At 38.9% G+C, this 137,924-nt stretch overlaps 11 protein-coding genes, 1 long non-coding RNA gene and 2 pseudogenes across 12 annotated transcripts; 10 read left to right on the forward strand and 4 right to left on the reverse strand.

The window, feature by feature from the left end:
- The first annotated feature begins 2,164 nt into the window (after positions 1 to 2,164).
- Positions 2,165 to 3,461, forward strand: LOC100672853 (olfactory receptor 51F1). Its single transcript, XM_010600932.3, has one exon. The coding sequence runs from the start codon at positions 2,180 to 2,182 to the stop codon at positions 3,116 to 3,118; it is 939 nt and encodes a 312-aa protein (XP_010599234.2). The 5' UTR covers positions 2,165 to 2,179; the 3' UTR covers positions 3,119 to 3,461.
- Positions 3,462 to 11,720: 8,259 nt separating this feature from the next.
- LOC100672568 (olfactory receptor 51F1-like) lies at positions 11,721 to 12,767 on the forward strand. The gene has a single exon (XM_003421425.3). The coding sequence runs from the start codon at positions 11,832 to 11,834 to the stop codon at positions 12,765 to 12,767; it is 936 nt and encodes a 311-aa protein (XP_003421473.2). The 5' UTR covers positions 11,721 to 11,831.
- Positions 12,768 to 15,013: 2,246 nt separating this feature from the next.
- LOC111748381 (uncharacterized) lies at positions 15,014 to 78,240 on the reverse strand. The gene is made up of 4 exons (XR_010322468.1): positions 76,655 to 78,240; positions 54,393 to 54,484; positions 40,727 to 41,111; positions 15,014 to 15,658 (listed from the first exon to the last, which is right to left on the reverse strand). It is a non-coding gene; the product is annotated as an uncharacterized LOC111748381 (long non-coding RNA).
- On the forward strand, positions 24,155 to 26,011 carry LOC100668959 (olfactory receptor 51F2-like). Its single transcript, XM_010600944.3, has one exon. It carries the CDS (start codon positions 24,690 to 24,692, stop codon positions 25,632 to 25,634), a length of 945 nt encoding a protein of 314 aa, XP_010599246.2. The 5' UTR covers positions 24,155 to 24,689; the 3' UTR covers positions 25,635 to 26,011.
- LOC111748377 (olfactory receptor 51F2-like) lies at positions 36,359 to 37,728 on the forward strand (annotated as a pseudogene).
- Positions 43,158 to 44,890, forward strand: LOC100671991 (olfactory receptor 51F2-like; annotated as a pseudogene).
- LOC100671705 (olfactory receptor 51F2-like) lies at positions 47,216 to 48,856 on the reverse strand. The gene has a single exon (XM_023540590.2). It carries the CDS (start codon positions 48,792 to 48,794, stop codon positions 47,802 to 47,804), a length of 993 nt encoding a protein of 330 aa, XP_023396358.1. The 5' UTR covers positions 48,795 to 48,856; the 3' UTR covers positions 47,216 to 47,801.
- LOC100668679 (olfactory receptor 51F2-like) lies at positions 58,054 to 60,338 on the reverse strand. Its single transcript, XM_003421529.3, has one exon. It carries the CDS (start codon positions 59,129 to 59,131, stop codon positions 58,187 to 58,189), a length of 945 nt encoding a protein of 314 aa, XP_003421577.2. The 5' UTR covers positions 59,132 to 60,338; the 3' UTR covers positions 58,054 to 58,186.
- Positions 73,717 to 75,371, forward strand: LOC100671420 (olfactory receptor 51F2-like). Its single transcript, XM_023540591.2, has one exon. It carries the CDS (start codon positions 74,097 to 74,099, stop codon positions 75,063 to 75,065), a length of 969 nt encoding a protein of 322 aa, XP_023396359.2. The 5' UTR covers positions 73,717 to 74,096; the 3' UTR covers positions 75,066 to 75,371.
- Positions 78,241 to 81,219: 2,979 nt separating the features above from the next.
- LOC100668398 (olfactory receptor 51E2) lies at positions 81,220 to 82,647 on the forward strand. Its single transcript, XM_023540592.2, has one exon. The coding sequence runs from the start codon at positions 81,374 to 81,376 to the stop codon at positions 82,334 to 82,336; it is 963 nt and encodes a 320-aa protein (XP_023396360.2). The 5' UTR covers positions 81,220 to 81,373; the 3' UTR covers positions 82,337 to 82,647.
- A 14,032-nt stretch (positions 82,648 to 96,679) lies between these two features.
- Positions 96,680 to 98,023, forward strand: LOC100668118 (olfactory receptor 51I2-like). Its single transcript, XM_003421527.3, has one exon. The coding sequence runs from the start codon at positions 97,064 to 97,066 to the stop codon at positions 98,021 to 98,023; it is 960 nt and encodes a 319-aa protein (XP_003421575.2). The 5' UTR covers positions 96,680 to 97,063.
- A 7,999-nt stretch (positions 98,024 to 106,022) lies between these two features.
- LOC100671134 (olfactory receptor 51I2-like) lies at positions 106,023 to 107,392 on the forward strand. Its single transcript, XM_003421422.3, has one exon. It carries the CDS (start codon positions 106,326 to 106,328, stop codon positions 107,370 to 107,372), a length of 1,047 nt encoding a protein of 348 aa, XP_003421470.3. The 5' UTR covers positions 106,023 to 106,325; the 3' UTR covers positions 107,373 to 107,392.
- A 9,580-nt stretch (positions 107,393 to 116,972) lies between these two features.
- Positions 116,973 to 117,945, forward strand: LOC100667827 (olfactory receptor 51I2-like). The gene has a single exon (XM_003421526.3). The coding sequence runs from the start codon at positions 116,989 to 116,991 to the stop codon at positions 117,943 to 117,945; it is 957 nt and encodes a 318-aa protein (XP_003421574.2). The 5' UTR covers positions 116,973 to 116,988.
- A 4,477-nt stretch (positions 117,946 to 122,422) lies between these two features.
- Positions 122,423 to 136,415, reverse strand: LOC100670850 (olfactory receptor 51E1). The gene is made up of 2 exons (XM_003421421.4): positions 135,027 to 136,415; positions 122,423 to 126,711 (listed from the first exon to the last, which is right to left on the reverse strand). Exons 1-2 carry the CDS (start codon positions 135,072 to 135,074, stop codon positions 125,716 to 125,718), a joined length of 1,044 nt encoding a protein of 347 aa, XP_003421469.3. The 5' UTR covers positions 135,075 to 136,415; the 3' UTR covers positions 122,423 to 125,715.
- Between the last annotated feature and the right edge of the window lie 1,509 nt (positions 136,416 to 137,924).

Genomic DNA, 137,924 nt, shown 5'->3' on the forward strand with positions numbered 1-137,924 from the left:
TTGTTGAAACATATCAATTGGTATTCTGTCAACTCCTGAAGCCTTGCTTTTTGCTAATGCCTGCGGTGCAGCTGGGACTACTTCCTTAAATGCCATTGGTTCTTGCTTATATGCTACCTCCTGAAATGGTTGAATATCAATCAGTTATTTTGGTACAGTTACTCTGTGTATTCCTTCCATTTTCTTTTGATGTTCCCTGCCTCCTTCAATATTTTGACCACAGAATCCTTCAAAATTGCAGCTCGAGGCTTGGATTTTTTTTTAGCTCTTTCAGCTTGAGAAATGCTGAGCATGTTCTTCGTTTTTGGTTTTCTACCTCCAGGTATTTGCACATTCCATTATATTTTGTCTTTTTGAGTTGCCTTTTGAAATCTCCTGTTCAGTTCTTTTACTTTATCACTTTTCCTTTCGCTTTAGCTTCTCTAGGTTCAAGAGCAACTTTCAGAGTCTCTTCTGCTATCCACTTCGGTCTTTCTTCTCTTTCCTTCCTGTCTTTTCAATGACCTTTTGCTTTCTTCATGTATGATGTCCTTGATGTCATCCCACAACTCATCTGGTCTTCTGTCATTATTGTTCAATGCATCAAATCTCTTCTTGAGATGTTCTCCAAATTCAGGTGGGATGTGCTCAAAGTTGTATTTTGGTTCTTGTGAGCTTGTTTTAATTTTCTTTAACTTGACCTTAAACTTGCATATGAGCAAGTGATGGTCTGTTCCACAGTCCACCTCGGCCCTCTTCAGACTGATATCTAGCTTTTCCATTGTCCCTTTCCACAGATGTTTTTCATGCGGTGAGGTCCACATGTATAGTCTCCATTTATGTTGCTGAAAAAAAAGGTATTTGCAGTGAATAAATCATTGGTCTTGTAAAATCCTACCATGCAATCTCCGGTGTCGTTTCTATCATCAAGCCTATATTTTCCCACTACAGATCCTTCTTCTTTGTTTCCAAATTTTCCCACCTACCAACTTGCTAGTTACTCTCTAGTGTCAGTGGAATTGATAATCTTCATCATTTGGGGGGTTAAATTACTCTCATCCTCTGTATTTAATCACCTTTTTCTTAAAGAATTCTTTTATAGCAAATAATTCTTATTATTTCTGTATTGCAGATCTCTCCTTGCCTATCATACATTTAACATCAGCTTATAAACATATACATTTTCCTATTTTGCAAAAATTCTCCATACATCTTACACTTCCCTTTAGTCAAGGATTATTTCTCTTGTCTTCACTGCCAAGGTTCTAAAAATAATATGCATTGTGCTGCCAATATTTATTTTCCGATTCATTCCTTAAGTTGCTGTATCAAGTTCTCATCTTTTATCACTGGACTTCCATTTGTTTTTCCAGGGTCACTAATGTACTCTTAGTTGCATTTGATCCTTTAGTCCTTACCAGACTTGACTTCCAAAGCAATTTGAAATTTTTTTCACATATCACCCAATGTGACACCACACTCTGTTGGTTTTTACCCTTTCTGTAATATTTTCTACTCTCTTCTTACTTTAATGTACATACTACTTTCCTAAAACTTTTACTGAGTTCTGCCTTCACAGAATTTTACTTGTAAATCTTCTCTTTGAGGTTGTTCACACACACTATTTGATTAAAATAACACTCATACAATAATAACTTCCAAATCTACACTTGCAGAAAAAGTCTGTGCCTGAAGATTCATACCTACACGGACATTGCAGACAAATGGATTTCTTCTAGAGTTTCCCCTAGTCATTCCATACACAAGATAGTCAAAGTTGTGTGTGCTAATTTTTTTAACTAAGACTTTATTCATAGAATTTTCTGATCTCATTGATGAGGTTAAAATTTTAACAATCTAAAAAATAATTAGCATCAAAACAGATGAAATTATGTGGACATATTTTTCCTTAAATTTAAGGGTGAAAATGCTATATATTTGCCAAATATCTCTGATTTAAAAGATAAGTGAATATTGGAATTTGATTTCGAGTTTTTTCTACAATAGCAAGTTAATCTATGACTTTGTGTGAGTCTCCTTACAAAAAGAAAAGTTATCTAGACATTTTTGAATAATAAGTTAATTTATGGTTTCTACTTTTTTTTTTTTTTATGAGTCGGAATCGACTTGACGGCATTGGGTTTTGGGGTTTTATAGGACGTGAGCATTTTAAGAAAAAGTGCTACAGCTCCAGGACAACATGGAGATCCTAAGCAACTTGACATCTCAATTTTTAACCTTCTTGCTGACCAGTATTCCTGGCCTAGAGTCTCTCCATTCTTGGCTCTCCATTCCATTTTGTTGTCTCTATGGCATTGCCCTGTCTGGGAACAGCATGATCCTGTTTGTCATCCTCACTCAGCGGAGTCTGCATGAGCCCATGTACTATTTCCTCTCCATACTGTCAACTACTGACCTGGGCCTGACTGTTTCTACCATGTCAACAACACTAGGTGTCCTATGGTTTAATGCAAGCGAAATCAGTTTGGATACCTGCATCATCCAGATGTTTTTTCTTCATGGATTCACCTTCATGGAATCTGGGGTGCTTGTGGCTATGGCCTTTGACCGTTATGTGGCAATTTGTAACCCTCTGAGGTACACAACCATCCTCACTAATTCCAGAATCATTCAGATTGGCCTCTTGATGATTATACGTTCTGTAGTAATAGTAGTACCGCTACTCCTGCTCCTTAAGCATCTCTCTTTCTGTAGAGCTAATGCCCTTACCCACTCCTATTGTTATCATCCAGATGTGATTGAATTAGCATGTTCAGATACTTGGGCCAATAACATCTGTGGATTAATTTGTCTCATCCTGACCACAGGAATAGATATACCATGTGTTGTCTTGTCTTACATCCTGATTATTTGCTCTGTTTTGAGTATTGCTTCCCCTAAAGAGAGGCACAAGGTCTTTAGTACTTGTATCTCCCACATTGGAGCAGTTGCTATTTTCTACATGCCCATGGTAAGCCTGTCCTTGGTGCATCGCTATGGTCAGTCAGCCCCCAGAGTGGTCCATTCGATGATGGCAAATATATACCTGCTTCTGCCCCCTGTGCTCAACCCCATCATCTACAGTGTCAAAACCAAACAAATTCGCAAAGCTATACTCAATCTGCTGCTGACAAAATAAACAGAGATGATTAAGCTTGAGAAAAACCTGATAAAAGTGAATTTCACATAAAAAGAAGCCCTGGTAAGTTACTGTTTATTGGATATTTTATTCTTATGTTTTTTTTTTTTTAATTTATTGAACAAATATTTAGTAAATACCTATCATGCTTTAAGCTTAAACTACAACCATTAAATGTTAACACTAAAGACTTCACAGTCCAAAAGGGGAAATAATAATCACAACAATGAAATCACATAAATAATACTCAGAGCAATTAATATTTACCGACTACTTATTTTATGCTAGACATTCTACTATCTCCTATTCAGACATATTTCATTTATTCTTCAAAACAGTCCAAGGAAACATATAATAGTTACATTTCATAGATGAAGACATTGAGGCCCACAGACATTTCAACTGCCAAGGACTACACAGGTTGAGATTTGAATCCAGGTTTTCTGTATCTCAGATGGTATGCTCCTCACTAGTGTATTACATACTCTGCCAAAAGCAGTCTAGGAGAAATGAATATTTATAAAATCAGAAATCAGAGCAGGAACTGTAGTAATCCACATTATACATCTAGAAAAAGTTCTGATATCCTTCTTAGAGCATTCTTAAGCTTTGTTAGTCTTCTTAAGCTTTTTTTTTTTTTTTTTGAGTGAATAATTATTAGGACAAAAAAAGGAAATAGATATGCCATGGCATGTAAGTCATGGATCAGTGGCCAGTGCTGGGCCATCATAATAAAAACTTCAGGATTGGGGACGTTTGTTAATCTATTACATGAAATGAGAACTTTGCATAACAGGAAAAGTTCCATCTGACATCAGCAATGATATCTCTCATTCCATGTATTTTTCTGAATCCAGCTTGAATTTCTGGAAGTTAATTGTCAATATACTGCTGCAACCATTTACAATAATCGACTGTGCAATCTTACCTTAATCAACACATTATTTTTCTCACCTTTAATACTCCCTTACCCCCTCTCTCTTGCCCCTGGTAACCACTAATTAACTTTGTTCTCTATACGTTTGCCTTTTCTTCTCTCTTTATATCAGTGAGGTTGTACAATATTTGTCCTTTTGTGATTGACTTATTTAACTCAGCATAGGGTCTTCAGTCTCCAGCCTTATTATTGCATGTATCAAGGCTTTATTTCTCCTGCTGACTGAGTAGTATTCCACTGTATGTATGTACCACATTTTGCTTATACGTTTATCTGTTGATGGGAATTCAGGATGTTTCCACCTTTTGGCTATTGTGAATAGTGCTGCAATGAACACTGGTGTCCAAGTCTCCGTTCAAGTCTCCACTGTCAATTCTGTTGGGTGTATACCTAACAGTGGAATTGCTGGGTCATATGATAGTTCTATTTTTAACTTTTTGAGGAACCATCACACTGTCTTCCACAATAGAATGCTCAGTGCTTCTGTTCCTCGTTCTAGTTCAATGCATAGTGCCCGGTATCTTAAAAACTAGCAAGTGGCCATCCAAGGAACAACTGGTCTCTATTTGCCTGGAACAACAGAGGAAGAAGGAGAATCAGGAATAGGAGGAGGATACGGAATGTGTGGCTATTGGCTCCATGAACAACCTCCTCCTTTGCCATGAGACCAGAAAAACCGGATGGTGCCCAGCTACCACTGCTGAACATTTTCATCAAAGATTCCATAGAGGAATCCTGATCAAAAGGGGAAAAATTCAGAACATAATTTCAAAATTTTCTCATGGACTCCAGACTTCCTGGAGCCATGATGTTTGGATGAACCCCTGAATCTATTGCCCTGAGATAATGTTAAACTTTAAATCAAAAATATCACCTGAAGTCTTCCTAAAACCAAACAATAATTTAGCTTAACTAGTGAAAAATGTCTGTCTTGAGCATTATGCACCTTTAAGCACTATCTACATGAGACTGGAAAAATTAGATAGAAACCTTAGGAGTCAGTGAATTTATGTTAATGAGGGAGGGACAACTCAGAAAAGGAGGGTTAGAATGGTTGAACAACTCAAAGAATGTAATCAATGTCACTGAATTGTACAAGTAGAAACTGTTGAATTAGTGTATGTTTTGCTGTGTATATTTTCAACAACGACAAAATCAAATTATATTTAAAAAAATTTCAAGGTTTCATGAATACCATAAAAACTCTCCATGACTCCCTTAACTACTCCAAAATCCAAGGTAAAAGAATTTATGATACTCAGCCTATAAGCAGTTTACACTGTGAAACTCAAAATTTTGGTCTTTGAAAATTTTTACACCACAAGAAATTGCAACACAACAAATGAGGGCTATTTTTCCCCCAGAGATTGGATGTAGCAGCTCATCACTGACTACAACTAGCCCAATACGGAGCAATGCAAATTTTAAAAATCAACAAAATATATTCCCTTGCAATCAAGGAGCTTAGAATATGCTATGTGAAATGGTGATATAAGAAAAAAAGTATAAAATAATGTCTCAAATATTATGATATCCAACAATACAGGAGCAGACTTTAACCCCTTTGTCTTGCCATGAGTTGAAAGAGTTCCCAAAGGTGCAGGGAAGAAAAAAATATTTTGCAAGAAACTCTGTGGAAGAATGTCACAATTTTACTTTCTATTGAATATTCTCCTGAGTGTTAAATTCATAGATCTTATCTAGACATAAAAAAAATGCGAAAACACAAAACATTCCTCTTTTGAGATTCTCAAAGGACTATGAAGAAGTACGCTCTAAGCTGAACTTGCTGAACAAAATATTCCATGTATATGAGTGAAACCCTTCTAGTAGAACTAAGGAAGCCAGATAATGGGAGAGGCAAGATGTTCTTGTACATATTTGGGGACCTTTATAACCTACAAGTTGAATGTACTAACATTACCAAGAGTTTCTGCTGACTTCCTGGGTAGTAAACTCAGAGATGACATATCTTCCAACTATACGCAGGGAGTTTAAATTAACTATTAATTATTACGATAAGTGAAATGTAAATTTCAGTGGAAAAAAGTGGACACAGTCATTCCCTTCCTAGTTATTTCCTCAAAAATTATGTCTTCACAAAGGCTTTTTTGTGAGTCTTCCTAACAGCTTTATCATTATTCACTGGCTAAAATTGAGAAACAACCCAAAGTTCGTAAATACAGTAGGCAAAAATGAACTATTGAAGCAGGCAACATAGGCTAGCCACAAAAGCATCATTTTGCACCAAAAAAAAAGCCAGTTGCAAAGAAGTGCATGCTATTTTAATTCCATGTACATGAAACTAGAAAAAACAAATCTAATATATAGTCACATAAAGCAAAGTAGACAAATGTTTGCTAAGATCCAGTGTAGGTGAGTATTTTCTGCTGTAGGTATGGTGGAAACATTCCATTTTTCAATTGTCATGAATTTTACAGCTGTATAAATATGTTAAAAATGCACATTTAAAATGGGCACATTTTATTCTATGCAAATTATCTCTCAATAAAATTGATATAAAATAAATATTTAAACATTGCAACCAATACTAAGCACGAAAGTGTAACAGAGAAAACAGAATTATATGCAGTCGATCAGACAACACAATCACAAGAGGAGCCAACATATTTCACTAGCAAATGTGGTAAAAATTGTGTGGTTATAACATGGCTGAAGGAGTACCAAAACCAAACAAAAGCCATTGTTGTCAAGTTGATTCTGACTCGTAGCAACCCTACAGGACTAAGTAGAACAGCCCCACAGTGTTTCCAGGACTGTAAATCTTTATGCAAGCAGACTGCCACAACTTTGTCCCATGGAGGTTCTGGTGGGTTTGAACCACTGACCTCTGGGTTATCACCCAAGAGCTTAACCACTGCACCACCAGTGCTGCCGCCAGGGCTCCTCAGCTGAAAGAGTAAACCAAAACCTGTTGCCATTGAGTTGATTCTGACTCATAGTGACGCTATAGGACAGAGTAGAACTGTCCCACAGGATTTCCAAGGAGCAGGTGGTGGATTCGAACTGCCAAACTTTTGGTTAGCAGCTATAGCACTTAACTACTAAGCCACCAGGGCTCCAAATGAAGCAGTATGTTCTTCAAATCAGGTCACAATAAGGGACAAGAACTTGTAACTATACAAGGTAACAATTTGTTATGGGAGTACTAAAAACATAATGATTCAAGAGAGAGAACTAGAGAGAAATAATAACACTGCTTTGTACTAGACGTGGGGTACATAGTGGGAGCTTGTTCAGAAGGGATAAGGGCAAGAACTCAATTAGTACAACAAGGGATTGATCAAGGCCCGAGCAGAATGAGGTTAGCAAAGCACTCTTCAATGCTGGATTATTGAGTCCCCTACTAGGAAAATAATTGGGTTCAGATCTGAATAAGGGTTGAATTTTTGGGTGACAATTAGCAGTCCTATGGCTATCTATTCTCATGTGTCTATCAGTTTGTCATACTGTGGGGCCTTGCATGTTGCTGTGATATTGGAAGCTATGCCACTGGTATTCAAATACCAGCAAGGTCACCCATAACAGACAGGTTTCAGCTGAGCTTCAGACTAAGACAGACTAGGAAGAAGGACCTGGCACTCTACTTCTGAAAAGAATTAGCCAGTGAAAACCTTATGAATAGCAGGGGAACATGTCTGATATGGTGCCAGAAGATGAGCCCCTCAGGTTGGAAGGCACCCAAAAGATGACTGGGGAAGAGCTGTCTCCTCAGAGTAGAGTCAACCTTAATGATGTGGATGGAGTAAAGCTTTCAGGACCTTCATTTGCTGATGTGGCAGGACTCAAAATAAGAAGAAAGAGGTGCAAACATCCATTAATAATTAGAAAGTGGTATGTACAAAGTATCAGTCTGGGAAAATGAGAAATCATCAAAAATGAAATGGAACACATAAACGCCAATATCCTAGGCATTACTGAGCTGAAATGGACTGGTATTGGCCATCTTGAATCAGACAGTCATATGGTCTACTATGCCGGAAATGAAGACTTGAAAAGGAATGGCATTGCGTTCATCATCAAAAAGAACATTTCAAGATCTATCCTGAAGTACAACGCTGTCAGTGGTAGGATAATATCCATATACCTACAAGGAAGGCCAGTTAATACAACTATTTTTCAAATTTATGAACCAATCACTAAAGCCAAAGATGAAATTGAAGATATTTGCCAACTTTTGCAGTTTGAAATTGATCAAACATACAATCAAGATGCATTGATAATTACTGGTGATTGGAATGCAAAAGTTGGAAACATGAAGAAGGATCAGTAGTTGAAAAATATGGACTTGGTGATAGAAATAACACTGCAAAATACATGATAGAATTTTGCAAGACCAATGACATATTAAAGAAACACAGACATTACGTACAAAAATGGTTTTGGAGGATATATTTTAATTTCCCCCAAATCACAAACTTTTGCTTCATCCCCAGGCCTCCTGATATATCTCTGTTGACATGAGATTCCTCCTGATGTTGGAAGACTGTTCTTAAGCTTCAGTATTACATTTGGGGAAAAGACTGAAATCAAAAGGAAGAATTTACAGGACTATGTCTGTGATAAATGATAGAGGGACAAGCGAGCGTTAAAAATAAGTGCTTGAATGTTTACGAATCATCCGCAAGGAATCCAGATGATACGTTAGGACTAAAGCAAAGTTCTTGCCCTAGAGTTTATTGCTCCAGAGCCTACTTAAAAATTGACACAGTACGTGTGGAAAAGAGAAGAAAGTGAGATGCATGATATTCTCGTTACATGTGTATATAGAAGAAAATCAGGTTTTTGATAACATGAACTAGAAGAAAGAGCTTCAGCTTTGTCTTCAGAAATGAAAAAGACCAAATGAAAGCATACCAGCAAGCAAACCTTCAATAAATAGATTTTTTTTTTTTTTACATTTATTGTTAGGCCTGAGGGTTTTATTTTCTGAAACAATAACTATCATCTTGAACTGTTACTCTTCCATTTGCTGAATCCAACACCTCAGGCAAATTACTTAAATTCTCTGAGCCTCAAAATTTTGCCCCCTTGTCCCCTGCTTAATCCTCTGCCTGGCAGTCAATTCTCCAAAGAGAAGCAGTGAGTGACCTTTTCAACTTGCAAATTTGTTCATGGCCCTTCCCTGCTCAAAACCTTCTGCCATTTTCTGTGCTTTCACTATAAAGAAGGCCTTCACAGAGTGCTTGTCTACCTTCCACCCCAGCCTGTTCTCTATCCATGCTCTTCCTTGCCTTCTGGGCTCTAGCCACACAGACCTTTTTTCATATACTCCTAACTTGGGTCTTTAAACTCCTGTGACTGTATCTCCTTCCTCCCACACTCTTAGTTATTTCCTAACTATGCTTTAGAGACAAGCACAAAAGTAAGTTTAGTGAGTGGGGAGGTTGTATGGGTTTTCCTCATCATTAGGTCCATAATCCCAGAACAGGGCAGACCCATAGTAAATATTCAACATAGCTATTAAATTAAAAATAAAATTTATTAATTTAAACACCTAAAAGTAGATACATTATTTAAGTCATAAGATATAGCACATAATGGCTGTTCAAAAAGGATAGTTACTATTTCAGAAAATAAGGTCCCCAGGCCTAATAATAAATGTCAGAAAAATCTGTATTGAAGATTTGCTTGCTTGTACGCTTTTGTTTGGTCTTTTTCATTTTCTTTTCTTAGTTTATTGAAAAAATACTGATTAAATGCATAATGAGCCTTCCTTTAAATGCAGAATGAAGAAAACGAAACTCTAAAATGAGAAAATTGCATAGCACATTAGACAGACCCTTCCATGCCAGGCCCTGTTAAATATTCATTTCTGTTGCTTCCTTTCCCTGTCTTTTTCCCTTTCTCTTTCTCTTTCCCTTTCTCTTTAATGACCTTAATTTGTAGCAGGAAAGACCTGGATGAAATTTGGTCAAGAATGTTCCTGTACTGATAGTTTTACTCAGGTAGATCAAATGCCTGAGGAAATTGATGCAGGTTCCTTCCTTCCCCCCACCCCACCCCCACCCCCCACTGGGGCCTGGGATTGTGCTCTTGATCAATCACTCATCTGGGAAAAACTATTTAAATGGCACTTTGCTCTTGCAGGAAAGAGCTGAAGTTTTAGATTCTTCCTCACCAACTGCATAAAGCACCCAGCTCAGGAATTTCCACTTCTTTTCTCTCTGGTAGAGTCCTTTGTGGACAAAGTAACTTCTTTCTCGAGTGGATAGCAGGTAAGGAGATGAAGAGAAATGGGAGGGAGAAGACCCAGTATCAGAGAGAAGTGGGAGAAATTGGAGTAGAAATTTGAAAGAGGAAGAAATATCTCTTTCCTAAGCCCCTGGGCTTTTCTGGGATAATGAGGAAGCAGATGGAACTAAGGGTGTGTATTAGAAAAAAATTCCAAAGCAACTTGCTAGAAATTAAAAAAAAAAAAAAAAGTGAGCATTCATACTTTCCAGCAAAACTCAGAATCCTGACAATTCTTCTTGGCCTCATTCATGCTAGGATGTGGATATTTATCTCAATGAGAAGCCAGAGCTAGGATAAGGGATGAGAGTGAGGCCTCCTGCCTCTTGCACAAAATTTTAACGGACACCAAAAAATCAGTAATCAGTGTAAATAATATTTAAAGCAATAATTTTTAAAAAACAAGATTAGTTTTTAATCTATGAGTAACAAAACAGCAAACTTTAAATAAAGAAGAATGCTGTGCCAAGCCATATGGAATCTAAATCAAAAGGATATATGTGCACATTTAACTTTAATGTAAGTAAGCTCAACAATATTTTCAAAATCTACTTCCTTGTTTTTCTCATTTTCAGTTGAAAGAATTGCCATGTTTGACAGTACTCTTGATCAAAAGATGATTTTAGATAATTTTAATTGACTTAATATGAAGGAAGATTATAAAAAATTCCTTTTTTTATAAATAAATAGTTAAGAGTGTGAGTTTTAACACTGTTGTTGTGTGCCATCAAGCCGATTCTGATTCACAGAGACCTTATATCATGGAGTACAACTGCCCCATAGGGTTTCATAGATTGGAGTAATAATTAAATATAGATAAAACAAGTACATAAAGGTACACATGCTTCCTTCTATCTCAGGCTTCAGTATTGCTCAGCATAACACTGTCTTTGTTAAGCATTGTGTTCATGAATTTTTGCATTAATTTTGATTTTTTTAATTATTTCAATAAAAATGATATTTATCTTGCTCATTGAGTCTTTTAGAGTCTATTCACCTCAGCCTAGCCCCAGCCCTGTTGCTCATAGCATGTGCTAAGCATGATATAGTAGAAAGAACAAAGGGGTTAGGTCAGAAAGACTTGTCTTTTATTTGTGTTTAGTAAATTAATTTAACCTAGCTAAGCCTCTTTTTTAGGAAACGCTGGTGGCATACTGGTTAAGAGCTATGGCTGCTAACCAAAAGGTCAACAGTTCAAATTCACCAGGCATTCCTTGGACACTCTACTCCTTGGGCAGTTCCACTCTGTCCTATAGGGTTGCTATGAGTCGGAACTAACTGATTCGATGACAGTGGGTTTGGGTTTTTGTTTTGGCTTTTTTTTTTTTTTTGGTAAGCCTCTTTTTACTGATCTGTAAGAAGATGATGGATAAGATCTACCCCTAAAATAGCTGCAAGGATTATGTGATGTATGGTTATTAAAACAATTATTAAAATGCCTGACAGAGAGTAGTTTTGACTGAAGGGAATGTATCATTGCAGGAACTTACCAAAGAAGACTGACATTTCAATCATATCCCCATGCGGTCTCTTGGTAACTTCACTTCCACAACATTCCTTTTGACGGGAGTTCCAGGGCTGGAAGAGTTCCACATCTGGTTCTCCATTCCTTTTTGCTGCCTCTGGGTAATCGCCCTCTTAGGAAACAGCACTATCCTCTACGTGGTGATCACAGACTCCAGCTTGCATGAGCCCATGTACTATTTCCTCTCCATGCTCTCAGCCACTGACATGGGCATCACTATTTCTTCTCTCCCCACAACACTGGGTGTCCTCTGGTTTAATGCCAGGATCATCAGCCTAGACGCCTGCATTGTGCAGATGTTCTTTCTGCATGGATTTACCCTCATGGAGTCCTCTGTGCTTTTGGCCATGGCTTTTGACCGTTTCGTTGCCATCTGCAACCCCTTAAGATATGCTATGATTTTAACCAACTCTAGAATCATCAAAGCTGGGGTGGTGATTGTTATACGAATGCTGTTCAACCTGATGCCCTTGCTCCTGCTTCTTAAGCGGTTGTCCTTCTGTGGTCCTAATATGCTTTCTCACTCCTATTGCTATCACCCTGATGTGATTAAATGCTCTTGCTCAAGTATTAAAGTCAACAGCATCTGTGGCTTAGTTGCTCTCATTCTGACATCTGGTGTAGACATTCCCTGCATTTTCCTTTCCTATGTGCTAATCATTAAATCCATCCTTAGCATCGCTTCCCCAGAGGAGCGAAATAGGGCCTTTGGCACCTGTGTCTCCCACATTGGTGCTGTTGCCATCTTCTATATCCCCTGGGTCGTTTTGGCCCTGGTACATCGCTTTGGTCATAAGGCTCCTCCATATGTCCATGTACTGATAGCAAATCTCCATTTCCTCTTTCCACCTGTGCTGAACCCCATCATATACAGTGTGAAGACCAAGCAAATCCGTAGGGCCTTCCTCAAGTTGTTTCCAAACTCAGAGTAGACAGTCTGACCACGCAGTGGCCTGGATCAAGACGTCGTGCTTCCTTCCTGTCTTCCTCCCTTCCTTCAACATTTTATTGAGTAGTATCAGGGATTTTTTTGTTGGTGACAATACTATGGCATATAAGAAACATTTCTAAAAAAAGAAAGAAAAGTAGCTTATTCTGGTGACAGAACATAACAGAACATAAAAGTAAATGCACAATAACAATAATACAAATCAAGTACTATTATATAATTATGCCCAGGAGGCTAAGGGACACTGAAGACAACAGCTCAATGAGATTGAGGACTCAAAGAATTCTTGGAGGTGATTACTTGGACCATGGAGAATTATTGACAAAGAAAGACCTCCTAGGCCATGGGATCAGCCCTATAAAGCCAGCGAAATATGACATACACCAAGGAATTGCGTGTGGTTAATGTCACAGGAATAAGGGATGTATGTGATAGGGAAGGAAACACTGGTGGAGTAGTGGTTAAGTGCTACCACTGCTAACCAAAAGGTCAACAGTTCGAATATGCCAGGCAGTCCTTGGAAACTCTATGGGGCAGTTCCACCCTGTCCTATAGGGTCGCTATGAGTCAGAATCAACTCGATGGCAGTGGGTTTGGTTTTGTGGGGTTTTTTTTCTTTTTGGTGATAGGGGAAGGAAAGAGGTGAGATTATATACAAAATTATAAAATGATCATTGTAATAAGCAATGTTAAGAGTTATGGAAGCTTAAAAAAAAAAAGACAAAGGAGAATGATCTACTAGAATTGTGAAGCTTCATGAGATTCCCCTCTTAAGTGAATCAAACATTCTCCAGATAAAAAACATTGTATCTTTACACCTCTTATTTAAAGCAATCTTTAAGAAATATTATAGTCTATTATTCCTCTCTTACTACTTTGGTATGCTTTGTAATAACTTTCACACCCTTATCATATAATAAATTTCCCCTTCCACTGTTTTATTTATAAAAACCAAAACCAAACCAGTTGTTGTCCAGTGGATTCCACCTCATAGCAACCCCATGACATAGTAGAATTGCCCCATAGGGTTTCCAAAGTATATGTAGTATAAGAAAAAAAAAAAGTATAAGAGCAGCTGGTAAATTCAAAGTGCCGACCTTTCAGTTGGCAGCTGTAGCTCTTAACCACTGTGTCACCAGGGCTCAGTTTTATATATAGGATACTTATAATTCTTGTATTCTAATCTGCTATTACTACACTTGAGAGATAATTCTGATCTTTTTAGTAAAAGCTTGGATCATTAATTTCTCAAGACAGATACTGAAAACCATGAAATTCACACAGCTCAGAGAGCACTCGAGTACGAGTAGTAAAGTTCAGTAACTTTCTCTCTCTGACAATGTCTAGTCTCTAAATACCTTCCCATTTCCCAGTGACAAAAATAGGTTGACATAGGACATGAAGTAATAAGTTATATAATGGGAGACAAAACTGGAGAAAGAGTATGAAATATTTCCCTGAATGCAAGAGTTTTTTTCTGCCTTATTTTATGTCTTTTAGAAAGATTTACGTCTTTGAGAGATGCATAGCTCATTGGCTTTAAGAAGAGAATGGCTTTTCTGAACTTACTGCAAGTGGTATTACTTTTGTCATATTTCAAATTTTCTAAGAAGTTACAGTAAAATTGAAGAAACCATTTTAGACAGAGAATTGATAAATTAATAGAATTTTTATGTTAATTATATGCGTATGTGCATTCACCTGATTACCTCCTAGTAGGTTTTGGAATGCCTTTCCTCACTTTTCCCCTCTACTAATGGAGTCTTATCATTTGTGTGTGTGTGTGTGTGTGTGTGTGTGATAAAGTCCTTACATATTTGCTTTCTTTGCACTTCTCCAACATATCAAGAATTTGGAGATGCAGGTAAAACTGGGCTTAGAGAGAAGCTTCTAGCCTTAATTTCATATATTAGGAAATAAAAAGAAAGGCTGAAAACAAATGATTTAAGTATCCATCTTCAGAACTTAGAAAAAGAAAGAAAACTTTTTTAAAGCTGAAAAAAAGAAATAATAAATACAAGTGCAAAAATTATAAAAACAAAACAATCACACACTAAAGATTATTATCAAAAATGCTAATAAATTTGACTGGCAAGACTGGTCAATTGTAATTGAGAAAAAGCACAAATAATCTGTCAGGAATGAAAAGGTGACAGCATTAAAGATCCTACAGACACCTTTAAATATATTTAAAAACAATTTTAAAACACTTTATTCAATATTGCAAAGGAGGACCCAGTCAATGCATTGAGGCAAAGGCAAATATAACACATACACATAGAATCAATGCAAAGGAAGGAAAAATATAAATATTATTTATAGGAAACCTGATACATTATGTAGAAATTTAAAATAATCTACTTATAAGCTTTTAAATTAATAAATGTATTTAACAAGATCTCTGATACAATGTCACCAGATGATTTTTTTTCAAATTTTCCATTAACAAACATTTAGAAAAATAAATGTAATGGATTATCATTAAAAATACATAAAAAACAACAAATATCAATAAATTTAACAAACGTGTAAAACGCCTTTACTCGAAAAACTATAAAAAAAATCACTGAGGGAAGCTAAAGAAACCCTAAATTAAAGAAGCGATAAACCATGTTCTGTTATTATACATAGGGTGTTCATAGGCTAATTTTTGAGGTAGATCACCAGGCCTCCCCTCTTAGTCTGAGTCTGGAAGCTCCATTACAGATAACCCTGCTGGTATTTGAAATACCGGTGGCATAGCTTCCAGGCTTACACGTTAGTCACAGCAAGGGACTTGAACACACCAACGATTGTGAAGGCAGCATAGGATCAGGCAACATTTTATTCTGTTGTGCATAGAGTAGCCATGAGTCAGAGTCAATTCAACTGCACCTAACAATAACAACAACAAAAAAAAACATATTAATGGGTTGGGTCACTCAGCAAACTATTGTAAAGTATTCTCACTGAGCTGGTTATAGATTCAGTACAATCCCAACAAAACCACAAAAGTTCTGTGTGGATTTGCCTATATGCGTATGTATTGCCATGTATGTAAATTAACAAGCTGATTCTAAAATTTATAATGAAATTAAAATTTTAAAAATTTGAAATATTACTGTACTGGTTCTCAGGATTTATTACGAAGCTACGATGATCAAGACAATGTAGTTTTGGCACACAACTGGAAAAACAGAGTAATGAAACAGAATAGAGAGTCCAGAACAAACCTATCACATATACAGACAATCTACAATAAATATGGAACCGTACAGCAGTGTAGAAAAAATTACTTTTTCAATGAATGTTGCTGAGTTAACTGTACATTCATATAAACAAAAAATAAATGACTTTTACAATTTTATCTCACAAATCTCTGTGGATCGAAATTCTGGATACAGGCTTAGCTGTGTCCTCACTAGGCTTCAGTCAAGATGTTTTCCAAGGTTGAGGTCTCATTTGATACTCAGTAGAGGAAAGATCTGCTTTCCAAGTACACATAGTTGTTAGCATGATTCAGTTTGTTCCTTGTGAACTGTTGAATTATATGCCTTGGTTACTTGCTGGCTGATGGCCAGCCAGCCAGAGAAGTGTGTATTTAGTCCCTCACTGGTTGTTGGCTGGATACAGTCTTTAGTTCATTGCCATGTGAGCCTGCCCAACATAGACCCTTGCTTCATCAACACAAAATTTATGATCAAATGTAATGTAAGCACGGAAGTGATATCTAATTACCCCTGCTGTATTCTATTCATTTGAAGCAAGTCAAGGGTCCTGTCCACATTCAAGAGGAGAGTATAACACAAGGACTTAAGTATAATGAGGCAGTCCCAATTAGGGGACTATTTTATACTCTGTACACGAAAGAATTTGCAGATTAGAAACATCCTTAGATTTCAATCTCTTTGAAGGCAATCATGGTGAAATCATTATAAAATTTTCTTGACCCTTATAAAATTTAGCACAATGATTTCATCAAAGTTCATTTTTGTTGTTGAATTATCAGACACCTTATCAGGCTCCAGGTGGAGTTATAATGCTTGAATTTAACCCCTCACATCCTACCATTAAGGATTCTCACACAAGGAAGCCTAGCAATAATAACCAAGAAGAAACTTTAAAAACTAATAATTAGATGAGATGAGGAACAAATTACTGGTTTTATTGACATCTAGGCAAACACAAGGCCCTCTGTTGCCATCGTGAGCCTTCTCTGTAAAGCAGAAACATATTGTCTGGATGTGGATCTTCTCCTCACCCATGAATCTAGTGCTAGATGTGTAGTCTACACCCATTACTTGACAGCTCACACTGACAAAGATTATCAAACTATCCCAAGAGTCCAGGCCCTTGAGCTTATTACCACAGGAAAACAGCAAGTAAGACAGTAAGAACACATACATACATATCAGTACTCATCATTCCCCCCACAGTGATCATGGCCACTTACAAAATGGGGTCAGGTTAATATATTTGGAGCTGAACTATTTTTTCTTGGAGGAAAGATATTGAGTGGCTGGACAGAGATGGATTTAGATATGAACATATTATCCTCCCCATAGGTCAATGTGTTGGTGTAGACACACGGGCCTGGAGTCTGGGCTGTAAATATCTTTCTCTCTTCTTTGTCACTATAATTTTTCCAGTGAATATTGGTTTGCTTTCTTGTCTTCCCAGCATACTGATAACCCATGAAACCAGAGACACTGACTTGTGCCTCTTTATTTACCAGTGACTAGAATAATGTCTTAACTTCCCATTCATACGTATGATTTGGCTTCTTTTGCTTTGCTTTTCATGTCCACGTAGACCTCTGGTCACTTGAGTTAGCAGCTAAAACCCAGCTGAGGTTACACAGCTTTACCCTGTGTTTACAAATGGAGAGAGAAAGAGATCAATTTTTCTCCGTCTATGGCCCCTTTTTTTTATGGCCCCAGGAAAATTCGAACCCTACTGAGGGCCCCACAGCTGAGTCCTGCCTTACTGTAATGTCCATGGCATCAGAACTGCAGCCTGTTCTGCCTCTGCTGGTGAAGACAGAGAAAGTTCTCCCTTCCTTATGAAGCTGGTAGAAAGGTGGAGAAAGGTGTCCACTGTGTCTACCTTATGCTTTCTTACCTATTCACAAATAACCAGATGAGCGTACAGAAAAGTCAAGTAACATTAGCATCTTCCCTGTCCACAGAAATCCATATAACACAGGAGTCTGCTTCCATGATCCTCAGGCTAGGCCCAAAACTTTTGAACCCAGACCTGGTACTTAATGGTAGCTATATTGATTTGAGAGGTAGGCAAAAGCTTAAAAACCGTGTTGCATGAAATGTAGAGAAAATCACAAAAAATGAAGATAGAAACATGAAGAAAGCAACATCAGTTTTATTGCAGCCAGAGAAGCAGTGATAGATAGGAGAAATATTCCACATATTCCACAAACAATGCGAGCAGTGATGTGCTGGAGCCTGCCCACACCACCTGGCACAACCTCATTCTGTGCATCTCTTTCACTCTGTGCTCAATGATGTCATATTAGTAGCTTGAAATCAGCCATAGCGACATGATTTACACCATGGAATTTGCAAACACTGAAAATGAGGGTTTTTTTGTTTTGTTTTTGTTTTCTCAGAGATTCAGTTTACCAGCACACCACTAATTAGTGGCTTATTTTATTTTATGATTGGCACCATGGGAATCAATAGAAATTAGAAAATCAAGAAAACATATTTCCATGCACTAAGAGAGCTTAAAGTCTAGTGCATAAAATGGTGACGTAGACAAAATACTATAAAATATTGTGTCAAGTGTTGATAATACAGGAGCAGAATTTTTACCCCTGCTGCTTCTGACTCATAGCAGCCCTATGTGCCACAGAATGAAACACTGCCCAGTCCTGGGCCATGCTCGCAGTCGTTGTCATGCTTGAGCCCATGGTTGCAGCCACTGTGTCAATTCTTCCGGTCGAGGGTCTTCCTCTTTTTCTTTGACTCTGTGCTTTACCAAGCATGACGTCCTTCTGCAATGGCTGATCTGTCCTGATAACACGTTCAAAGTATGTAAGATGTAGTGCCACCATCCTTGCTTCTGAGAAGCATTCTGGTTCTACTTCTTCCAAGACAAATATGTTTGTTCTTTTGGCAGTCCTGGTATATGCAATATTCTTCACCAACACCCCAATTCAAAGGCATCAATTCTTCTTCTGTCTTCCTTATTCATTGTCCAGCTTTCGCATGCAGATGAGGTCATTGAAAACACCATGGCTTGAGTCAGGTGCACCTTAGTCTTCAAGGTGACATCCTCGCTTTTCAACACTTTAAAGAGGCCTTTTGCAGCAGATATGCCCAACCCAATGAGTCTTTTGAATTCTTGACTGGTGCTTCCATGGCTGTTGATTGTGGATCCAAGTAAAATGAAATCCTTGACAACTTCAATCTTTTCCCCATTTATCATGATGTTGCTTATTGGTCCAGTTGTGAGGATTTTTGTTTTCTTTATGTTGAGGTATAATCCATGCTGAAGGTTGTGGTTTTTGATCTTCATCAATAAGTCCTTGAAATCTCCTTCACTCTCAGAGAGCAAGGTTGTGTCATCTGCATAACACAGGTTCTTAATGAGTCTTCCTCGGACATGATGCCCCATGCTTCTTCATACAGTTCACCTTCTCAGATTATCCCCCATGTGTCTGTCAGTTTATTGTGCTGTGGGGCTTGCTTGTTGCTATGATGCTGGAAGCTATGCCACTAGGATTCAGATACAAACAGGGTCACCCATGGCAGACAGGTTTCAGCTGAGCTTCCGGACTAAGACAGACTAGGAAAAAGGACCCAGAAGTCTACTTCCGAAAAGAATTAGCCAGTGAAAACCTTATGAATAGCAGTGGAACACACATCTGTTAGCGTCTTGAAATTTCAGAGGCGTAGAATACATAAGAAGATTAACGTTGAGGGACTTTTACTTTGAGATGTTCCAAGGGCTGCAGCATCGTGAAGAAGTATGCTCTAAGCTGAGCATGTTGAGCAAAACAAATATACGTGTGTGTGTACTTATGAGACAATCCATCTGAAAATGAATGATAAAGCAAGAATAGGAGACACAAAAGATATTCTTGTACTTATTTGGGTGCAAGCAAAAACTTGGATAATTTTACTTAGCTTGAGTTGTATTATATGACATAAAATATCTGTGATGTTACATACATGTCATTAAATATATTTCATCACAGGGAATAGATGAGTGCTTGGCTTAGTATGTAGAGTGGGCAGGGGAAATTTACTAAATTAACATTCTGAGAACATTCATTAGCTTCAGAGGAAACCATTAAAAAATACAGAGGAGTCTTGAGAAGCTGAGTCACTCATCCCATAGGTCATAGGTAGAAATAAAACAAAGTGACAAGAAGGAAAAAATGGATATGCAAGTGAGGGCAGGAATTATGGTATACCACTGGCCTGTCCTCCATTTAAAGACTTTTTACCTTTGCAGTTAACCAATGGCCTGTTAAGCTTGTCAGTTTTAACAGGTAAAGGACCAAAATGACAAGTGTGATGGTCAAAGCTTCCCCGTCAACTCCACTACCAAAGGGAGAAAAGCATCCTCTGATATACATCATAAAAACAAGCTTGTCCTCAAAAACACAAACAAAGCCCACTGTTGGGGTGATATTATTGGTGAAAATGAAACAAATAAGAAAATATATAACAGGGCTAGGCCATCTCTCTCTCGGGTCTATATTCTTTTCCAGGTGGACCTGAGAATGTCTTCAACTCTTTATTTTTTTTCCTGCAGAAGGTCAAGCAGAAACCAAGACACACAACACAAGAAAAATTTCTGGAACATCACAAATTCATATAATCCAATAGCCTATATGCTATGAATTATGCCATAATGCTTAAATATCATAGCCATTGTCACAGCTAATATGTACTGACTTTTTATCATCAACAGCAAAAAGAATGGTTAAAACTCAAATCTGTGTTTCCTAATCAGTATGCTATTCTGAGCTCTGATTCAACGGTTTATATACATCTGTTTCTCGACAGGTGTACATCAGCTTACTACTTGTGTTTCCTGCTTTTTCTACCTTTTCAATTATTCAGCCAGTACGCTGTTATAAAATGAATTTGTGAAAAAAATCAATCAATCAAGATTCCTCCTTCAGAAGGCTGGATCCAGTCCAAGCCTCTCAACCTTAAAATAAATGCTTTCTTATTTAATTACACAGATTTCCAACTAGCCCTGATCCCTCACTATCCCTCGTCTGTACACTGTTAACTTCAAGTTGAATTACCCTGGTTCCTCACTCTAAACCATCACATAACTTCCTCTTTTTTTAATCTACGTTCTAATCAGAATTTGAAATCTAGCTTTGGTTTCGCTTCTTTTATGAACCCTTCTTTGCACAATCCCAACTTCAATATATGACTTTTTCTCTACAGTCTTGAAGTACATGTCTGCAGTTATTTTCTACCACCTAATAAACTTTTTTTTTTTTTTTGATATACACATTGTTTTGAATTGGATGTTCTTTCTATGTATATTTCGTCCACTCTGCTGGTGTCTTTCTTTGATGTTACATTCAGAAGCCTTAGCACACATCTGCCAATACATTATCAAAAGTAGTTTTGGAAATGCTGGTGAAATGACAGAAATCAAGAAATAGGATTGAGATTCCAATTCAGAATGAGCCAAAGTGCCATGCCTGGGTATAAATGCTGAAACTATTTAAAAACATTAAAAAAAGAATACTTGTTTGGAGCTCAATTGTTTACCAAATTAAAGAAAATAAGGGAGAAAAGGCAACAGGATTGTGCAAAATAGTCACCCACTTTCTACCCTTATTAACTCGATCCGATTCCTAGGAAGTTACTGTATAGATGCTATCAAGAGTCTCTGCTAACTTCCTAGGACTAGACCCAGAGATGACCTAGATCTTGGAATTATATGCAGGGAATTTAAGTTAAGTGTGATTGATATGTAAATTTTAGTGGAAAAGGTAAACAGAAACATTCACCTCCTAGGTATCTACTTAAGAAAGCCTTTCTGTGAATGTTCTTAGCATTATTATTATTATTTATTATTCGGCTCTATTATTCTTTACAATAGCTTTGTTATTCTTTATAATCACTAAAATTGAGAAACAATCCAAAAGTTCATTAACAGATGAATAGATAAAAATGAATGAGCTATTAAAACAGGCAACATAGGTAAATCTCAAAACATCATCGTGAACCAAAGAAGCTATTCACAAAAGAGTATCTGCTATTTAATTCCATGTATATAAAACTCTAGAAAAGATGATTCTGTTATACAGTCACATAAAGCAAGATAGAACAATATTTGCTAGACCCAGGATAAGTGAGAATTTTCTGATGTGGATACTAAGACAGTTTGGGAAATGATGAAAATGTTTCATATTGTAATTGTGATTTCTAAACAGTTGTATAAATGTGTTAAAACTAATCAAAATTCACACTTAAAGTGAGTGTATTTTATTTCATTTATGTAAATTATCTCTCAATAAAATTTATATAAAAATAAATGTAGCTTACAGCTAATATTAGATAAGAAAATGTAATAGAAAAGACCTATAAATATCAAGTGCAATATAAATATTAATTCTTTTTATCCATGAAAAAGAATCAAGCCATTTTCCTTAGAAATAGTTTCCATTTTATTGCATTGCTGCCAAACCACGCTCACAATACTGAAATGGCCAACCCTGTGATGGACACCCCTTGACTCTGTAGTTCTCTGCTACTTATCTCTGACTTATGGGAATTCGCTTAACAAACATTAATTCTATTCCTGTTATGTTCCAGGAGACCATGCAAATATCTGATACTCTTCTTCGTTAAACACAAAAATCTATTTAGTAAAATATTTACAAAATTATGTGACAGGAGAAAAACCAAACAGAAATTTGTGATCTTCATCTTAAATGCTGATGTATGCTGAAAGGAATGATTCAGGGTTTGGGTTTTTGTTTATTTGTTTGTTTGTTTTAAAACATACGCATGTGTATGCATCTGCACACATACACAAATATAGACAGAATTCATACAGTAAAAATAATTTAATGTAAGTTTTTCTTGCTTTGTTTTCACTTTTTTATACATCCCCGGAGAGCTGTTGCCCCTCATGGGTGGAGCATAACAAAGTTGTACAAATTCACCCCAGGAACTTGCATCCCACATGGTTAAATGATGACTCTATCTGGGTACCTTACTGTAATTATCCATTCATAAAGGGATGCAAGGAAGAATTTCCTGAATATGAAGGTAAAGACACTAATTAATCACCAACCTTCTGGCATTTCTCCTTCAACAACATCATTGCATCCCCATTAACCCTCCACATCTTTAAAGGTAAGAGCCTCCCTGATAACTCCTGTCTTCTGGTCTCCACGTCTTAAGAGCTCCTGACAGAACTCACTTTAAATTATTTTGGTCTTTGACCAGGTTGATCTCTATACAAAATTCTACACTCCATTGTTTTGAAGACATCTGAGCATGGGCGTTTTTTGTTTTATCTCAGCAACATGTGATAGAAATTGGGCTCCCCTTTTGTGTACAACATTTTACCGTGTCTCTCAAACACAATACACAAACTCCAAAACACAGATTACTTTTTTATTCTCCCTAATATTTAACTTAAACTTCAAATCGGCTACTAGAGACTTAAATCTCCTAATGTCCCAGGTTTACTCCATCCTTTTAAATTCTTTATAATTTTTTTCTCTCATAAATTCTGGACCACAGGGAGACATATGGCACTGTGTAATAATGATAAGCTTTGGAAACAAACTAACCTGGGTTCAGACACCAGCTGCACAATTTCTTTTGGTATAACCTGAGCAAATAACTCTATCACAAGCCATCTGAAAAATGGAGATGACAATAAGATAATGTAATGAAGATATAGCATAGAACCTCGTTCAGTATCAGTTTTCATCTATTCTTTTCTAGACAGATAAATCCATATGCTCACTTATAATCCAATCTATAACCTAGTCTGATGGTTATTAATCTGTATGTCACCACATAAACCTGGCTTTTAATTTTTGTCTTTCCATTCGGTGTGGATGGATACTGGTACATAACAATTTGACGGCCCCAGCCTTGTATATAATCTCTTAATCCAGACAGTTCCACTTATCACTTGCTCATACAGCATGATAATGTCAAATTGCTATAAAATTTTCTAAGTTCTTACTCTCAATTTCCATATGTATCTCCTGGAAAACTAGCAATAAATAGTTTACAGGAAGACAGTGATCTATATACGGACCACATTTCAGATGACACTAACCTGGCCCATATTTCTGTCAAGTCCCCCTAAACCGTGACTGGTTAATACAGTGATCAGATCATTCTGCTCAAAATAATATCGGTCAGGTCCAAAAAGTGCTTTGTTTAACGAGATGCTGGAAAGCAATTCATGAAATGAACTTTGTTAAATTATGAATAACAAAAATTTACTTAAGGCAAGAGATATACATTGGAAAACACACATAAAAGTTATTTTCTCCCCATTTTCTCTTTACATATGTTTTCTTCTAAAGATAAGTGTTTATAACAGTGGTCTCAGATTGAAATCCAAGCTCTATCACCTCCTCCTGGCTTAGTGACCATGAACAATATGCCCTAACTTCTCTCTACGAGTTAGAATTGACTCGACGGCAATGGGTTTGGTTTTGGTTTTAAGAGCAATGAACCTTTCCAAGCAAAGATTAACACAAAATAAATCCTTTCTTATGGGAAGATGCCAAGAAGATCTCTTAATGTAGTTGAAGGATAAATCAAGAAGATGGCTAAGAATACAAAATTGTAAATGCCTGTTTTTTTAATTAAAAAATAAAACAAATAAAAAACTAAATATATTTTATTTCAGGACATCAAGATCTTAAAGACTTCTACTTCTGAAGACCATAATGTCAATCTTCCATAACTCCACCTCCCCAATTTTCCTCCTTATGGGGGTCCCTGGGCTGGAATGGGCCCATGCCTGGGTCTCCATCCCCATCTGCTGCCTCTATTTAACTGCTGTATCTGGTAACACCTTGATATTGTTTGTAGTCCTTAGTGAGCCAAGCCTCCATGAGCCCATGTACTATTTCCTCTGCATGTTGTCCACCTCTGATTTGGGTTTATGCATCTCTACCCTGGTGACAGTGCTGGGAATATTCTGGCTCAATGCCCGGGAAATCAGCTTAGATGCTTGCTTATCCCAGATGTTCTTCAACCACTTGTTTACTGTCATAGAATCTTCCGTACTGTTGGCCATGGCCTTTGACAGGTTTGTGGCCATTTCTAATCCTCTTAGATATGTATCCATCTTGACTGACCTTAAAATAGCACAAATTGGTGCAGCAATCATCACTAGGGGAACACTAATAATAATCCCAATGGTGCTCCTTCTTAAACCTCTGTCCTTCTGCCACAGCCATGTGCTCCACCATTCCTACTGCTTTCACCCTGATGTAATGAAGCTCTCCTGTACAGATACCAGGGTCAACAGTGCATTTGGATTAACTGTGGTCATCTCTACTGTTGGAATTGACTCCATCTTTATCCTACTATCTTACATCTTAATCATTCACTCAGTTCTCAACATTGCATCCCCAGAGGAGAGGAAAAAGGCCTTCAACACATGTATCTCTCATCTCTGTGCTGTGGCCATATTCTACATCCCTTTAATCAGCCTGTCTTTTGTTCACAGGTTTGGAAAACATGCTCCACCCTACGTGCCCACACTCATTGCTAATATATACTTACTTCTCCCCCCTGTGTTGAACCCCATCATCTATAGTGTGAAAACAAAACAGATACAGAAAGCTATGCTTAAACTTGTGTTTTCTAAGGGAATTCAGATTTAACATTTACTGTTCTTAGAAATAGTGGAGCTGTGGTGGTGTAGTGGTTAAGAGCTCCACTACTAACCAAAAGGTCAGCAGTTCAAATCCACCAGCTGCTCCCTGAAAACCCTATGGGGCAGTTCTACTCTGTCCTATAGGGTTGCTAGTAGTCGGAACCAACTCTACGACACCTAACAACATTCTTACAAACTTTTTCTTTCTAAAGTCATTGAAAATATGTCTGAAACTAGAGTTACAAACCCATGTCTTCCCGGAGCTGGTACACCTATATGTTCAAACTTCTACTTAGTACACTTATCTTTCTATGACATTCTTCCCTTTTCCATTACCAAATTTCTAATTCAAATCATCACTCTTCTTAAATTTCCTATTAAATAACTGACAAGCTGCATCTCATCTCCCACCACTACGATCTTCCTACTGTAAACTATCTGGCAACTTTTTAAATAATATTTTATTGAGTTTTTGGTGAAAGTTTACATAGCAGGTTAGGTTCCCATTTGACAATTTCCAAATTGTTCAGTGACATTAGTTACATTTATCACAATGCGCCAATAATTTCTTTGTGTTCTGTTTGTTTCATTTCCAGTACTCTAGTTTCCATGTCCCCTTATCTCCTCATCTTTGCTTTTGTATGATTGTTAACCTTTTGGTCTCATACTGATGCTTTTTAAGTAGGGCACCGATCTTACAGGATAGGCTCGGTTCTACACCTAAAGAATGTCTCAGGGTGATAGTCTCAGGGAATCCTCTGGTCTCTACTGTTCCAGTTTATCTGGCTAAAGTCTAAACCATACTTTTCCCTCCCCCCTCCTCTCCCTGGTAACCGCCAATGAACATTGGTCTCTCTATATTTATTTATTCTTGTCTTCTTATAAAAGTGGGATCATACAATATTTATCTTTATATGCTTGACTTATTTCACTTAGCATTAAGCCATCCAGGCCCACCCATGTTATGCGGTCTCATCATTGTTCTTTATGGTTGCATCATATTACACTGTATGTATGTGCCACAATTTGCTTATCCATTCATCTGTTGACGGGCACTTTTTTTGTTTCCATTTATGTGCTGCTATGAATAAAGGAGACATGAACAGAGATGTAAATATGTCTGCTCAAGTCATTATTTTTAAGCCTCTAGGGTCTATACCAAGAAACCATGGTGGTGTAGTGGTTAAGAGCTACGTCTGTTAACCAAAAGGTTGGCAGTTTGAATTCACCAGGCACTCCTTGGAAACCATACGGGGTAGTTCTAATCTGTCCTACAGGGTTGCTATGAGTCAGAATCGACTTGATGACAAGGGGTTTGGTTTTGTTTTGTTAAGACCATACCTAGGAGTGGGGTTGCTGGATGATAAAGTAGTTCTATTTCTAGTTTTTTGAGAAAGTGCCATACTGTTTTCCATAGTGGTTTATCATTTTACAGTCCCACCTACAATAGATAAGGGTTCCAATCTCCCCACATCCTCACCAATATTCATTGTTATCTGTTTTTTTTGTTTGTTTTATTAGTGCCATTTTAGCCTGGGTAAAATGGTGTTTCTTAGCAGTTTTGATTTGCATCTCCTCTAATGGCTTGTTTGTCTTTTTGTTTATTTATGTGTGCAAATAAAGATAGTTTTACTTTCTTCCTTTCTGATTAGGATGACTTTCGTTTCTCTTTCTTGTCTTATTGCTGTGGCTAAGACTTCCAGTAGAATGTTGAATAAGAGTGGTGATATGGAGCACCCTTATCTGGTTCCTATTCTCAAAGAGAAGGATCTCAGCCTTTCTCCATTGAGTATAATGTTGGCTGTTGGTTTTGCATATATGCACTTGATTGTGTTGAGAAATTTCCCATCTATTCCTATTTTGCTGAGAGCTTTTATCAGGACAGCATGTTGAATTTTATTCAATGCATTTTCTGCATTAATTGATATGATCAGCCTCAAAGAACTGAATTCTTCCAATAGTCTAAATAAGCTTGGAGTGAATTATTCCCCAGAATCTCAAGATAAGAGCCCAGGCTGGCCACCACCATGAATTTAGATTTCAGACACAAGGACCAGAGAAATAAATTGCACTCACCAGACTTCTGACCTACAGAACTTTGATCTTTTGATCTGACTAACAGAATTGTGTAGGTCAGAACTTCTGTCCTGTAAAACTATATCCATAAAGTTTATGGTTATTTGCTATGACAGCAAATAGAAAACTATACAGGACCACTACTCCTGTGTGGCACATTTAATTACTTTTGTGTGTGGCCTTTCTAGACATATTCTTGTAACTCTGACACAGGTGATTGGGCAGGGCTGTGTCATAAGATAATTGTGGCCCACCTAGGGAACTGGACAGCTTTGTCTTAAAACAGAGTCAATTTCAGAGCAGAAAAAAAAACCCACCACCACTAAGGAAGGAGAGACCAGCTGGAGAGACCCAACAGCAGAGACCTGACCCAGAAGATGGCACAGTGGTATTCTCGGCCCATGGAGAGAGAAAGCTGAGTGCCTCTGAGCCTAGGCCAGAGAGAGGTGTGTCTGTGAGCACAGCTGGGGAGAGGCTGTCCTGATGGAAGAACTGCATCCTGAGTGTTCCTGAGCCTGACTTGTGACTGTTACTTCTCCCATAATCATGAGTGTGGTCTGTGAATTCTGTGTGGTCATTGCAACGAATTATCGAACCCATCAGTGAAGTAGAAAGTGCTGTGTGAGGGACAGTTTGTGTCAGAATTAGTAAAGAGGAGGCTGTCTGGCTTCCACCTCATGAGAGTCCACCTTGCACTATTGATCTCGGCTCTTCTTCCCCCTTGTGGGGTTGGAGGAGGTCAGACACTGCCCCCAAGCAGTTTTTACACGCTGCTCCCTGGAAATCATTTACGATGAGCCAATATTTGCAATTCAATTAAGGATGCTGCATTGCTTTTGATTTACAATCTTTTCTGGGTCAGCATAGTAGTTGCAAAGTCTTCCTCTTGGTCATATCCACCATATTGTAAGAGCCTATATGAGAGTTTTGCTAGCTGCTAAGCGTAACCATTGTGACATTTGGGGATCTGGAAATAATCTGAGTGTAGGAATGGACTCATTTTATCTATTATGAGTAGGACTTGGGCTGGCATTCATTTTATGAGCTGGATTCCATATACTGCCCTCTCCAACAGGGTGAAAGGCGGAAGGAAGAACATTTTGGCTGTAACTAAAGTTAGTTACTGACCATTTGTTACACCAAACAAGAAAATCCATTTATCAATGGTGAGCTAATTAAAGCATTTTGAATTCAGGTCAAAGACATATGTGCAAATAAAATGAACTTGTTTAAGACGATTAATATCAAATTGGTAGAGTTGTGGAACTCAGAAGCATTTGAATATGCAGCCCAGATGTACACTGTTGGGTAAAGAGTCGGTATAAGAGTGGTGTTGGGTAGCTCTTTGGCAAAAACATTTCCGTTTTCTGTTAATAGCCCCAAACACAGAAGTGAGCCCAATATGCCAGGCCCAGCTACAAAATCCATGGATGTTCAAGTCCCTTATACAAAATGGTATAGTGCTTTACATATAACCTACACACACACTCCTGTATACCTTAAATCATCTCTAGATTACTTATAATAACTAATACAAGGTAAATACTATGTGAATAACTGTCATGCGGCATTATTTAGGGATTAATGACAAGACACAAGGCGACCAATGCTCAAACAAGTGCTGGAGAGAGACTAAGGATCTGTGAAATGGCAGGAGGCTACAGCAGGTTATGCCTACACATCCCTTCATTCTCACAGATTCAGCATAGTGCTTAACATGGCAAACTAAAGTTTTGCTTTCCAGAACTTTCTTTCCACTGCTGGTCACTGATGCGGAATCCGCAGATGCGGGGTGAAGAGGGCTGACTCTACACATTTTGTCAGTAAGGAAAGTGCCATAGATAGATGTGTTTTCTTAGAGCCACACAGATGTTAGCAGAGCCAAGATCGGAACCCTGGTTTTCTGGTGTCTAACGCAGAATTCTTAGAACTCTACTATGCTGCTTCTCCCAATCATGACATACTTCAACTAGTGGTTTGAATCCATCAGCAGCTCCATGAGTGAAAGATGTAGCAATCTGGTTTCCTAAAGATTACAGCCTGGGAAACTCTATAGGGTCGTTATGAGTTGGAATCAACTTGACGGCAATGGGTTAGTTGCCTACCATCTTAATGAATCGCCTTTTCCTCTGTTTTCCCACATGAAAACCAAAAAACTAAACCCATTGCCATCAAGTCAATTCCTACTCACAGAGATCCTATAGGGCAGGGTAGAACTGCCCTATAGGTTTTCTAAGGAGCACCTCATGGATTTGAACTGCTGACCTTTTTGTTAGCAGCCATAGCTCTTAACCACTACGCAACCAGGGTTAGGAAACTCAAATCATACTTACAATACACACCTTTCTATGCAAGCTCCACTCAACAAACTTGCCAACACAGTTCTTCCTCCAATAAACAGGTCTCCATTAACTCCAAATGGTGAAATGCAGGTTGACTAGGTTGTTTTTTTTTCCTCAATCATTGTAATTATTATAATGAAAATTATATAAAATACAGCAAAGATTTGGCTTATGCAAGGAAAATGATATGTAATTCCAATTTGCAGAAATATATTAAAAGAAAAAGACCTAATTCTACATCAGATATGGTCAATAGATTATATATATAGGTTTTAGGTTGGAATAAAATATTTAATGTGGGTTAAAATTATTTTTGACTCCTAAATTTAAGCAGCTTTATTAACTACTTGACCATCAGACCACACAGAGGTGGATAAAATGACTTCTACTTTTCTTGTTTTATATGTTTCTTTCTTCTAGACCATAAAACATACCTTCAAAGGTGGGGAGCAGATTAATTCAGTAAACATTTATTGACCACTAATTTTGTATCAAGCACTGTCTCTTAGGCATATGTCAGGTAAATAAAAAATATTTGTTTTAATTTGAACGACTAGGACAGAGTACGATAATATACCTGAAAACATTAATCACCATACAAAGCCAAAACAACCAAACCCATTGCCATTCGGTCAATTCTGACTCAGGGCAGCCCCGTGTGTTACAGAGTAGAACTGCTGCCTAAGGTTTTCGTGACTGTAATCTTTAAGGAAGCACTTCGACAGGACTTCCTTTCCCAGTACTACTGGGTGGGTTTGTTAGTAATCAATTGCAAACTATTTGCGTGACTTTAGGGACCTTAGGGACCTTAATCACTATACAGATGTTGATTAATATAATCCTTGAAGAACAACTAAGCTCCCCCACCCCACCCCATCCTGGAAGTTGCTCCCACTTGAGCTCCTGTGCTGCCAAATCTTCCTTCTTCTATTGAATGTGTGAACCCTCTGGAGGCCCTTGACTTTGTAATTTTATTTTGCTGCTTCCTTCTAACTTACAAGAAAGCATTTGCTCATTTTCAGAGATGTTCAATGCATATGTACTATGCACCAGGTTCTATGTCATCAACTGGAGATTCCATCAAAGCCTCTCTTATCCACTTAGTTGTATACAAAAATTCATCTAATATGTTTTTTACAAGAGACACACGGTTGAGTAAAATCTAAAAAGTAAAATCTAAAAAGATATACTAGATCATTATCTTAATGCTGTATTCAACTTCAAAATAATGATTCAGTTCTATTCTTAATTAAAACATGTAAACATAGAATCAATATGTCATTTTTTTGTCCTTTGCTTGATTCTTTTTTACTTGTCTAAGCATCCACCTTTCTAGATATCAGCTAAGTACCCCAGGGGGCAGTGATATGCAGCATAACTGAATGGCATAGAAATTCTCCAGGGGTACATTTGTCCCAGCTGGGTAACTGCACCATCAACGTTCCTTATAAAAATTCTCCAGTCACAGAAGTAGAGGGGTTATTTTTGCATACCCCATTATAAATAAGGATAAGAGAAGTCTTCCCTCCCTGTCTAAAGGTCTAGTGACTGATGGCAGCTGTTCTAAGAAACAGTACTTTGTTGTGCCTATAACAAAATGTGTCTGATGGCTTTAGCTGTATCATAAGTCATTTAGCTTAGATCAACATAAGGGAGAATTTCTTGGAAGTGACGTTACAGAAACTCATTTACCTAGTCATCTGATATTGCTCCATCAACATCCCTATTGTTGAATCTCTAATTCTCCACATCTTGAAAGGTAAGACCCTCTCTACTAATTCCTGGCCCTTGGCCTTCAAGAGGGAATGCCTGGTTATACTTACTTTCCATTGTTTTGTTCTCTCCTATGGGGGCTGTCAATTCAGAAATTCAAAATTTCTTTCAGATGTTTTGTTTTCATCTTCTTAGCTACTCATAGCAAAGATTGTGCTTCCTAAATATGCATGTTACTTTATCACACCTTACATGAGTAATAATAAAACTCTAAAATACAGTCACTGGCACATACTCATTGGTGTTTAACTTATATTTCTAATTAGTTTATATTTAGTGCAATAAATTGATTCCATTCAGTTTTTTAAGTTTACAGCAATCTGAATCTTATTTATTTATTTATAAACTGTAGAAGCAATATGGCACAGTAAAAAGACCACAACTTTAGAGTCCAACACACCTGAGTTCACACACTGGCTTCATTATGTATGTGCATGGAAACCTGAACAAATAAGTCCACCGCTCTGAATATAGGTCACATCTGAAAAGTGGGATATTAGTCATTGTCTGCTCATGGTGCTGTAAAAATAAAGTCACACGTGTAGAGATCCGTAGCAAAGAAACTGGCTCTATATTAATTTTTCTTTTCTCTATGTGAGAACATTAAATCCATCCTCTTATCTATCTTACAACCTTTGGATTTCAGTCCAGGCCTCGGAACCTGAAGCTACTTATTTCAAGGCCTGAAATCAACTAGCTCATAAACATAGCTTCTGCTTCACCTCCATGGAGCTGTTTAGCTTTTTAACATTCCACAGACACTCTTCCTAAACTCAGAAAAATATCATGGAGGACCATCATAAATCTTTCTCTAGAAATGGATAAATTTGATTAATCAAATTGTATATCATTTTAATCACAGAAACAGCACTTTGCCATTTTTGGAAGATTCTCTTGGTGTCCTTGCTTTGACAGAATCATCATCACTGATTTTTCTGTGTATCAGCATCTCCTTTCAGATCTTTCTTTACATAAGGGATCACAAATATTCTTAAAAATCAAAGTTCACATTTCTCTTCCTACCTTTTGTCTTCTTAACTTACACTTCTTGGAACCTGGATAAGGATAGAGCCCCTTGCTCTCTTTACCCAAAACCCTCAGACATATTTCCAACCCATGTCCAATTACACAGTCACATATTTTACCACAGAAGTAAAGATTTGACTACTGTGTCCTGACCGGGAGGTAGAGAACACAGAAAGGATATCAATCCCCAGACTGTCTGGGCCCACCTGATACCAAACCCCAGCTAGCATTTGATTATTCCCAATTTGGATTTTAGTTCTATTATGTTTTTAATTAACTCCTTTTTTTGCCTTTTCCTTTATACATATTTTTATAATGCTTTATGATGTCAGATACTATATAATTCTGTATTACATCAAGGATTTTTTCTCCTTGGCTCTGCGTAAGTTTTAATAAAATGATGAAGACGAAAGTGACTGATATTTTCTGAGTCCTTATTATGTGATAAGCAAGGTGCTATGTGATTTACAGGCGTTATCACATATTCTGACAGTCTCATTCTAAATTTTGCAGATGTTGTTCTTTTTCTTTTTCCAATATTTTAGAGGCCTCGTGCTAGTGTTTTTTTTTGTTGTTTTGTTTTCTTTCATTTCCTTTTTATACTTATTAGCCTGAAACAAGATCTCCTCTGAATTTTTTTTTTCAATAAATTGTGTATATAGTTTTCTCATGGCTCATCTCTCAACAAACAGGGTTATGTGGAGTGCACAATTTCTTTTCCAGTTCCCCATTTCTATGTAGCCCACAGTTTCCCTAAGGTAACACCCATGCCTATTGACACCGTCTCATTTTCTACCACTTTGAAATTGTAAATTAAAAACATGAATTCCCAAAATGTGCTGCTTCCTGATTTCCTTCTGTTTCATTCAATGCTGACAGAGATTTACTTAAGTAAATATTCATTTGAAAATTCAGTGTGTTTCTCGTAAGCCACTCCTTAGCCATCATCTTTGCTATTTTTTCTAAAATAAGAAGACCGGGGCTGGGCAAAAAGTTTTAGGTCACCTATTTTTTTTTTATACATTAGCACCCTATAGAAAGAAAGGTGCCTGCTGCCCACTTTTCAGATTGGTCCAGACTCATGAATTCCTGAGAACAAACTGCAGAAATGGCCTAAGCGCTATGTCCTGTCTTTTGACTCAATCCTTCTCCATTCCTCCTTATTTAGGTGTAGTTAATCACTCTCAAAAAATTCTGGTTTTAGGATATGTATCAGATTTAACGTCATCGTTTATGGTCTTATCCTTTTTTTTTTTTTTTTTTCCCCTTATCTGTGTTGATAATCTAGTAGAAAGTTGGGAGAGACTTGTTTCAGATACCGCTATCTAAATTTCTTTAAAAAGGAAGTCTGTTGTAAGATTTAGAAAGAAAACTCTGATTGCAACATGGTATATGAATTAGAAAGAATTGCCTTAAAGACAGAAATTGGTGATCAACAGGTGAGAGATGAGAGTAGGCTCAGCTGTCTCACTTAGACAACCTGACTATGAAGCTATCATAGATCTATAGAGCTGCTAATCAAAATGAGGAAAATAACAGTAGACAAATTGTGGTGGGAGAGTGAAAGACTGAATTTCGATGCATGTTAGGGTGTCATGTTAGGCTTGAGTTGGCTTTGAGGCATCCAAGTGGAGAAATCAAAGAGTTGTTTACATGGATTAAATGTTATGAGATTGGTCTGAAATAAAGATAAATACTTTAAAGTAGGAAACCAAATAAATAAAAACTGTAGACTGTAGAATGCATATAGAAGTGAAAGCATGAGATATCTTTGGAGAAGTAGTCAAACTAGTTTTCATCCTGATGCATAATCAAATAAGATAATAGAAACTATATAAAATGGGCATAAAAAACTTAATGTAAATGATCTTGTATGGCTTCTAAAGGAACAAAAAAAAACCTAAAGAAGTTTAAAATATCTTTTGAGCAATAGCTTCATTGTTAGAATGAATATTATTTCCACAAGAGATTAATTTGAATTATAGCATTCAATAGTATACTTAAGAACCTATTATTTGCTAAAAACAAGTCTCATTAATTTATTTAAGTAACAGGTAATACATATGCCATCATGAAATAAAATCATTTCAACTATAAACCACAGAAATTTTACATAAATTAAGATATTTATACATATAGATATTTCTTTCACATTATTAATTGAAGTAGAATTATAATGTAGTGTAGTTGTTAATAACACAAGGTCTAAAGTCATATTTTCTCTGACTATACCATGTTTCACTTCCTTCAGGTACGATGATCTTGGGGAATTTACCTAAATTTCTCAACCTCAATTTATGCATCTGTACTATTTTTTTTTTTTTTACTAATAATACCTCTTTGTAGATTTGTCACGAGACTCAAATGAAATAACATATGTAAAATACTTTAGATATTGTATGGAACATGATCGTTCACACAATATTATATACATCCAAGTAATCCTTTAAGAGATCAAAGCACAGATTAAGGGCCAGCAATACATGTTGAAAAGAAGGATTATTTGCCACCTTATTATTATGACTCAGAGGCAGGTTCCATACTGTTAAACAAAATGGTGTTTTAGGGTTATAGATTAAAAAGAATATTAAGCTTCAGACTCATGGGAACTGAAGCATCTTTCTTTTAGTAAACATACGTAGTGAGGCAGGATGAATAGGCATTAATTGAAGTGGATTCTTTAGGTTTACATTGTTGCTGTTGGGTGCCTTTGAGTCCATTCCGACCCATAGTGACCCCAGACTATTTCATTTCTTCCTAAATGGGGTAAATAAAAATTGCACTTAGTATCTGAGTTCAACAACTCTAAAATTCCAAGGTAAACATGGCCAATAATTTCTGAGGCCAATTTCTAATCATGGATAATCAGAATATTTCAGGAAGAACAAATAAAATATAAACCAATTGGCAAATATATAATGAATATTTGCCAAGAACAAACAAATCTAGTAAGCAAAGATTAGCTAAATAACTCCTTATTCTAGTGAGATGATACTGACAAATATAAATTTATTATCCAGTTGAAGGATAAAAAATGAATCAAAAATGATTGATAAGAATACAAGATTGAAAATAATAAACACCAAATAAATTTTTTAAGTAATTAAAATTAAATTGAACTGATTTAAATACCTTATATCAGTGATGACTCTCACGGATATAATATTGCATGAAAGAAGCCACACACAAAAAAGTATATACTGTATGATTCCATTTATATAAAGGTCAAGAAGAGGCAAAATTAATCATGGTAATAGAAGTCAGAATAATGGCTACTGTTGGAGGGGACGTGGACAAGGATGAGGCATCAGGAAGCTTTTGGCTTGCTAATAATGGTCCATCAGTTGATCTATGCACATGGACCCATACAGATGTAAAACTTCACTGAGCTATACTATTAAGTTTTTTTGCACTTTACTGAATGTATGTTTAACCGCAACTAAAAATAATATTTAATTTCTAATTTTAAAGAAAGTCAAGATCTTACAAGAGAATCCTGTTCCTGCAGACCACAATGTCAATCTTCCATAACTCTACCTCTCCAACCTTCCTCCTTACGGGGGTCCCTGGACTTGAATGGGCCCATGTCTGGATCTCCATCCCCTTTTGCTGCCTCTATTTAACTGCCCTTTCTGGGAATACCTTGATCCTGTTTGTAGTCTTCACTGAGCCCAGCCTTCATGAGCCTATGTACTATTTCCTCTCCATGTTGTCTACCACTGACATTGGCTTGTGCATCTCTACCCTGGTGACAGTCCTGGGAATATTCTAGTTGAATGCCCGGGAGATCAGCTTTAATGCTTGCTTATCCCAGATGTTCTTCATTCACCTCTTCACTTTCATGGAATCTTCAGTGCTCCTGGCTATGGCCTTTGACCGGTTTGTGGCCATTTCTAACCCTCTGAGATATGCTACCATCCTAACTCATGCAAGGATTGCACAGATTGCTGTGGCAGTCATTACTAGGGGGACTGTGATTCTGACACCACTAGTCCTTCTTCTTAAGCATCTATCATTCTGCCATAGCCATGTGCTCCGTCACTCCTACTGCTTTCACCCGGATGTGATGAAGCTCTCATGTTCAGACACAAAGATCAATAGTGCATTTGGACTAACTGCAATTATCTCTACTGCTGGAGTGGACTCCATCTTTATCTTGCTCTCTTACATCCTGATCATTCGCTCGGTTCTCAGTATTGCATCCCCAGAAGAGAGGAAAAAGGCCTTCAACACCTGCATCTCTCATATCACTGCTGTAGCCATATTCTACATCCCTTTGATCAGCCTGTCTTTTGTTCACAGGTTTGGAAAACGTGCTTCACCCTATGTGCCCACCCTCATCGCTAATATATACTTGCTGTTCCCTCCTGTGATGAACCCCATAATCTATAGTGTGAAAACAAAGCAGATTCAAAAAGCCATGCTTAAACTTGTATGTTCCAAGGGCACTCATATTTAACCATTACTGTTCGCACAAAAACCTTTATTTAAATGACAGTGAAGATTTATCATAATTTGGAGTTATAAATCCACGCAGTTTTAAAGTTGAGTAGAACTAGTGAGGCACCGTCCAATTCAAACATCTTAACAGTGCAGTTATCCTTTCTATGGCAATCTTTCCATTTCTACCATCAAAATCCTAATTCAGATTCTCACTATTTCTCAGCTACCCTATCCTAATACCTGATTAACTGTCCACTCTCTATGCTGTCTTTGCTCAAAATAATTCACTTTGAATTAATTTTCAAAATACTCAGCTCTAATAAAACTTAAAAATAAACAAACATCTTTTCCATGTTTATTTTTCATACACCAACTAAATGAAGTAACAACTCCTGTCCACAGTAGTTAAATTTTGGGTTCAGCTTTCTTTCACGACCTGTGATACATATGGTATACCATCCACTTTTTCCAGCTCTCAGGTTTTTTTGGAGTATTCTTTACCATCAAAAGTATTTTCTGCCCTACAGTGGGGACTTGTGTAAGAGTGAAAGGCAAAAGAAACATTACCCATTGCCATCAAGTCAATTCCAACTCATAGCAACCCTACAGGACAAAGTAGAACTGCCCCATAGGGTTTCCAAGGAGCCCATGAAGGACTGCTTACCTTTTGGTTGGCAGCTGAACTCTTAACCCCTGTCCCACCAGGGCACCAAAGAAACATTAGTTGAAGCAAAATACCTGGAATATAAGTCTTGCAAGTATTGTAGTGCAACCAGGAAGTGTGATTAGGTAAAATTTTTGTCTTTTTTGGCTTTTGTTTCCCTAGATAAGCCTTGTCAGCATATTTACAGTTTCCTGTGTGATAGGGGGTCCTGGTGGGTTTTGTTTTGTTTTGTGTGTTTGTGTTTGGAAAACCAGAGATTCCGCATGTAACCTAATAGAAGGCACCACTAAAAGCATCAGCAACCAAGGTCTGGTGGTACAGACAAGTTACCTCGAAGTGTGGGTCTGAGAATCTTAAAACTTCTGTGGTAACAATGTAGTACCAGATAATATTTCTCAAAATCCATATTATCAACCAAAAACTTAAACACACTCCATGACTCAGCATGCTTCCATTAATGAAAACACATGGTATTTTAAAAAAAGACAAATTCAAAGCAGAAAATAACTGGACCTTGAAAGGGTTAAAGTTTAATCTCCCTTTGTCCCTTCATATACTTTGCATTCTAAGAAAAAACTTCCTACTAGCTGCTCCTTCATACACATGTAACTTCCCTATTGCTGGGTTTTATTGTTGCTTTCACTTCAACCTTGACACCCACTTCTCCACCTTGAAATTCTACCTATGTGTCAAGGCTCACCTTTAATGATCTTCTTTACTAAACTTTTCATGATTGCTCCAAAGGAATTTGATCTCTCCTTCCCATAAATTGTCTTTCATAATGCTTTACCCATATCTTCTTTACCTGTATGTGTGTGTATTTGTATAGATAGATGATAGACAGACAGGCAGACAGATGATAGACAGACAGATAGACAGGTGATAGGTATGTAGGTAGATAGGTAGGTAGATGATAGACAGACAGACAGATAGACAGATAGGTAGATAGGTATGAATGGTAATTATTATAGCTCCCACAAGACTGTAATTTCCCTAAAGAAAAAAATGCCTTGATTTTCTTTCATGCCACCACAATACACACAGCAGGCAGTCAATAGATAGTTGTTGAATTGAACTGAACATAGTAGGCTGTCCAACAGTCCATCTGAACAATTTCAGTGATAACTCAGTTAGTTCCATCGTTTGGGAAGTCTAACATAAGAAATTTCTCTTATGTTGACCCCATAGTTTTCTGCTTGTATTACCTAGCAATTGGTTATACTTCTGACTTTTTGAAACCATATAGTTGAAGAGCTACTTTGGGGAATCTGAGAACACAATCTCTGAAACTTAACCCAAGCTAGTATAAGGCCAATTTGACTAAGAATAAAAAATAATTTAAGCCAAGATCCTCAGTTTTACAGCTATAAGAATAGAAGGAGTAAGACATAGCAGTCCCAAATTATATTCTTACTCATCTTCCAACACCAAACATGTAGTAAGCATCTACTTTAAACTAGGTACTAGGACATGTTGAGAATATAAATGTGAACAAGATTAGCTTCTTGCCTTAATTCAGCTTAATGTTTAGTGAGAAACAAAATTTACAAACATGTAGTTTCATTAAAATGCTTATTATAGAGATGCCCTCTTACAAAAAAACTTAGCAAAGAGCACAAACATTGAGTAATTTAAATTAAAAGAAACTTTAAATGACAATTCTTCTACTTCACCTCAACCATGGGGTAAAATCATAAGCTACTTGATGTAAGCATAATTAGGAGGGAAAAAAAACTAAAATGATAGAAATCACTTAAAAAGGAGAATTAATAATGTGATATATTATTTGAAATGATAATACAAGTCAATGAGAAAGTAAGATTAACTATAAAAATTTAATTGACATTCAGATTTTGAGGAAAGTATCTATTGTCTGTGAAGTGTTTTCCAAAGGATGATTCATAGATTGATTACCTAAGAATTACGGTCCAGGGTCAGATACATAATAATAGCCTGAAAAATCTTTTTTAAAATGCAGATTCCTGGGCCTTGCTCCCAGAATTTCTTATTTTACTAGTTCTGGGATGAAGACTGATGTTATTGGTTGCCATGATTCCAACTCATGACAATCCCATGTGTTACAGAGTAGAACTATTCCACAGGGCTTTTGTGGTTGTTTGTGTGTGTGTGTGTGTGTGTGTGTGTGTGTGTGTGGTTGTAACCTTAATGGAAGTAGATTTCCAGGTCATTTTTTCCATGGTACCACTGGGTAGGTTAGAACCACCAACCTTTAGGTTAGCAACTGAGTGTAAACCATTTGTACAACCCAGGGATGAGGCCTAAGAATCTGTATTTATAACAAGCTCCCAAGAAGAATATGATGCACAACCAGTTTTGGGAGCCACTGACCATGGCAAGATACAATTGTACATTTATCTGCTATTTATGATCTCCGACCTAAAATTTATTTTTTCTATTTCTAGTGTGAAAGACAAAAAAAAAAAATCTTTAGGTCTTTCTGTGGACAAATTGGATCTAAAATCCCAGAGTATAGGCTGACTTAAGTCGTCTTCTTCCCAGAACAGGTGTAAAAAATATATACGTATATACTCCTCATATTTGTTCAATATTTATATTTTTCCTGCCATATAATATCATTATCAATCATAACAGGTCAAAGATACAACAATATCAGCAATTTTACTGCATGAAACCAGATAGAAAAGCAAGTAGATTTACGCAGAGTGACTCTGGAAGCACAAATGAATAAAAATAAATGCAGTTGACCAGAAAGATCCCTCAGGAACAGGTTTATCTGACAGGTAAGTGACTCACCTGAGAATAGATTCTTCATAAATCCTTTCATTCTGGGAATAGAATGGGACATTGGAACCCAGACTTTTCCTCATCCTCTTTGCTCAGTGTAAGCACGGGGGCATCAGAGAGACAATGGTCATTTATTAACATTAGAAGGCTTGATGTGGGCTCATTTTGCAACAAGAGATTTGGCTTTATCAAAGGAAGTATTATGCAAGACTAAGTTATAGCAGTCAGGCAAAGACAAGCTGTTACTGGATTGTCTTCAATTTAAGATTTTACAACCGGAGAGGCCTTAGTGTCTTATTCTTTATTCTTTTCAAGGCAGCTTAGATGTAAAGAACAGAGATTCTTCCTAAAGTGCTTAATCTTCATCCTGAGAAGATCCATAAATTACGAATTTCTGAAAAACAAAAAATATCCAGGGTATGTGGTCAATCTGAAATCTGGCTGGGGTTCCTTAGATAATATCTGAAATTTATTACTTGTGGTGCTAGAAATAGAGAGTTGGAATAGCCCCAAAACTGGATTTGAGCCATTCATCCAGACTGCTGCCATAAAAACCAAGAAAAATATGATTAATTTGAAAGGAAACATAGAATGTGGGCTATCTGGGGACATATAACAGAAAGCCTCAGAGTGCTGAGCTTCAAGGAGATAAATAACTTTTCTAAAAATATAGTGATTTATCATTATCAGGGCATGAGATTTTAGCTTTTTTTTTTTTTTCCTCAAAATGGAGATGGTGTTGCTCCATTCAGAATAACAGACTTTAATACCCGTAAAGAGGTCAGGATAGTCAAGACAGGCTGATTACCAGAAGATGGACTTGAAGTTAGTTAACAGGTTAAACATGTCATTGATAGCTATAAAAAATGAGTTAACCTAATCGAAGTATCCATGATTCAAATCCACTATCCCAGAAGGCCCCATTATACAACGTGCACTAGTCTGAAAATTTTAGCATGTAAGGAGCTAATTGTTTTCTGCCTTCCCTGAATATTGACAAGGAAATTTTTAAATAGTGCAATGAAAAATCAGGAAATGAAAAACAAATCTATCAAATATTAAGTGCTTGGAACCCTACTACACATGTATTTATATGACTATTAAGAGCCCAAAGAATTGTGATTAATATGGCTGTGTGGGTAAAAAAAACTAAAGTGAATACTTCTATTTTAGTAATTCACATGCATATGTAATGCTGAAGTTTTTTTTTTTTTTTTTAACATTATTCTATAAATTTTTACCATCCCATGGAGAAGCAGCAGCATAATGTAACTTCGACAAATTTTAAAATTACACAAATAGAATACAAATCTTAGCTTTTCTACTGTTGTTAAAATTATTTAATATCTCTAATTTTAGCTTCTTTGGCTGAAAAACTGGAATCATAAATAATATGATTTTCTGATTAAATAAGATAATTTCTACAAGGCACGTAATATAGGATCTGACACACTGAGGTTGTACAAATGATAGCTGTTAACTACATTGCAAAGTATCAGCATCAGCAATAGTCTAAGTTAAGTCCTCTGATTCCAAAGCTTCTTATGTTACTATTACACTTTCTCTCCTCCTTTATCTGGCCCTCAAGCCCATCGCTTGCCAACTCTACTTAGAATTCAGGTTCTTAATTTAGACATCATTACTCAAACTTTCCCTTAGCCCCCAGGATGAGTTTGTTGCCCTCTTCATGTGCTCTCATAGCAGTCTCATTGTATTCTGTTATTCCCTGTTCGCTTGTTTCTGTCCACTCATTGACCCTAAACATTTTGAAGTCAAGGACTTTGTTATGCTTAGTGTGTAATTTCCTACGCCTGTTCCAAGTAGATACTCAGTATGTATTTGCTGAATAACTGAATAAATGCATTCATTTTCAGTATTTGTGTTTAGACAAAGTGACTGCTTTGTCATGTAGGATTGGCAGCTCTCTACTGGAGAGAGAAAAAAAAAGTGTCTGATATCAGGTCTCCACACACCCAGTTCACTCTTAGCCCTGAAACTTAATATAGTTCACTCTGAAAGGACAAGTTACTGAAGTTGATGTTACAGAGGAATTTTCTTTAACAGTTGTGTATTGACTCAACTACAGTGACAGCACATAAGAATCAAGAGCAGAAATTCACCCTTGGCTAGGACCATCACAGCAGGACAGGAGTAAGATTCACTGGGCAAGAAATAGTAAATAAGATATTTAGACTTCTATAAAATTATTTACTTAAAGGCTATATGTTTTTAAATGTATGCTAAAATTCTGTGATAATGCAATAGAATTTTTAAAACAAACATTCAAATGCATGTATGTTTTTATTAAATAATAAATATTACTTTTTCAAAAACTAATATCACTTTGGTGTCTCCACTAAATTCTTGGTACTTTCAGACTATTTTGATAATTTTTTTTTTACTCCATCTGTATACAAAGCACAAAAGGAAGAGGGAAAGAAATTGCTCGTGGTCAAAGTGTTAAGAGGATCGAAAACGCTCCAGTGATTTGAAAAAAAAAGATGCACTTTCTTTTTTATCAATCTAGAAATAGGAATTATGGAGGGGAAGTTCAATATAGCAGAAAAAAAAAGAAATCAAAACTGGGGAGCAGAAAGGAGAGGATAAACTCTTAGGAAAAATCTCCAGTTTGGTTTATCTAACCACAATTAATAGAAAACACAATGAATTTGCTGAATGATATTATCATTTCTCATTCTAGGACATTTTATTGCAACAGGATTATCCTTCCATAGTAATCATGTCTTCTTTTCCTAACATCACATTCTCTTCTCCGATCTTTCTCCTTACGGGAGTTCCAGGACTAGAAGTTGCACATGCCTGGATCTCCATCCCCTTCTGCTGTCTCTACATAACAGCCCTCTCTGGGAATGGTATTGTCCTGTTTGTCACCATCACTGAGTCAAGATTTCATGAACCCATGTACTATTTCCTCTCTTTGCTCTCAACCTCTGACCTGGGCTTGTGTATTTCAACACTAGTCATTATGCTGGGCATATTCTGGTTCAATGCAAGACAGATCAGTTTCCACGCCTGTGTTGCCCAGACATTCTTCATTCAACTATTTACTGTCATGGAGTCTTCGGTGCTCCTAGTAATGGCTATTGACTGCGTCACTGCCATTTGTAACCCACTGAGATATGCTACCATCTTGATTGATTCCAGAATCATCAAAGTGTGGTTTGGCATCCTTGTCATCGGAACAGTGGTCCTATTGCCTCTAACCCTGCTTCTTAAGCACCTGTTCTTCTGCCGAAGCCATGTGCTCCATCATTCCTACTGTTTCCATCCTGATGTAATCCAGCTTTCACATTCTGACAACAAGATCAACAGTGTTTTAGGACTTGCCGCCCTCATAGTTACTGCATGAGTAGACTCTGTATTTATTCTTCTCTCTGACATTCTGATTATTAAAACAGTCCTGAGCATCACTTCCCCAGAGGAGCAGAACAAGGCCTTCAGCACTTATATTTCCCACATGGGTGCTGTTGCTATCTTCTACATCCCTCTCATTAGCTTGTGCTTTGTACATCGGTTTGGGGAAAGAGCCCCTCCTTATATACACACTGTTATGGCAAAAGTGTTTTTGCTTATTCCACCTGTGATGAATCCCATAATCTATAGTGTGAAAACCAAGCAGATCTGCAAGGCTATCCAAACAGTCCTCTTTCCCAAGGGATCCAAAGCCTAACCCTAAAACGTACCCAATAAAATCTATTCCTTAGTTATTACTTTCAGGGCCTAGTGTTTGATCAGTTATGAACCATTTTCACTATGACCTGACACCAAAAGAAATAGAAGGTTGGATGGAGTGGGCAGGCAGATATAATTTGGTAGAAATTTCTCTTTTATCTTTTTGTTCATGTGTTTGTTTTTACTTTTTATTTACAGAAAATAGTATATTCCCATGCATTTGTAGGAGATAATACAGAGATCCCGTGTGTCCTTCACATAGTTACCCCCAATGGTAGCATCTTGCAAAACTGTTATACAATATCACAAATTGACATGGATTCAATCCATTGACCCTATTCAGATAAGTGACCCCATATGGTAATACAAATCCATTAAAAAAGACTGCAGATAAAGGCAATTGTATAAATCCATGTGTCTTTTTTCTTCTCCTAACTGATTTAAAAAGTAATTGTGAAAACAACATACATATAATTGTAGTGTCCGACGTGTATCATATAGAAATGTAATTCATTTGGCAATAATAAGAGCAAAAAAGAGATGGAAGCGAAACTGTATTGGAATTAGGAGATGATACCAGGTGGTAACTCAAATCCACAGGAACAAATTAAGAGAACTAGAAATGGTAAATAAGCTTAATATTAAAACCTTTATAAATATATACTTTTCTTCTCTCATCTTCTTTAAAATACATAAAATTATATAAATTCATAATTATAATAATGTAATGCTGAGTTTATAACATATATAGATATAATATGTATAACAGCAACAGTATAAAAGTGGGAAGAGGAAATAAATCTATATAGGAGTGACATTTCAATATCTCACTGTAATTAAATTAACTGAAATATGAATCAGTTAATATAAATTAAGATAAGACACATATGGTAAGCTTTACAGAAACTTTTAAGAAAATAAGAAACAAAAATAGTGAAAAAAAGCATTAAAGTAATTAAAGTGTTGCACTAGAAAATATTCACTCAGTGTAAAAGTAAGCATTAAAGTAACAAAGAGACATAGAAAAAAAAGTAAAATGTCAGCGGTAAATCCAAATATATAAATAATATCATTAAATGTGAGTGGATTAAATAGTTCAAAAGTTAGAGATTGTCAGGATTAAAAAAAAAAAAAAAAAGATCCAAGTACATTAAGCACCCAGATTTTAGTTTCTAATACCATTTTCCAATAAAAGGAACTAGGGCTTCTTGGATAAATCGTTGATTCTAGGACTGGGGTATGAAATATACACTATAAACTTGGAATATCTTATAGTGCTAGAAAGGAAGGAAGTGCTAAACACACACACATACACACACATTGATGGGAATATGTCAAAGAAAAACAAGAGCCCATTGAAAGACATTCCAATGGCCAAAGCTGGTACAATTTGAACAAGATAAAGCACTATTGAATTATATTCCAAAATATAAAATAAATATCCATGAGTTTATACTCCTATAAATAAATAATTGACTAAATTAGAAAATGGGTGAATATATCCATACGACAAAATATTACTTGTCAATAATGTACATGCTACAACATGGATGAACCTTGAAACCTTATGCCAAGTGAAAGAAGCCAGCCACAAAAGACCAAATACTGTATCACTTTATTTACATGAAATGTTCAGAATAGGTAAATCTATAGAGGCAAGAAGTAAATTAGTGGTTGCCTAGAGCTGGAGGTAGAGAGGAACAGTGAGTGATTGCTAATGGGCACCGGGTTACGGATTGGAGTGATGAAAATGTTCTAATATTGATTGTGGTGATGGCTATACAACCCTGTGACTATACTGGCAAAACATTGATTTTAGCATTTTAAATGAATGAATTGTATGGTACATCAATCACATCTCAATAAACTCATATTAAAAAAAAAAAGAATTGGCTATGCATAAGGAAAATGGAGTAAGCACATATGCCCAATCTCTACCCCCTTCCTAGAAAAAGAAGAAAAATGTTTGAATAAAAGAAAAATTCATAAGAACTCTGGAATATGAGCAAAATTCATACACAAAAGACATAAGAAAAGGTATGATCTATATAAGACAAGATGAAATAAGATTGATGGATGAAAATGTAGCCCAGAAAAATGTACAGGAGAATACTGAAGGGTAAATAGGAGCAATCTAGGGGATGTTCCAACCCCTGAGGTATTAAATTGAAAAATTACATTCAAATGGTCAGTACTTTTATTTCTGCCCCTCAAAAAAAAAATACCATTTATTAAGCCTCAGAAAGATATTTGCCCCTCAAAAAAAAAATACCATTTATTAAGCCTCAGAAAGATATTTGCCTCAAGGTGGAAGGAATGAATGTGTTTCCACCACAGAGGGAGGTTCATCCCCATAGCCATAGAGATGGAAGTTACTTCTTTTACTATCTCCGTATTATTTCTATGTTCATTTTTTGCTTTTTCATTCCTTCAATACATGTTTGCCCAGGTCCTTATATTAAATACTCCCTGTAAAAATCACTGATATGGTTTCTGTTTTCCTGTCTGGAGCCTGGCCGGCATACCCACTTCAATTTCCCTTGAAGAGAAGGATGTGATAGCATCAGAAATCCAACCAGCTTAAACATTTCTGTATTTGGTTCCTGTTTATTTTGGCACCTCAAAGAATATTAATTTCATTGAGATGATCTTTGCCAAATACAAGGACAGATTTACTAAGCCATAAACATGACATTAGTAATTCTGAAGTAACCATACAGAATGGAATTGAATTAAGAAGAGTTATTTTTCACAGAAATCTTTTCCAAAGAAGAAAGGAAAAGTAAGGACAACTGACCAAAAAAGATTAGATTACTGACAAAGGAATAAAACATTTATTGTTACCGAAACTAGCTGTCATATGATAGGCCAGGGAGACCAGAGGCAAGGAAGGACGGGGAGAATATTTTGGAACAGTTCACTAACCACGGGCAATGACAGTTGTCTGTGACAGATTTAGGTGGTAAGAGTTATTTACAATTGGTAATATACTTTTTATTCTCATTTGTGAGCAGATATGATGGTGTTTCTCTCTGTACAGGAAAAATGTAAAACAACAAGCACAAACTTTACATTCTTCCATGTATTTTAAACAAACCAAAGCCACATTTGAGTTATGTATAAGCTGGATCATTGGTTTTCAAGGTTATTGAAAATCTTTCACCTTAAATGAATGTTCTTATTATCATTGTGGTTTTTAAAGGAAAATGGTGATACTCTAAAGGACCTCTAGCTCATAGTTATCTCTCTTAGCCTACAGTCTTCTTACTTGAAATTAAATGATCTTTTTGGTAACTTTCAGCTCCAGTATGATTCTAAACATTTTAGCCTCTTGGAGTGTCATTTTCCTTATCTTTAACATGACTAGGACTTGAAAATTTGAAACTCCCATCTAGTTCATTGGCACCCTGGAAAGCAGAACTTTTATCACAGCCCTACGTATCTGTTTGGTCTTCACACTGTAGATGATGGGGTTCATCACAGGGGGGATTAACAGGTAGGCATTGGCAATTAGAGTATGAACATAGAGTGGGGCTTGTTTCCCAAATCTGTGGACAAAGGACAAACTGATCAATGGAATATAGAATACAGAAACAGCTCCAATATGGGAGATACATGTGTTGAAGGCTTTCTTCCTCTCTTCTGGGGATGCGATGCTGAGAACAGTCTTAATGATCAAAACATACGAAAGAACAATGAAAATGGAGTCCACCACAGCAGTGGTTATCAGGGCAACGAAACCAACTGCACTGTTGGTGCTGGTATCCGTGCAGGAGAGCTTCATCACATCAGGGTGAAAGCAGTAGGAGTGGTGGAGCACGTGGCTACGGCAGTAAGACAATCTTTTAAGAAGTACCACCATAGGAGTCAGGATTAGTGTTCCCCTGGTGATGATTGCTACTCCAATCTGGGCTATTTTCAGGTCAGTTAAAATAGTGGCATACCTAAGAGGATTAGAAATGGCCACAAAACGATCAAAGGCCATGGCCAATAGCACTGAGGATTCCATGACAGTGAAGAGTTGAATGAAGAACATCTGTGACAAGCAGGCATTAAAGCTGATCTCCCTGACATTGAACCAGAATATTCCCAACATGGTGACCAGAGTGGATATGGACAGGCCAAGATCAGTGGTGGAGAGCATGGAGAGGAAATAGTACATGGGCTCATGGAGGCTGGGCTGAATGGTAATGGCAAAGAGAATCAGGCTGTTTCCTGAGAGGGCAGTTACATAGAGAAAGCAGAAGGGAATGGAGATCCAGGTGTGGAAAGCTTCCAGCCCAGGAACACCAGTTAGCAGGAAAATGATGGAAGAGGAAGTGGTATTCTGGAAAGTTGACATATTGAACACGAATTTTAAGCCTTGAGTCAGTCCTGAAATCATAAATTGTTTTTATTTATTATATATTCAACCTGAAATTAATTCTTTCACAAAGCAAACATATATAAAAGACAGTATCTATTTTATTTAAAGAGCTCAGGTAGATTGATTAAAAAAATAAGACTACATCAAACATAGGAGCAGAAAACAGGAAATGAACAAACTACATGAGTATATGGAATTTGAACACAAACAAATGGAAAAATGTTCCATCTTGTTTAAGTTCACAAGCATGAGAAGTGATTTATTTTCTGACTTCAAGTGATAAGCATTCAGTAAATATATGTTGAAAAGAGTCCAAATAGCACATGAAATTTTAAAGGAATAGTATATAGTTCACTATATTCTGATAAAGTAAATGACTTACTTTAGGTTCTGTAGGTCCAAAAGAGAAATACTCCCTTCATCTCCTGGATATGTTATTTCAATCAAGTTTAACATCTTCATAAATAGCTAACATTTATTGAGCCCCTACTATCTGTTAGTAGTTGTGCTAATTCCCTAGAAAAGCATGCTATTTGCAACATCAAAACTTGAATTGTACATAAGTATCTTCCATGCCACATAAAAATTATGAGCAATTAAGACAACTATACAGAGAATTACTGGGGTACCAAAAGAACAAATAATCAAACCGGTTGTTGTTGAGTCAATTCTGATTCATGACGACTCAATGTGTGTCACAGTAGAGCTGCTCCATAGGGTTTTCAATGGCTATGATCTTTAAGAAGCAAGTCACCAGTACTCTCTTCTGAGTCACCATAGTTAAAAGTCCCGCACTTAACTGTGCCACCCAAGCACTCCTTACTAGAGTAGAGAAGGTCATCAACCTGAGTATTATAGATAGTTTGGTCTTCTGAATTTTTAAACTTGTGTCCAGGCGATTTTGTAGAATTGATAGTCTAAGCTTTGTGTTCAAGCATGGTGTCTGATATTTACCAGCCGAGTTATCACTTGACAAGTTATTAAATTGTTTTATACCTCAGTTTCCCCATCTCTAAAATAATAATGATACAAAACATACCCCATAGTATTGTCAAGAGGTGTATGTGAAAAGCCTGGTAGAGTACGTGACTTACATAAATGCTCACCAATATCAGCTCCTATCACTTAAAAAGAAAATTTTAAATTAAAATCTATGCAAAACATTTATTTTCCTTCCTTTTCCTACTTCTAGTCCCACTTCCTTTCCCAGTTATTATCTACTTGTCTTTTTGTCTGATAGCTCATTTAAAAAAAAAAAATAGGAATATTATCTAAGCCTGATTTAGGCAAAGTCTGTTGGTTAATATCCTCCTCATTTGGTTTCTTCTTCCTCCACATGTTTTACTTGTCTTTTATTCATTGTTTCCTGATTCAGAAGAAAAAACTCTTGCTCCTTTCCAAAGGCAACCCTACTACCTAGCCTCTCAGTAAGTTTTAGACCTTATTTTTGTTTAACATAAAAGATTACTGAGCCAACAATGAAATCCAGACTGGCTCTAGATACTGTGAATAAAGAACCTAATTAGATATGACACTTGCTTCAAAGACCCTAACTGAATAGTGAGAAAAACAAACATGTAAATAAACACATCAAATGCAGTAAATAATGATGTGCGGTGTATATAATAATGGAACTGTTTTTAAAATCCAGAGGTTATGTATATGAGAAAGTGATTAAGAAGTGTTATTGGGGGGTTAAACAAAGGCTTACTACATAAGTGTAGGATACTTGTACAGAAGATGGTAAGTGTAAACCACCATTAAAGATGGTCTAAGCAGGTCAAAGGCACGGAGTTTCAGATATTTTAGTAATGGCACTATAGTGTAAGATATAAAGTACTGAAAGGTAGTGTCGATAGGTAACAGGGATCAAGTAGGTAATTATCGTGCCATTTTCGAAAAGGTAAGGACTTTGGACAGTTTGTAAACATTGAGAAAAGAATGGATGAATACAGCTCTTTCTTCTCTGGGAAATAATCCTAAAAATTTTTCCACCTTTTCTTTCTCCCCCTCATTCATTCTAATTTGCACCATTACCACATCCTAAGGAGCCCTGGTGGCAGAGTAGTTAAACACTCAGCTGCCAACCAAAATGTCAGCAGTTCAAATCCACCAGCCACTCTATGGGAGAAAGATGTGGCAATCTGCTTCCATAAGGATTTACAGAAGTGGAAACTCTATGGGGCTGTTCTACTCTGTTCTGTAGGGTTGCTATGAATCAGAATCGACTCTACAGAAACAAATTTGGTTTTGGCTTGGTACCAGAATCTACAAGCATGACAAATTCTCTCTCAACCTAAATATAATTTTCAAAAACACTTTACTTCCCTGTTACACTTATCTCCACCCCTTCATCAACAACTCATTGAATGAGCTGTCTACCCTTATTTTCCTCTTTATCAGTTCACACGTGTAGTTGAAATCTGTGTTCTTTTTTGACCAAAACATAGCCTGTTGTGTTTGTTTTCTATTGCTGAGTAAAAAAAAAAAAAAAAAACTACAAATTTAGTGGCTTAAAACAACATCCATTTATTATCTCACAGTTCTGTAGATCAGAAATCCAGGCACAGCAAAGCTGGCTTATCCACACAGGGTCTCACAAGACTGAAATCAAGGTGTCGGCCAGGGCTGCATTCTTATCTGGAGCTCAGGGTTTTCTCCCAAGCTCTTTTAGGTTGTTGGCAGAATTTAGCTCTTCGTGGTTGTAGAACTGAGATCTCCGTTTCTGGCTGTCTGTTGGTCAGGAGTTGATCTCAGCTTGGGTTTTTTTTCCTAGAGGCTACCTTGTGTCCTAGCCATGTGGCCCTCTCACGACATGACAACTTACTTCTTCAAAACCAACAAAAGGAACTGCTTCTTGTCTCTTTGACAGTCTTATGTGATTTGGTCAGGCTCGCCCAGGATAGTCTCTCTTTTGAGACTATTGCTTCACTCAAAGTCAAGCAATAAGGAAACAATCCTTTCAAGACCCAATTATTTTCTGCTTTGAATTTTTTGTTCAAACTGTGTGTTTTCGGTAGTGGAATGCATGTTGAGTCATTGGGTATGTTTAAATTTTTGGTTGGTAATAGAGATTTTGAGAAATATTTTGTGAAATTACATGATTTGTGGGAGCCCATCTGACCCGTCGGTCTTGGGTAGCAGGTTTTATTGCGGGGCACCTTCCATTTCAGTACATGGGGCATCTCTGGTTTTGCCTAATACCCCAGACATTTTGTTTCAGCAAATGCTTCTTTCACCTTTCACTGTTACACAAGTCCCCATTGGAGGCAAGCCAACACTTTCAGTGGGGAAAAGTATACTACCAAAGAACTCCAGAGGCATAAAAACAGGGTGGGATACCATATGTTCCACAAGTCACGAAATTAATTATATCTGCAAAACACCTTTGCCATAAAACGTAACATAATCACAGAACTGATACCATATTCACAACCATTACTGGCTATGAATACTCAATGGCTGGGTATAATTCAGGGCATGAACACTGGAGGGCAGGAATATTAAGGGCTCTTTAGAATCTGCCTACCACAACCTTCAAGGCCATCCAGTCTCTTTAGAGGTTCAACTTTTGAAATGTTCCTTGATTAACCATCCTTACCCTCCAGTTCCACACTCTTAGCTTTTGCAAAAACTACAATATTCTCATAAGTAATTTTCCTGCTCAGAGTTTCAAGTGTTTACAGACTTTCTCTGTATTGATGCCAGTGTGTTGTTTCTAAAATTCATCTTCATACAGAGCCTTTCCTTGCCTTCAATATGAAGTCATAGCACTCAAGTCTCTTCCCAATCTGACCAAAATCCGTTTACTGCTACCTACACTATCCCCTGCCTCATGCGCCTTTTGATATATTCCATCTGGGCTTTTCTCAATTCACCAAACTACAAAATATAGCAAGTTCTTTCACATCATTGTGCCTTGCTTAATTCAAGAAGTTCATTCTTCTTTGAATGAGCTTAGAGTCTTTAGAATCCTTACTTGGTCCACTGAATCATTTATAAATTCCACATGAATTTATTTATTTTAGGAAGCATTTTGTGACTTTATTTCATCAAGTCAGAAGAAACGACTTCTATTACTGGATTAACACCTTTTTACATTATACATGTACACTAGTGCTTATTTCATTGTTTCACCATGAATTATATGCAAATATGGGTCCCCAACTGGACTAAACTACTGGCAGGCTGAACATTGCTTATTCATCACTATATTCCCAACGCCTTGCACTGTATTCAGTACAGTGTGGGCAGGCAATATATACTTGCTGATATAAAGTAAATCCAAGGGTTGTAAACTGACCAAGGATTCTGGATGTATCACAGGATCTCAAGAAATTCCAGCTTTGTCTATTCCAATCAGCCTGTGTCGCCTGAAATGACATGTGTGACTATTTTAAGAATCTCACTGAGCTCTTCCTTGCTTACACAAACTATTTGTGTATTTCATATATATGTTGTATTTTTTTTCTGATGAAAGATGGTCATTGCACCATATAGTAAACATTTGTGCCCCCCTACACACACAACTGACTCTACAGCAATAGGTTTTTACACACACACAATCTGTTGATAGTAATTTTCTTCTGTTATGATGATGATAATTGTGTCCCACTGTAAGGGCATGCCACAGGTTCTGTTCTGGACTACCTCAGTTATCTTTCTTCCCCAATTACAAGGAATCAGCAATATGGATATACAGTCAGGCAGCCCTAAGCTAAAATGCTGACTCTACCACCAACTACATGGGGAGCAACAAATAAGAACTCTATATCAGGTTCCTCTTCTATGAAATTGGTAGCTCACTAACAGCATTAAGTGGAAAGGATTAAAGGAGATATCACTTGTAAAGCACCAAATATACTGACTACTTACTACATAGGAGTCCTTTGATAATGGTAGAGGATAATGAGAATGGTGGTAGTGGCAGCTGGCCTTAAGTGACAGTTTTCAAGTGTGGTACAATTAACCAGAAAACTCATATCAAACCAATTACATGAGCATGTTATCAACTTACTCTAAGCAATAAGCCAAATAACTCATAGACCAACTATGCCCCATCACTTAGACTGTTCTCACTATCCAGATAGTGCAAAGTTCAGGGAAAGAGCTTTCCACAATTTCCCCCAGGCTCCCATGACAGCTATTTGCATTTAATAAAATCTTCCTCATTCTTAAAAGATGCAACTATGTATAAAGCCTGGTATTTCCTTTGAAAGCAGCAGTTTCACTTACAAAGTATGAAGGTGTGTTCCTTCCTGCCCTGATATCCCAGAAAAGACCTGAGAAGCCAGGGAGTGCTGTACTCAGGGATAGGTAGCATATATAAGGAGTCATGATGACTCAGGCTGCTTGGTGTCACTTATTAATAAAACACTTAATGGAGATTTTTGTGGCCCCTAGAGTGCAAAACTTCCCAGGGGCTTATTCTACCTCGTGCCTCCCATCCGCTTCTACTTCAAGACACTTACTTTTGTAGTTTCCATCCAGTGGCTACTGTTATACTTCTTTGATCTTATGTCTTGATAAGATATTGTTAAAAGTAAATTTTTGAGTGAAAACTCCCAAGCAAGGTACGTCCTGTATCCATGAACTGACCCCTCATTCCTATATTACCTCCATCCCCAGCTGAAAAGGTATCTTCTCCCAAGATCACTTGAGTGAATTTTGTCTTTTTTTTTTCTTTCTTCTAGGAAATCTCTCTGCTTCTGCCAGGAAAAAAAAAAAAAAGTCATTTATTCTTTCATCAAACACTAAATAGCTATCACATTCCAGGTTTTTGCACTGGTAAACAGAATAGAACAGAGTCCCTTTCCTCCAGGGTTCACAACCTAGTTAGGAGGAAACACTTAAAACTCTGTGATTACAACAGGGTATACTTATGTTGAGAACATAGGATAAAATGTTGAGAACATAGGATAGTAGGTATTTAACCTGCAGGAACCAGCACCCGTTCTGTCTGGGAGACCGGGAAGCACAGAGCAAAGACAGAATAAAAAGTGATTGATAACATATTCAAAGAGAACTGGTGACACAGTGGTTAAGCGCTCAGCTGCTAACGAAAAGGTGGGCAGTGTAAACCCACTAGCCACTCCATTGCAGAAGGATGTGGCAGTCTGTTTCCGTAAAGATTTACAGCCCTTGAAACCCTAATGGGGCAGGTCTACTTTGTTCTATAGAGTCGCTATGAGTTGGAACCGACCGGACAGCAAGAGGTTTGTTTTTTTAATAACATATTCAGCACACCTGCAATTTGTTGCATGTGGGAAAGTAGATGGCAAAAAAAGCTAAAAAGAGAGCCCGGATCCATGTCAGGAAAGATGTTTTAGGCCTGCTAAGGCATTTGAAAGGATCCCTAGTAGCACAATGGTTAAGTGCTCGGCTGTTCACCAAAAGATCAGGAATTTGAACCCGGCAGCCACACCATGGGAAAAAAGACCTAGCTATCTACTCCCATAAAGACTCACAGCCTAGAAAACCCTATGGAGAAGTTCTATCCTGTTCTATAGGGTGCTATGAGTCGGAATCAACTGGACAGCAACGGGATTTTTTTCTTTTGTATTGTATTGTGTTGTATTGTATCGTATCGTATCGTATCGTATTGTATTGATTTCCCTGCTTCGATGTCAATAACAATCCAAAAAGAATATCAAAGTTTTCTCTTAAGCCACAGTTAATTGGTTATACAGAAAGATCAATTTAGGAAACATTCTTAAGCAGAACGTTAATGAGTTCCTACAACCGCGGCAGAGCACCTCATCATTTACACTTCCTAATTCTCTACTCCAGGTTAACCAGACTATTATTCAGCAATGGCTCAGATAATTTAAACAAGCACTGCTTCAGAAGGTCTATAAATAGAAGCAAAAACTGAAAAGGTATGGACTTCCTTTTTGGATGATGTTGAATTCAGAGTATAACACAGCTGGTAGGAAAAGTGAAAAGCGTAGCCTGTGGCGGTATACATACTACTCAATGCTGCAATACTAAAAGGAAAAAAAAAATTAATTTTCTATTTTTTTTTTAGTATCAATTTATAAAGAAGATAAAAGAATATACTTTTAAATGTATTTTATTAAGGTACATATGACTATATCATTCTATATTGTCTAACGCTTCATGACTTACATTTATTATTGCAGAATAAGTCAAAGTTGTTGCTTTCATAAGAACATTCTCCAATACAATTTTTTTTTTTAAATCCACAAATATGTTTGCTCTATCTTCAAAATTCTCCTTTTTTGAAGCTTGTCCTGAGCACCCAATGAAATTTGAGGCACTTGTGCTTATGCTCTGACCACTTAGATCTGAATGTGGGTTATGTCTCTTGTTAAGCAGTGAACTGCTCAGAACTATGAAAATATTTCTCAAGCTAAGTGCTTCCTGGATTTTTCTTACTAGCTCAGATCCTTCCTGGGAAAGAGAGAGAACGTCTTCTATGATTCCTCTTAGCATCTGGTACAATGTTTTATTCACAGTAAATTCTTTATAAGGAAAGAGTGATTAAAATATTGTTTCAACTTGGATATGTTTGGTCAGATTGTAAACACCCTAAAAATAGAGACTGTGTCTTTGCTGTTCACTGTTTAAACCCTAGTGCTTAGCATGATGTTTGGCAAACTAAAGATGCTCAAAATAAGTAAGGGGAATATATTCAAAGTTATGATCAAATAAATGCAATTCGATAAGCATATGTTAAATATCTAGTATTAAGTCACTATGCTTGAGTCTGTGAAAGATATAATAATCTCAAAACACAACTTTTCAAAAAGTTTCAAGTCAGTAAGGAAAGAGAGACCTGACTACCTCTAATACAAGACTAATACAACTCTGTAATGTCTCTCTGAGACAGAAAAATTAGTGGGAACCTAATGGGGAAGACCAGGAAGGGTTTCATAGAAAAGATTATTTATTAATGTCATGTGGAAGGATTTTAAAAAGCAACAAGGAGAATAAAAGAGGGGTAAATATTTCAGTCAGAGAGAGCCAAGTTATCAAACATCTAAGAACAAGGTACTCATGCCATTTTCAGAAGTGGATATTAACTGAGACCTCAGAGAGTATTACTTTAGCATATATGATAATCTTTTTTCTTTCTTTTTTTTTTTTTTTTGTTAAAATGCAAGTTATTGGGCTGTATCTCAAGAGTCCATGATTGAGTAGTTCTGGAGGGAAGTTGAAGAATCTTCACGTAAACAAGAATGTCAAGTGGTCATGATGCATTGGTGTGAGACCACACTGAGAACGCTGATGGGTATGAAAGGGAAGTGGAAGCCATATTGGAAATGTATCCAGTGGGTACACAGACAGACTGTAAAGATCTATAGGAATGAAGACCCTATGGAAGATGAACAAAAAAAAAAAAAGTGTATTGGGGTGAGCTTTAAATGGAAATTTATTTTTTCACGATTTGAAAACTTAAAAAAAAACTTTAAATATTTACAAAATCCAAAGAAGTATAAAGAAAATACAAACAAACCAATATACAACTATGACGAGATTTTGAAATATGACTATCTAAATTTTTAATGTATATGTGTGTATGTTTGTGTGTGTGTATTCACATGAAATATATACACAATTTTGTGACTGTAACCCTGTTTACTAATGTGTGTGCATGTATGTGGGTGTAGTCACACAAAATATATATATATAAATTCTGTGAAAATTACCTCATTTATTAATCTAACTTTTCACATAACAATATGTCATTTAGAGCCATGGCAATATTTAACTTGTTGCATAATCTTTCATACTTTATTTAAACAATTCCCTAAAGTAATATTTTAAGCCATTTCCAATTTTTCATTTCAAAATATAATGCTATTGAACATCATCATACATCTTAGCACTCTTGACTATTTTTCCCCCTTTGGACACATCCTTAGATGAATCACTAGAATTATATATTTACCAAAGTGACATGATTCTTTTAACAATTAGGAGAGTATTCTTTTCATTCATGATTCTTCTTACTCATGTTCTTTACTCATAAAACCATCGTGTGGAATAACAAATAATTACCAATGAACTGTTAAGAATTCCTGAAATCCAGACTTTTCCTGCAGATCTATAACGTATGAGATTTACCTTTTATAGCTACACACTCTGCAAGTGGTGAGACTGTCTAGACCCAACATATGACTTCATTTGTACATGCTAATACATTTTGTACATGTTTTAACCATGGTCCTACCTTGTGCAAACACAATATTCATAATAAGGTTAGAGATGCACAAGTCATAGTTCCTGACCTAAAAAGGTCCACAGGCTAGAATTGTGTAAAACGTGGAATAGAGTGATAGCATGGATCAAAAAGCTTTTTCAAGGTATGGTGGCAACTCAAATTAGTCAATGATAAAGGATGAGTCAGAGAAGACTTTATAGAGAAAAAGTATCCTGAAACCTTCCTAAATTCTCTTAGAAAGGAATACTTTGAGCACAGCCTTGCAAATTTGCTTGGTCTTCACACTGTAGATTATGGGATTCATTACAGGAGGGATGAGCAGATACACGTCGGCAATGAGAGTGTGCACATAAGGAGGAGCGTGCTTTCCAAATCTATGCATCAGTGACAAGCTGATCATAGGGATATAGAAGATAGCAACGGCACTTATTTGTGAGACACAGGTACTAAAGGCCTTTTTCTGCTCCTCTGGGGAGGCAATGCTGAGCACGGAGCGGATGATCAGAACATAGGAGAGGAGGATCAAGACAGAGTCTATGCCAGCAGTAGAGATGACAATGGCCAGGCCAAATGCACTGTTGATCTTGGTGTCTGTGCATGAAAGCTTCATCACATCAGGGTGGAAGCAATAGGAGTGGTAAAGCACGTGACTTTGGCAGAAAGACAGACGCTTAAGGAGCAAAAGTAAAGGCACCAGAGCTGTTGTTCCTCTAATAACAATTGCAAAGACTGCTCTGATAATCCATGAATTGGTTAAGATTGTGGCATATCTCAACGGATTACAGATGGCAACAAATCGGTCAAAGGCCATTGCCAGGAGCACTGAAGACTCCATGAACGTGAAGCCATGAATAAAGAACATTTGGCCAATGCAGGCATCAAAGCTGATTTCTCTAGCGTTGAACCAAAAAATACCCAGCGCAGTGATCAATGTGGATAGGGTCAAACCTAGGTCGGTGAAGGATAGCATGGAGAGGAAATAGTACATGGGTTCATGGAGGCTCGACTCAGTGATGATGACAAATAAGATCATCCCATTCCCAGAGAGGGCAATGGCATAGAGAAAACAGAATGGAATAGCAATCCAGGCATGAGAGATTTCGAGACCAGGAATGCCAGTAAGGAAGAACACTGCAGGATGGATAATGCTCTGGTTGAAGGATGGCATGATGAGTGAAGGAAGCAGGTCTCCCTGTGGGAAAAGACCATGTCCTGTAATAATAGGGGGGAAACAAATTTTTACTCTCTCTTACGTATTGCTCAATTTAGGATCACTAGCAGATCATGCCCTGTTCTTCCATGAAAGTGCATAGTTAATTACTGTTTTCCTAGATTCTGATTTTAAGGGAAGAAACGGAACACTAAATTATATGAGGAAATCTAGGTTCTAGTAAGAGTCTTACTATGTTATATCTAGGCTTCAGTATATACATGTATATGTATTTTAAAAGACAGGTTAGATTAGACATTAAGATATTTTTCAACTCACTGATTCTATGTACATGGGCAGATGAGATATATCTGGGCAACAAAGCAAATTCAAAAAGCAATTCACCCTGCTTTTCTTCACTTTTCAGTTTCCAAAACAAATGCTAAGGTCCATTAAGATTTATAAGTCCTTGTGGACCAACTATAAACATGAAAATAAAGATATTAAATATTTTCCTGGTAAAATACTTTTAATTGCATAAATACAGAACAGCTGTTGATAAAAAAAAAACTTAGTAACATGCAAGAAACAATTAAATCTCAGCAAACAGATCATAGCAGGTAAAAGTAGGCAGAGTTTGTTTATTCAGGTAGTATCTGAGAACCTGAATGTGTTTAAGGGAAATACTGCCCAAACAAAGATGGCCTGGAGGTAATTTCAGCAGGAACAAAGAACTCGTTGGAGGCTAATATATCATAATTGGAAGAAAATAACAAGAGCAAGTTTCTTGATTTTTTTTAAAGGGCATTGAAAATGGATTTCTAAGGAGTCGGTCCCTCAGAAATCTTCCCTGCAGCTGATTTCAGGTCCACCTTACGTGGATGATGATGACTATGACCCATCTCCTCTGGGGACACAAGCATGCGCTCACCCAGATCAATAAATCTATAGAATCTAAGAAGGTCCTCTGTGTTGGTTCTTGACCTAAGACTTCTGCACCATATTTTCATCTATAGAAAGAATACTGGGTGTTTGTTCTTCAATCATTTATTTATACAAGCATTTATTTGACAAATAAATACCTACAAAGTGCCAGTGTGTGAATCAGACAGAGTTGAAATTATAGCTCGTTCTGCAAGAAAGTCTCCAAGAAGGTCTCTACATGACTCTGAGAAAGAAAATATCTGAAGGTAAGTCAACCTGTAGATTTCCGTTTCAGCCCCTGGAAGGGCAGGCTGGAGCTTGAACTTGAGTGAGAATAATTAGTTACAGGCAGTAGGATCAAAAGGACATTTCTATAGCTATTTTAAGAGAGGAAAAGAGAAAAATATTCAATGCAGGACTCATCTTTAAATTTGAACTAAGAAGCAATACTTAACACAACAAAACCCATGCATTTTTGTGTCTGCCCTTGAACTTTAGTTGAAAGACAAGCCTCACTTTCACCTGTGAAAATTGGGACACAGACCTACCCCTTCACCCAGAAAGGGTTTCAGTTACTCTAGCCCTGCTAAAAAAGCTTGAGAATTATCAAATCAATGGCTGTGGTTGAAGCCACAAGAGTAGTTAAATATCAAAGAGTAACAAATCTAGGGGAGAAGAGGTCTGAGGATAAAGCCCTGGGAAACTGCAGTATTTAAAGAAAACATCTTCTAATGAGACTCCACAGGCATGGCCACTAAGGGAAATTGACTGCCAGAGCCTCACCATTTTTTTTTTTTTCAGACTTGTATTCTGAGAGCCGGTAATAAAGCCTGGCACAGTTACATCTAAGAATATTTGTTGAATAAATCAACATATTGCATCTGAAAATAATGAAATACCCTGATCTCTTAATAATCTTGATGCATAGTTCTTACAAATCTGAAGTCAATTTCATGTAGCCATATCAGTAAATTTTAAAATAGGAGGGAAAGTTTCTTATTAATTGGATGTCATTGAGACTAAAACATTGCTCAAATTGGGACCTGTGATAATTTTTTTTTTTCTTCCAAATGAAGTGCAGAACTGGTAAGAATCTTAAAACCCTACCCTCTTTACGTTAAAGATGAGGAAGCAGGCTGTCAATTTGATGCTCATTTTGTTACAGCGTATAAATGAGACCCTAATGAATTATCTAATTGGTCACACTAGACTTCCTCCCTAATAACAATAATGATACTGTATTAAATACCTCCTTTGTGCCAAACGGAGCCATGGTGGCACAAAGGTGAAGAGTTAAGGCTGCTAACCAAAAGATTGGTAGTTTGAATCCACTGGCAGCTCCTTGGAAATCCTATGGGGCAGCTCTACTTTGCCTGTAGGGGTCGCTATGGGTCAGAATCAACTCAATGACAATGGTTTGTGTACCAAACACTTTACTTCACTTTATCATTTTGTCTGAGTCCCTCTTTTCATTACTTAACATGCTTCTCATGGTCTCTGTTTTCAAATTCCTAGAATCAAAGGTAAACATATTAGGACTCTACCGTATTAGCAAAGTTTGCGGGCAAAAAAAACTTTTTTGTTGTTGTTGTTAATTCTCTGATTCTGTAACCACCTTTGAGTTTTTCTGCACAAAAACTGTTGAGCAAGTATTAACTTACTATTCTGGAAAAAATATATTTATATGTACCTTTCTCTCCCACTGAGAAAATTTCCGAGACATACATAGCCCAAATGCCATGCTCTTGCCACTCTTTATTTGGAGACAACTTGTTTTTTTTTAAATCATAGATTGAATGAATACAGGCTCATGACTCTATTCTATATATGCAATAACTACTTGGAACATTAGAGGAATTTTTTTTAATTGACATAATTAATGGATCTGTTGACTGTGTAACATTGAGTTCATGCTCAGAAATTTCCTCTTAACTATTCTGCTTGGTCTTTATAACCCATTCTGAAGACTATACAGACAGTGATGTATTTTTAAAAGTCTGCAATGCACCAAAACGCTGATCTCATGCGGAGAAGAATTCTTGGTCAAGAAAGGGAGGTCATTTGATCCTTCTCCCTCCTCTGTGAGGGGTCACCTCAGACAGCAGAGAGTCTCTTACAGCCTTTGAGAAAAAGAGAAGAAAGAGAGAGGGAAGGGGAAAGAGAAAGAGAGACAGTAAAGGGAGAGAGAAAAATATTACTTCCATCACACACGCTTAGGGCAAAAAGACCCTTCTCTCCTAAAGCTGGGGGAGGAGCCCCTGGTCAGTCCTGCCCCCTGAAAATCTCCAAAGAGGTTTTCTTTTGCCGGGAGAACGAATAGGGAGAGAATTCAGAAATGGGAGAGCTACTAGATTTGAGAAAGCAGCCTTTATAAAAAGTCCAGAGGCTGCCTGGTGAGAGCCATTTATCCAGCAGAAAAGCAGTTTCCTAAGGGAAATCTCTGAACAGCTCTGTCCTGCTAACCCTTTGTGCCCCAAATGTCAGTTCCACCAGCCAATTTCTTTTCAGTCCACCTACACAACACACGACGGTTTTTTACACACTTACTTCCCCAAAGGAGAAGCCTGGAGATGGAGGACAGTTTCAATTCTCACTTGAGCCATTAAACCCCTGAACCACTGTGAGTCCAAACTCTTAACTTTCTAGGAAGACTTTCATAGGGTGAGAGTAAGGGAGAAGCTGCGTTCATGGATCACCCAGGAGTTTGCTTACCGGTCATTTTTCAGTCTCAGCCATTATAAGGCATAGAACCTAGATATGGAAGTAACTGTATGTACTGAAGCTAGTGCAGTGATTATCTGATTCAGAGTTCAAGTCCTTCTCTTGTGTATTCTCAGTATCTTGAGAGCTGGACTAACTTGTACATAGGCATACCAAATGACTGGTTACAAAGTAGTGATTAAAGAAAACTATAAAACTTTGTGAGTCCCTTGTGCATGTCTTGCTACGTACAGAAGTGCTAAGCTGCGGCGATAAGTAGCCTAAAACTGATAAAAAAAAAAAAAAAAACTGATAGCAGTGTATTTATTACTGTGGTACATCCATTAACCACGTTTGACAGATTTTGTTGTTCTTAGGTGCCATGGAGTTGGTTCCAACTCCTAGCCACCCTGTGAACAGCAGAACAAAACATTGACTGGTCCTGTGCCATCCTCACAACTATTGTTATGCTTGAGCCCACTGTTGCAGCCACTGTGTTAGTCCATCTCATCCAGGATCTTCCTCTTTTTCATTTACCCTCTACCATGCATGATGTCCTTCTCAAGGGACTGATCCCTCCTGATAACATGTCCAAAGTATGTGAGATGTAGTCTTTCCATCCTTGCTTCTAAGGAGCTTTCTGGCTGTACTCCTTTCAAGACAGATTTGTTCGTTCTTCTGGCAATCCATGGTATATTGAATATTTTTCACCTACACCATAACTCAAAGGTGTCAATTCTTCTTCAGTCTTCCTTATTCATTGTCCAGCTTTCACATGCATATGAGGCAACTGAAAACACTATGGCTTGGGTCAGGTGCACCTTAGTCTTCAAGGTGACATCTTTGCTTTTTAACACTTTCAAGAGGTCTTTTGCAGCAGATTTGCCCAATGCAATGCATCTTTTGATTTCTTGACTGCTACTTCCATGAGTGTTGATTGTGGATCCAAGTAAAATGAAAACCTTGACAACTACAATCTTTTCTCTGTTTATCATGGTGCAGCTTATTGGTCCAGTTGTGAGGGTTTTTGTTTTCTTTACGTTGAGGTACAATCCATACCGAAGGCTGTGGTCTTTGCTCTTCGTCAGTAAGTGCTCTAAGTCCTCCTCACTTTCAGCAAGCAAGGTTGTGTCATCTGCATATCTCAGGTTGTTAATGAGTCTTTCTCTAATCTTGATGACGAGTTTGTCTTTATGCAGTCCAGGTTCTTGGTTTATTTGCTCAGCATACAGGTTGAATAGGTATGGTGAAAGGATACAATCCTGACACACACCATTCCTGACTTTAAACTACTCAGTATCCCCTTGTTCTGTTCGATGTACAAGTTAGTCTATGTACAGGTTCCTCAAGAGTTCAATTAAATGTTCTGAAATTCCTATTGTTCACAGTGTTATCAATAATTTGTTATGATCCACACAGCTGAATGCCCTTGCGTAGTCAATAAAACACAGGTAAACATCTTTCTGGTAATCTCTGTTTGCAGCCAAGGCCCATCTGACATCAGCAATGATGTCCCTAGCTCCACATCCACTTATGAATCTGGCTTGAACTTCTGGCAGTTCCCTGTCCAATCTACTGCTGCAACTGCTTTTGAATGATCATCAGCAGAATTTTACTTGCGTGTGAGATCAATGATATATTTTGGTAATTTCTGCATTCTGTTGGATCACCTTCCAAGATACAAAGCAAAAAAAGATATGCCTAGACTGTTGCATCTAATCTGGGATATAACTGTGAGAACCTTGCTGGTCATGCTCAGGGATCCAGTATGAAGGGCACTGCTCCATAAGCGGGGGTTGCAGAAGGTGGTATACTGTTAGCAGAACCATGGTTTTGTTTTGTTTTGTTTTTCCCCAGCCCAAACCCATCATCTCATAAGCATGCCAAAGCTGGGCAATGAATAAGGAAGACAGAAGCAGAATTGACGCCTTTGAGTTGTGGTGTTGGCAAAGAATGTTGAATATGCCACGGACTGCCAAAACAATAAACAAGTCTGTCTTGGAAAAAGTCTAGCCAGAATGCTCCTTAGAAGCAAGGATGGCAAGACTTCATCTCACATACTTTGGACATGTTATCAGGAGGAACCAGTCCCTGGAGAAGGACTTCATGCTTGGTAAAGAGGGTCAGTGAAAAAGAGGGAGGTCCTCCATGAGATGGACTGACACAGCGGCTGCAACAATGGGCTCAAGCTAACAACAATCATGAGGATGACGTAGGACCAGGCCGTGGTTCGTTGTGTTGTTCATAGGGTTTATGAGTCAGAACCAACTTGATGGCACCTAACAACAACAACAACAGCCCAAACCCAAGAGATTTAAACCGTGCATCATCCCAGACCACATAACCAGTGACCACACGCAAACAGGGCATAATAATCAGCATCAGTTCTGACAGGTCAAGTATCTATACTAATTGACCTGTTCTGGGACTAAAATGGAAACCCTGGTGGCGTAGTGGTTAAGTGCTACAGCTGCTAACCAAATGGCTGGCAGTTCAAATCTACCATGCGCTCCTTGAAAACTCTATGGGGCAGTTCTACTCTGACCTATAGGGTCGCTATGAGTCAAAAGGAGTTGTTTTTTTTAGGACTTGAATATTTTTGTTTTATACATTGAGAGTCAACATAGCATTGGCTAAACTCAAAGTATTTGGAACCAGACAGTCTAGATCTAAAGCTCAGCTCTGTCATTTACAGTTTGTGTGACCTTGGGCTAAGAACCACGAACTATCCTTTAAACCCACTACTGTCGAGTCGATTCTTACTCATAGCAAGGCTATCGGACAGAGTAGAATTGACCCATGGGGTTTCCAAGGCTGTAATCTTTATGGAAGCAGACAGCCACATCTTGTCCTGCAGAGCTGCTGGCGGGTTCAAACCACCAACCTTTCGGAGAACTACTAATAATTCGGCTTGGCTAAAGCCAGGAAGAGAAGTAATTGAGGCTTTCTCTAAATGGTGGTGGTGGGCCAGTAGGAGTTGTATGACCTTATTATTTTTTGTAAGAAATGGCCCAAACAGAACAATCTTTGATGCACCAACCAGCTTTTCTTGTTGTTGTTATTGTTTATTTGTTTTTATTTCAACAAGCTGGACGTGCTGACCCTACGTGGCCTGATTTGCATCTGACCTCTTGCTTCTTAGGCCTTCTTTTTCTTTCAGAACCTGCACTGTTTGCTGCCTTGTAAGACTCTCAGCCCTAAAGCCTGCTTTCCCATCTCCTGATCCAGCATGACCATCCACATCCTCTGCTACACACAAAAATTTTTTAATTTGCATAATATCCTATGATTGCCTATTAAATACTTTATTCTGAATCACTGAGCATCCTACCTACCTACAATTTTTTATTACTGTAAATAATGATGCAATCAATGTTCCTGTACATAAAATGTGGCCTGCATCTCTGATTTTTTTCCTTTGGATAAACTTCTGGAAATGAAATATTATGGACATAATGGACAACAAATAATCTACAGATAAATTGACTTCTTGAAAGATCATACAGTATAAAAAGGTGGTTAGTCCATCATAATGCAGTCATAAAATATCTTTTATGACTTGCCAAGCATGAATATTTTACTCTTTTCAAAGTCTAAATAAAGCATCAACAGTCAATAAATAGTATTTATTGCAAGTCCCTATGGCATTGTTTTCTCGTTTCCAATTCTGTCCTTCCTGTTTGGATTACTAAGTTTCAGAAACATTAATATGAATTCCAGTGATGTTACAGACTGTGGTAATGTTTCCTAAATTCAATGATATTAATATTGACACATTAATAACTTCATATTCTTATTGTATATGACTTTTATTGAAGGATATTGTGCTAAGATTTTCAAAAGGTTGAATCAGATTACCAGCTACTGTTCTGCAAGGCTGGAGCAATAGTACAGCAGTGAGAAGAGCCATGCTTTTAAAGTCTGTGTACCAGTGTGTGTGAGGCTTTGGTGGTTCAGTAGTCTCACCTTCCATGCGGGAGACCCTGGTGCGATTCCCAGTCAATGCCCCCCATGTGTCAGTGGAGGCTTGTGTGTGTCTATGATGCTTAACAGGTTTCAATGGAGCTCCCAGGATAAGATAAACTAGTAAGGAAGGCCTAGTGATCTACTTCCAAAAATCAGCCAGTGAAAGCCCTAAGTATTACAACACTCCAACCCCCAGCCAGTCATGGGAATGGCACAGAACCAGGTAGTGTTTCATTCACTTGTGCATAAGGTTGCCACAAGTTGGGGACCAAATCATGATGACCTTACATATAATAGAACGAAACATTGCCCAGTCCTGTGTCATCCTCACAATCACCAGCATGTTTAGGTCCCTCCTTGTGGATATTGTGCCTAACCATCTCCCACACTGTCAGTGGCCCTCTACGTCACCAAACATGATGTCCTATAGCAATTGATCCCTCCTGATGATGCATTTAAAACGAGTTGGACAATATTCTGTTGTGATCCATAAGGTTCACTGGCTAATTTTTGGAAATCGATCTCCGGGCCTTTCTCCATAGTCTGTCTTAGTCTGGAAGCTCTGCAGAAACTTGTTCACTATGGGTGACCCTGCTGGTATTTGAATACTAGCGACAAAGCTTCCAGCATCATAGCAACAGGCAAGCCACTATAGTAGGACAAACTGACAGATGGGTAGTGGTGGGCATTAATAACTAGGCCCTATTTTTTTTTTAATCTTCAGCATTTATCAAGATGTTTGGAATACAGGAGGCTCTTATGAAATATTTGCTAAATATATGTATGCGTGAATAAGTGAATTATTTTCCAAGCTGTAAGAGAGAGGCTTCTAAAAAGCACAGGTAAGCTACTGAGATAGTACTGCTGTGAATAATGACAGATCCCAAGGAGATATGGGGTGGAGAGTGACTCCAAGTCATAACAGGGGACATCTTTTAGCTATTTTTTAGTATAATTCTTCATTTAAAAACAAAACCTTCAGAGTGACCGCTAGTTGGTATGGAGTTTCTTCCTGGTGTGATGAAAATTTTCTTAAAATTAGACTGTGGTGACGGTTGTACAATTTCATGACTTCATTAAAAACCAGTGAATTATACACTTTATATGGGTGAATTTACATATGCTAATAAAACCTCAATAAAGCTATTTAAAAAAAAGCCTCCAACAAAATTACATTAGGACGTAAGGAGATCTGCCTATACAGCACATGGCCACTATAAGTAATTACATAATGAAAAGTATAAAAAAGATTCTTCAAGGCAGAGAAAGTCTTTTTTGGGAACCTCCACACCCTGGAGACACAGTAAGTTAGCACCACCACCAGGAATTGGCTTCTCAGTTCTGTGTTTATCTTCAGTCAGGCTGGAATAAGTCTCCTTATAAGCTTGGCACTCCTCTAGAATCCAGCGTCTCCTCAGCCTTCTGAGTCAGCCTGACAGGAACAGGCAGGACTGCTGTATGGGCTCTGTAAGTAGAACCGCTTTTGTTCAATGAGAGCACTCAACCCTAGATGAGCTGAGCTTTTTTTATCTTCACGGAAGAATCTCCTCACAGTGTGCAGAATTAGATTAGCCAGTGGGGTGATGGGATGAGGAAGATGGTATAATTTGTTCTGAAGATGGTATTTTTTGTTCTTCTCAGGAAATACGTAGAGAAAGGGCATTTTGTTCTGCCTCTTAGGGGTTGACTACCCTATGACTCCTTAGTCAGTGTGCTAATATGTTTTTCATGGTCAGTGGTTTGGTGCCTGAGAAAAACAGAGAATGTGACTATCTCATCTCTAAGCCCGATTTTGAACACCTAATTCAAGACAGGCGCTACATTAGGTACAGTGAATATCTTATCTTACAGATGAGGAAACTGGAGTAAAGGAAGTTTAAATTACTTATAGATAGTAAAACAATCATTTTGAGAGCATGGACACTGGGATTAAAAAAAAAAAAACTGATTTAGAATCCTAGCTCTGACGTTCACTAGTTGTGTATGATCTTGCATATATTTCTTAGCCTCTCTGAAACTCAGTATCTTTATCTGAAAACTGAATCTAATAAAACGTGCTACATGGTGTTGTGGTAAGAATTAAAAGACTGCTTATAAAGGGCTTAACACTGTAACATTCACAGAGCAACTGTCCAATAATGATAACTACTCTTATTAGTAATATTTAATATTATTATCACTGTGCAGGGTCTCAAAACTAGATAGTGGTTGAGCAAGGATTTGAACCTATGTCAGTCACGCACTATAGCCATGCCATTGAGAATGGCTGGGAGAATATAGATGATGCTATATGGTCTAACTTATCAGCTGAAGAGATACCTACATGCTACAGCTCATAATAAATAGTACAATGAAAGAAGAGAATCATTGTGGTCAGAGTGGACAGGACAATAGGTGAGAAACTATAGTTTATTTTACACAAGAGCTAATGAAGATTGTGCCTGGACCGGAGAAATGAATGGAACAGATTTGAAGCAGCCAAAAGAGTAGTTTGCAGAAATTTCAGTGCCTCTCCCTAATAAAATCCAATATCCTCCGCTTTATTCTTTAATATGAACATCTAAATTTTTTCAACATAAGAAAGGTGCAATTAAATACAGCTTCAAGTATCACTTCCAACCAGATTGCTATTACTTAGCCTTCATATGGTAGACCTCTGAGGCTCCAGTTTTTGACATTTCAGAAGTAGAATCAACAGAAATGCAATGAATATTTATATGTAAAGGAGGAGGGAGAGGGAAGAGAATGTGTTGGGGAGGTAATTTTAATTAGGTGCTTTGCTAGCACTTGATATCATTTACTGATACATGAAATGTAGGAGGAAGGGCCAGATTTGGGAGGAGGAAAGGAATAAATTCTGTTTGGTTCTTACTGTGGCTGAGGCAGCTGAAGGATTATAGGTGGAGATGCCCCACAGAAGTAGATAAAGTATTTTCTTCACCTTATTTCACCAGCTCCAAACACAGAACTCTGATATGTTCTGCAAACTACTGCCAGTTGTCTCTCTAAATTGAAAATTTATTGTCTCAGTCTCCTTCCATGATTCGTTATTTCCTTCCAGTTTAAGTCCGGAATCTTTTCCGTAGCTTTAAAGGTTCTGCTAAACTTCTGAAAACTGGAACTCAAGAACCCAAGAGAGATCATAATTAGATAGCAGATTTGTGAGTCACCTGGATACAGGTACTATTTAAAGCCATGATATCCCGAGGATAGCATGTGGAAAGCAAGAAAAAAAGAAGGGTAAGAGAAGAATCCTGAAGAATATCACAATTTAAAAGGCAGAAAACAAAAATATAATTTGATAAACCAGAAAAAATAAAAACAGAGCAACAATCTTTGAAGATAATGAAAGAGAGTGCTTCAAGAAGGAGGGGGAAAGTTTCAAAAAGGAGGTAGTCAACATTGCCAAAATGTCAAATGGGAGAGAGAAAACAAAACCTGAAAATTACCCTTGGCCTTGGCATTTAGAAAGTCATTGTTGTTGTTGTTGTTGTTGTTAGGTGCCGTTGACTCGTTCCAACTCATAGTGACCCTGTGTACAACAGAACAAAGCACTGCCTGGTCCTCCACCATTAGGGACATAAACTGGAGGAGTTTGTGAGAGTTATTAGAGAAAGAATCTAGATCATTTCTGAAGGTGAGGAAATAAAAAAAAAAAAAAAACAGACTATTCTAAGAACTTTTTGTTGTTGTTATAAGATATGGCAAGAAATTGAGGGAGAAACAGGGTTTATGTTCCTCATTACCTAAGTGCAGGGTCCAATTATGACAGATGTTCAATATATTTTGGTTGAACTGAATGAGTTAAAAATAACTATATTAAAGAATGGGAAGCCTTCATTATTAGATTGGGGTAAACAAGTATTATAGGTTGCAGAAAGGGAATCAATGGTACTTAAGGAAGGAAAAGAACCTTGCCAGAGTTAAATTAGAAGAGATGAGAATAAATTGTTTATTTAGCCACAAAATATTTAAAAATGCCTAAGTTCCATATCTTTTGCACGGAATTCGAGATTTTCATGACCTGACCCCTGCTAATCTCTCTAGCTTCTTCTTTCATTGCACCCATCCTCACACTTAAGGCTCTAGCACACTAATTTTCTTGTAGTTGACCAACAAACTGTGTTACACATTTTTGCTCCTGTTGTTTATGCCAAGAGCATGCTTTTCCCACTTTTCATCCTTGTGAACTCGTATTCACTCATCAAAACTTTACACAGTTATAATCCATCCACTTTGTTCAAATTCCTTGAAACTAATTCCTCTTGACACACACAAACACATTCATGTCACACCCAGACTCAGAATCTGCCATCTTTGCAATACTTCTCTGTCTTACCTTATCCTTGTACACACCACAACTCATATTTATTTCTTTTTGTCTGACTCCTTTACCAAATACCAAACCCATTGCCGTCGAGTGAATTCTGACTCATAGCATCCCTACAGGACAGAGTAGAATTTCCCAATAGTGTTTTGAAGGCTGTAATCTTTACAGAAGCCAACAGCCACATCTGTCTCCCACTAGAGCGGCTGGTGGGTCCAAACTACCAACCTTTCAGTTAGCAGCCCAGAGCTTAACCACCACACAACCAGGGCTCCTCTGACTCCTTTACTGGTCTGTTTTTTGACTTGTTTCATATTCTTAGCGGCTGACACAATGCTTGGTACACCCTAAGCTCCCAGTATGTGTTTGCTATTGAACTGAACTAAGTGTTCATGATGAATAAGCAAGAGTTTAGGTAGAGTTTATGTAGAGACTATGAAAAAGAGTAGGAATCTTCTGCCTCTGAACCCAGCAGAGACGACAGGAGGGTACAAGAATCTATGGTTTTGTAGAGATGGAAGAAAGGAAATTTGAGGAAGTTCTCTGCTACGCTCAGCACAGAGCAGGTCAAACCAGACTTCATGTTTTCTGGGTTTGTTTTGTTTACTTATTTTTCTTACCTCACAGCAAGAAAGGGAAGGAAAGAAAACTGTCCAAAAAAAAAAAAAAATGATAGTGACAGAAAAAAAACAGGCTTAATGATTTGAGAGTAGAGAGACCCTGGAGGTCATGGTCCCCGGACCCTTTGTTAGCCCAAGATTGGAACCATTCCCGCAGCCAACTCTCCAGAGAGGGATTGGACTGGACTATAAGATAGATGATGATACTGGTGAGGAGTGAGCTTCTTGGCTCAGGTAGACACATGAGACTATGTGGGCAGCTCCTGTCCGGAGTCAAGATGAGAAGGAAGATGGGGACAGGAGTGGATGAATAGACACGGGGAATACAGGGTGGAGAGGAGGAATGTCCTGTCTCATTAGGAGGAGAGCAGCTAGGAGCATATAGCAAGGTGTGTATAAGTTTGCGTATGAGAGACTGACTTGATTTGTAAACTTTCATTTAAAGCACAATAAATAAATAGATAATTTTTTAAAAAATGAGAGTGAGCAATTAATACATTGTTTGAATTCATGAAATAATACAAGGGAAGACATAAAGAGATTAGAATGAAAGAGAAATTGTTCAGATTATAGTTTATTTTTTCTAAAAAGTGATTTCTTATAAAATTGCTTCAGGGCCCAGTGACCAAAAATTCAAACTCTATCACTGTGTAACACTGTGTATGAAGTTAAAAATTATCTTGATAGCCAGAATTAACTGATGTATATGGAGGTCTTACACACTCTTATAACCATTTTTATTACATGCCATTGCACATTGTAAATCAAAATTATTTATTATTCTTCTTTCCCTCCTATCTTTCTTCCTCACTTGATTATAAATGCTTTTAAAAGGATGTGACTTGTATTATCCCTTAGCTTCTAACACAGAGCTATGCACAAAGTGGATTCTCAGTAAACATCTCTGGGTGTGTAAGCGAAGAAATATTACAAGCTTACTCTGGCCCAACACTTTCCCTTGGAATTCTTCATCTGGAATTATCCAAATCCAAACAGTAGCAATCTTTCAAGCATTAACTTTTCTAGAACACTTTCTCCAAATGCCCCAAACCTACTGGATACCTCCTTTCTGTTAACTCTTATTTCCATTATGAAGTTTGATGAACATTTCTGACATCGATTTCATTGCTGCTTGAGAACACTCTCATTACTTTAAACTTTAGAGTCTAAAGTTATAGTTCACGCATTTGGTCAACTCAGGTAATTTGCTTTTTTTTTTTTTCCTACTTATATGCTAATGTAAGTTCAAATTTTTCCATTTTTACTAATATTTCTTCAAGGGATCCTTGAAGTGGGACTTTATCTGAGTGAATTTATGTGGCCTGCAAGTACTTATATTTCTTCCCATTCTCTATTTTACCATACACTTCCATTCAGAAATTCAGTACCTTTCTTTGTCCCTATGGAACCTATGGAAGTTACCCTAAAATTGGCTACCTCTCATTGATTGAGCCCTTTCCAGCCACAGCCCTAATTTCTGTTCTTCCCTAGTCCCCTACTTGCGACTTATACATACTTATCGTCTTAGTCTGAAAGTTTTTCTTCAACAAAAACAACGACAAAAAAGTGATGTTTGCAATAAAATTATGTCTTTTCCTTCAAAGCAAAGCAGTAACATCTAAGCAGATATCTGCTGAGGAGTATATCTTAACAAAATGAAGAAAATCTAATTCTGAGAACAACTTGTCTTCAGGCAGATTGAAGAAACAAATGTATTTAAACAACAAGGCTTTGAGCAGCACATTATATCAAGTTGAGAGCAGCACTGCCTCTGTCCCTAAGCCCCAGTATGTAGGTCTGCGCTCCTAACCCTCCATCTCTCCCAAATGTGGCCCTAGATGTTGCATTGCAAGGGTTACTTAAAGGTTAAATGCTTCAGGCGCATGCACAGGACTGCATCAGTGCCTAAGCTATGTAACTGCCATTTCACATGTGTTACTTTGTGTATCTCATTCTCAACGTTTTCTGACTTCCCAAATTGTAAGCTTCTGTTTTCCATACTTATGGCTGATGTAATATGGCTGCTCCACAGCTCCAAGTTATCTTTCTTTGGTACCAAATGCACAGAAAAATTAGGCTGTTACCTCTTTATCACGTTAAAATATTCCAGGAAGGATTAAATATGATTGGCCTATCTATGGTAAAGTATTTATTCTTAGTCATCAATGGCCAGAAGAGTGTCAAGGCAGGAGGATCATATAGGATAAACATAGCTGCCATCAAGAAACTCCAAAGATGAAAAAAAAATTTTTTAAAGATACCTACTACAGCAGTTGAAGCCTTGTGATTTTCTTATCAATTTAATGAGGTATTCATATTATATAGATACTGAACTTTTATTCGTTTTCTGTAGATATAATTATTTGCAATTGGATTAATATATAAACAAATGTAGTTTTTGTTTGTTTCAGACTCTTATCTCGGAATTACATACTTTTAATCCAGCATGTCAGCTTTCCAGAATACCACATCCTCATCCATCATTTTCCTGCTAACTGGTGTTCCTGAGCTGGAAGCTTTCCACACCTGGATCTCCATTCCCTTCTGCTTTCTCTATGTAACTGCCCTCTCAGGAAACAGCCTGATTCTCTTTGCCATTACCACTCAGCCCAGCCTCCATGAGCCCATGTACTATTTCCTCTCCATGCTCTCCACCACTGATCTTGGCCTGTCCATATCCACTCTGGTCACCATGTTGGGAATATTCTGGTTCAATGTCAGGGAGATCAGCTTTGATGCCTGCTTGTCACAGATGTTCTTTATCAAACTTTTCACTGTCATGGAATCCTCAGTGCTGCTGGCCATGGCCTTTGATCGTTTTGTGGCCATTTCTAACCCTCTTAGGTATGCCACCATTTTAACTGACTCCAGAATAGCCCAGATTGGGGTGGCAATTGTCATTAGGGGGACAGTAACATTGACACCAATGGTAACACTTCTTAAAAGACTTTCCTTCTGCCGCAGCCATGTACTCCATCACTCCTACTGCTTTCACCCTGATGTGATGAAGCTCTCTTGCACAGATACCAGGATCAACAGTGCAGTTGGGTTGACTGCCATGATCTCTACTGTTGGTGTAGACTCAGTCTTCATCCTCTTTTCTTACGTTTTGATCATTAAGACTGTTCTCAGCATTGCCTCCCCAGAAGAGAGGAAAAAAGCCTTCAGCACATGTGTCTCCCATATCGGAGCTGTTGCTATATTCTATATTCCGTTAATCAGTCTATCCTTTGTCCACAGATTTGGGAAACGAGCCCCACCCTATGTACATACTATGATTGCTAACACCTACCTGCTGATTCCCCCTGTAATGAATCCTGTAATCTACAGTGCAAAGACCAAACAGATACGTAGAACTGTTTTAAAAATTCTCCATCCCCCGCCCCAAAAAAAAACTAGAGTCATAAAATTCTAGAGTTAAATGGATCCTTCAAGGTGATCTTGAAGGTCATGTTATCAATTAAAAAAAACAAAAAAACTGATGCTCACTGAAGCCAACTATATAATAATTCAAAGTTTAAGACTGAGTGTATCTAGGACACTAGCTAGTTCAATCCTTTCATTATACTGACAAGGAGGCAGAGATGTAAGAAGAGGAGAGACGAACAGCCTAAAGCCCTACACCTAAAATTTCTCCTCCTTACTACTGTTTGTTCCAAATGGCTCTTGCCTATCTCTGGACTCTGTGCCCCACTTCTCAAGACCAGGACCTGTGTTTTGCTCACCGCTGGTTCCATATTTCTAACCATAGTGCCTGGCACATAGCAGCTTTTAATGTTAGTTGAATTAATGAGTAAATAAACAGTGTCTTAAAAGATGCATAAGGGTTTGGATGACTTACAAGAAGAAAAATCTCTCTAATATCAGAAAGTTCTTCCTAATGTCTAGAGATATATTTTCATAAAAGAAACTTCACATTTTGAAGGATGCTGTACTAGGAGATCCCCTTCAGGTATGAAGATTTTTCACTCTGATTCATAAGCTCTAATATAACTTTACCCTAATAACTTTACCCTAATCTTATGCAACCTTACACCTCCCTTTTTCCAGTAATCTCCCTGTCTAGTCATTTCAGAGATGTGACATATATTTGAATAAACTTCCAGTTTATTTTCTGTGTATTTCTCTCCCCTTCGATTCCCTAGCTTGTTACCCATGGCCTATCCTCCTTGCACACCCCTAACTCACAATGAATCAAAAAACAAAAATCCAAAGAAGCTACAGGCAGGTCCAAGGAAAGACAGAAACATTCAGACTTATTTTTGTTTATTTGTTTTCGCACACTATATAAATGAATTCTGGAGGAAAAGAGAAGGATAGAGATTGACTTTGTCTTTAAAGAAAAAAAAAAAGGATGAAGGAACTCAGAGTCTTAAAAATAAGAGAAGAAGAAGGAATTTCAATATCAAGTACCAGGCAGTCTAATTATTCACATCCTTTTCACACACATTTTTCTCCTTCGTCTCATACCCACACACTTTAATCTTCTGTTACCCCACTGTCCAACAATCCTGCAAGCTTCTAAGCTTCCTCACCAGGGATTGGGTGATTTGGACACTTTGTGAATGGGTAGTGTGCAGAGCAAAGGTCATGTTCTGACCAAGGTGGACAAGCTCACAATGAGTCCAAGATTTTCCTAAAAGGCAGAGGTGAAGTAAATGCATGGTCACTGTTGTAGCTACTTGTACATGGTGATGGTGGTGAAGATGGACAAAAAACAAACATTTAAGAGGTATTTAGAAGATAACTTAGAACTGGTTGAAGAATTGGATGTGAGGGATGATGAAGAGTTATGTGCCTTTAGCTTTATTTCTTGCATAATTAACTTCACAGCCATATCCAATCTTACCCTCCTCAAATTCACCCTCCCAAGAACTTCCAGAATATTTATCTAAATAGCATGTTGGGTTATGATCCCCCTACTAAAAAAACGCTTAACATCCTCCCAATCCAACAAGATAAAGTCCTCACATTCATGGCTATCATCAGCCCATATCTACTCACCTCTCCAATTCTTCTTTCCTCTCTGTGTTGCACTATGTACTCCAGCCACAACACACTGCTGATAGTCCACCCACAGAGAATTCTGTTTCTTGACTCCACGATTTTCTCTCCACTGAAATGCTCTCTTCTTGGATCCACCTCTGACTAGATAATGTACCTCTTTGGAGTTCTCATAAAATCCCTGCCATTTACTTTCACTGCTCATCCACATTAATTCAAGATTGTTTGTGTAGGCTTCTGCAAGCACTTTCATGGCAAGTACTCTGTCTTATTTACATCTGTAACCCCTACACTCAGCACACTGCTTACAAAAACTATCATTGGGGATGTGTTTATTGCATGAATGAATGAACTCCATTGGCAGATGTAGATGCCTAATAAACACTTGGTGGCTAACTGATAAGAAAGAGGTTCTGTTCCTGTTTTCAGATATTACAGTAGCAATGACAAGGTAAGACTCATGAGTGGAGCACACTTAGAAGATAAGGAAGGATAAATACTGAATAAAATGTAAAGACAGGTCCAATGACTTACGATGTGGAGGACATATCACTGGAAGAAGGCCACCTCAGGATCTACAGGTACTGGGGCACATCTTGAGGAAGGTGATTCTTAAGCTAGGTCATAGAGGCTTGAAGCATGGGGAAGTCACAGAAAGGGAAAAACTGAAAGAAGGAATCACATGAGTGAAAGGGAAAAGTGAAAGAAGGAACAACATGGGTGAAAAGGGAAGATGAAAGAAGGAACAACATGGGTGAAAATGAAAAATGAAAGAAGGAACATGGGTAGCAGCACAGACGTCCAAACAAGCCTGTGGGGGAGCTAGAAAAGACCAAACCAAAACCAAATTTGTTGCCATCAAGTCAACTTGGACTCATATTGACCCTATAGGACAAAGTATAACTGCCCCATAGGGTTCCAAGAAGCAGCTGGTGGATTCAAATGCTGACTTTTTGGATAGCAGCCAAACTCTTAATCACTGTGACACCAAGGCTCAGAGAAGGCTAGTCTGATAGAATTAAGGGTCCTTGTAGGTACATCAGATCATGTCTCTCCTCTGCTTAAAACTCTCCTATACAGCCTCAGCTCACTCAGAGTCCAAGCCAAAGTCCTTAGATGGCTTATAAGTCCTATAAGATTCTGCATGACCTGGTTTCCCGTTATCTCTCTGATTCTTTCTCCCTACTACTCTCCCCTGTGTTCTCTCTGCTCAGGTCTTTTAATTATTCTAAATCCACAGACATACACCAAGCTTAGGGACATAGTAATTTCAGTTCCTTCTTCCCCAAATATCTCCATGAATATATTCCTCATTCCCTTCCAGCCTCTCCTCAAATATCTCGATTGTGTAAGGTCTTCCCCAGCAACCCTATGTAAAATTTCTACTGCCCCCCGATGGTTCATATTTGTTTCCTTCTCCCCTTTACTTTTTTCTTCTGATAATCCTATTTAGTTTACATATTAACTCTATTTATTGTCTGTCCCCTTCAACAGAATATAAAGTCCATGAAGGTGGGGATTTTTTTGTCTACTTTGCTTATTATCTTGTAGGCAGTCCATAAATATTTGCTGAATGAATAAAGAATCACAATATCTGGTTTCTCAAACAATATATTACTAATTAACGATATGAATTAAAGCTAAGGGCTTTTATCTTATCTGGCCTTTATCTGTAACACAGGTGCAATAAAGAGTGGCTTTCCTATTTTTAAGACTGTTTTTTTAATGGAAAGAAAAACTGAGACCAGATACAGAGAAGTGTCAGAGTACAGGCAAGAGGTGTCACTGCTCATTCTTCTCTGAATGCATCAGGTGCACACAAGTCCCTATCTTGAATAATGAGCTACATTTTGTATACTCATACTGGTTTTTAAAAAGGATGTGAATTCCTAGATCCCAGGGGCCATAAGTATACATCCAAGTTGCCTGTTTTGCCAAGCAGAACGCTAATGAAAAAAGGCATTCACCACAGAGTAGCTGACCTTGTGAGCTTGGGTTAGCTTTGAAGAGAGGCAACAGATTGCCAAGAGTGCTATATATAACTGTGGGTAGGATAGCAGAGGCTGTAGGCCCTTTTTGATTGCTTCACCTAGGCAGGCCTATGGAAGTAACACACAAGAAGATATGTCCCTGTCATCCAAGTCCCTGGTGCCTCAGTCCGTTCCCACATAGCCTGTTCCTATGGGAGCCTGGGCAGCATTATAAATAGACCTGTTCCTGAAAGGGGGAACCAGCTCCAACTGCTCTCACTCAGTAGGATTGCATCATTCCAAGGTGTGCCCTCACCTGAGGTCAGGCAGCCCAAGACATTTGCCATCATAAGAGGTCTTGAAGACCTCATAAATTGCCTCATGGCAGGGCGGGGAGCAGCTTTTGTGTTCCATCAATACCTCCATGGGTAGGAAAGAAATGTCCCAGAGTCTTAGCTAACATTTTAAAAGGCAGGTAAGAATGTATGCAGTAGCCACATTCAGGCCCAAAAAGAAGTTGAAATTGGGTTTAGGCAAAGACTACCTTAGGTGAAAGGGCAGACACCAGGTGAGGGAGACATGACATCTTCTGGGATAGGTAACTGGGGATATGAGATGATGGCCTCAAAGGCTTAGACTTCAGTAAGAAAGTGCAGGTGCCAGGAAAGCAGGAAAGATGCCCCAGGAGAGAACTCAGTAAAGTACAGCATCTGTCAGCGCTTCCTGCAGTAGCATGGGCAAAAGGCTTCAAAAAAGGGGAACTGCATCTTCATGCTCCCCTTGACAGTCCCTCATGTCTGTCCTTTTCTTCACCGTGGGCCCCATTTCTCTTAGACACAGTGGTCCAGTGATCTGACCTCTCTTTAGAAAAGGTTCCTTAGCTTGATCCCACACTGTCCAGCATGACTTGTTTGGATTTCTACATCCCCTCCTCAAGTTACCTATGATGAAAGCATTTCATCTCACTAAAGAATATCATTCTCTGCCTCTAAAAAGGGATTTTTGTGTTCTGACAGCCACCGGGGGCCAAATTTGATATTTTTCAAGGAAGGGAGCTGTTATGTCGCTGCACAAATCCTGCGAAGGTAAAATACAGATCAGAAGTGTGGATTTTATGACCTTACAACCCAGGTTCTGTTCTTTGTTGATTATCCAAAATGAGGAGAATCTAAGTCAAATATAAAAAAAATATTATATTTTAAGGCCACTGGTACCCAAACCCTCTCTGCTAAGGTCTAAGGAAAGGCATTTCCTGAATCTATACTAGAAAGGGGAAAGAATTCTGGAGGGATAAACAGGTTAACCTGAATACCATTGAGGAAGAGTTTTTGCAGAGTGTATTTCCAAGAGGAAGAGCCTCAGCTTCTAGAAGCTAAGCCCTTGGATCCTTAGAGATAATAAGCTCTAAAGAGCAGGGCATCTAGGGAGCCTAGAAGGGAAGGAGTTTGATGAGATCAACCTCCCTGTGTTTGGGTGTGGGTAGAAGTTTGGAGGAGAGTAACACCAGGCTTCCAGGAAAGAAATATCTCCAGTGACATGGATGGTTTGTTGGTAGAGGTTCCAGGAAAGGCAAAGTTCGAGAAACATCATTATAAAACAACCTATCTCAAGGTGAGGACTGAGCCTAGGCTCTCTTGAAAGAATGGGAGTAGGCTTGGAAGGCAATGTACAGGTGTGGAGAAACCCATCAACCAGGAGCAGAGGAAAATGTCCTCACAGAACCACCAGGCAGCTAGGATATGCTAGAGGCCCCATGTCCTGCCAGCACCTTTATTTCCAGAGAAGTAGATTGAAAGAACTGCATTCGTTTTATGTCTCTGAATGAGTTTTCTTTATTCCTGAAAAATTTTACTTTTTGTCTTCCACCTACCCCCTCTCCTTAGGTTATTTGTTTGTTTTCTTTTTTTTTATTTATTTATTGTTTTTGCTGTGCTTCTTTTACTACTCACTGTCCTTAGACCTAGAGACCTAGAATCTTGAAAATTTGCAACAACAACAACAAAAAAAAACCCTTGCCCTGCTGCTTAGAGTGCCCTTTATTCACTTCTCTACCTATCTAATCTCTACATGTTTCAAGACTGAACAGAGGGATTATCCTGATGATGCATTTCCCTCGCCCTGCAGGAAATGCACACCTTCTGCTAGTATTAGTCACAATGTTCTAATAATTTGGTTTACTTTGTCTCCACTAGGCAGGATAGCTGGAGGGTAGGACGGGTGTCTTGTATCTCTGTATCAGCAGCATCTAGCAAATAGCCTTGTACATAGCAGATCATATAAGTAAATTCTTAGGAATTCATTAATTAAGAAAGAAAGAAAAGGCATAGCCCTAGCTGCAAGAGATTTTGAATACAGTATCTCTTAACACTTATCTGAGAGAAGGACTACTCAGTATCCAGACAATAAAGGTGTGGGCCAGGATGAGGAGTCCGAACAAACTTGGGAAGATCACATTGTTCTCCCTAGGCTACCTTTTAAAAAATTTAAATGGTCTTTGAGAGTAGTGATTGATAAATGAATTTGATCTTTCGCCTTCTCTCTTTGGAAGAGTTGCTCAGAGCTTATTGAAGAGATTAAATGACATAAGTGCGGGGTAGTGGGTAGGTGTAGAGAAGGTAGGAAGAGCTAAGATGCCCTCAGTTCCCAAGTTTCCGGGGCTGGCCTCTCTGATTTTGCTCCATGTCCCAGCAGGCAGACAGGCTGCCAGTGTGACCTCACTCTCTCCAGTCCGCCCTCCTCAGTGCCAGCTATGAGTTCCTGCAACTTCACACACTCCACCTTTGTGCTTATTGGTATCCCAGGACTAGAAGAAGCTCATTTCTGGATCGGCTTTCCACTGCTTGTAATGTATGCCGTGGCAATGTTTGGAAACTGCATCGTAGTCCTCATTATAAGGACAGAACGCAGTTTGCACTCACCCATGTATCTCTTTCTCTGCATGCTGGCAGCCATTGACCTGGCCTTGTCCACATCCACCATGCCCAAGATCCTCGCCCTCTTCTGGTTCAACTCTCGGGAAATTACCTTTGATGCCTGCCTTGCCCAGATGTTCTTTATTCATGCTCTCTCAGCCATCGAGTCCACCATCCTGCTAGCCATGGCCTTTGACCGTTATGTGGCTATCTGCCACCCATTGCGCCACGCTGCTGTGCTCAACAATACAGTAACAGCTCAGATTGGCATGGTGGCCGTAATCCGAGGAGTCCTCTTCTTTATCCCACTGCCTCTGCTCATCAAGCACCTGGCCTTCTGCCACTCCAATGTGCTCTCACATTCCTATTGTGTGCACCAGGATGTGATGAAGTTGGCCTATGCAGACCCTTTGCCCAATGTGGTCTATGGTCTTACTGCCATCCTTCTGGTCATGGGCGTGGATGTCACGTTCATCTCCTTGTCCTATTTTCTGATTATACGAACAGTTCTACAGCTGCCTTCCAAGTCAGAGCGGGCCAAGGCCTTTGGGACTTGTGTGTCTCACATCAGTGTGGTACTGGCCTTCTATGTGCCACTCATTGGCCTCTCTGTTGTGCACCGCTTTGGAAACAGCCTGGATCCCATTGTGCGTGTTCTCATGGGTGATGTCTACTTGCTGCTGCCTCCTGTGATCAATCCTATCGTCTATGGTGCCAAGACCAAAGAGATCAGAACACGGGTGCTTGCCATGTTGAAGATCAGCTATGACAAGAATCTTCGGCCTGTGGGAGGCAGGTGACCCTTTCCACTTTACTTCCCTTATTTTTAATGAATTGGTATTATTATTTCCTAACACTAACTTGGAGCCCTGTGGCATAGTGGCTAAGACCTCCACTGTTAACCAAAAGGTCAGCTGTTCAAATCTACCAGCCACTCCTTGGAAACCAATAGAACAGTTCTACACTGTCCTATAGGGTTGCTATGAGTTGAAACCCACTCAATAGCGCCTAACAACAACAATAAAAACAGTAACTTAATTCCAGTTGCCCATAAGCACATAAGTGCTTTTCTCTGGTTTGGTCTCCAAATTCTGCCTCCTTTTGGGGAACCCAAGTGTGTTTTGGAGGCTAACATGGTTCCCTTCCATAGGTCAAAAAGTTATAGATATCCCTATGATATAAAAACCAAAAACCAAACCCAGTGCCGTCGAGTCGATTCCGATTCATAGCGACCCTATAGGACAGAGTAGAACTGCCCCATAGAGTTTCCAAGGAGCACCTGGCAAATTCAAACTGCCCACCCTTTGGTTAGCAGCCATAGCACTTAACCACTATGCCACCAGGGTTTGTAGAAAGTTTAAATTAGAAAACTCACCAATAAATAGTAAAAAGAACATAAGGAAGACTGACACAAAATACAATTGACTTTAAAACAGAGAAAAAATTATTCAATCTGACTAGTAATCCAAGAAACATTAAAACAGTAATTAGACAGCATCCTTTGCCTATCAATTCAGCAGTTTTTATTTATGAAAATTTGCAATAAAAGTGAGATTGTGTTGAAACACATATTTTTGGAAATTGCAGAGGATGGTCCAAATTGGCACAAAAACTTCAAAAAGTAATTTGGCAATATGAAGCAAGAACTTCCAAAAAGGTTATATTCTCTAATGCTATAATTTCACTTTTGAAAATTTATCCTAAATCAGTATCCTAAACATTTTATCCTAAATAAAAAATATCCTTAAGTGCACAAACCAAATTTTTCATAAAAATTTAGTGATTACACCATTATTTGGAGAAATCATAAATTAGAATTCCTGGAGTATAGTATATAAAAGGGTAGTAAAGTACAGCATATCCCAACCACTTAATGAAATATTATGTGACCTTTAAAGACCCTGTTATACGATGAAACATGCTACTTGATAACAGATAATGGTAATGGTTAAACAACATGATAAACATAACTAATGTCACTGAATTGTACACATGAAGAATGTTGAAATGACAAATGATTTGTTTACATGCTTTACTGCAAAAAAAAAAAAAAAAAAGAAACATGTTTATGCAACCTATACCTTGAAGGAAATGTGCTCAAATTACTAATGATATAGATTTGCCCCTACTTTCTAAATGTCTTTATTATGAAGGTCTTGTTTAGTTGACATGTACAGCTTTTAAAATGAGGAAAGTGGAACTGGTAATTTATAGAAGCCAGTGTTTGCCACGGTCCTCACAGTTGGTATATTACGCATTACATGGACATTTATTTAAGCCTTTGATAATCTCGCTAATTAACATCTCTTGAGTGCTTACAGTGTTCCAAGCACTATGAGAAGTTCTTTGAAGGTTTTACCTAATCTTTACAACAGCTTTATGGGGTAGGTACCATTTTTGTCCCTCATTACTAGGAAGAGAAATGAGGCTTACATGGGCAATGTGGCTTAACTAAGTCACACAGCTTGTAGGTGCTGTGCCAAGATTTAAAATTAAATTTGGTAACCAAATACATATTTCCTCAACCCGTTTTCTCCCTGCTGTGTAGTAAGATGTATGTGCTTGTATTTGTGCTGAAAGATAACCCTGCCCCTTTCATAAGCAATAAATCCAGAATACTCTCCATAAAAAAAAAAAAAAAATTTTTTCTTTTCAAATTAAGGGAGAATGATTTTTGTTTATTTATCTCTTACACTCTCACATCTCCTTAATCGTATTTTCTTAGTGTATTCTGTACTTGTTCAACATTTTTAATGTACATCACTTGATACTGTCTGGTTTTTTTTAACTTAGGTATAAGATCCAATAAAGTTTTATTTTAAATTGTGCTGTTACGCTAATTTACATTTATTAAATTGTGCTGTTATGCTAATTTACGTTTATAAAATCCTATAACCTCAAATTTGGAAAGGTTACTGCTGTAGACAATGGACTCTTGACTCTGCCAGGACTTCAGTACAGAATGCCCTGGGGAATTTCTATTCAAATGGTAGGCTAGGGCATTTATCCATTAACTCTTTGACTGGAGCTTGCCCCTGGGGCTCTAACTCATCTGCACTTTCAAAGTGTGTCTGTTCCTATGGCTTTAGAGAAAGTGGTTAGGCAGAAAAAGAGAGAGGAGGGGCACACATTTGATGTGGAATAGTCAGAATGAACAAAAGCGTCTGTCACAGCTGTGGGTGAATAAAAGGTAGGCCAAAGAAGTGTGACACGGAACACGTAAAGCAACTACTCCATTTAGGTTAGGGAAGTGGGATAAGGTTTGAGAAAGCTAAGATTTGATACATCTCTATTATATTTAACACTACAATTTATTGAAGGCTTCTTATTTATCTTGGTGGCGCAGTGGTTAAGAGCTCAGCTGCCAACCAGACGGTCAGTAGTTCAAATCCACCAGCCTCTTCTTGGAAACCCTTTGGGGCTTGTAGGGTAGCTATGAGTCAGAATCAACTCGACAGCAATGGGTAATAAATACAAGGATCCCTGGTGGCACTAACTGAAATGTTGCAGTTTGAACCCACCAGCCAGTCTTCAGAAGAACGTTGTGGCAGTCTGCTTCCCTAAAGATTACAGCCTAGGAAACCCCATCGGGCAGTTCTACTCTGTTCTATAGGGTTGCCATGAATTGGAATTTAGCTCAACAGCAATGGGTTTGATCTTGGTTTGGTAATAAGTACCAAACCAAAAAACCAAGGCAGTTGCCCTCAAGTCGATTCTGACTCATGGGGGCCCCATATGTTGCAGAGTAGAAATGTGCATTTGGTTTTCAATGGCAGTGACCTTTTGGGACTACATTGCCAGGTCTTTCTTCCATGACACTTCTGGGTGGATTCTAACCACCAACCTTTCAGTTAGCACCCAAGCACTTAACCGTTTGTATGTTGCTTACATAATCCTCAAAACAAACATTTGAGATAATGCCTGCTTTACAGATAAGAAAACCGAGGCATGAAATGATTACATAATTTTCCCAAAGTCAAGTAATAGTAAATAGCAGAGTTCAAAGTTGAACCCAGGTCTCTCTGACTTCTGAGCCTGCTGTTTAATACTCACTCTATCAAACTGAATGAGAATTGTAGCCTGACCAAGCAAGCACAGAGTGACCAAAGTTAGTTATGAAGGATCCCAGAGAATGACTTCTTCTATGGAAGTGAGTTTAGACAATTCACTTTTCCTCTTGTACATCTGCTAATTCATCTGGAACATGCAAGCCAGGGCAATACCTGCCCTTCAGAGTTGGAAGGAAAGTTCAGTCATAGGCACAGGACCATTTACCTTACAAGCTTCCATGTATCTTCTAGAAGGAAGAGGAATATCCAAAAGTTAAGCCAATCTGTCCCTACCCTGTGGGGTAATGTGAGCTGCTCTTAAAGAGACAGCCTGGGAGCTTAGAGTTTAAGAATGGGACTTTTTTTTCCTTTCCCTCACCCCAGTCCAGGACTAATGTTCAGAGATGGGAAAAAGGAAGGGAGAATGATGAACAAAGGAGATAAGATCAAAAATCATGACTGGCTTTTCTGCACTGAACAAAGAAAGCCAACAGGAAGGCCGCAGTTTACAAAGCTGTCTCAGAAAAATGCAATTGCATTCTAGAAGGAGAACACTAAAAGAGGTTTATGGCCGCTGCTTATTTCTCATTCACATGAGCCAGGGCTTGGGAGAATGTTTGTCTACCTATTCCCATTGATCTGGAAGAGTTTACTGAAAGAAGCCCTTTGGGTGCTTAGGGAGCTGAGTGAGCTCGGAGTGGGTGGTCTCAGGCAGACCCTGCTGTGAGAGGCTTCTAGAACTAGGAGACCTAGGCAAGTGCTCACTGTAGTGAAAGAATCTTTCCCAGTGAAACAGTCTCCAGGGAATGAGGACCATAAAAACACTGCCCTGTTCCCAGCCATGTTTATATTGGCCTAGTCAGTGGAGGGCACCAGTTTAGGTAGCAAATTCCTCTTGAGAGATGAGAATCTGATGCTCTCGATGGGTAAAACAGTCCCCTTGCCCCCAGTAATTTCATCTAGCCCCCATCTCTGAGTAGTATATGATTTATCCCAGGTTGGATTGATAAGAAAGAAGGGCAGACCATAATTTTGTTTGTTTCTTAGGATAGTTCCCCAGGCTTTTTTATTATTACTGGAAAAAAGATTTACAGTTAATGCATATTTATGGCCAGAGATTACTGGCATCACATATTTGGGATTCTTTCCTGCAATGATCACCACTAATTCTCCCAGCTGGTGCCAAAGTGCTTGCCCAGTGTCTACTTCTTTAATATGATTCAATGTTACACATTCAAGAAGTATTTACAATGTTTAAGCCCTTTATAAGGTGTAAGGAATACAAAAACAAACATTAGTGCACTTTATAGTGGGTATCAATTATAAAACAAAATTTTTAAATATAAGGCCCTAACTGCCCCTTATGGGGATTTACAAGGCAGAGTGGCCACAAAGAGGAAGGAGAAAGCAACTTTGCAGTGAAGATGCAGGAAAGCTTCAATAATTGGTGATATGTAAATTGAGGTAGGGGAGGGGGAATAAATGGGAAACGCAGAGGGAGGATATTGTGTGCAAAGATACAGAGACAAGAAAGAGTGAGCGGATTTCTAACACTGCAAGAAGGCTGTGTCTTCACCTGAGATCTCTTAAGACAAAGACCTAAGCGTAGGTAGCTACTTTATTGAGGAACATGATCCAGTGAACAATAATGAAGGACAGTGAAATAGGGAAAAGGGAGAGAAAAACAAAGATGCATTATAGACTTGTCTAAAATTCATCTCAGAATCTTCTTCCTCAGGAATTGAAAAGAGAAGTAGTTATTCCTCCTGTTGACCACACCACATCAGCTCTAGGAGAAGACCCTCCTTCTCCTCTCTCACCTTAGTAGCCTCCATCAATCCTTGGCCTTCCCGGGCTTTTACATGCATCTGCCTCTGTGGTCACACGGCATCTATCTTCCCTTTTTTTAAGACTCCACTCAGGACAGATTAGGTTTAGGCTGTACCTACTCTGGTATGAACCTCATTAACATAAAAAAAGGAAAATCCTAACTCCAACAGGTCACATTCAGTTACAAGGTTTAGGACGTCAGCATATCTTTTGGTGGGACACAATCCAATGCATAACATGGTTCTTTGAAAAAAACTGATAAATTTAACAACTGCATAGAAAAACTGAAAAAGAAAGAAGACTCAAGTTACCAATATCAGGAATGAAATGGGATATCACTACAAACCCCAGAGGCATTAAAAGAATAAAAAGGGAATGCTACAAACGACTACGCACGCGTAAATTAAAAAACTTAGACAAAATGAACTACTTCCCAGGAAAACACAAATTATCACAATTCACCCAATATGAGATAGATAAATTTGATAGAACATTTTTAGGAACTTAGATAATTTTTAAGGAAATTGAATTCATAATTTACAAAATCCCCCCAAAATAAATCTCCAACCCAGTAGTTTTCACTGGAGGATTTTATGAAACATTTAAAGAAGAATTCCATTCCATCTCTTCCAGGAAACAGCAAGAGATGAAAATATTTCCCAATTTATTTTACAAAGCCAACATTATCCTGACACCAAAACCAGGCAAAGACAGTACCAAAAACAAACAAAAACTACGGACCAATATTCCTCATGAATATAGACAAAAAAGTCCTTAACAAAATATTAGCAAATAAAATTCAGCAATATGTAAAAAGATTTATAAATCATGATCAAATGGAGTATATCTCAGAGAAGCAAGACTGGTTCAATATTCAAAAATTAATCAATGTAATTAACTATATTAACAGACTGAAAAAAGGAAAACACGTGATCACAATGATCAATGCAGAAAAAGTACTTGACAAAATTCAACACCCATTCATGATATTAAAAAAGCTCTCAGAAAAATAGAAATATAGGGAAACTTCCTAAACTTGTAAACAGCATAAGCAAAATTCTCTAGCTAATGTTTTACTTGATAGTGAATGATTGAATGTTTTTCCCTTAAATTCAGGAACAAGTAAAGGATGTCTACTCTTACCACTCTTATTAACCATAATCCATAGCCAATTCAATAAGGCAAGAAATATACATAAAAGGCATACAGATTGAAAATGAAAACATCTCTTTTAGCAGATGGCATGATTACGCACACAGAAATAATCAAGGAATCTACCAAAAAAGAAAGTCTTAAGTGTAAATCTAACAAAACATGAACACAACTTTCAAGCTGAAAAATTCAAAGTTTTGATGAAAGAACTCAAAGAAGAGGTAAATAATGAGATACACCGTATTCATGGATTAGAAGATTCAACATAGTAAAGATACCAGCTTTTCCCAAAATGATGTACAGATTTAACACAATTCCTGTTGAAATCACAGCAAAAGATTTTGTAGATGTAGATAAGAATACACTAAAATTTATCTGAAAGGGAAAAGGATCTGAATACCTAAAATAATTTTGAAAACAAATAATAAAGGGGGGGGACCATCCCCATTTCAATGGTGCTAGAGCAATTGGACCTGTTAAAAGGATTAAAAGACAATCTACAGAGTGGGAGAAAATCTTTCCACACTATATATCCAACAAAGGACTAGTATCTAGAATACATCAAGAACTCTCAAAACTCAACTGGAAAAAATCCAAACAATCCAATGAAAAAATGGGCAAAAGACATGAAGACACGTTTTACTGAAAATGATATACAGATGGCAAATAAGCACATGAAAAAATTTAACATTATTATTTATTAGGAATTGTAAATTAAAACCACAATGAGGTATTACTACATAACTATCAGAATACCAAAAGTAAAAAATGGTGTCAACATCAAATGCTGGTGAAGGTGTGGAGAAACTGTATTGTGCATACATTGCTAATAAGATGTGTAATGAGTAAATGTAAAATGGTACAGCCACTCTGAAACATTTTGAAGGTCTCTAAAAAAAAGAAAAACAAACAAAAATTAAAAAACATGCAACTAACATATGGCTGAGTGTTTGCTCTCCTGGGCGCTTCTCACTTCCTAGAGAGCTCCATTCCATAGTTATTCTGGTTTCAGCTCCTTCCTTGAGAAACAAAGAGTTATGTTCAAAAGAAGTCCATAAATGTTTACTTTTAATAGTAGCAGGTTTACTTATTATAGTCAAAAACTGGGAACAACCCAGATGTCCTTCAACAAGTGAATGGTTAAACAAACTGTAGTACATCCATGCTATATACTACTACTCAGCAATGAAAAGAAACTTTCCACACAACTTGGAAGAATCTCAAGAGAATTATGCTGAGTGAAAAATGTCAATACTGAAGCACTATATGATTCCATTTATAAAACAGTCTTGAAATGACAAGATCATAGAGATGTAGAAAATATTAATGGTTACTAGAGATTTAAAAGTAGGAGGAGATGGGAAGAAAGTGGTATGGCTATAAAAGGGCACCATAAGGGATCCTTGTGGTGAGGGAAATGTTCTGTGTTTTGACTGTCAATATCAATATCTTGGTTGTTATATTGCACTATAGTTTTAAAAGATGTTACCCCTGGAGGAAACTAGGTAAAAAGTACATATGATCCCTTCATATTATCTTTTACAACTGCATGTAAACGTATAACTATCAAAAAAAAAAAAAAAATTAAAAACATCGTAAAGGGTCTTACGTGCCAAGCTATGGAGTCCAGAATTTTGTTGCCATAAGTGGTGGTCATCCAACAAATAGATGTTTAAAATGTTGGTGAAAAGGTTGACATGAAGCAACTTGGGCTTTCTAATGACAGGGCATGTATGTGGGAATGAAAGCGGGCAAGACAGCAGATGGGTTGAACAGGAAGTTTATGGCCTCCATTTTCTGTTTGAAATTAGGAGCAAGATCAAATTAGCCACTGAGGTAAGAGGCAGCAGGTTGAGTGAAGAACTTGAGAAGAATGATGAGGATTTAAAAACTGAGAGGAAAAAAATGTGAAGTGGTGCTAAAGACTCATCTCAGGTTAAAAGACCATGAATTTGTTTTGGCAGAAATTTTCAGGGTTGTGTGATTTTTCTCTAAGTTTACTTATTACATCTGGAGGAGGAAGTAGCCATACAGGCTGGTTTCAATTCAGGCTGGGGGAGTGAAGCTGAAGTAAAAGGAGAGAAAGAACCAAATGTGTCCATAGAACGTAATTTCAGGAGAATGATCAAAGTCTAAGCTAATTTAGAAAGAAGTTGTGTCCAGAGCACCTATGGAGTGGAACTCTTTAGGAAGTGAGAAAAGAGGGAGAGCTTTTATGTGGTGAGAAGAACGAGAATTCAAACCCAGGCGTGACTGGCTCTGTAGCCCATGTTGTTTCTGCCACCCATGCTCTCTCCTTTGAACCTTTTGATTCAGCAGGTCAGACCTAGGCTAAGAGTGTGGGTAGAATATGTACTGGCCTCAATCGGCAGCTTCAATCCGAGTCCTGGTATTTGTCCCAGAATGAGAGTTGAAAACAGGCTCTATGGGCCTTTTAGAAGTCTGCTCCCTCTCTACCTCCTCTAGGAAGCCTTCCCTGACTCCCCCTATCTGGGTTAGGACACCAGGTATGAGCTCCCATCCACATTACTCCATATCACCCCCTCCTGCCAAGACTGCCTGAGGTCTGACCCAGGGGAGACTTTAGAACATTAACCCGGAGAAATTCAAACTCAGATGGGGCTGTTGAAGCTGATAGTCTCTGAAGATAACCACTTAAACTTCGTGAGAATATTGTAGAATCTATAATTCTGGTCTCCTTTTCTGTCTTATTGCTTAGTTACTCTAACCCTTGTCTGCCCCTAATCCACAAACCAACTTCAACTTTCCCATTCCTCAAGGACCTGAGCGGAGTGGCTCCTTTGTGGCCCAAGCCCAAGCTTCCCTGGAGGTAGGCACTCATACTAATACATATTCCCTGGTGTGGAATAAAGCTCAATCCGTCTACCACAAAGTTATCCTGGGCTCACACAGGATGTGGAATGACAGGGAAGCCTGGGAAAGCAGCCAGGGTGAGTAACCTGGGGCTCCAAAGCATCTCCTCCCCCAATTCCTAGAGAGGTACAGACTTGAACAACTGTGCTCAAGGATCCATCTTCTGCCAGCATCTCAGTCTGTGATGGACATATCTATGGGAAGGGGCTGGACATAACACAGAAGTAATTTGTGGAAGAAAATCAGTTGTTTGCCAGTTTTCGTAGTAGAATCAGTACCTAGCATTCTTGAGAAGTGATTAACAAGTGTGTGTGTGGTGGGTGTATAGTTATGAATTCATACTTCTTAGCACATTTAATGTCTATCAGTTCATTGCTGTTATTATTCTCAATTAGCCATCTTTAGCAAGTGGGAGCCTCTTTAAGCTGGATTCTTTGTTTATTTTTTAATGATCCTAGTTCTCTTTTACTGGTTTCTTGTTTTCTATTATTAAAAGATGTCCGAGCTCATTTGGCATATTTCCAGCCCAAAACTTGAAATCAGTCATTTATTTAAGGACATCCGACTCCTTTTAGGGTAAAACCAAGCCCTGAAACGAAACCTGTTGCCATCGAGTAAATTTCAACTCATAGCGACCCCATAGGACAGAGTAGAACTGCCCTATAGGGCTTCCAAGGAGCACCTGGTGCATTTGAACTGTCAACCTTTTGGTTAGCAGCTGTAGCTCTTAACCACTATGCCACCAGGGTTCCCTTTTAGGATAAAGAGGTATTTAAAGAACACATCTAAGCAGTAGGGATACTCCTTGCTCTTGAGTTCTTTGTGTGTCTAAGTATTTTCTATGAATTAAAAAAGTCTTTGAGCCAATTCCAACTGAAAGCTGGGAAATATATATTTAGAAGAAAAATACTTCTTGAGTTTATTCTGATATTTCCAATTCATCTTTATGATCACAATGTTTAAATTAACATCTTTGATTTTAGATTATTTTTCCTTACACTAAAAATCTTGTTTACCAAAGGCATTAGCAGAACCACTCAAATGATTTATCCTACAATATAGTACATACTACAAATAATAATAAAAATACTGATCTTGATGTTTGGTTGTTTTTGTTTTGTTTTTTCCCTTTCCATCTGAACATCTGAGAATGCTTAGATTGCATGAATTTTCCCACGATTCACTGTACACATCACTCCCTTCTTTTGCAGTCTAGTAGTCATAAGAGATTTCTGGGATGAGTCTTATTATTTTCTTTTTTATTAGAGATCTTTTGGTTCTACCAGGGTGCTTCTAAGATCTTTGTTTATCCTTACAATACAATAACTGTCCCTGAATATATTTAGATTTGTTTATTCATTAGTATTTATTTCCTGGTACATAAGTGCTTTGACAGAAAGATTCAGGATTGTTTTGTTTTTCTGAAAAAAATTCATATTTTAATATTTTTCTGTTTTGTTTATTTTTTAACTCTTCTTCAGGAATAGTTATTGTGTTTAGAATTCCATTGTTCATTCAGCATATTTATGACAGTCTTTCTAATTGCTTTTAAAATGTTTCTATTTGATTTTGTTTGGTTATTTTCAATCCTATTCTCCATATCGCTGCATGTTTTAAGCAGGCTCACACTTTTTATAATAAGATTACTTTCAATTTTATAATGGCTTTTATTATTTTCCTCGTGTCATTTTCTTTGCTCTACCATTGTGTTTTTTATTTTCTTTATTATCAATCTATTTTCACACTCTAATATCACAAATTTTGTTTTAATTTTTTAATTTCTTCAGTTATTTACAAAATGTTTTACGTGCAATTTTCTTCTGTTTTCTATAATAATTCTTTTCCCAAAGAGTATTTTTACATGTCTTTAGCTTATTATATCCCTTTTAATTTTACAAAATATGTATGCACAAATTCTACACTGGGACTTGCTTGTTACTCATCTTTGAATGAGGGATGTTCTCAGGCCTTGATGTTTGCTCAAAAACTGTGTATGAGAAAAAAGAAATGGAGAATGACTCAACTGACAGCAAACAGCTTAAATTCACTCTGCTTTCTTCAAAAGCTTTCTAGCAAAATATGCACAATAATCTGCGCCTATAGGCACAGTGCACCCTCCCCCACCCCAAAAAAATTGCCTATTCATACCTTCAGAGTTGATTACATTGGCTCAATATGGGATTTTAAATCTCTGATAAGCTGATTTTTGGGTAGGCATTTCCCTTATATTCTTTGCTGACCTATATTTAGGCTGTTTTTTGTTTACTTGTTTGTTAATTTATTTGTTTGTTTTGGTATTCGGAAGATGAGTCCAAGAAGGGAGGACAGCAAGCCCATGGGATAAAGCTTTCAGGTTTTTGCAGCTTGTTTGTCACTAATTCTACTAAGACCACTGTTCCTTATCGATCAAAATAGAGCGTTTTTATTTAGGCTGTTTAAGAACAATTCTTCTGGGTTCTTTTTGGTACAGTGACTCTGTTTATTCCTTCCATCTTCTTTTGATGCTTCCTGCATCATTGAATATTTTCCCAGTAGAATCCTTCAATACTGCAACTTCAGGTTTGAATTTTTTCTTCAGTTCTTTCTGTTTGAGAAATGCCAAGCATGTTCTTCCCTTTTGGTTCTAACTCCAGGTCTTTGCACATGCCATTATGATACTTTACTTTTCTTCTCGAGCCACCCTTTGAAATCTTCTGTTCAGCTCTTTTACTTCATCATTTCTTCCATTTGCTTTAGCTACTTGACATTCAAGAGCAAATTTCAGAGTCTCTTCTGACATACATTTTGGTCTTTTCTTTTTTTCCTGTCTTTTTAATGACTTTGCTTTTTGTGTGTGTAATGTCCTTTTTGATGCCATTCCACAACTCAACTGGTCTTTGGTCATTCGTGTTCAATGCATCAAATATATTCTTGAGATTGTCTCTCAATTCAGGTGGAATATGCTCAAGGTTATATTTTGGCTCTCACGGACTTGCTCTCATTTTCTTCAGCTTCAACTTGAACTTACATATGAGGAATTGGTGGTCTGTTCCACAGTCAGCACCTGGCTTGTTCTGACTTATGATATTAAGTTTCTCCATTGTCTCTTTCCACAGATGTAGTCAATTTGATTCCTGTGTATTCCATCTGGGGAGGTCCACGTGTGTCTTAGTTATGTAGTGCTGTTATTACAGAAATACCACAAGTGGATGACTTTAACAAACAAGTTTATTCTCTCACAGTTTCGGAGGCTAGAAGTCTAAATTTAGGAAGCCAGGTCCATGGGAAGTCTTTCTGTCTGTGTTGGCTCAGGAGGAAGTTCCTTGTCATTAATCTTCCCCTGGTCTAGGAACATCTCAGTGCAGGGACCCAGGGCTCAAAGGACTCCTTTATCACCACTTTTTTGGTGGTATGAGGTCCCCTGCCTCTCTGCTCACTTGTCTCTTTGTCTGTAAGCTTCCCTGAAACATGTCTCACCATGGATGTCCCTACCAGAATTTGAAATACTGATGACATAGCTTCTAGCATCACGGCAACATGAAAGCCACCACAGTACAACCAGCTGACAGATGTTGGTCGATGTTTAACAATCATTTCGGGAGATAGCATATGATCAAGAACTGGTGGTACTGAAGGAAGGAGTCCAAGCTGCACTGGAAGCGTTGGTGAAGAAAAAGGCTTCAGGAATTGATGGAATACCAATTGAGATGTCACAACAAATGCATGCGGTGCTTGAGGTGCTCACTCTTCCATGTCAAGAAATTTGGAAGACAGCTTCCTGGCCAACTGACTGGAGGAGATCCATATTTGTGCCCATTCCAAATAAAGGTGATCCAACAGAAGGCAGAAATTATTGAAAAATATCGTTAATATCACACACAAGTAAAATTTTGCTGAAGATCATTCAAAAGCAGGTGCACCAGTACATCAACTGGAAACTGCCAGAAGTTCAAGTGAGATTCAGAAGAGAATGTGGAATGAGGGATATCATTATTGATGTTAGATTCTTGGCTCAAGCATAGAATACCAGAAGGATGTTTACCTGTGTTTTATTGACTATGCAAGGGCATTCAGCTGAGTGGATCATAACAAACTATGGATAACACTCAAAGAATGTGATTTCAGAACACTTACATGTGCCCATGCAGAACCTGAATGTAGATGAAGAGGCAATGTTTGAAGAGAACAAGGGGATACTTCATGATTTAAAGTCAGAAAAGGTGTGTCGGGATTGTATCATTTCACAATACTTATTCAATCTTTATGTGGAGCAAATAATCCAAGAAGCTGGACTATATGAAGAAGAACTCAGCATTAGGATTGGAGGAAGAATCAACAGCCTGCGATATGCAGATGACACAGCCTTGCTTGCTGAAAGTGAAGAGGACTTGAAGGACTTGCTACTGATGATGATCAAAGACTACAGCCTTCAGTATGAATTACACTTCAACATAAAGAAAACAAAAATCCTCACAACTGGACCAATAAGCAACATCATAATAAATGGAGAAAAGACTGAAGTTGTCAAGGATTTCATTTTACTTTGATCCACAATCAACACCCATTGAAACAGCAGTCAAGAAATCAAAGAAATTATTGCATTGGGCAAATCTGCTGCAAAAGACCTCTTTACAGTGTTCAAAAGCAAAGATGTCACTTTGAGAACTAAGGTGCAGCTGACCCAAGCCATGGTGTTTTCACTTGCCTCTTATGCAAGTGAGAACTGAACAATGAATAAGGAAGACTGAAGAATTGATGCCTTTGAGTTGTGGTATTGGCAAAAAATATTATACATATCATGGACTGGCTGAAGAATGAACAAATCTCTCTTGGAAGATATACAGCCAGGATGTTCATTAGAAGCAAGGATGGCTAGACTTTGTCTCAGGTACTTTGGAAGTTTTATCAGGACAGACCAGTCTCTGAAGAAGGACATCATGCTTGGTAAAGCAGAAGTTCAATGAGAAAGAGGAAGACCGTCAATGAGATGGACCGACTCAGTGGCTGAAACAATGGGCTCAAGCAAACAATGATTGTGAAGATGGCACAGGACCGGGCAGAGTTTCATTCAGTTATACATAAGGTCACTGTGAGTCAGAACTTAATCAAAGGCACCTAACAACGACTTTAAGATCATCTCACGTATTTTAAATGAAAAGCACTGCTTTGTTCAAATGTGATAAGATCAGTGTTTCACACTCTCAGATAATACCTTTGTTGTCCGCAGCTTTAGGCTACAGCTATTTCTCTGAGTTTTGTTGTTTGTTTTGGTTTGAATTTTGTTGTTGTTGTTTCTCTGCGTATGTGTGTGTTTCATTTCTGGAGTTCTATTGTGGTAAATATATGTGTAACAAAACATTTCCATTTCAACATTTTTTGCATATATAATTCAATGACATTATGTTCATCATGTTGTTCAGCCATCACGCCGATCTTCTGTTAGGCTCCAAGTGTGTTTTTAAATGGAGTGCTTTTTAACCCTCTTCATCCTTCATACTAACTATTGGACTTGAAACCACATCACCTGATATCAGAGGTGGTATGTGGTTGGGATCTTTTCAAATACTTTATCTTTCCTCTTTATTTTTCTGTCCAGATTGAAGTGGGTCACATCATTCTGGAGACTTCATCTGCCTCCCAGAGATGCTCCCATTCCAGTCCTATGTCAACTTCTCCTTCCAGCCACCTGCTTTCCTGATGATTGGCATCCCAGGAATGGAGGCCTTCAATGGCTGGATCTCCATCCCCTTCTTCTCCATGTACACAGTGGCCCTCACTGGAAACTGCCTGATCCTGCTTGCTGTGAGAAGAACCCCTAGCCTGCACCAGCCTATGTACTACTTCCTGTCCATGCTGGCCCTCACCGATGTGGGTCTCACCTTGTCCACACTGCCCACAACCCTGGCTGTGCTCTGGTTTGACCGTCGCCTTATAGGCTTCAACTTCTGCCTGGTCCAAATGTTCTTCCTCCACTCCTTCTCTGTGATGGAGTCCTCAGTGCTCCTGGCCATGTCCTTTGACCGCTTTGTAGCCATTTCCAACCCCTTGCACTATGCAGCTGTCCTCACAAATAATGTCATCATCAGAATTGGAATGGCCATTGTGGCTCGAGCCACTGTTTCCCTCTTCCCAGTGCCGTTCTTGCTTAAGCGGCTGAACTTCTGCCCTGGCAAGATCCTCCTGTCCCACTCCTTCTGTTTCCATGCAGATGTCATGAAACAAGCCTGTGCTGACATTACTGTCAATATCTTTTATGGCCTTTATGTAGTTCTGTCCACAGTAGGTGTAGACTCTTTGCTTATTATCATGTCCTACACACTTATTCTTCATACAGTGATGGGGCTAGCCTCTCCTAGAGAGCGTCTCCGGACCTTCAACACCTGTGTTTCTCATATATTAGCTGTTCTGGTTTTCTACATTCCAGTGATAGGCGTGTCCATGATCCACCGTTTTGGGAGGCAACTGCCCCACATAGTACATGCTCTTGTTGCCTATGTGTACCTGGTCATACCTCCTGTGCTCAATCCCATCATCTATAGTGTCAAATCTAAGCCCATCAAGAAGGCCATGCTCAAGGTGCTGAGGGCGAAGGGGCAAGGTTGACCCCTGATTACCCAAGAAAAAACCATAGAATCTGGTGGTAAATGTCACCACGTAGTCAAATATATCTAGCAAGCCCTTATCTAGAACCCAGACCTAGACACATTGCCAAAAGTATGACAAGCAAATCAATACCCTCAGACCTCATGTGCTCATCAACTTTTAAGCATTTTGTCCAGTATTTTCTTGTGCAAGGATTTGTGCTCAGCACTGGAGACACTAAAATGAACCAGACAGAGTCTCTTTCCTCCACTGGAGAACAAAGGCTTGTAATACACAATTATAGTAAAGTATAACGAGATAGGTACACACAAAGTGCTGTAGCAACCCAGGAGAGGGTTTACCAATCCTGACAAGCAGAAATGAGAAAGGAGTCAGATCAGTAGGCTAAAAGGTGAGGAGGGATTTGTCAGGCAGAGAAAAGGTAGGACAAGGGGATAGCCTAATAGACAAAGGAAAAATCACGGTGTGCTTGTAGGAGGGTGAGCAGTCAGGTGTGGCTCAGAGTAGTCTGCAGTTGCGTACTGGAGGGATATGAGGTCAAATTGAAAGTTATGGTAAGGCTCTGCAGAGCCTTTCAGATATTATTGAAATAGTTGGCCTTCATTCTACGTTTAAGGGTCAGCCATGGATGGCTATTGCATTATTGAAGGTTGCACAGGCTTAACTGTGTATTAGCAATTAGAAAGGTGAAAATGAAGAAGAAAAAGAAGACAAAGAAACCAGTTAGGATCTTGTTGTAATAGTCTAGGAAAAAGAGAACAAAGGCTAAAATTAAGTTGCTGTCATTAGGATGGAGAAGAATAGACAGACATACATATACACATTTTTTTTATTTGTTATCTCTACAGTTTCTTAGCTCTGTTCATTGAGAGTGCCCAGAACCAATGGGACCTAGTATTAGTGAGTAGACCTAGAAACCACCTATCAGTTTCTAAATACCATTCCTGACTACAAAGAACCTGGGATCCTTGGAGAAATGGTTGATTCCAGGTATGAACCAGGGAAAGCCTCAAGGGATACTAGAACATCTTGTGCCTCACAGCAATAAAGAAAACACAGACAATAGTGTCATGTTAATTAAAACAAACAAAAAAAAATTTCCACAGAAGATGATTTGAAGGGGATAGCAATGGCCAAAGTGGCATGACTGGAAAATTAAAAATAATTTTGACATCAAGGGATTGCAGCAAGTTGATTTCTTTTAAAAAAAAATTATGAGCCCATAGTGATATTCAAAACACAGATGGAGAAAGGAAAAGAAAAAAATTAAATAAAAAGCTCTTCTTTACAAACAAATGCCATCTAGTAAATGCAAAAGGATTGGTCAATTTAGAAAATCACCTTTTTGCAGTGTTTAATGTAATTCAACAACAATCAACAAAGAATTAAAAGATGTTGGGGAAAAGAATAGTCACACAGTCTCCAAGTACCACTACATAGATTATCTATTAACTACAAATGGAGGAACGTACCTTCGGAATAAAAATATTAGCAGTCGTTTCCTTAAGTAAGTGATCAAACTTAGCTTAACCAATGACGGTATAATCGGACTTACGTGCCTCCCAATATGAGTAATAAAGGCACAACATTACATATGTAGATTTCCTAACAAAAAGATTTAACCCAAATCTAACTGTGAGGAATTACTGAGAAAAAAGCAGAATATGGGAAACAATACACACACACGACTTACCTGCATTCTTTTTAAAATCCATACTAGCGCGAACCGGTCATTTTTAGGACAATTGTAGAAATTTGAATATGCAGTGTATATAGACAATATTATTACAAGTTACTGCCTCGTCAATTCCAACTCATGGCAACCCCATGTGTGTCAGAGTAGAATTATAACCCACAGGGTTTTCAACAGCTGATTTTTTCAACAGTAGATCACCAGGCCTTTCTTCCTAGGCACCTCTAGGTGGACTCAAACCACCAACCTTTCACTTTGAGTTAAGCTTGTTAACTGTTGGCACCACCCAGTGACTATTATTACTAGGTTAGTGTAATTTGCTTAGATTTGAAAATGGTATTGTGGTTATGTAAGAGACTATTTTTAGAAGTTGCGTGCTTAACATTTAGTTGAGAAGTGTTGTAATGTCTACAATTTACTTTCAAACGAGTCAGCCAAAAAAGTGTATGTGTATATGTGTAGCAAAAATGAGATAGAGAGAAAAACAATGTGGAAAAAATATTATCAATGTAGGTGATGGAATACAAGTGTTTGGAATGTTCTTTCAAGGTTTTTTATAGATTCAAATTTTACAAAAATAAAAAGCATGAGTGGAAAAATACATATGTGTAGAAATATATACATATATTGGCATCCTCGTGCCCAAATTCCTTATATAGTTCAAGAGAGACAGAACAGTCTCTCAGACAATTACTGAACGCTGGGAGAAGACCTACGACTGGCCTTGGATAACCTGATCCATAGACGTCAGGAATGCAGAGTTAGAAGGCAAAGTAAGCAAAATAATGATATTTATTCATGACCAGATGTAATTTTCATTAAAACTGGAACTGGGACTTTGCCCATGCACCCCAAGCCAAGACTGGGGTTTTTAATGTGATCCCTGACCATGCTGTGCTTCCCTCAATTATACTTAATACACTCTGTTGTAATTACAAATCTTTGCAAGTGAGACTGTGAAATCCTTGAGGCCAAAATCAGAGACTATGTTTTAGTTACCTTTTGTCTCAGGCTGGGTACCTAAAAGCTATCTGCTCAACAAATTTTTTTTTTTTTTAATTGATGAATGAATGAAAGAGTGTGAAAGCATGTAGCACAGAGCCTATGGACCTGATCAGAAATGAATTTCCTGGGAGCAGGGCCTTGCCCTCCTCCCCAAGATTACTTTCAAATGTAGGCAACCGAGGGATGGACCCTTAACAGCACAGCCCTTGGGAATGGGCCTTCCAGCTTTCTTCACTGCAAATTTGCCTCCCCCCCCCCCATTCATCCTAACTGGAAGACCCTTGTTCCTTCTGGATGAGATCAAAGGTCCTGTCCTCTGTGACTTCTGCCTGGATCTGCTCTTCTTGCTCCCTTTACAGCTTGTATACTCCTCCCATGTAGCACCTATCACCTGCTATTGAAATTATCCTTTGTATCTATCTCCTAGCCTGGCTCCTCAAGGGTAGAACTCAGTTCTGATTCACACTGAATTCTTCAATCATCTGGCAAAGGAATCGGACAGAAGTGGCTTCAGGAAAGTTACTTGAATAAACCTACTCACGAATCAATTCCTGATTAAATATCCTGAAGTTCATTCGTTTATTTATCCCATAACTAATTACAAAGTGCACACCATATCCCAGACAATGAAATCAGTAGATACTACCTTTCACAGCTGTGGAGCAAATGGGCCTCCCGTGTTCCAAAAAGGCATCTCCTTGTTCAAGAATGGCCTCGCTCTGGCTAGTCACTATTATCTGAGATGGATTTTACCATTAGGGACTCAAACATTTGATTACATATCACGCTGTTCTGCCTCACCTTGCAAAATTTTGTGTCCCTGGAATAGGGACACCTTCATTCCACAATCATCCCAAAGAGGCAAGGCAGGCAGGCACTTTCCTTGCTGGTGGGGCACACTGGCAGAAAATGGGGCAATGGGATGGTTGAAACAGGATTTGGAGGCCAATCACTTAAGGTGCTTCTATAGTCCCACCCTGGGGTCTTTTTGTGTTTTTGATTTAGTTCATTCTATCAGTATGAAAGAAGGTCCCTGGAAATGGAACAAAGCAATGAGGAGCATTCCTTAGGTCGGAAGACACTGCATCTCTAAGGATGGAAAATCAGAGAGATAGAAGAGCTTCTAGTGAACATGCCTGCCATCATTCATCTCTCTCTCTATCTCTTAGAATCCTTTAGTTCCCCCTCTATTTCCACAGGTTCCTTGATACACGTTTGCTGTTGAACAAACAGAGGTTTCACAATTTCATACCGAGAACAGACAAGGAACGAGAGCTGCTTAACTAGGTTGAACAACCCTGGAAACCAAGAAGGGGGTGGAGGAAAGTAGACACAGCTGAACCTGAATCCCTGAGAAGTTGTCATTTGAAGGGACCAGAAACTGTTCTGTGTGACTCCAAGGGACAGAGCTGATATCACTGAGGATCACAGTAAAGGGAAACGATGAAAATGTTCAGTAAAATGTCATGCATATGTGGGACAATGGAATGGGCTACCACTTGAACCCAGAGATGATTCTAGCTGTCCCCTGCCCTTCCTTCACAGTGCAGTTTCTTAAATATCCCACCTGTCTTCTATATCTCCATCCTAACCAACAAGCCCCCCGCCACACACACACCTTTCCCATTGCACAGGAAAAACTAAGCAGACAATCACTGCTGTGGCATATACTCTGGGCATCCCTGGGGAGAGGCATTCAGCCAGTGGTATAAAGATGACTTCTCAGCAGCAGAGTCTTCCTGGGCTCCTGCAGGATGTGGAGCTCTGGAGCAGCCTGGGACAACAAGCAGGGTAAGTAATTTGGAGCCCAGACACATACCTGTCTTCACTCTTTAGAAGGGTGGGGACACGGTTCCTGGGTCTGAGATCTCTATTTTGTTAGGTGCTATCAGGAGGAGGAGACAATGGGATGGGAGGTGGGCTGATTTCAGGAGCAAGAAGAGAAGTAAGGAAGCCTGGCCTTCCATAGATGGCAAGTCTGTGCCCCTAGATAATGGAAAGGGAGTGGAGGAGGCTAATTTCCTGAGGCACAGATTCCCCAGACTGTGTCCAATCAGATTAGTATCCTTTGGTTTCTCTAAGTTAAAACCAATTGCCATCAAGCCGATTCCGACTCTTGGTGATCTCATGCATGTCAGAGTACAATTGTGCTTCACAGTGTTTTCAATGGCTAATTGTCTCAGAAGTAGACCACCAGACCTTTCTTTCGAGGTGCCTCTGGGTGGACTGGAACCTCCAAGCTTATGGGTATCAGCCAAGTGCGTTAACCCTTTGCACCACCTGGGGACTCCTCTAAATAGGGCAACAATATAAAGGTGTGTTAAGATCCCACTCCCGCTAGCATTCTGGGGGTGACATGAACATTCATTCACGTGGTGTCTCAATTCTCACTATGAGATTGTCCTTCACAGTTTCTGAGGAGAAAGAGCCTTTAAAGTAAGCACTTGGCTTTGGGGGGGAAAGAGAGAAACATGATGGATTCATTCTTCTGTTTCCGGCAATTCAACTTTCCCTCGACAGACACAATCACAGATTCACAGAATCCTGGAGTGCTAAAATGGAAATGATTTAAAGACCAGGCACATTTTCCCTACTTCCCAGGGGAGAATTATAATTTTTAAATAGCTATGACCCTTTCATGTCCTGGAGAAAATAACAGAAGACCAAACTTGGTCTCATTTCCAGGCTTCAGGAATTTAATATAATGCTTTCTGACTTCATGGGAACCAGGAAACATATCGATCAAACCTGGCTACTAAAATGGGAATTTTAGCAAAAGAACAAAACAAAGAAACAAAAATAAAAGAGAATATTTAACAAAAAAATAAAAGAATAGGAAAAATAAGAGAATACTTCTTTGACCCTAAGTAAACCCAAATAAGACTGGATAAAAATAAGTATTAACTTTATTAATTTGGATGCGCCACTGGTCTTTAGTATATAAAAACTACATAGTATGAGTTACGCATATGCACCCAGGGGATAATATGTTTAGAGTTGGGGTGAAAGCGAATGCTGTTTATAGAGCTGGATTATTAAAATAAAGTCACTCAATTATTCATTTACTTATTCAGTCATTGATTCTCCCTGCCCCCCCCCAAAAAAGGTGTTTACATTATAGCCTTATAGATAAGACAGGCATTTTGAAATCATTAAAATCAGAACAATGAGATTGAATGAGGTTTCTGAAGAAATGTGACTCGAATCAGTAGAAAGAAAAGTAGATACGGGTAATTAACGAAATAAAAATCAATTGGCTTTGTAAGAGGACCCATAGGGTCACAATTAGGAATAAAAATATTTTTGGAAAAATAAGAAGGAACTTCATCTGCAGAGCCTCAAATCATGTTATCTTGGGATATCGGAAGTGAACAAGCTCTTCCAGATGATGTGATCCAACTAACCCCACACTTTTCAGTTCTCCAGTATCTGTATGGCCTGTACAAGCAGTCTGAGACTGTGCCTAAGCCAAACAGACCTGAATTTGAATTTGGACTACGTCACTTCAAGCATAGCCCTAGAGGAACTCACTAAATCTCTGCCCTCCTATTTCGTTTTGTTTTTTAGTGTTATCATTATTATTATTTATTTAAGAAAGAGATAATAATACCATTCTCACATGATCGATTTCAAAGCTGAGCAATATTACCCACAAGTGGACAGATGAGGAGCCTGATGTCTGGAACATAAGAAATATCCTTTAGTTGATAAATGAGCAAGCTAAGTTGCCCAGCATCAAACACTGAAATTAGTGGCATTGCTATGACAGAGCTCCCTGGACGTTGTTGTTAGCTGCTGTCGAGTCAATTCCCGATTCACGGCAACCCCACACACAACGGAACAAAATGCTGCCCAGGCCTGTTCCATCCCCATGGTGGGTTGTGGATTGGACTGCTGTGATCCATAGGGTTTTCACTGGCTGGTTTTCTGAAGTAGATTGACAGGCCTTTCTTCCCAGTTCATCTTAGTCTGGAAGCTTGGCTGAAACCTGTTCAGTATCATAGGAACATATAAGCCTTCACGATAGACAAGTGGTGGCTGCACGTGTGGTACGTTGGCTGGGAATCAACCCTGGGTCTCTCATATGGAAGGTGAAAATTCTACCACTGAACCACCACTGCCCTCCCCTGAACATTAAAAGAGCCTAAGTGAGCTTAGGAAACCCTGGTGGCGTACTGGTTAAGTGCTACAGCTGCTAACCAAAGGGTTGGCAGTTCAAATCCACCAGGCACTCCTTGGAAACTCTGTGGGGCAGTTCTACTCTGTCCTATAGAGATGCTATGATAGGACGCTATGAGTCATTATCGATTCGATGGCAGTGGGTGTGGTAAGTGAGCTTAAATTTATATCTTTACTTCATTCTTTCTGTTGGTGTCTGTGGAAATTCCACCTTTGCGGAGAGAACCTCAGAGTCCTTGGCACTGCAGCTATGGTTCTCTCAGCCTGGGCAGAAGATGCTAGATTTGAGCATTTTACAAGAAGGCACATTCTAAGGCAAATCAAGACCTCTAGATGGGTACACTAAGGGGCTGAACAAGATGTTTGGCTGGCTTCTGAAAGTCGCGGGGGATGCTGCATGACTGGAGTGAGGGGATGATTCCTGAAAGGGAATTTGCAGTCTGGATTGCAAAGGCATCTGGTGACCCAAGCTGATATCCTCTGGGGGCAAAGGGTTTATGGATCCCAAACATTTATGCATTCTTAGTGACCTGGCGAGAACCAATTGTTGCTTCATTTACCAACTCTCCTAGTACCTATTATTTTTATTTTCAGCCTGGTGCTTTATCATTCCTGGAACTTGATTAACAGAGAATGCCCTATAATTTGTACTTAAACCTCTCAAATCGTGAAAGATCTTGAGTTTTAATAGCTGGTTCATGGGGAAAGTCACTATTTTCTCCTCTCTGGATGGATTCAAGAATCTCTTCCTTTTACTTTAGCTACTTCCCTTCCTTGTCTATGTTGTTGTTGTTATTGTGTGCTGTTGAGTCAATTCCAACTCATAACAACCCTACATGACACAGTAGAACTGCCACATAAGGTTTCCTCGGCTCTGCGCTTTACGACAGCAGATCGCCAGAGCGGCTGGTGGATTCAAACCGCTGACCTTTCAGTTAGTAGTTGAGAGCTTAACCCCTGCACCACCAGGGCTCATTTCCCTGTCCAAAATATAAGGCAATTGTGAGAATCCAGTGAGATAACTAATACGAAAACACTTAGAATACTGCAAAATGCAGTATCAGTGAAATAACAGTAACAGTCAGGAGAACAATGGCGATGGTAATGGGCATTTATCCAGGGTTTACATTTTAGAAAAGTAATAACAGTCACTGCTTCATTTAATGAAGATGTTACATGATAGGGTGGAAACAGTATAGAATTTACAGTTAGAAAAAAATAAAATCCTAAATTCATTTCCGTTATTTAATTTCTGATAATCTTGGAGAAGCTAAACTATTCCCCACAGACTGCATTTTTTAGGACATACAAGTTAATGCGTGCAAATTCCTGCAAAAGCTAATAATACAGAGTTAAGGGCTAAGAAAATGAGAAATAATTACATGTAATGCAAAAGCCTACATAGCAAAAATAAATGTCTCTCTGATGACAGATGTCCTGTCAGTATCCTTCTGTCTGCACAGATTGAACAGATCATATCCTTCTGGACACCTTCTCTGCCTTCCAAGGATGCACGCTTCCCAAACCTATGTCAACCTCTCCTTCTTCCAGCCACCTGCTTTCCTGATGATTGGCATCCCAGGAATGGAGGCCATTCATGGCTGGATCTCCATCCCCTTCTCCTCCATGTACACAGTGGCCCTCACTGGAAACTGCCTGATCCTCCTGGCCGTGAGGAGGACACCCAGCCTGCACCAGCCTATGTACTACTTCCTGTCCATGCTGGCCCTCACTGATGTGGGCCTCGCCTTATCCACACTGCCCACCACCCTGGCTGTGCTCTGGTTTGACCATCGTCTTATTGGCTTCAATGCCTGCCTGGTCCAAATGTCCTTCCTCCACTCCTTCTCTGTGGTGGAGTCCTCAGTGCTCCTGGCCATGTCGTTTGACTGCTTTGTGGCCATCTCCAACCCTTTGCGCTATGCAGTTATCCTCACAAATAATGTCATCATCAGGATTGGGCTGGCCATTGTGGCCCGTGCTACTCTGTCTCTCTTCCCAGTGCCATTCCTGCTTAAACATCTGAACTTCTGCCCCAGCAAAGTCCTCCTATCCCATTCCTTCTGTTTCCACCCTGATGTGATGAGGCAGGCCTGTGCTGACATCACCATAAACATTCTTTATGGGCTCTATGTGATCCTTTCCACTGGGGGCATAGACTCCCTGCTCATCATTCTGTCCTATTCCCTCATCCTGCACACAGTCCTGGGGCTGGCATCTCCCCGGGAGCGACTGCGAGCCCTCAATACCTGTGTTTCTCACATTCTGGCTGTGTTCGTCTTCTTCATCCCAGTCATTACTGTGTCCATGATTCATCGCTTTGGGAGGCACCTCTCCCCCATTGTACATGCCCTGGTTGCCTATGTGTACCTGGTGGTGCCTCCTGTGCTCAACCCCATCATCTACAGTGTCAAATCCAAGCCCATCAGGGAGGCCATGCTCAGGGTGCTGAGGGGGAAAAGCTGGAGCTGATGATGTAAGATGCTTTCAGGGTTTGGAGCCCTGAAAAGAGGTTGGTAAACCAAGAAAACAATTGCTGGATATATCAAGTCCTACACAGAGCTTTATTCTGGGCATCTGGCAAGAGAGAAAAAAAAAAAAAAGGCAAGAGAGGTATTGGTTAATGGTGAGAAACTGTTTTCACTTATTTATTCTTTCATTTAGTTTACATGTCTTTTCTCAATGCCTTCTTTTTCAGGCCCTGTGCTAGGTATAGAAACACATAAATGATTTACGTATGTCCCTTGCCCTTTAAAGCTTACATTTGAGTATATACATAAAATACATAAACAAGTAAATGTTTAATACAGTGTAGTAAGTGCATTACAAAAGATCACCCAGAAGGCTGGGTAAGCAGAGAGACAAGTTATTTACCTCTCTGTGCTTTGGTTTGTTCTTCAATTAAATGAGAATAATTATAGTACCTAGTTTACAGTGTTGTGAGGATTCGTATGTGTAAAGTGATATCCATTATATATTAAATACCAATAAAGATTATTCTTATTACTGTATCAATCATTCATCCATCAGAACAAATATTTGATCAGTGCTTCTTCTACTCCTGTTCAAGGTTCTGAAGCCTCAGAAATAAGATCCAATGTTTTGTCTTTGAAAATGTCATAGTCTATTGGAGTACATAGAAAAAACAAGTAGGCCATTACAATAAGTGTTAAGTTACGGATATAGGGTAAGAACAGGGGGATGAGTAAACAACAACAAAAAATAGGAGAAGCATGAGGCTCAGGGATTTTCTATCTGGGCTGGCTCCTTTAAAAAAGAGAGGCATATTATGCAGATGAGAAAATATGGAGAAGTGTGCAAAAAGTTGACGAATAGTAGCAGAAGGAATATGGCAAACTGAAAAATCAGCAAGTGTCCTTTCATGGAAGAACAAGTGGTTACATTTGAATAGAGAAGAGAATAGAGGCTAGAGTGAAAGGCAGGATTTATGCAATAACAGCTCTTTTTAATCCATGTTAATGGAGACGAATTTGATTTGGGACATGAGCTTCCTACACGTACTACAGTGCTACAGTGCTACTCTGATGGACCATGCTCCAATCTGAAGGTCAAGTGGGATACTAAAGGAGGATCCTAAAGGAATCTTTATAGCTTTATATAGCACTTAATATCTTCTGTTTTATGGCCCAGTGATGATGAATTTACAATCACTCCCATATCAGGGACTTTTTTTCTTATTTGCTTCCATACCTCCAGCAAGACATGGCCTAGTAGAGAGTTTGTGTTTTGGTGTTTTGGTGAAGATTTGTCAAAGTGAATTCTCTAAAGACTAAAATTGGCAGAACCACACCCAGAATAGAACTTAAGATTTGGGTCTAGCTAACGCTTTAATTGGATGGGCTCTGTTGCAGCACTTCTTATTAAGTTGAAACAGTCTGTGAACAGGTAGAAAGAATGTTGGACTGGACATCAAAAGACTTAGGTTCTAGTACTGACTTTGATATTATTCCTGTCTGTGTTCTTCTGCAAAACACTCTCTCAGAGCCTCAGATCTGAGTATTAATTTCTGCATCTGAAAAATAGGTGTAGTGATAATTTCTTCATCCTGGAACAAGAGTTATAAGAGAATGAAATGAGGAAAAGAAGTATATAAGATTCTTGACATGGCCAAGGAGTCCTAGCCTTTCCAGCCCACAGCTATTTGAATGTTCTCAGCACCCAAGCAACAGATGTGTGAATGAGTCTTTAGATGGTTCCAGCCCCAGCCATTCTCTGCAACTGTGTGGGAGAGAACTGCTTAGCTGAGCTAGTCAATGCCCAGATCTGTGAGAGATCAAATATTGTTGCTATATAAGCCAATAAGTTTTGGGGTGGGTTGTTACACAGAAAGAGATAACAGTTACTGAGAGTGATAGTTAGCAGGACCCCTTCACTTCCACACCTTGGTTTTTGGGTGCATGTTTTCTAACTATCAAGGACGCATCGTCATAAAATAGCTTTTAATTCCAATGGTCTAAGCCAATAATATGCAAGACCCCATAGCAGCAAATCACCACTCTGTGAACCAGGACGTACATGCCACTTCCTGATCTCCAGTCCTTTGGTCAGCAATCTCAAGATTCATGTTTAGACATTATATTCTTTTAGTTCTTGAAGCTCTTTTGGTGAAAAATCTCTTTCCTTCTATGACAGAGGCATTGCTTCTTTTCTTACAACCTACCAAGTCTCCAACCTAGTTACTGTTCCCAACCAGTCTGGCTCTGGGGTTGGCTAACTCTGCCACCTCCCAGTAAATAGAAAGACACTGTTTCTAAAAATAAGCTAAATAAGTATACATGGGCCATTGTAACATAAACATCTGTTAAAAGTGTATACTAGATAAGTTCAACATGAGTTGGATAATCAGAGTCTCTATACTCCAAAGCATTCTGATTGCTCATTCTCTAATCGTTCTGGGCTTTTCTGTCTGCCCCACTGTTCCCTCCAGCATTCTCTATCCTTCTCACTCTCTCACCAAACATTCCCATCCCAAGGGTGAAGCTCATCAGAAAACAATTCCTCCATGAATCAAGGTTTGGTGTCCCTGAAGATGGGCTGAATTTCCCTGCATCAGCATAAATAAGGAGTATCTAGCTGCAGGGGCTTCCTGGGCTCATAGAGGATGTGATATAACAGAACAGCCTGGGTCAGCAGTCAGGGTGAGTAACCACAGCCCAAACTCAAATCATTCTCTGTCTAGAGTACTGGAGGGCTCCTTTGTCGGCCCTTCTCCCCTCCTCTAAAAGATGAGTCAAAGGAAAAGATATGACAGAAGACAGAGATAGCAAAGAAATAAGGAGACTTGAGCATTGGCTATCCCCAGCTGGCAGTCTCATATCCTGAATAAGGGAGAAGAGATCAAAGAGGATACCTGCTTATAGCCCATGGATGGAAAACAGCTCAGAATTCCAGGCTGTTTCTAAAAACAATGTCTCAGGTGGTGATGGGTAAGAGAGGCACAAAAACTCTGGACTGGCATGTAGGAAACTATGAATGTTCGTGCTTGGCAACACTCAAGCATAAACCACAGATTTAGCGAATGAATCTTTCATTTACTCATGCATCAAAATGACTGAATTCCTAACAAACCCAATGATTGTGCTGAGCAAAGCCTTATCAATGTGAATCAGAGTAACTATCCTTGGGAAGCTCAAACTAATTGAGAAGGGAGAGAAATCAGAAATCCTCATTTAAAATGACTGAATGGGGTTTTTAAGAGACATGAATTAATAGAAAGGAAGAAAAAAAGCTTGCTGAGAGGATGGTGTAGCATAAACAAAAAGTTGGAGACGAGAAAACCTTAGGGAAAGGAGATTCTCAGAAGGATAGAAACTGAGAGTAAAGAGGTAGAAAAGTAAAAGAGAATGTTATTTCAAGAACACTGGATCTTACAATCATAAAATGCCAGAGTTAGAAAGATAGGGCATCTAGTCCAGTTTCTTGATTTGACAGATAAGGAAACTGAGAACCATAAAAATACAGTGATATATTTTTAGTAAGCCTGGAACCGACTAACATCTGTGACAAACTGTTCTGTTTATTTGGAAGAACAAGGTATCTGGTGCCAAAAAGAACCAAGATTAAATAACTTCGCCTTGTCTCCTGGCTAGATACTTGACTTATCTAAGCCTCAATGTCTTCATCTGCAAAAATGAGGAACATTAAATCTGCTTCACACTATAGTTTCAGACCCGAGAGATAGTAAGTATATTTAAGTTATGGGTGTAGTTCACAGCATGGTAGTCACTAAAAAGTAATACCAGTTGTAATTGTCGAATTCATTGTTTAAATCAATAAATGAGTAAAGTTACCTGGCACCATACAGTGATATAGTGGAATAGCTGTAGTCAGAAACTTCTTCACTAACTGTGTATATTAAAAGAAGCAGACATGCATTGCAGTTGCTTCATACTGTGTGTTAGTGTTGCTCTAGCAATTTCTAGACATGGAGAAAGAGCCCAAGGGTTTCTCCACCTGTGGTTGCCCCAGAGATTCTGGTCCTATGGCCTTGCATGGAGGTATACTCAACTGCAAGTACAAAACTCTAGCTGAATGCACAAACGGACTAGTCTAGAAAAATAATGGTGAAATTCAGTGGAGCAGGACTGTGAAGTTTCAAGGTGGTGCCTCAGAAAAATTGAGCTGGTTGAGACAGTGTGAGCCATCTGTAAAGGAGGGAGTGGTTATAGTGTAAACTGAGGGCAAAGATACCAGCCAAGCTGCTTCCCTAAGAAACAATGAGAGAAATGATGAGATTTTGAGCAATTAACTTAGGAATTGAACAACAGGAAGAAGAACATAGATGTAAGGTATATTGGGCAGAAAGAAGGAATTGAAGGAAACACATCTACCAACTTTAGACGTATGAAGATAAGCCTATGGCAAGGCTGCAAATACATGCTTGTCTGCAGGAGTCCCTACCAGACTTGGAGACCAAGTAAGGTATCGATAGACTCAAATACTTAATATCTGTTGTTGACATTTTAGGAATCCATTGTTCAGAAATTTAACTAAGCTCTTCATTGGAAATTTCTTCTCTGCTCCCCCTCACCCAAAAAAGAACTGTTGCTGTGGAGTTGATTCTGACTCATAGCGACCCTATAGGACAACGTAGAACCGCCCCATAGGGTTTTCAAGAAGCAGCTGGTGAATTTGAACTGCCAGCCTTTATGGTTGGCAGCAGTAGCTCTTAACCACTGCGCCACCAGTCACCCCTAATTCAAACATGTTTCTAATTCACCCCAAGTGTAAAATGCATGATTGCTTGTAGCAGTGCTTCAAACCCCTTTCTCTTCCAAACAAGTCATTGATCCTAGTATCTGGAGACTAGAGGAACAAAGCTATACTTTTGCTTTCTTTTCCTTCATGAGTTTATAGATTTGATTATTCACTCTGTCGTTTATTCATTCAAACAACAAATGTTGGCTAAGAATCTACTGTATTCCAAAAACTGTACTATGGTAAGAAATACGTATTAGTGAATGAAACATACGACTACTGAATTCTTAGCTCTTACAGTTTAGTGAAAGAGACAGAAAACCATAAATAAAATAAACAATCCTAAAACTTAAAAGATTGTGTAGAAGCGTAAAATAAAATACAACTTGAAGAGCAACAATAATGAAGGGAATGTGGCTCAGGACACCTACTAAGTTAGGGTCATCTTAAACGGCTTTCTGATTTGGTGATATCTAAGACCTAAAGAAGGAGGATTTAGCCATGCGAAAAGCAAAGGAGAGCCAGGTTGAACATAAAAGCCCCAAAATGAGGAAGTAACTTGGCCTATTTAAGAAAGAGAAATAAGGTTGGAGTGGCTAAAGACACTGAGAAAGTGGTAGCTACCATACAGTAAGGGTGAAGAGTTAGGCAGGTGCTAGATCATACAGAGTTCTGTAGACCATATCACAAGCATTTTATTACAGTGTATTAAGGAACTATTAAAGGGTTTTAATAAGAAGAGTAACGTAAAAAAACACTGCCCTGAACCTCCATTTCTTCATTTCTAAAGTAGGAATACTAATCTCTTCAGGATTAGTATTAGAAACAGGATCCATACCTCACACCATAAATAAAAACTAACTCAAAATGGATCAAAGTCCATATCACTGAATAACTGTGAGGATTAAATGAATAACATAGTGAAAGATTTTGAGAAACACAAAGTGTTAGATGAGACAATAACAAGAACCATGCTTGTGATGATTTGCACTTCAGATATTTTTTCACATATATTGCCTAATCTAAAGAAAATACCAAAGGAAAGAGTGTTGAACTTGGAGCCAGACAGATCTGGATTCAAATTCCTGTACTACAATATATGAACCATATACTCAAAAGGCCAGCCACTACAGCTTGAACTTGTTTCCTCACCTGTATAATAGGAGAGAAAATATGGTCTTGTCCCAAGTCTCTGTTGACTCTGAAGGAAAATTTCAGTCAAAAAACGCTTCAGCACAATTCATGTAATTTATTGTAACATCAAAAATGAATTACACAGAAACCAAAAGAGATCTACATAAATGGAAAAAAAATACCATGTAGATTCAACATAGTGAAAATGATAATTCTACCCAAAGCAATTTACAAATACAATGCAATACCGATCCATATACCAACAACATTCTTTAAGGAGATGGAAAAACTCATTATTAACTTTATATGGAAAGGGAAGAAGCCCCAGATAAGTAAAGCACTATTGAAGAAGAAGAATAAAGTAGGAGGACTCATATTACCTGACCTCAGGAACTACTATACAGCTATGGTTGTCGAAACAGCCTGGTACTGGTACAACGATAGATACTTCAAACAATGGAACAGAATTGAAAACCCAGATGTAAATCCATACACCTACGGTCACCTGATCTTAGACAAGGGCCCAAAGTCCATCGAATGGGGAAAAGACAGTCTTTTTTAACAAATGCGGCTGGCAAAACTGGATGTCCATCTGCAAAAAAATGAAACAGGATCCATACCTCACACCATAAATAAAAACTAACTCAAAATGGATCAAAGACCTAAATATAGAGCCAAAAACCATGAAGTTCATAGAATAAAAAATAGGATCAACGCTAGAAGCCCTGATACACGGCATTAACAGGATACAAACCACAACCAACAACATAGAAGCTTCAGGGGATAAGCTAGATAACCGGGATCTTCTAAAAATTAAACACTTATGCTCGTCAAAAGACTTCACCAAAAGACTAAAAAGAGAACCTACAGACAAGGAAAAAATATTTGGCTATTACAAATCAGACAAAGGTCTAATCTCTAAAATCTACAAGAAAATCCAACATCTCTACAACAAAAAGACAAATAATCCAATTAAAAAATGGGCAAAGGAGGGAACACAACAGAGAACCCCTGATGAAGCAGGAGAGCGGTGGGATGCAGACCTCAAATTCTCGTCTAAAAAACCAGACTTAATGGTCTGACTGAGACTAGACGGACCCCAGAGATCATGTTCCCCAGATCTTTGATTAGCCCAGCACAAAAACCATTCCAAAAGCCAACTCTTCAGACAGAGACTGGACTGGACTATGGGATAGAAAATGATACTGGTGAAGAGTGATACTGGATCAAGGAGACACATGAGACTATGTTGGCAGCCTGACTGGAAAAAAAATGAGAGGGCAGAGGGGGACAGAAGCTGGCCGAATGGACATGAAAATAGAGAGTGGAGGAAAGAAGTGTGCTGTCTCATTAGAGGGAGAGCATCTAGTAGTATATAGCAAGGTGTATATAAGTTTCTGTGTGACAGACTGACTTGGTTTATAAACTTTCACTTAAAGCACGATAAAAATAATAAAAAAAATGGGCAAAGGAGATGAACAGACACTTCACCAAAGAAGACGTTCAAGCAGTCAACAGACACATGAGGAAATGTTCATGATTTCTAGCCATTAGAGAAATGCAAGTCAAAACCACAATGAGATACCATCTCACCCCAGCATTACTGGCAGGAATCAATAAAACAGGAAATAACAAATGTTGGAGAGGCTGCAGGGAGATCGGAACTCTTATGCACTGCTGGTGGGAATGCAAAACGATACAACCTCTTTGGAAAATGTTATGGTGCTTCCTTAGAAAGCTAGACATAGAAGTACCATTATGATCCAGCAATCCCACTCCTAGGAATTTACCTTAGACAAATGAGTTGTCACAAGAATAGACATATGCACACCCATGTTCACTGCAGCATTGCTCTCAATAGCAAAAAGATGGAAACAACCTAGATGCCCATTAACAGATGAATGGATAAACAAACTGTGGTACATACACAGAATGGAGTATTACATAACAATAAAGAAGAATGATGAATCTCTGAAGCATCTCATAACATGGATGAATCTGGAAGGCATTATGCTGAGTGAAATAAGTCAATCAGAAAAGACAAATATTGTATGAGACCACTACTGTAAAAAGTCATGAAAACGTTTACATACAAAAAACAAACAATCTTTGATGGTTACAAGGGAGGGGAGGGTTGGTGTTGGGAAAAAACAATAGGATAATAGATAAGTGAAAACTTTGGTGGAAGGTAAGACAGTACACAATACTGGGGAAGCCAGCACAACCTGTACAAGGCAAGGTCATGGTAGCTCCATAGATACATCCAAACTTCCTCAGGGACTGAACTGCTGAGCTGAGGGCTGTGGGGACCAAGGTCTCCGGGAATATCTAGCTCAATTGGCATAACATAGTTTATAAAGAATATGTTCTACATTCTACTTCAGTGAGTAGCATCTGGGGTCTTAAAAGCCTGTGAGTGGCCATCTAGGATACTCCACTGGTCTCACCCCTTCAGGAGCAAGGAAGAATGAAGAAAACTAAAGATACAAGGGAAAGATCAGTCTGAAGGACTAATAAACCACATCTACCACAGACACCACCAGACTGAGTCCAGTACAACTAGATGGTGCCCGGCTACCACCACTAACTGCTCTGACAAGGATCATGATAGAGGGTCCCAGACAGAGTTGGAGAAAAATGTAGAACAGAATTCTAACTCAAAAAGAAAGACCAGACTTGCTGGCCTGTCGGAGACTGGAGATACCCTGCGAGTATGGCCCCTGGACACCCTTTCAGCTCAGTAGAGGTCACTCCTGAGGTTCACCCTTCAGCCAAAGATTGAATAGGCCCATGGAACAAAACAAGAGTAAAGGGGCGTACCAGTAAAGAAACTGGAAGCCAGGAGGGAACAGGAAACCTGGTAATAGGGAACCCAGAGTTGAGAAGCGAGAGTGTTGACATGTCATGGGGTTGTTAACCAATGCCATAGAACAATGTGTTTACTATTTGATGAGAAACTAGTTTGTTCTGTAAACCTTCATCTAAAGTGCAATAAAAAAAAGAAAAAAAAAATTTTTTTTAAATATATCACACAAAAGTCAAGAGAAGAAAAACAGGTGACCTCAGGAAGAACTGACTTAAGTAAGTGCAAAGCCATCTCTGTTGCGAAAATACAACAGCTCTCAGTCTCTCGACCTCTCTCTCTTTATGGGGCTGCATAAACTCACACCCTTGGTTCTCTCTATATGATATCTGATTCAATTCTCTCTGTCTCTTTCCAAACAGACGTTCTCCATTTCTCCCTATGCTCGAGGAAATAATGCATCCTCAATTTGGGCAGCAAGTAGACACTGACTAGATGTTCTAATTCCTGGTTACTATTTCCTGGCAGATAGAATCTCATGCTATCATCTCAGAGCAGGTTTCAACCTTTGGGATAATGAGCTTTTGCAGGATGGGTAAGATTATGTAGTATTGACAGAACTCTCAGGGCCCAATCCTGTGATTAATAGGAGCAGGTTTTAGGAAATAAAGTATGATTTTTACAATGAAATGAGAAATCTGGGCAAAAAATTAGCAAAGTACCTGAAATCTGTAATAGATAGTGCATTAATAATTTAATTGTTCTCATTATTATTTTTATACATATCAGTAAATTATAGAACCAGTCATGGAACTTGATTTTTAGACTTTTGATTCAATACTAGATGCTCTTTCCTATCATCCTGGCTCCACTAACTGTCTGCACATATTGAAGAAATCACATCATTTTGGAGATCTCACCTGCCTTCCAAGCATGCACCCCTCACAGTCCTATGAAAACATCTCCTTCTTCCAGCCACCTGCTTTCCTGATGATTGGCATCCCAGGAATGGAGACCATTCATGGCTGGATCTCCATCCCCTTCTCCTCCATGTATGCAGTGGCCCTCACTGGAAACTGCCTGATCCTCCTGGCCGTGAGGAGGACACCCAGCCTGCACCAGCCTATGTACTACTTCCTGTCCATGCTGGCCCTCACTGATGTGGGCCTCGCCTTATCCACACTGCCCACCACTCTGGCTGTGCTCTGGTTTGACCAACGTCTTATTGGCTTCAGTGCCTGCCTGGTCCAAATGTTCTTCCTCCACTCCTTCTCTGTGGTGGAGTCCTCAGTGCTCCTGGCCATGTCTTTTGATTGCTTTGTGGCTATCTCCAACCCCTTGCGTTATGTAGCTGTCCTCACAAATAATGTCATCATCAGGATTGGGCTGGCTATTGTGGCCCGTGCCACCTTGTGTCTCTTCCCTGTGCCATTTTTGATTAAACGTCTTAACTTCTGCCCTCGCAAGATCCTCTTATCCCACTCCTTCTGTTTCTACCCTGATGTTATGAGAAGAGCTTGTGAAGATATCACCATCAATATACACTATGGGCTCTATGTGGTTGTGTCCACTGGGGGCATAGACTCCCTATTCATTTTCCTGTCCTATACCCTCATCCTGTGCACAGCCCTGGGGCTGGCATCTCCCCAGGAGCAACTGCGGGCTCTCAATACCTGTGTCTCCCACATCCGGGCTGTGTTTGTCTTCTTTATTCCAGGTATCACCACGTCCATGATTCACCGCTTTGGGAAGCATTTGCCTCACACAGTACGTGCTCTTGTTGCCTATGTATACTTGGTTGTGCCCCCTGTGCTCAACCCCATCATCTATAGTATTAAATCCAAGCCCATCAGAGAAGCCATGCTCAGGATGCTAAGGCAGAAAGGCTAAGGCTGATGAAACCATGAAATAAAGGCAAAGTCTGTGTACCATAAAAGTGACTGCTATAAAAAAAAAATAGTGTTGCAGAAACCTGCTAGATTCAACAAACCCTGAAAATCCCTGGTTTATGCAGAGGCATTTGGAATATCATCAGGCTTATTCATGTTACAAACTTATATTCAACATTTACTTTGTGCTGGAAGCAATATTCTGGATTAAAGACAGAGAAATGTTTAAACACAGTCTTTTCTCTCCAGAAGTTCACAAATTAGTGTCAGGAAGAAGGCAAGTAAACAATCAGAAATTAACTAATAAGTATCATAATAGATTATGTGCAAGAAATTTCTAGGGACTGCAAATCTGTAGTTGGCAGAACTTGCCTGGGAAGATTGGGCAAACCTCCATAAAGTAGAAAATACCTTTTATTTTACCTTGTAGAATTTTTCTAGGCAGAGTAGAAGTTGGGCAAGAAAGAGAAATATCTAACAAAAAATAAGTCCCAAGTTTTGAAGAAGTAAATGTTTTTGTGAAAATTGATTAGTGAATGGAAAGTTCTATGACTGTACAATAAGGAGATCTGACCTGCTCTGGAAGCTCAGAAATAGCTTTTTTCAGGAATTGATGGGTAAGCTGAGGTCTGAATGTTAAAAAGAAATTAAAAGAGAAAAACGAAGTAGTGCATAAGGGAAGGTATCTCGGGCAGAGAGTGTCATGTCACCAAAGAGCTTGTTGTAGAAGGGAACTCAGTGAGGTAAAGAAATGGAATGAAAGGCAGTGAGACTGGAAGCCAAAGAGCAAAGAGTCTATGGTGCAAAATAAGGCTGAAAATATAGAGACCAACTAGAACGATGAGAAACAGCTTTTTAAGCAGGGATTATGGTGGGGTATGGGATTGAGGTGGAGTGGTTCTGAAATGATCACATTTACTTTCGGAAAGATAATTTTATATGGCATTGTAGAAAACCAATCGAATTAAAACTAGAATGCATGGAAACAAATAGGGGAGTGGTGATAAAGGCAGAGGGAAATGTATAGGTTCCAAAGTTTCCTAAATGTTTCATGAAGGCTAAGCGAAGAGGGAAGTGTCAAGGATAACTTGTAGATGCAGGGCTTTCACATCAGGATAGATGGTAGTGCTATTAACTGAAACACAAAATGTAATAAAGGAACATATTTAGGTTGAGAATATCACGAGTTTGGCTTTGGACACTTTGAGCTTAACTTCTTTGAAAGCATCATCCAAAGACTGTTTGTTACGCAGGCAGTTAGACCTATAAGTCTGGAGCTCATAAGAATGGTCTAGTCTAGAGAAAAAAAATCTAAAAGTCATTTACATGCAGATGGCAATAGAAGCCATTGGCCCAAGTGTAATTGAGTAGTATTTCAAAATTGCTATTTCTCAAGCCCAGATGCTAGACCCTTTTTTCTTTTTCCACCATGTTTTCTCATCCGAGTAGAATGAGTGTTCACAGGAAACTGAATTGAGGTATCCAGAGAGATAAGAAAAAAATCTGGAGTGTGACACAATAGAGGCCAAAGGAAAAGAGTACGTCAACAAAGCAAGAATGATCAACTGCGTTGAATGTTGTTGAGAGATCAGCTAAGATAAGGACTGTAACCTCAGGCAGGCAGAAGTGTTGGTGATAATAGCAAAAGCTGTTTTAGCAGTTTTACCAAAACTATATTAGACTGGTGGAAGAGTTATTTGAGAGATGCAGAAATGGGGATAATAAGTTATAGATAACTTTACTAAGAAACTTGACAATGAAAGAGAATAAATAAAAGAGGAATATGGAGTCTAGGAAGGCTTATTTTTCTTGTTGTCATTGGTGTCAGTATGAGAGAGACTTGAACACGGCAAGTTCTAGGATGATTGGTTTGAGAAGGCGAGATTGAATAAACAAGAGGCAGAAGGGACAATATTATAACTTTCCTGGAAAGTGGGGGATATGATCCAAAGAAAAATTGTTCTACAAAAGAGACCCAGTCTAACATCACCATGATTAATAAACACTTTGTAACAACGAGGCCAATGTAAGAAAATAGCTCCTCCTTTGATATATTTATACTTCCAATGTCTATTCTGGAAGGATAAAAAGCCATCTTCTCTGAGCCCCTCACTTCCCAGAAACTTGCTACTATTCATCAAACATGATTCCTCTCAAGTATGGACACACAACTAGACTCCCCCGCTTCTTTTTGTGTTTGAATTCTAGCCATTACTTTCAATGTGATAGGAAGTGATACGTGTCACTTCTGTGCCTGTCTCATAATACCCTCCAATGTGCAATCTTCTGTTATTTTCCAATCTTCTGGCTAGATGTTGACATTCAATAGGAATTTAGTGACAAACAGAGATAGATGCAGTCTGTGCCCTTATCCTTTTACAATCCAGAAGCAAATACAGATATTAAATAAGAATTTCCAAGAATGATGTGAATTACAAAAGGATAAGAAAATGTTCTGTGAGAGTACCTATCAGAGAACCTGATCCTGTTCAAGGAGTCCAAGAAGCTGCTCCTGAGAAAAACAAGTTGAGGCCTGAAGGAAGAGTGGATTAATGAGGAATGGATCAGATTAAAACTATTCGAGGCAAAAACGAGGAGCATGAGTTAACGTGCACTCATCAGAGAAACATAGCAAGTTTAAGGAGCTCTAAAAAGTGAAGAATAAGGTGCACCTCATCCAAGCCATGATATTTTCAATCGCCTCATATGCATGTGAAAGCTGGACAATGAATAAGGAAGACCAAAGAAGATTTAATGCCTTTGAATTATGGTGTTGGTGAAGAATGTTGAATTTACCGTGGGCTGCCAGAAGAATGAACAAGTTTGTCTTTGAAGAAATACAGCCAGAGTGCTCCTTGGAAGCGAGGGTGGCAAGACTTTGTCTCACGTATTTTGGATATGTTATCAGGAGGGACTAGTCTCTGGAGAAGGACATCATGCTTGGTAAAGTACAGGGTCAGCAAAAAAGAGAAAACCCTCAACAAGGTGGACTGACACAGTGGCTGCAACAATGGGCTCAAACATAACAGTGATTGTGAGGATGGCACAGGACTAGGCAATGTTTTGTTCTGTTGTGCATAGATAGGGTCGCTATGAGTCAAAACCAACTCGACGGATCCTGGCAACAAAAACAACAACGAGGAGGTCCAACAGAAGTAAATCATAGAAACCAAGGTAGAGGAGAAGCATGATGAGATCATTGAGATAGGCAAGGGCAAAATGGTGAAAAGCTATGTTGGACCTATTAAATACTTTGGACCTTTCTCTAAGAGCAATGAGAAGGAAACGGAAGGGATATAACAAGAGTGTTTTGTTTTGTTTAATATTTCTCCAATGGCACTATTAAGAATGGACTGGAAGAGTGGAAGCAAGAATTCTCTTAGGAGGTTGTAGCATTTTTCCAAGCTTGAAAATTATGATTCGAACTATGTTAAATGTAATGAATATTTGCCATACTTTTTGATTTCTGTTATGGATTGAATTTTGTCTCCCAAAAATATATATTGAAATCCTGACCACTATACCTGTAAATATAATCCTGTTTAGAAATAGGATTTTCTTTGTTATGTTATTTATTAGGTCATGCCCAAGCAGAAAACCAAAAAAAAAACAAAACCTGTTGCCGTTGAGTCGACCTCAACTCACAGCGACGCTATAGGACAGAGTAGAACTACCCCATAGAGTTTCAAGGAGCACCTGGTGGATTCAAACTGTGGACCTTTTGGTTAGCAGCTGTAGCCCTTAATCACTACACCACCAGGGTTTCCTACCAAGTAGAGTGGGTTCTAAATCTAATCAATTCTGAATTATAAAAAGATTAGAATGGACACAGAGACACGTATGAGGGAAGATAGATGCCAAGTGAGAATTGTCTACAAGTGAAGGAACCAAAAGGAAGGAATCAACACAGCTGTGACGCTGATTTGGACTCAGTCTCCAGAACTGTGAGAAAATAGATTTCTGCTCTTTAAAACCACTCATTTGTAGTATTTGTGTTAGAGCAGCACTGGGTAACTAAGACAGCTTCTGAATGGCTTTGAACATCCTTCAAATGTTTAGGGAATTCCTAACTTTACAAGTGAGAAGAGGATAAAACTAAGCTAGAGTAGTGAATAAATGCTCCAAATCTCAATATCTTAACTCCATAAACGTTTCTCACTTGTGCAGAGCTGAGATAGCCCTCCTGATCAGCTCTCCTCCAAGCATAGACTCTCAGCCCTTGCTGTCATGTGGATCCACCATTCTGGAGTAATTTTCTTCCAGCCAGCCTCTTATTAAGGAGAGCATGAAAGACCACATAAAGCATTTCAGGGATAAGATCTGAAAGTAATATGCATCATTTCTGCCCATATTCCATTGGCAAAAGTACAAATACATTGCCCCATATTAATTATAAAAGAAGCTATGAAATTAGTGTTCATGTGTGTGAAGGAAAAAGAAATGTCACCTGTAATCCTTGAGACAATCTCTTCCACACTTTAAGAAAGCTAGCCACCTTTTATAGAAGCTAAATATTAGTTTTTTATTTTTAAAGTTTTCTTAGAAACAGGCTCAGGTATTAATATGGCATAGGCTATGAAAATGTCAGTCACCCAGTACCAGAGAATCTAGAATTGCATGGCATTATTGTGATGAGGATGCGTGCCAGAGGCTTCGTTCAGTTTCCTGAGGCAGCAGAAACAGAAGACTAAGCAGTATCATTGGTGCCCAAAGGCTGTGGTGTTGGCAGTACAATCTGAAGTTTACATGCCCAGCAGAGCTAACAGTGAATTTCCACTGGGTAAGAAATGACCCTCTGGTAATTTGGTTAGTATCTTATACAGGGTGTGTGTGTGTGTGTGTTGAGGTATACATGAAGAGCAACTTAGTGGGTTAATAGGCGGAAACTCTACACGAACACCCCGTTTCATAAGGATCACTGAAATTGGACTAGATCCCATGAATCCTGTTAAATAATAAAAAAACAAACCAAGCCCATTGCCATCGAGTCAAATGTGACACTATAGGACAAAGTAGAACTACCCCATAGAATTTCCACGGCTGTAATCTTTATGGGGGCCCTGTTGGCACAGTGGTTATAAGAACTCAGCTGCTAATTAAAAGGTCGGTAGTTCAAATCCATAAGAGACAGCTCTACTCTGTCTTTTAGGGTCGTTATGAGTCAGAATTAACAGTAACAAGTTTGTTTTTTTTAATAACCTTTATGGAAGAAGACTGTTACCTCTTTCTCCTGCTGAGCAGCTGATGGGTTCAAAGTGCCAACCATTCGATTAGCAGCCGAGAGCTTAACCACTGTGCCACCAGGGCTGTTTGTGTTAAACAATAGTAGCTTATAAATCAGATGATCTACTTGCACGTTTCCTATCATTACCTCCCCCTTGATATCCGCTAGACTTTAGTAAAGTTTATGTTACACTTTCCAGTGTGATATTGGCATCATGTGCTGTCAAGCTGATTCTGACTCATAAGAAACTTATATTACAGATTAGAACTGCCCCAGAGGGTTTCCTAAGCTGTGATCTTTCTGGTGGCAGATTGTCAGGTCTTTTGTCCTGCAGAGTCAGTGGGTGAATTAGAACTACTGTCCAGTCTGATAATCAGTGGAGTCACGCACAACTTAGAGGCACCCTTAGATTGGATGTTAGAGGAAGAGGCTTCTTTCTGGAGCCCACTTGTAAATAATAAGAAAGCCCCAAAGAGAAGGGTTTTGTTTTGGTGCTGTGTGGAAATCTTTCTTAGGAACATATGACTGTAACAGGGTAGGAGGAAAGGGGCAGGTAGTAATAGTAATGATAACAATAACAACGACCACAAAAACTCTCTTTTATTGAGTGTTTACCACATGTCAGGCACAGGCTGCTGTATCTGATACTGAACTCCTTCTTAGAACCATCTAGAATAACTTGGGGAGGACATTTTTTAAGATGTTGGGTGGGATAAGCTACTCTTAGTTTCCCCAGACCCCAGACAATAAAGGTTAAGAAGATATTTCCTCTTTGGAGAAGAGCCTCGCTTCCTTGAGATCAGTCTTCTCTACTGAGGCACAACACTGCAGCAGGTTACAAAGGCAGTTGGCAAACTTTTTCTGTAAAGGGCGAGATAAATATTTTAGGCTTTGCATGTCATATGGTCTCTGTCATAACCACTCTACTCTGCCACTGTAGCATGAAAGCAGCTACAGACAACAAGCATGATTGTGTTCCAACAGAATTTTATTTATGGACACTAAAATTTGAATTTCCTATAATTTTTATATGTCACAAAATATCATTCTTTTTCTTTTCGACCATTTAAAATGTAAAAGCTATTCTTAGCTTATGGGCATGCTACCAGGTGGCAGGCTGTATTTGGCCAACAGCCTTAGTTTGCAACCCTTGGAATAAAAGATTATCACTTAGAAACAGAGGAGTCCTTGGCTAGAAAAGATGTGGGTCAGTGAAGCAACTTGTGGCTGAATAATTGAGTCTGTGTCTCCCCTCCTTTACAAGGTTGGAGAAATGAGAATTTGAGAGAAAAACCATTCTCTGGGTATCTAAACAAAAGTGTTGGAAAGAAGGAAGGCCTTCACATTGATGGAGGAGTCATATTTCTGTCATTTCACTTGATTATTCATTCTGCATACATTTGTCCATTTGTTATACTCTATGAGAATTTGTGCTAAGAACTAATGCTAAGAACTTCCACTGCTAATCACACTATTTTCCAAATGAGTCACTTCTCTGGAACTCCAAGCACATTCCCCACTACACAAGCACAGTGGCAGGTGGACAAAGAGCAGATGCTAATGGGATTAAGCTGTGAGATGCATTGACAAGAAGCTCCTAAATGCACCACTAGGTGAGCTGTAAAGGGAATTAAATATTTTCCCTGGAAAATGAAAGAAAAATTGAAAACGCCTGACCTACTACCCTACAGGTCTCCCTCACAGTTCTTTCTCACAATATGAAATTGAGCATCAAAAGGCTCGATTTTTATTTTTGAGCTTATGTGACCTCATACAACTTACTGATGCACACTGAACATCAATTTCCCTATTGGTTCAATGAGGGTACTAATCATACTCCTGCCCAAATTAGAAGGTTGATAAGAGAATTAAATAAAGAAAAAGTGTCCATGGGCTGTGAAAACTTTCATAACAGAACGTTATCTTTTATTAATGTAGGCAAATGTAGTCTCTTCAAGGCTTTATTTCCAATCATCTACTTATTCTTTGTAGACTTATTCTTTGTAGAGGTCATTTTGAGGAAGGAAATCCAGGTACATCCCCTTCCCTGAGATCCAATATGGTTGAGAGCTCTGAAGAGGAAGTCATGATTTTAAGCCAGATTATCTGGCTTTATTTGACTTGTGTTTATTTCCCATTTGTCATGTGTAAGACTTTGATAAATGTTCTTTAAATGTATCACTCATCTTCCGTGCACTATCTTGTGCTATGCATTATCAGTGAAAAAAAGTTCACATAGCTGAGTTGGATGGTTAAATGGGAAATAATAACCCTCCAACCACAACCAGTTCAGGGTTTTAGTAATTATATATTAAGAAGAACCAAAAGGAAAATAATCTTGAAAAATGGAAATTAAGAGTACGTGGTTCTGCTGCCTCTTTCCACAGGAGATTCTGCATCCAGTTTCACCTATGAAAATTAGAGTTGTATTTTGTTAAGGAAGTTTTTTCTTTGTTTCTTTGTTTTTGTTAATACTGTCTTCCACAATGCTGATGTTAAAATCTGAATCAAAGGACTTTTCTAGGAAAGAAGTTGGAGCACTGACATCTAGGGGTCTGAAGTCTGGGTGGTCACATGGAAAAGACGAAGGATGCGTTGCCGGATCTCCTTTGTCTTCACTCCATAGACGATAGGATTGAGCACTGGAGGAACAAGCAGGTAGATGTTGGCCATGATGACAGGTAGGAGTGAGTCATGCTGCGTGCCAAAGCGGTGCACCATAGACAATCCAATGAAAGGTACATAAAATATGAAAACTGCACACACATGAGAGACACAAGTGCCAAATGCCTTTGTCTGGGCTTCACGTGTCAAGCCCAACACTGTCTTGAGGATAAGCAGATACGATAAGGAGATAAGAAGTGAGTCTAGGCCAATGGCAGAGACGATGACAATAAGGCCATATATGATATTGACATGGATGTCAGCACAGGCAAGCTTCATGACATCTTGGTGCAGGCAGTATGAATGGGAGAGGATATTTGAGCCACAGAAAGGCAGCCGCTTGATGAAGACAGGCAGGGGTGCCATGAGTGCAGCACCTCGTACCACGGCAGCCATGCCAATCTTGGCAACACGAGGCAATGTGAGCACAGTGGCATGGCGTAGTGGATGGCAGATGGCCACATAGCGGTCAAAGGCCATGGCCAGCAGCACTGTGGACTCCATGCCCGATAGGGAATGGATGGCAAACATCTGGAGCAGACAAGCATCAAACTGGATAGTAGTGGAATTGAACCAGAAGATGGCCATCATTTTGGGCATGGATGAGGTGGAGATGAGGACGTCAAGGCCAGAAAGCATGCAAAGGAAAATATACATGGGCTCATGTAGGCTGTGCTCAGTCCGCACAATGTAAATGATGGTCAAGTTACCTAGCACAGCAATAAGGTACAGGGAACACAATGGGAAGGCCAGCCAGAACTGTGCCCTCTCCAAACCTGGGAGGCCTATTAGGATGAAATATGGAGCACTGGATTCATTGCCATTGTGGTCTACCATAGTGAAGAAGGTGAACTGTGACCAATGCCAGGTAGGTAGAAGCTGGAATGCAAAGAAAAACCACTGTCAGATCTTCCAGAATCCCAAAACCATACCTCTTTCCCTCTATCCTGATGTCTCATTCCCTGACCCAAATTTTAACTTCCTTACCTGCTCCTATTTTGAACTCAACCTAACTGCCCTTCAACACTCAAGGACTAGAAGTAAATTCACCCAGTCCTACTTACTAACCCTGCCTCTAAAGTCAATCCTGGTAATAAGTAAAATACTAAGGCAAAAATTCTAAGAATATTTTAAATCATTTAGTTCACCAAAGAAAGGCTATATACTCAATAACATCAATCTTAGATTATAAAAGAAAAAGTCTCATCACTTCCTCTATTTGATTCTACCCTTATATCCCCCTATACTTAATACTAACTGTAATTTTATTATTAGCATTATATTAGACTATCTTTAAGACTAACTCCAGTACAAATTTAGAAGAATTACAGTAATCTTCAGAATAAAATTGAAACCTAACCTCATCAATAATCTGATTGGTCTCATCAACTCTGGCCTTAACCCTAACATTAACCTAAAACTTAACCCTAATAACCACTTCAATTTTGACGTGAAACCTAATAACAACACATACTTTATTACAATGAACCCTAATTCAGTAAAAACATGACACGAAATTTATCCAGAACACTAGCTCTATATTTCACTCATGTCCAAATGTCCATCCAAAGTCTTACACTTGTCCAGACTATCCAGTTTATACCAGAAGAGGAACAATAGGAATAGTGGATGTTGGTGTCTCTTCTCCAAGCCAGTGCACCTATCTCCCATCTGTGGTGTTGGTTGCTAAGAGATCACAGTTTCCCTTTCTCCAGAGAATTGTCCTCAGTCAAACAGGAGACACTCCACCCAGGAGGTTATGCTATCCCCCATCCTAAGGGGCATCTGGAGGCCAGTGACTGCCTGACATGGGTCATTCCACCTCCCTCCAGGTGGGATCAACTCCGTGATGCAATTAGGGCTTCAGAGCTTCACCAGGCACCAGGCTGAGTCTGGTTTTCAGCTGAGATCACAACCTCGCTTAGCTTTCTTTCCCTGTCCTATTCTGCTTTTTCCTCCTCTTAGGACAAAATTCCCTCAATATACCATTTGAGCAAGAATCATCATCTCAGGATCTGCTTCTAAGGGACCCAGCCTAGCAGAGTGGTATTGGCAGACTAACCCTAAGAGATAATGGCACTGGAAACACTGAAGGAATAATCAATCCTAGACATTGGTTCAGATATCTCTGAATCTGGCTACAAAATCAATAAATGTTAAATAGAGATTGCTGTGGAAGGATATGTCAGGCTTGGGTTATCTCAGAAGGTACCTCTCTGTTGAAACAATTATAGAGCTACTAACTTCCTTCCTCCCTCCCTTCATATCTTTGATCCTCAAATATCCATGTGTTTCTACTATTTATTACCTGTTACCCATCGCCACTGAGTCAATTCCAACTCACAGTGACCCTATAGAACAGAGTAGAACTGCCCCATAGTTTTCCAAGAAGCAGCTGGTGAATTTGAACTGCCAACTTTTTGGTTAGCAGCTGAGCTCTTAACCACTGCTCCTCCAGGGCTGAATTTATTGCATCATGCTAATTGTAGTTTTTAATAGGTTTAAATATACATCATATATTAAAAAAAATGTTTAGCTATAATTGGAGAACTATCTCCTCTTTCCATTGTGGGCATTGTGCCACTTATTGCTTATATTTAAGATAATTTTATCTTGGAAAGAAAAAAGAACGGTTAGATTCTTAACAGCTGGGGTAGAGGCTTCCTGCACATATTACCACAGAGCAGTTGATTGTGTGGCACTGGGCTCAGGTTAAGTTTATCATCTTTGTTCCATCACTGAGCAATTACCCAGAGGTTCCCTCAGACCAGACCCAGAGCTCAGTGGGAAGACATGGAGAGCATAAGTTTTAGAACCGAGAATGAGAACATTTTAATTCAAACAGCCGTAGGGAGAATGTATAAGGCAGAGAAGCCAGATTTAACCAAGAACTTCAGGCAAAGAGGCTAATGCCACCAATGTCCCTTCAGTCACCCTTATTGACCGCTCTGTAGCATGTGACACTGTGAGCAGTTCCCTTTTTCTTAATCCTTTTCTCTTCCCCTTCTGCTGCTCCTCATCACTCTCTAATCACTAGTTTCTTTTCTGGATCTTCACCAGCCTCCACTTGACCTTTAAATAATAATGCTCTCTAGAATTTTATGCTCAGTGCTTTTCTTGTTCTATATCCTCTCTTCAGCCATCTCACACTCTCCAGTAAATTAATTTGTTATTGGTTCCTAAATCTACTTAGCAAGCCCTGAAATCTCTTTTGTGATCTAGCTTCATGACTCTAAAGACTTACTAAAGAGTCCAGCCAGCTGTCTCTCAAGCACATGAAACTCTCCGCATTTAAAAAATGAAGTCCTCTTCCAGAGACAATATTGTATAGCTGTTAAGAGCCTGAGCTTTTAAACCAGCCACGGATTCAAATTCCAGTGTACAATTTCCTTAACTGTGTGGTCTAGGGAAAGTCATTTAACCTTTCTAAGCCTCAGTTTCCTCACCTAAAATGATCGCTATGAGGAATAAATGAGAACATGAATGTAAAACATGTAACACAATTCCTGGCACATAGTAAGTATACAAAAACTTATATCTCTTGCTGTTAACTATTATTCTCCAGTTTTACCTTTTCTTGTTTTGATACTTAAACAATAACACAAGCTAGGTACTCTGATTCTGACTGTCATGCCTGTAGTGTAAACCTTCCTCATCTGGACAGTCTGAGTAATCTTCTAACCAGATGATGTCTACTCACTACCTCTTATTAAAATAATCATAATAAAATCTTTAGAAAATAAAGCTCCAAACTGATCAAATCGAATCTAGAAAAAAGACTAAACTTCTTAGGATGTGGTGAAAGGTCCTTCTTTCAGCATCTGATCCTAGGTTTCTTTCTCACCACTTATCATGACCCCTATTCTCCATCCATATTGGAATATATGCTGTTTCATGAATGGAGCATTGATTTCCATGCCTCTGTGTCTTTTTTACATCTCATTCATTTGTCAGGAAAAACTGTTCCTCCCAGGTCTCCCTCCTTGACTTCCCACTGGGAGAAATCTTACCCATCTTTCACAGCCTGGCTTAGTGTCTCTCTCCTCTGATACTTTTCCTAAACCCCTTTCTCCTGGGTATATTTAAATGTTTCCTGTTCCACGCTCCCAAGGACCTTTGTTTATGTATTTATGTATTTAGCATCCTGAACTATAATTATTGTCCTATTTGTCTTCCCCCAAATTATGAACTTCTTAATAGCAGGGACTCTATCATATTTATTAATTAGTGTCCAAATAAGATTTGTTGAAAATGAAAATGAGTTTTATCAAAAGGAAGAATCCTTTAACAAGCATCTAATGCAGATAACATAACCAAGTGGGTAGAAAGGGACTTTTGAATAGGGTGAAAGAGTGCTTATAAAGTCAGTGCGGGGTGGTCTTAAGCTCAGGACAAGAATCTTTAGGGCCAGACAGAAAAGTTCTTCCTTATCTAAGGAGTCAGAGGGCATGAGAGGATACATGGAGAACAGGGTTGCTGCAAAATTCTGGATCTAAATAAAGGCAAAGTGGACATGCAGCACAGTTTGTGTCTGAGATGCGGCGATCTAGCATCCCTCACCTGGGGAGATGAACCAGTAGGCTCTGGCACTCTGCGGGGCCAGGTATCCATGCCAGCCTGAAATACTACATGAGTAGATAAGACAGAGCAGGGCAATTCCAAGGATAAGAATGGGCTGCCTTAGTAAACATACTGGGAAAGAGTCGTGGATTGGCACATGCATACTTATTGCCACTGAGGATAGAGTGATGTGGTGAGCAAATCGTTGGGACTAGGAATGCAAATCTTGGCTCTCAATGAATGCAGAGGATAATAATAAACTCACCAGAGCTGCAGTGAGAATTGTGTGAGGTAAAGCATGTCAAAAGGTGTCAAAAAGGCTTCACAGTACAAAAATTATGTTGTTTTTCTGTTTTTTTTTTTTTCATGTTTTCATAAAAGTAGGGAACAAAATTTATGGAGTCCAAAAACTTTTCATTTCCCACTATTTGTCATCTTAATTATCACTCCACCTCAGTGCACACACTATCTAGCAGTCCATTTCTCACAATGGCAAAGACTGGGTACTGATATGGGGCTACCAGAAACCAAAACAAGAAAGACCCAGTTAGCCTGGAGGTGAGGTGCGCAGGCAGCATAATGTCAGCAGCTATTGATGAGGGTAAAATATCAGAGTGGATCTCAGAAGACTGTGCCAGGAGAGAAATGAAGGGGAGGAAGCCCAAACAGAGAATGGTCAATTTCTTTCCTAGCCAGAGATCCCAAGTATTTCCCTTCAGCCCTCCTACCCCTGAAGCATAGCAATCCCCCAGAGTCCCACCAGGAGACAGGCAGAGGGGCCAGATGACTTCCTGGCGGTCTTGCCAGCCAAAGCGGCTGCCATAATTAGAACCATTTGTGTGCACTCCAAGAGAGATGGCTTTGAGCACTGAAGGAAGTTGAATGAAATCACTCTGTTCGAAAATACAACACAATCAAGTAAAATAAACTAAGAAATTTATTTTCTTTTCCCTCTTTTTTTTTTTATTTTTTTATTTTAGAAAGCCCACAACCACTGCCCTGACCCCACAGGGAGTAGCCCTGTGTTTGAGATGTTCTCTGAAAAAGTCACGCTATCTTAGCAAGTCCCAGGGATATTTCTTGGAGAATTAGGAAGGGCTGTTTTTTAGCCCTTTTCTGGGATGGGGCAGGGGGAGGGGGGCAGGAGCCCCAAGCTATACAGAGTAGAAATCCACTTTGAGTTCCTTAAGTCTCCTTCTTCCTACCCCTTTGGTCTCCAGGACTAAGTCCCTCAGTGTCAGCTCAGCCATCCTTACCTTCTTCTCCAGACCTCCCTGAGATCTTTCCTTCTTAGAGACCCAGGCACCATGAAAATGCAGCCAGGGATGTGGGCCAAGGGCGACCTCTTCCAACCCAAGAAAACAATGAGGTCACTCTCGACACTGATTTTGTCATTTCATGAAAATAAGAGATTAGCGAGTACCTACAATATACCACTGTACAAAATTTAAATCTAAACCCAAGAACAACTGCATAATAGGATTTGCTATCTATCTTCTATATTATAGGTGATAAAACCAAGGCCCTGAGTGGTTAAGCAAATTTCCCAGGATTTATCAGCTGTGTGGTAAAACTGACACTTAACATAGATGCTCTTATTCCGAGGACTGTACATGTTTCTCTTTATTCTAGGCTGCCTTTTATTGAGCCACACTTTCTGAAAGGTAGGAAAAACTGTCTAAGAAGTAGGACAGAAAAAGGGCTTCATAAGTAGGATACCTGGCCCAAGCATACACTGGAAGGGAAACTAAAAGGGCAGTAAAGAAGACCCTCCTGGCCTAGGATTTGGGACACTCTCGCCACCCTCAGCCCAACTCCCCAGACTGTACTTGAAAAGGCCCCTGAATGGAGATTTAAAAGCTTTATCTTCCATCAAGTTCTTCCTTCTTATAGGATTAGTGCCTCCTATCAACCTGTCAAGCAGGAATTATTTATTTATTTGATGGATCAGGAAACTGAGCGTTAGTTAGAGCTTTCAATACCAAGGTCCAAATGATTTCCAATATGCCCGGCTACTGACTGACCCTGTCCAAGTCTCCCTAAGAATAGACTGGTGCTTTGTAAGAATTATTTTAATGTTAATCTCTGAGGACTACAAACTTCGAGGACCATGAATCCAGAGGGCATTTCCAGGCTTATGGCACCTGACCAGCTCTCCCAATTTAGGTTCTGTGGGTAAGTGGAACAGGGAGAGACATGACGGAGGGGATTTGTGGTCATGGCCATACAATAAGCTGGACTAAATGCACAGAATGTTCCACACCTGCAGCAGTGACAGTGGGATCTGACCCCACTTATAGCCTCTGTGGGAACATCTAGAAGAGAATGTCCTTGGAGGGAAGCCCAGACATACCTGGGAGCCTCTGGCTTCCCATTCTAGGCCCAGAGAGGGAAGACAGACCTCAAGGAAAATGGATCTGGCCAGCAGGGACTGTGGAAGTTCATCACCCTGACTCATAGAGAAGAATTCTTTCACTAATACTCCAGTAAGGGTGGTAGTCTTAGAATCACATCTACTCCAAATTACTGCACCCCCTGCTCCCCATACCTTGGATTTAATAAAGTAGATAAATGTTTTCAGTGTCTTAGTCACTGGTTTTGGAAAAGAGAGGAAGGAAGATGAGAGAATGCATTTTCTCACTCCCAAAAAGCAGAGTCAGGCCCCACCTAATCACTCCAGTCAGCCCAGCCCCCAAAATCCCTCCCAGGTAGAACTTCTGGGGGTCAAATCCCTGCTCCTCCACTTCTGAGTAGGACCAGAGCCAATAACTGTCCCACAGACCCGCAGAGCTGGACCTAATTATCAGTGCTCTCCAGAGCCACTCTGGCTGATGTCTGCATGCAGGAAAATGGTGTACAAAGGAAGAGCCTGACCCAGGGCACAGAATAAATTTTTGATTGACACACTCATTTTTCCAACAACTATTGATGGAATGACCACTGTGTGCCACACATTGTGCTATTCATTGGAGATACTGAGATAGAGAGCAAACAAGACACAATTCTAGCCCTCAAGGGTTGGGGAAAAACTGTAAGTAGAGTATGAAAGAAGCACCATAGCTCACCAAGGTGGCAGGCTCAAAGGCTACCCTGAGGAGGTCTGAGCGAAGACTTGAAGGACCAGTTGGAGTTAACCAGGCAAATTTGGGGAGCATGAGGACAGCAGCATTCAGTTAGACAACAAAAATGCATTGAGTGCCTACTATGTGCCTAAAGCTGGAAATAAAGCAGTGACTAGAATAGACAAGGTCACTGTTCTCATGGAGCTCACTCACTAGAAAGAGGACATCAAAAATAAATAAATAAGGAAGGAAAATTCCGATAAAGGTAAGTACACTGAAAACAACAAGATAGGGAATCACAGGTGAGGGTCATCCATATTTGAGGTAGGGAGTCACTGAAAGCCTCTCTGAGGAGGTGAGATACGAGCCGAGAGCTATGTAATGAGAAAACACCAGCCATGCTAAGATCTAAGGAGCCCTAGCGGCACAACAGTTAAATGCTCACTCGGCAGCTAACTGAAAGGTCAATGGTTCAAACCCACCAGCCTTTCCACAGAAGAAAAGATCTGGCAATCTGCTCCCATAAAGATTTCACCCTAGGAAATCCCATGGGGCAGTTTTACTCTGTACTTTGAGGTCACTATGAGTTGGAATCAACTCAACGGCACACAACAACAGCATACTAAGACCTAGGGAAAGAGCATTCCAGGCAGAGAACACAAGAGAAAAGGTCTTGATAAATGAGTTTGGGGTTCACAGATCAGAAAGAGGGTTAATGTGTCTGGACCATAAAGAGAACAGGGGAGCTTTAGAAGATGGTGTCAGAGAGGCAGGCAGGGGCCAGTCCAGGCAGTGGCTTGCAAGAGATGGCAAGGAGCTTTGATTTAATTCTGAGTGACTTGGAGGAATTTAAGCAACAGATCTGATCTAACTTGTATTTTAAAATGCATTCTGGCAAAGGCAAAAACCCAGAGAGAATGAGAGCACACCTTGTTTGGAAAGCTGCAAATGGTTCAGTGTGACTGAGGTAGAGGGACAAGGTAGGAAAAGTCACAGTGTGAATACTAACCCCCTTTATACCTGGGCTGAAGGGAAGGCTAAACCCTGGAACTAAGCCCAGAAAGATTGCTAAGTCCCCAATTCAGCCACAACCTGACTTCTGATGCAGGGTACAGAATAAGTTCCGACCCTGGTCAGAGCCCCCAGGCCAACCCCAATCACAGACTGAGCTTTAATCACATCATCAACCTGGGTAGTGGCCCTCTTCACACACCAAACCACAATCCAATCCCAACCCAGTCCCATACTAGTCTGTTCTCTACCCTCATTCACATTGATTCTTGCCAATTCCTATCAGGTATCCCAGTAAACCTGTCAACTAGAAAATTGCTTGAAAACTAACCTTAGCCAGCATCTAACACCCCAATGCTTCCCATCACCACACAAACATAGAAATTGCTAAAACTGTCTATCCTTTGAGCCAGGGGCCTCTTTCATATCTCCCCCCCACCCCACCCCTGTGCTTCTAGTTCATCACAGTCTGATTTTTATTCACTCACTGGGAATAATAGGGAAACTCTAGCTACAAGACTCCACAAACCTGAACATACTCCCCCATTCTCCTGCACTCACCTCAACTGCACCGAAGGAACGTGTGCCCCTTTTTCCACTACTTTTCATGAAGAAGTCTGGCAGGCTGCACTGAAGTATAGTCTCCGCCTCCTTCGTTGGGCCTTCCCAATGCAGGGTTATTTATGTTCTGTCTTACTTCCTCCCTCCTTCTGTTTTACCCTGCTGGGGGCAAAGTGCTGCCCAGAGGGTCCATTAACAGGTACCCGTCACTAGCCAACTGTGGTTCTGGTTTCCTTCTTGCTTCTGTGTCCTGGGAGGGTGTGTCTGGGGGCATAGGGAAAGAAGGGGAATTGGTACAGGGGGTCTCCAGAGTCCTCCCGAAATGGGCACTGGTGTCTGCTGGGATACTTTGCTAGCTCCCTATGTGACATGGGGAATGAGTGAGGAAATGCTAAAGGAAACTCATTGTGTGGCCACTGCCTTTGTGAGGTGCCTTTCTCAAAGTTCCTCCCCAGGCTTATCAAACTCAGCTGCAGGAAAAGCAGACTAAGCTTGCAAGAACCCATGGTTAAGTGCCAGCTCATCTCCCTCCTGCAGCTTTCTCTCCCCTCTTCCTTCTTTCCCTTTGTGGCTCCTACTCAGGTTCTTTCCAAGCCTGGAACCCAGTGGGCCCATCCTTACTTCCCAAAATCCTACAGCTACATCTTCTTTGTCTCTCAGGCTCTGGGTCCTGTGTCTGGCTAAATCATAACAGGGTCCCCAGGGACAAAGCCTCTGCCTTCCATTCCCTGACCTTGGATTACCGAACTTCTGGCTGAGGAAGGAGGATGTGGTTTCCTTAACCCTCCCCAACTCCAACACCAGCCATATAAGACCAATGCCATTTGGTTTCTCTCTTAAGGGCAAAAATAGTAAGAGAAATGTTTAGAACAACTTGAAAATGAAACTAAATGTGTTACATTTTCAAATAAGTAAAAACCATGGCTATAAATTAAGCCAAGTAGTTTTTAAGTGGTTTCTCCTTATTTTTGACTGATCAATGTAAGTTGTAAATTCACAACACAGGGCATGCTAACTCAAGCTATGGAAAAATAGACAATGTCAAATCAGGCCTTTGTAACTCAGTTCTCATCAAAACTACTGACTACAACAGGCCCTGGTGCCTGCAGAGCCTGCAGATTGACACTCGCTATCATCCCCCTTGAGCCATCTCTGGTGCTTCCCTCAATCTCCCCTTGCCTAAAACAATGTGAAGTCTTTTTTAAAATATATATACCCCAGGGACTTCTACCTCCAGCCAAGATGGAGTAACAAGGAGTAATATCCACCTGTAGAAGCCAAAATACGAACAATATATAAAAAAAACAATGGTTTGAAAGACACTGGACATCAGGCAATGAAGTCCAGTGATCCTCGAGAAAAGGGAAATAAATGAGGCAAACCCTAGAATTCCCCCAGCTTATTGATTTGAGTTTCCAAGTTGCTGCACGGGGAAGGGTGATCAGGCAGAGTCCACAGGACACCCTAATTGAAAGAGATAGAGCTGAGAGTTCAGGAAGACCAAGCCAGGTAGAATTTGAAGGCAGAATATCAGAGAAGAGAGATCTACACAGAGAGAGAACTCCAGAGATCTGTAGAGTTCAAGAATTCAGCTGAGTACTGATTTCTGTATATTTCTCGCAAATTGACAACTCTATAAGAAATCAGAGATTTCAAATCTCTGACACTCAGGAGTTGTAGTATGGGGAAGAGAGCTCTAGAATTGAGTCACTATCCTATTTTCAGTCATATGATCTTAGGCTAGTCCTTAACTTCTCAGAGCCTTGGTTTCTTCATCTGTAAAATAGGAATAGAAATATTGTCTACAGTAAAATGGATTTTTTAGATCATAATGGATCATTATTGTTGTTGTTAGGTGCCGTCTAGTTGGTTCCAACTCATAGTGACCCCATGTACAACAGAAGGAAATACTGCCAGGTCATGCGCCCAATCTCACAATCATTGCTATGCTTGAGCCCATCGTTGTAGCCACTGTGTCAATCCATCTTGTTGAAGGTCTTCCTCTCTTTTGCTGACCCTTTACTTTATCAAGCATGATGTCCTTCTCCTGGGGCTGGTCCCTCCTAATAACATGTCCAAAGTTTGTGAGAGGAAGTCTCCCCATCCTTGTTTCTAAGGAGCATTCTGGCTGTACTTCTTCTAAGACAGATTTGTTCATTCTTCTGGCAGGCCATGATATACTCAGTATTCTTCGCCAACACCATAATTCAAATGCATTACTTTTTCTTTGGTCTTCCTTATTCACTGTCCAGCTTTTACAGGTATATGAGGCAATTGAAAATATCATGGCTTGAGTCAGGTGCACGTTAGTCAAATGGACATTTTTGCTTTTCAATACTTTAAGGAAGTCTTTTGCAGCAAACTTGCCCAATGCAATATGTTGTTTGATTTCTTAACTATTAAAACCATCGGCATTGATTGTGGATTCAAGTAAAAAGAAATGCTTGACAACTTCAATCTTTTCTCTGTTTATCATGATGTTGCTCATTGGTCCAGTTGTGAGGATTTTTGTTTTCTTTATGTTGAGGTGTAATCCATACCGAAGGCTGTGGTCTTTGATCTTCATCAGTGCTTCAAGTCCTCTTCACTTACAGCAAGCAAAGTTGTGACATCTGCATAAAGCAGGTTATTAATGAGTCTTCAACCAATCTTGATGCCACATTCTTCTTCATATAGTCCAGCTTTTTATACTATTTGCTCACTATCCATATGGAATAAGTATGGTGAAAGGATACAACCCTGATACACACCTTTCCTGGCTTTAAACCACACAGTATCCCCTTGTTCTGTTCTCTTGGTCTATGCACATGTTCTGCATGAGCACGATTAAGTGTTCTGGAATTCCCCTTCTTCACAATGTTATCCATAATTTGTTAGGATGCCAGAGTTGAATTTCTT

The sequence above is a fragment of the Loxodonta africana genome, chromosome 7 (genome assembly GCF_030014295.1).
Source record: "Loxodonta africana isolate mLoxAfr1 chromosome 7, mLoxAfr1.hap2, whole genome shotgun sequence".
NCBI classification, from domain to species: Eukaryota; Metazoa; Chordata; class Mammalia; order Proboscidea; family Elephantidae; genus Loxodonta; species Loxodonta africana.

Excerpts from the sequence above, each read along its gene's own strand:
- LOC100671420 (XM_023540591.2), top strand. The coding sequence starts at position 74,097 with ATGTCAGCTTTCCAGAATACCACATCCTCATCCATCATTTTCCTGCTA.
- LOC100671705 (XM_023540590.2), bottom strand. The coding sequence starts at position 48,794 with ATGATTTCAGGACTGACTCAAGGCTTAAAATTCGTGTTCAATATGTCA.
- LOC100670850 (XM_003421421.4), bottom strand. The coding sequence starts at position 135,074 with ATGAAAAGTAGTGGAAAAAGGGGCACACGTTCCTTCGGTGCAGTTGAG. Across the intron at positions 126,712-135,026 it reads GTTCCTTCGGTGCAGTTGAG|CTTCTACCTACCTGGCATTG; the intron begins GTGAGTGCAGGA and ends TTTGCATTCCAG.
- LOC100672568 (XM_003421425.3), top strand. The coding sequence starts at position 11,832 with ATGCGGTCTCTTGGTAACTTCACTTCCACAACATTCCTTTTGACGGGA.
- LOC100668679 (XM_003421529.3), bottom strand. The coding sequence starts at position 59,131 with ATGCCATCCTTCAACCAGAGCATTATCCATCCTGCAGTGTTCTTCCTT.
- LOC100667827 (XM_003421526.3), top strand. The coding sequence starts at position 116,989 with ATGCACCCCTCACAGTCCTATGAAAACATCTCCTTCTTCCAGCCACCT.
- LOC100668118 (XM_003421527.3), top strand. The coding sequence starts at position 97,064 with ATGCTCCCATTCCAGTCCTATGTCAACTTCTCCTTCCAGCCACCTGCT.
- LOC100668959 (XM_010600944.3), top strand. The coding sequence starts at position 24,690 with ATGTCAATCTTCCATAACTCCACCTCCCCAATTTTCCTCCTTATGGGG.
- LOC100668398 (XM_023540592.2), top strand. The coding sequence starts at position 81,374 with ATGAGTTCCTGCAACTTCACACACTCCACCTTTGTGCTTATTGGTATC.
- LOC100671134 (XM_003421422.3), top strand. The coding sequence starts at position 106,326 with ATGACAGATGTCCTGTCAGTATCCTTCTGTCTGCACAGATTGAACAGA.
- LOC100672853 (XM_010600932.3), top strand. The coding sequence starts at position 2,180 with ATGGAGATCCTAAGCAACTTGACATCTCAATTTTTAACCTTCTTGCTG.